Here is a 144,179-nt window from a genome sequence, read left to right as displayed (position 1 = left end):
CCTCACATTACAGACCATAAATACTTTGTCTTTGGAAAGATCTGGTAAGATGCCATCAATTGTGGGTAGTGGATAGTGGCATCTTTTCAATGCACAGTTCGGTGGCTTTGGGTCTGTGCCAATGTGTAATTTGTCTGATGGCTTCTTTGCTCCACCATGCTGTTTACCCATGCTATACTGTCCTCTGCAGGTGCTATGATACCACTGCTCAGCAGACTTTCAAGCTCCTTGCATAGTGGAGTACATAGTGCCATTGGAATTAGACTTTGTGGTAAGCACACGGGTTCCACAGCTTTTCTTTGAGGCATTCATCACCTTCGAAAATATTTCCATATGCTTTTAAAATTGTCTCCATTATCCGTGGGACTCTCTGTTTTTTGCTTCTTGCACTGCAGCTATGCAATTCTGATGCTGCATCCTGATCAGACCCATTGCTTATATGGCTGTAATTCCCCAAGAAGGGTCTACGCTACTTACCATCCACCACCACAAACTTCAGTTGGTACCCTCTGTTGTTTTTCAGGTTAGTTATTGTGAGGCCACATTTTCCTATGGGCTGCATTATACTCTTATTGTACATTGTTAGAATGCATCCGCTTTTTGTAATGGGTGTTTTTGAGACCAATTCACTCCAAAGATGGAGATAACACTATCCAGCTGAAATTGTAGAAGGTGTTTCCCTAGAACACTTTTGCATGCCCAAAGTTTGGCATTTTCCCTTTTTACTTTCCTGTTCCAGTGCCAAAACCTGATACTCTCTTTGGTTCAAGGAGAGTCAAGATGTCATCCCCTCTGTCTCATGTGCCATCTTCCTATTGAACAAATCTGCCTGAATCTTTCTGGGACCTTCCTCTGCTCTTGCACATACTGCTACACTAGATCAACTTGTCACATTCCTTATGATGCTGTCCTAGAGTGGGGCACTTCTTCTTTACCTGCTCATACTGTCTCCCACCGTAAATTCATCTCACTGAATATGGAACCCTGGCCACCTGCTCTCCTTTGCTCTTGTCTCTCTGCATGTACTTCTGGGAGAGTTGTGCCTTTTAGGGCTTTCATCCTTTCTCTTGAGACTTCTGCTGCCTGCCCCATATCTAAATATTTGTTTAATGTAAGGTCATCTTCCTGGAGCAACCGCTTCCACTAATTGTGAACCCACGTGCCACAGACTCTCCAGTCCCAAATCAGGGAGTCTGTCAAGTTTCCAAAATTGCATGTAGCAACCATTGCGAGTAAGGCAGTAACACCGGGGTCTATCCCCTCAACTTCAGATTGATCTCCATTGAAAAACTTTTGTTGAGCCGCAGTTTTGTTCTGTTTTGGGGCACAACAGAACCTCAGGTAGGGTGACCAGATGTCCCGGTTTTATAGGGACAGTCCCGATTTTTGGGTCTTTTTCTTATATAGGCTCCTATTACTCCCCACACCCTGTCCTGATTTTTCATACTTGCTGTCTGGTAACCCTAGCCTCAGGGCTCCTAGGGCTGCTGTGAGGCTTGAGAGCTTCAGACTCCTGCAGACCTCTCTGACTTGTTCCCCAGTAAGGCAAAATCGTTTTCTTTCCTGCTGTTGTCATTCTCCTTCATGGGCAGATCTGTGTTCAGTTCGAACTCCTCCTTCCACCAGGTTTCAGAGTAGCAGCCGTGTTAGTCTGTATCCGCAAAAAGAAGAACAGGAGTACTTGTGGCACCTTAGAGTGGGCACCGAAGAAGTGGGCTGTAGTCCACGAAAGCTTATGCTCTAATAAATTTGTTAGTCTCTAAGGTGCCACAAGTACTCCTGTTCTTCCTTCCACCAGGGTTGCGTCTGCAAAATCCAGAGCTCCTGGAAGCTTCAGATAGAGTGCTGTGGCTCATACTGTCAACTGCTGCACTTGAGAAAACTCACAGCTCCAATGCTGCCACCACGTTTCATTAGCAAAGAGTGAAGAATGCAAGTGAAGTTGGAAAAAGTGGAACTTTATTAAACCCTGTGCACTGCTACCTGTCCTTGTGGCGGAGTTGCTTCCAGCCTAACTGCCTATGTTTCCTGTTCCCCTAGTTCCCCTCAATAACAATTCCACCAGGGAACATGGGCCTATGACTTCAGTTTCAATTATCATAATATCACTGAGTATTCCCAGCTGACAGGAATATTTAAACCCTGGCAGTGAGCATTGTCCACTATTTATCCTTCTATTTAAAACTTGCTTTGTGTTCATGTCATTGTTAGTCCTTCTAATGTTGCATCTGCATATCTGCATATGATTTGTGCATTCAGATCTGCGCTCACTCACACCTTGCCTTTGTGCCATGCAATTTTTCAACTGTGCATTTTAAATTGATAGAATACACACAAGGATTCATACATAAAACATCCACAGCTAAATTGCTGACTGCCCAGGTTTTCATTCCCTACCAATAAGTTTTAAAAGCATTATTTCAGAGCTAAAACAATAGAATAAATAGCTTTTCAACTTGCTTTCAGAGGTAGCATATGTTATAGATCTTTCTGCTGCATGGTATAGAACTACTACTTATTCCAGGCTCATCCATTTTATAGGGATAGACAGGGAATAGCCCGACGAGAACAAGAGCTTGTCTCAAACTGGTGAGAAAGTAACCTTTTTGATTACAGCATCATGAGCTGCTTTATGACAGCCTCATTTCAAACTGACCTGCAACACTAGTGCAATTTTCCTCATGTCACTCATGCAGGTTTAAAAAATGATTGGTTTTATGGCTTTTATTTAGAATTTGTCAAGGTTTCACATTTGTGGTAGTCTGGGGGCACTAGTATAATGGTATATAATTTTGTGTTTGAAGGAATATCTATGACTAACTAGTTTTGGGTCGATTAAATCCTTAAGTAGCAACACAGCCTTATTCCTTCTGGAGATATTTGCATATTGTTTTTATGCAACAGATTTTTTTTTTCCATATTGGAAATAGTTTCTGATCCCAGAGAATTTCTTGCATGTCAAATTGTGGGGAAAAACTTTCAAGCATCAAGAGCAGGTTAACATTCAAATTTTAAACCTATGAAAAGTATTTTACATTAACAAACCTAGACCTGCAGCAATTATGCTATGTGAAGATAAAAATGTATCTGTCCTTTTTATGAAATGTAGTTTTAAAAAGGAAAAATGCAGATATTGGAATAAGCATCTCTGTGAGCTTCTGTTCACTGAATTTTTTTTTCAACACTTAGTTATTTTGGCCAAACTTCTCCAACTTTGGGCCCTGATCCTGCAATGAGTTCCCCAGTACCTAACAGTTATGCTGGCTGTCAGCTGGTTGGGATCCTGCTACAGTATTTAATTCACAGTTGAATGCCTGGTGGTTGTTTTTCTGATTTGGCTCATGTTTTCAAGACCTAGTGGCAGGCTGTTACTGGTCCAATTGTATCCTGTTTGGTACTTGGTTCAGCATGAAATGGAGGGGTAGAGTAGCTACGTTAGTTATATTTGACCTTGAAAGTAGATCTGACAGTCAATGTTGTATTAATTTAGGTCTGAGTGGATCTTTGTGTATCAGGATGGATTTAGAACCAATGCAGAATGTAGCTTTCCATCATCTAGTGTGCGCCTCACAGGGAACACATTATTCTGGTGTTCCATAGAGTGAACCAGCTTCTAGTCTGTTTCTGGTGAGGTTAAAGGCATTGATTAGTCTCTATAGAGCCCTTTGTTATTTGTGTCCCAGGAGATTGTCTCTCTTCCTCCATTCTACTCTGGAAAGAGACATCAGCTAGGATGGCGGCTAGTATAACAGTCCCTACATATGCATGTCACGGGCTGGGGAAAAGCTTTCTTATTAAATGAGCTTTGACTTCCCCTCTTTGTGTGACAGAACCAAAATGTATTGATATACATAACTTTCTGCAAGGCCTATCTGTTTACCATTACTTTTTCTGAGATGTTTACTTGAGGGGGCACAAGGCATTTTTGTATGTGGGGGAGTCTCTTGATTTTCAATTTATTAACAATTTATCTGGTCAGTATTTGTGTGCTCATAATTTATTTTATATGTGCCTAGAACAGATTGATAGATTTATAAATGAATATATAAAATATGGCTCAGGAGTTCACAAGGAATGGCTGTCGCCTGGGACAGTATCAAGGCACAGATCTGTAGGAACTTCAACTTCATACTCTGCCTCTTATCCTACTTATGGTAAATCTCTTCCTGGTAGCAGGAATACAGAGTTGATGGAAGAGATAACTAAAGGAGTTAAGTGCAGAAATTGGTCAGATGTGCTCAATAAATCATTATACTTCTCTACTGCACATACAGATATCTTTTTATTTAGATATTTTTAGTCCAGTCTGATAAATTAAACTGTAAACACTCTAGAAGAATGGGCTTATATCTGCTGGGAACACCCACGGACCCAAGGTATTGGATGTTGGTGGTGTAGTCCAAGGCAGTTGCTTACTGCCACTGCTGATCTCTTTCCCCCCCTCCCTGCCCCCCCCAAGGGTCTTATTCAACTCTCATTGTTACCAAAGACTTTAAGGGGGGTAGGATTGGGCCCTAAATCCTCATTGCTGGGCTGAAGAATGGAAAATGGCTCTTCTCAGTAAAATCCAGAGCTGGTATCTCAAATGACACATGCTTCAAGATATGTGATTATCCTTTATTGGAAGTCCACACTTCCGATCAACCAGTGAAACAAATAAGGTAAAGAGGCCTACCTCTGTTGAAGTCAATGAAACTATTTATTGAATGACCCTGGCCAAAGGACCTATTGGCCCTTTGGTTATAGACAATAGTACAGAGGTGCCCCTGATTAAAAATGAGCGTATGAAAGAAAAATGTGGTAGTCTTTTGTAGGGCTTTGGGGCTGTGCTCCGGCTCCACTCCAGCTCCAAGCAAAGACCTGCACCTTCACTGCTCCGGAGCTGCTCCACGCTCCAGGCTTCGCTCCAAAGCCTGGTCTTTTGGTATCACTGTGACAAAGATTCAGGTTAAATCCTTGTACTAACGGATGGTTAGAACCCAGGACTGTGGACTATATGCTTTGTTCTGTGGTTTTTCAAACGGTTTCAAGCGGAGTGCCCCAAGGGTCGGTCCTGGGGCCGGTTTTGTTTAATATCTTTATTAATGATCTGGAGGATGGTGTGGACTGCACTCTCAGCAAGTTTGCAGATGACACTAAACTAGGAGGCGTGGTAGATACACTAGAGGGTAGGGATCGGATACAGAGGGACCTAGACAAATTAGAGGATTGGGCCGAAAAAAACCTGATGAGGTTCAACAAGGACAAGTGCAGAGTCCTGCACTTAGGACGGAAGAATCCCATGCACTGCTACAGACTAGGGACCGAATGGCTAGGTAGCAGTTCTGCAGAAAAGGACCTAGGGGTCACAGTGGACGAGAAGCTGGATATGAGTCAACAGTGTGCTCTTGTTGCCAAGAAGGCTAACGGCATTTTGGGCTGTATAAGTAGGGGCATTGCCAGCAGATCGAGGGACGTGATCGTTCCCCTTTATTCGACATTGGTGAGGCCTCATCTGGAATACTGTGTCCAGTTTTGGGCCCCACACTACAAGAAGGATGTGGAAAAATTGGAAAGAGTCCAGCGGAGGGCAACAAAAATGATTAGGGGTCTGGAGCACATGACTTATGAGGAGAGGCTGAGGGAACTGGGATTGTTTAGTCTCCAGAAGAGAAGAATGAGGGGGGATTTGATAGCAGCCTTCAACTACCTGAAGGGGGGTTCCAAAGAGGACGGAGCTCGGCTGTTCTCAGTGGTGGCAGATGACAGAACAAGGAGCAATGGTCTCAAGTTGCAGTGGGGGAGGTCCAGGTTGGATATCAGGAAAAACTATTTCACTAGGAGGGTGGTGAAACACTGGAATGCGTTACCTAGGGAGGTGGTGGAGTCTCCTTCCTTGGAGGTTTTTAAGGCCCGGCTTGACAAAGCCCTGGCTGGGATGATTTAGCTGGGAATTGGTCCTGCTTGAGCAGGAGGTTGGACTAGATGACCTCTTGAGGTCCCTTCCAGCTCTGATATTCTATGATTCTATGAAATGATTCTCTGACAAAGTTCTTTGTATTTTGTGGCTGTCTGTCTTGTGGTGCCTTTCTGCATTTTCCATAAACAAAAGGTTATAAAATGAATAGGTCTGTGCTTATACATGTAAGTCAATGTTAACAGTCGATGGCATATTCCATCCAGAATTCTCCCAAAACATCTATCGTGCACATTTTGTAAAACGTCACTCCCAATTTTATTTCAACTTTCTAATTCTAATTCACAGTGACAAGAACACCCTGAAAAACATCACACAGACAGCAACTTTGCATTGAAGTGGCTGTTAGTCTTGCCCCCATGACTAACAGGAAGCACTCTGGTGTTTATAACAGCTGACAGATTTTTTTATTTTCCCAGTGTGCCTCAGTTGAGCTAGTGCTTATTTAATCAGCAGTCTATTTTTCTGAAGTGACCTCCACAGTGAATAAGATTTATGGCAATATGTACTTTCATTATGTACCAGTGTTACTATGCAAGCTCACTGTATCTCTGTCAAAGGAAGAACAGAGAGCTTCTCAGAATAAGCTTTCAGTATGATCTTTGAACATATGTTCTTGATTAAGTAAGATGAGGAAAGTCTTAGTTTTCCTCCCATTTGGAGGTTAAAGTGGAGGGCTTGTCTAAAAACAGATTGTGGTAAATGGTGGGCTTATTTGAACATTATGTCAACATTATTGATTTTAAAAATAAATACTTAATTAATAGGTTTCTTTAATTACCTCATCTTTAAAGCTGTTCTGAACAAATAAGCAAACAGCTCAGAAGTGATTTGGGGCTGTCTGGAAATGATGAAATAATAGGAAGGAACAGAGAAAATACCTTCCAAAATGTGACTTTATTTATGAGAAGAGCTGGACAAACAATGTGGAACACACAACATATTTGGCAAATGCCACCATTGTTAGTGAACAGATTGGACACAAATTTGTGTCCACAATATGAAGCTGTTAAATAAATATGTTTAGCAATTCACAGGCTGAAGTTTGTTAGCAAATAAACTATATGTAGTGGGTATTTTATATTCACAATTTGACATTTGAGCTGTGTAATTGGTTGCTTAGGACACATGGTATCACTTTGTCTTCCCTGACAAACATTTCAAGATGGCTGTGTGAGCACTTCTTTATATGAGCACAGATTTATATGAATATATGTGAGACTTTTCTTACATGAATACTTGCAGAAAAGGACTAAAAGGGGTTAGTGGATGCCGCGAAAGCCCATTTGGTTTAGAGCTCGACCTAGTATTCATGGAAAACTTTTAGCACCATTAGCTGTACATAAGTGCAAGAAAAAAATATAATTTTAAGAAAATGTTTTATGCATGTATATTCTACTTTCAAATCAGCCTGCTGGCCTACCTCCAAACTAGTCAATGCCACCATCTTTAGTATGTATTCTGAGAACTTCAACAGCCCTTAGAACATTCTAGGAATTAATTCTGTCCCAACACCAAACAACAACAGTTGACAGCACTGTAATGGTGCTGTCCAAAGTTATCACATTTTATATATATAATTATGGAATATTTATATATTCCAAAAGTGAAGGAAAAACAGTAGGCCCTGATTTGTGAGAATGTATTTGGGGGTAAACCTTCCTGTGGATCATTAGCAAGTCAATCTCTGGACTTAAAATAAAGATGAATTTCAAATTCCGGAAAATATTTCTCTATTTATTTAAGTCAAGTGTCCAGTTCAGTCCCTGGAGTAAGCTGGTTGAAGTCTATTCAACTTGAGTGCAGTTGCACCTGTACACCAGGGGTGAAATCCTGGCCCCAATGGGAGTTTTGCCATATAAATCATTGGGCCAGGATTTCATCCCAGGGCTGAACTTGGCTCAGGATCTTGAAACGGATGTCTGATTCAAAAAGGAAAATACATAGTTTGCTGCTATGTGGGTTCATTCATATTGGTGGTGGGTGAGTTTTAGATGAGTTCCATAGGCATTTATGCAAAGAAACAAAAGTATGGATGTAGGGAAGTATCCTTTTCTTGCCCAATCATATGTGTGAACAATTTCTTTATAAAGAAAACACACTACATTTTCCCCCCTGCAATATATGACTGTGCAACACATGAATGCTCATTGCACTTTTTCAGTGTGTTCACTTCTGATACACAATTTATTCTTCTATGCTCCTCAAATACCAGACAATTCTCTGCTCTCTGCTCCTTGTCTCTTTATACTGGGAAGTAGGTTTGTCTTACACTCTGTCCCAACCATCTGGATCACCCTTCTGGAATCTCTGTAACTATTTTCTAATCTTGTCTCAAACTCTTTCTTTTCAATCTATGATTCTTAACCCTGTCCCTAATGAAACAATCAAATTCTAATCCCTGGCCATCACAGTTTCCATGTATTTTGGTCATTCTCTCTGAAATTTAGCTTTTTCACCCCCTTTCACTCTCTCTACCACATCTACAGATGCTTTCAGTGTGGTATCACCTCTGTAGTTTACATGTATTTACTTGGATGAATAACACTACTGTATTGTATATTGTTATATTATCTGCTGTGTTCATATTTATAAAATTATTCACACAAACAGATTATCTTTAAAAGATGAAAAAATGACTTCTACATGAGGCAAGCATAACACAGCTTCTTCTAGTCCTTACAAAAACATCATTATAGTGCAAAGTGTTGTAATGGGATTTTATAAGTGGTATTATTTGGGCCATTACTGTAGAATATAGTAGAACACTTTGAGAAGAATGGCTCAGCCAGAGGGAACCTCCACAATTAGCTCATCATGTAGAGTTGCTGTCTGTGAACCTTGGACCTGGTTCAATTCTCTACTGCAGTAATGTGCAGCACACACATTTAGTGAGTTTAGCTATTGGATGGGGGACTCCTTTAATTATGCCCATGAATGTACGGAGGACAAAAAAATCCAGATACATATATAAAGTTGACTGTAATGCATATAAGTAAAATAGGTACATTTTTGCAGTGCCTGTTCTAGGTAAAAGAAAGGGACAGTGCTCTGTGCCCCTGATTCCAAAACAGGCAGAGAGGATTGAGGAGAAGATGGGGCAGCCTCTTGAGCTTAACTGGGACGGGCTGGCTCCACATCAGCCCAGCACAGGGTTTGCCTAAATGACATGATTTAACACGTAGCCCTGGTCTACACTATGAGTTTAGGTTGAATTTAGCAGCATTAGGTCGATTTAACCCTGCACCCATCCACACGACGAAGCCATTTTTGTCGACTTAAAGGGCTCTTAAAATTGATTTCTGTACTCCTCCCCGACGAAGGGATTAGTGCTGAAATCAACCCTGCTGGGTCGAATTTGGGGTAGTGTGAAAGCAATTAGACAGTATTGCCCTCTGGGAGCTATCCCAGAATGCTCTATTGTGACCGCTCTGGACAGCACTCTCAACTCAGATGCACTGGCCAGGTAGACAGGAAAAACCCTGCGAACTTTTGAATTTAATTTCCTGTTTGACCAGCATAGCAAGCTCAGAGGTGACCATGCAGATCCCATCAGCACAGGTGACCATGGATTCACAGAATTGCAAAAGAGCTCCAGCATGGACCGAACGGGAGGTACTGGATCTGATCACTGTATGGGGAGAAGAATCCAGGCTATCAGAACTCTGTTCCAAAAGACAAAATGCCAAAACATTTGAGAAAATCTCCAAGGGCATAAAGGACAGAAGCTATAACAGGGACTCACAGCAGTGCCACTTGAAACTTAAGGAGCTCAGGCAAGCCTACCAGAGAGGCAAACGGCCGTTCCGGGTCAGAGCCCCAGACATGCTGCTTCTATGGTGAGCTGCATGCCATTCTAGCGGGTGCCCCTATAACTACCCAAGCTCCGTCAATGGATTCTCACACAACAGGGATGAGGAAGATAGCGCAAAGCAAGCAAGCAGAGGAACTGTTTTTCACCCTGGATCTAGTACCCTCCCAACCCACCGAAGGCAGGCTCCTGGACCTAGAAGGCGGAGAAGGGACCATTTCTGGAAAGTAAGTCCCTTTCTCCAGCTGTTTAAACAGACCAGAGTTTCTGAAGACGCGAGTGTCATGTACCTTTCCCGGCCATCCCACATTGATGTTGGTGAAACATCCCTTGTGATCCACCAGTGCTTGCAGCACCATTGAAAAGTACCCCTTGCGGTTTATGTACTGGCTGCCTTGGTGCTCCGGTGCCAAGATAGGGATATGGGTTCCGTCTATCGCCCCATCACAGTTAGGGAATCCCATTGCAGCAAAGCCATCCACTATGACCTGCACATTTCCCAGAGTCGCTACCCTTGATAGCAGCAGCTTAGTGATCGTGTTGGCTACTTGGATCACAGCAGCCCCCATAGTAGATTTGCCCACTCCAAATTGATTCCCGACTGATTGGTAGCTGTCTGGCATTGCAAGCTTCCAGAGGGCTATTGCCAGTCACTTGTGAACTGTGAGGGCTGCTCTCATCTTGGTATTCTTGCGATTCAGGGCAGGGGAAAGCAAGTCACAAAGTTCCATGAAAGTGCCCTTACGCAGGCGAAAGTTTCGCAGCCACTGTGAATCATCCCAGACCCACAACACTATGCGGTCCCACCAGTCTGTGCTTGTTTCCCAGGCCCAGAATCGGCGTTCCACGGCATGAACCTGCCCCATTGCTACCATGATGTCCAAATTGCCAGGGCCCATACTTTGAGAGAAGTCTGTGTCCATGTCCTCATCACTCTTGTCACCGCGCTGCCATTGACTCCTCGCCTGCCTTTGCAGGTTCTGGTGCTGCACACACTGCAGGATAATGCGCATGGTGTTTACAGTGCTCATAACTGCGGTGATCTGAGTAGGCTCCATGCCTGCCGTGGTATGGCGTCTGCACAGGTAACCCAGGAAAAAAGGCGAGAAACTATTTTTTTGCTGTTGCTTTCATGGAGGGAGGGGAGGGGCTGATGACATGTACCAGAACCATCCGCAACAATGTTTTTGCCCTATCAGGCATTGGGAGCTCAATCCAGAATTCCAATGGGCGGCGGAGACTGTGGGAACTATGGGATAGCTACCACAGTGCAATGCTCCGAAAGTCGACGCTAGTCTTGGTACTGTGGACGCACTCCGCTGACTTAATGCACTTAGTGGGGACACACACAATCGACTGTATCAAATCGATTTCTAAGAAATCGACTTCTATTAAATCGACTTAATTTTGTAGTGTAGACATACCTTAAGTCAATGCCCAATGTGGGTCTGTGGAGTACTATGATATTGTACTTTGGTGCTTATGAGATGACTTTGCTGTCACATCAGGGATTTTAACCAGGGATCTCCAGAGCTAAAAGCATGACCCGCTATAGTTTGAGGTAAAAAGCCAACACTCTATAACTAGGGGCTGTAATGACCCTTATCCTCTGTGGATCAGCACAGACGGGGACTTGTACCACACATTCACTAGTAGGTTATACTTCCACTTATGGACTCTTCTTAACTATGTGAAGAAAGAGAGAGAAAATAATGGTCAAGAATCAAATCAAGTTAAAATCTTCTCTCATTTCCCCCATCCCCTCCTTTATCACACCTACAAGCAGTGTGCTGACTGCACATCTTCCGTTTTATCTTATTGTGTGATGTCATTTTAGATTGGTAGTTTAGTATTTCAGTTCAGATGTTAAAAAATGCAGATAACATGACAATGTACTGTCATCAAAGATTGGCACTTGACACAAAAGTAGGGATGGCAACCTTCATCTCCTGGGCAAATGCCATTATGACAGTTACATTCTGCCTAACTGATATTCCCTTGCAGTTTCCATACCACAGGGTTTTTTTCATTGTCCATCCCATGTTACGGTGTAGTGTTGCTTTGCATCACACAAAAGCATTTGAATGAGGTGATGTCTGTATGTAAACTATGTTAAAACAGCAAAAACCTGTGCACCCAGACCAGTCATCCAGGATAGCTTCCCTCATTTGCAGGAAAAGGAAGATCAGGATCAACTCACCAACTCCTTTTATTTTATTATTCATTTCTGCAAGATTTAGTGCTGACATTCCTGTCCCAATTTCCATGTGATCATGTAGAAGATATAGATCACTAGGAAATCTTTAATCCTGTCACAAATTCCATTCACCGACATCAATGGATGAGGGAAATTGATGGGGCTGGTGGTAAAAGGGGAGCATCCCCAGTAGCAAGGGAGGGAGACGCTTGCCAAGGGACAATAGGTAGCTCCTCCCCCTGGGAGTCACTAGTGCGCATTGGGCAGCTGGGAGAGGAAGGTGCTGATTGGCCAGCATTTCCTACCTCCTAGGATTTAGCTCAGTGCAGGGGCCTATATGGTGCCTCTTTCTTTCAGCTCCGTTCCAGCAGCCCACCCTATCCACCTGAACGAGGAATGGGAACCTGGCCTGACAGAGGCTGTGGGTGTAACCAATTGCCTATTTAGGGGGTCAGGAAGGAATTTTTTCCCCAGAGGCCAATTGGCAGAGGATCAGGGAATTTTTGCCTTCCTCCCCGCACCTTCAAGCCACAGTGGGTTAAGTAGGAACATGCTTAGTACCTAACTGAGGTACTGGGATGGTGGTGTTTATTCGTTGAAACTTGTAGCCAGTTTCCAGTGAGGTTACGAGAATGAAATTAACAGTTTCCAGAGGTAAAACACCTGGAATTTTGGTGATGGGCCCTGGGCTTGTGGCCCTCATAGGCTGAGGTCCCCACCCTGCTGCATCCTCTGTCCCCCTTGTGGGGGGATGGTGCTAGGACTTGGAGAGAGCGTGGAGTCCTGGGTTGTAGGTTGAGGAGAGCCACCCTGCATTATGGGTTAAATGGTAAGGAGCCCTGTAACCCCTGCTCTGGAACCAATTAAATGCCTGGTATAGAAGAGTATGGGTAGTGCCTCTCCCTTGTGTTAAAGCTTTTAATAAAAGTTGCGGCATGCTGCTTAATTCTATGCATGTGTGTGCCCTCACTTTGTTGTCTTTCTCGCTTCATGTGCTCATAGGAGGACTTATACACAGCAGTGGGCCAAATCAACTGCTGGCAGAGGTGCAATTCCATCAGAGCCACTGTCGTCGTACATATTTATGACAGTGGTGGATGTGATCGGTTCTCCTGGCATAGAGAGATGCTGGAGGAATGCTTTTTTTTTTTCTTTAAATGCTACAGATTTACATGGCTGTTTCCCAGCTATTATGCCTTTACCAAAATATCTTACAAGCATATTTACTTTCTAGACAGTACAGAACCAAAAGCTTGCTACACAACTTGATGGAGTTCTGTGTGTTTAAACTGTACAAATATAACATGGGAATGATTGCATAGTTTAACCAAGGGAAATTAACTTTGGGACACTTCCCTAACCCCCCACTGCATGTGTAATGGCTGCTTACCAGTAAACAAGGCGCAAGCAGGTTTATACATGACCTTTCAGTGAAACTTTTATCCTTCACCTTTGGGTTAATAATGGATGTAGGTTGATGTATGTCGAGATACTTGAGAGGGATAAGACTGAATCAACCATAACACTTGACCAGATCTTGGGGAGTCAGTGAAGGAGGGAACACAGGACAACAGGGAAAACAGAACTGTCACCCCAGAATCAGTAATTCCATATCTATATATTGCCCTAACTGAAATTTTTTGCTGAAGGAATCCTTTCCATGCAAAGGAGAAAAGCACCAGGGGCCAGATCTTCAGGTGGTTTAAATCACATAGCTCCATCAACTTTTTAATGTGCTTGCTATCGATGTCACTTGAGGTAGCTGATATAAGTCACCTGAGGATCTGGCCCAAAGTCTCATAATAAGTTTTTGACCTGTAAGCAACCCAATGAGTTTTTAAAACAGTGAGGATGAGAGAAAGAGAGTATTGAAAGGCTATTTATGGTCCAGATTTTTTCTCTTGTTTGGAAAAGAGCTATGGACCACTGGTGGGTGCTATCGCTAGCCATAGGAAAATAGTTCTTTTTCACAAATGATTTTGAAATTTTGTTTAATTCTGACTCTGAATAAAAGCTGAACATTTTGAAATTCTCTGAAGGAAAATTCTGATAAATTTGTTTCTGTCAATGAAACGTTTTGTTTCAATTTTGACTTTTTAATTTTATAATATATAATACAAAATTAAAAAAAATCAAAACAAACAATTGAAATGTTTTGTTCTGAAAATGTCAAAATGGGATGTCTTAACATTGTTGGAGCTTTTCCCCATTTTTTTTCTGAAATAATTTTGAAATCAATACAATTTTGCAAAACATTTAGATTATTTGATAGAACTGCATTTGGTTCTATCAAAACTTTGACCATCTCTACTAAGAACTGGTCCTGTTTAAAGCAGGCATTTCTGGTTAATGACAAGAAAGCAGCTCTCCCTCTTCCTGCTGTGTTGAAAACCATATTTGTAATGGTTAATAATTATTTGTGATGAAAGAATCCTTCCTAATCTCCTAGAATAAGATAAAAGTAGAGGAGGTTCTGAGACTACTAATCTGGATGACTAAGCATATACTTGTGTGCTTTATAGTAATAAATCTCTTACAGCACTGATAGGGGATATACAAAGACTATTTGTTAATTTCCCTTTTGAAGTCTGGAGTTTAATATATGTAGTATGAGTAAAGCATTGTCACAAAACAGCTGAAGGGTTTTTGTGAATTGTTTATGGGATTCTTGAGTTAAAAGGCATGAACTTTAGTCTCTCCAGGGTTTCATTTATTTAAAAAAAAAAAAAAAATTCAAGGAAACAAACTGTTCAACAAGCATACCTATAGAGCCACAACTCCACACAATCTTATGCCAAGATTATTTCCATTGAGAGTGTTAGGCCTAAAGTCAGTATGGTGCAATCCTTCCCCGAGCTTTCCAGCTCCACATCAACCCTCATCAGAAGGCTGATTCTTAAAGGCATGATTTAGTTTAAGGCAAATTGCATAGCTTTCAGTGTATCCTCCTTGGAATGGTTTTGTTGACACTGCTGGGATTGGAACCTATGATTCTATAGGATCTTGATGTTTTATGCCTGAAACTTGGGTCACTCAAGCACCTTAGGTAGTTATTTCCTTCTCCTGTTACCATTTCCTCACTTGTGAGCAGTAGGAGGACTGCAAGACAGTCTCTCCATGTCCTGTCTGAGGGTGACGGTAGTAGTCTGATCCTGTTGTCTGGATGTTTTTGCTGTAACGTATGAGATTTTTATTAAAATGTTTGACTGGAGAGAGAGAAGTTCTAAGATTCTGATTTGTACTTCTATATAGCCTCCTCCTTGTGGGCCAGTGGGAGGCGGGAGGAGAAGGCGAGGGAAGGAGTTGGGAAAGATGGGTTTCACTTCACTCCATTCCCATGTCAGGCATACAGAATGCAGCCATATCCAGCAGCTGCTTCTCGCTCCTTCTGGGCAGCTTGATAGCATGGTGGCCTGGCACTATGCTGATAGGGAAGCAGTGCACTTTGATCACCACACATATCTTGATCTCTGTTAATATTATTTTTTAATTGTTAGGAAGAGAAAAATTCAGCAAACGAATGTCCTGATCAAAGTGCACTGACTGTTTCCTCCACATAGGGGAAATTCCTCTTCACTTAAACTTATTCTTGTGACAGTCATTTAAATTTTTGAATGTACATATTTAGAATATTTCACATTGGCAGGCTATTTGGGTTCCTTATATATGATGCCCCAGTTTTCTTGAAGAGACAAAGGGAAAATATCCTCACTAGAGAATAGTTTTTCTAACTACCTTTTTCTACCTTTAAGAATGAATGATATACATTTCATGATAACAAAAACAATTTTTTTTCTTTGGTGTGGTGGTGTTACTCTCCAATATCAGCTGATTTAGTGTTGCTATGCCAAAAGGAGATTTAATGTATGAGAAGAATAGAGAGAAGATGGGGAAGTAGGACTGGAGGACTAATGTGGGGGAAAAGGCAATATGGTATTGCTAAAGGATCTAACTGGTTTACTGATAGTTTGGGGTCACATGGGTTTGAAGTAAATATAGTTCATGTGGTTTCATACTCCTTGACTCTCCTTTATATGTTAAGTTTCTCTGAATCTAGCATGGTGAAGGTGAAGCTTCATATTTAATGGATGAGTTTAGTTAATGCACTGTGCATAAGTCCCTGCAGTAGTGCAAAGATTTACTAGGTTTACTCCAGCTGGCAGACCTATCATGTGACCAGCTGTCACACATTTCATTACAAAGTCAGAATGAAAGGCTAAAGTTGGTTTAGAAATGTTTGTACTTTTTTCAGAAAAAGCAGAAAGTTTTGCATTGAATTTTTAAGGAATGATTCAATGGACCCAAACAAGCTTCACATGAAATGGAATTAATTTAGTTTCATTGTTTTTAAACCCAAACGAGCGGAGTTTTACATGGTTTTAAGGGTTTGTTATGAGATGTTCATACAGCTCTTGCGGTGTTTTATATTCACGTCACCCACTAGTCTAAATAATAATTCATAAGCCTTTATTAGATACATATTTAACATATAAAGAGCATCTTAACACAGGTCAATCACAGTCTAACTTAAAACCAACTGCCTTCTTCCACTGTCAGCTCCCACACCTGGGACAGTCTCTTAAAGGCACAGTACCACCTACTCTCCCTTTTCCATTTTTTAGCACAAATATATTTGTGTGTAAGTGTGTGTGTGTATACACACACACACACACACACACACACACACACACACACACACTCTTTCTCTCTCTTTATATATGTGTGTGTATATAAAAAAATAACATCAAAATTATCTCAGCCGTCTTCTATAAGTCTTTTAACGGGTCACCTTTGATGCAATGACTGTCTAAATTCTATATTTGCTGTATTATTGAAGTTCTTATTACAGTAACGCCACAGCTCTGGTGGTGACAGTATCTTGGCTTCCGTTCTGAATTTTGTTCTAAATTTAGGATTCCTCTTTGCTGCTCTCCTGGAAATTGTTAGTTCTGCCCTGCTCTGCTCTGTCTCAATATCTGTCTCCCTCTCACATTAGTTCTACTTTCAATGCTCTCATGATTTCCTTGTGTCCACCATCATCAATCTCAAATATGTCCTGGACATGTTATTGCCAGTCTTGCAAACAGAGGCAAACTGCATTAGCTGTTGACAGTACGGAGCAGCTTGAAACAATTGTATTACAACAGGCTCAGCTTCTGAAGCAAGGAAAAGTCTTCTCTGCCTCTACCAACAACTCCAGGTCTATTATGGGCAGGTCATCCATACTTACTAACTCCTCAGGAGTAAACTAGCTGCCAAGTGGTGTCAGCATGAGGAGAGATGAGCATGTGCTGTTGTATGACATTTTAACATATTGGGAGCAACACTTAATTTTATTCTCATCAGGCCTTTCATTAGCACGCTGCTAGAGAGAGATATTTAACTGCATCCGCAGTGCTACCAGTCATGTTGTGTGAAATGGCTTGTCTGCTACATTCAGTATCTCTGGTTCTCCAGGCTTCAGGAAATGTGATACAAAGGGCTTGTCTACGTTTAAAATGCTGTAGTGATGCTATTGTAGTGCTTCAATGAAGACACTACCTACACTGATGGGAGGGCTTATCCTGTTGGCATAGGCACTCCACCTTCTGGGGAGGTGGTAGCTAGGTAGACAGGAGAATTCTCCATTGATCTAGCACTGTCTACACCGCGGTTAGGTTGGTTTAACTGCATTGCTCAGCAGTATGGATTTTTCACACTCCTGAGTGACATAGTTATACTGACCTAATTTCCTCATATAGACCAGGCCAGAATATACTTACTTTTATGTAGAGGAAAAAATAATCTACACTGAAGGGTGGGTCATGGGGACTGCAATAGAACTTCAGTCAAATAGCAAGAAAGACTCTGATTTTAAAACTAGACCAGGTCTCTAGTGGCCAAATATCCTTATTTATTTTGGCCAAAATGTGAGCTCCTAAACTTTGTTTAGGTTTCTAAATTTTTAGAAGTATCCAGTCCCTGCAACTACACTAAAGTCAGGACACTTATTTGGAAGGCTAAATTTAAGGGTGCTTTATTTATTTAGACTTCTTTATAGTACCTATTCCTGAGATCCTTAAATATGCATACATATATTTAAACTAAACAATTTAAAAAAATCCAAAAATCAAATCAGATCAAAAATTGTTAATCCAAAACCAATAACCCTCTTACATATATCTAACTACTAAACATGCCTCAACCCACCCCATCCTCTCCCCCACCCCACCCCAAAAAATGAAGCACCAATTTGGCATCCTTCATCCACAAATCTCACCAATTTGAATTGGTGTCTGTGAGAAACCCTACTTATTAAGCAGGAAGTCACATTTTGTGTCAATTTGTTTCTGAATTCTCCTAAGATTTAGAGTGACACATTTCACAGCAGGGCACATTGTAGTAATGTAACCTCAAGGTGGCATAGACATAGGTAATACTGGTAGCAAGGTCTGCGTTTTCTCCCCCCCCCCCCCCCCCCCCCAAAAAAAAAAAAAAAAGGGTTGCTTGCCCCAGAATAAGAGGTTTGAGATTCAGTGGTAATTAGCAAGATCATCGGTATTAAGCATTCATTCTTTGTGGACAGCCAGACGATTGTGCGCTCCCATGTGGTTTGGAGAGGACCTTCTTTGCGGGAGCTGTTGACTGTCAGCTGTAGAGCAAGGCATTCCTTGCTATCTCAGCCAGCTAGGAGGAACATGAGGCCAGGTCAGAGGCACAGATGAAGAAAAGTTCTTGGTCACAGTCGCAACGTAAGCATCTAAGAACAATTGAGGAAATGAAATTAATTAGTGGCCTAAGCCTGTAATTTAGTGGACAAATGTTCAAACACGGCACCACAACTGGCATTAACTGGAGCTGTTGCTGGCAGTCTCAGTAAAGAGGGGTAGAGAGAATGAACTACCTTCTGACCACTATGAGTTATCTTCCCAAGAGGTGATCCTTCCAGATCAAAGTTGAGGCACACTGGCAGAGTATTTTTTTGAAGAAGGTTACTGCCCCTGCCCCTGCTGTGCTTGTTCTGGGAATAAATAGGTGACTTCAAGATTGTCAATCCAGTATCTTCCATAAGCACTAAATTCACTAATTTTACCACCCCACCCCAGAAGAATCCACCCCACCCAATTCCAGTTCCATATTGTCAGGTGTGTAAATACCAACAAAGGTTTTCAAGTCAAGAATGGATTTTACGACTGTGACAGTTCTTGAAGTAACCAGGTCTGTGAGTCCTCTTGTTATCTACCTGCCTTCAGGGTGAGGGAGTGTTGCTTGTGCTTAACTGGGTGTCAGCTCCTATTAGCTCCCAAGCACTCTCCTCTGGTCTGGTTAGCCCTTTCCCTTGCAGATTAAAAATACAGTAGGTGGGACTCTGGGACTGACATATTTTGAAGTATTCATGCCCCATATCCACTGAACACTCACAGAAATACCAGATCTGCTGTCCCTAAATGTACAGTGTACACACTAGCTTGTCTGACTGAACTCAGGATCAGCGTCTTGCTTAATATCACAGTACTGACTCTGATTTTCACTGTAAATATCTGTTTATTATCAAAGATTCAACATTCAAGTGATTGTGAGAGAGAATATTGGAAACAAATGATTACTTATAAAACAAAATCATGACAGGTTTTCTAGAGATGAAACTTAACTATCCTTCGGTCCAAAAAAGTTTATCTCACCCACAAAGTCCTCTGTAGCATTTCAACCAAGATTGGCTAGAGCTCCTGCTTTTCATGAATGTGTAAACACTGCTGTTTACTTGTAGTTGCAGGATGATGGGGTATCTTCTTTCTCTCAGAGCTTATTGTTTGTTTTTATTGTGTGCTGCTTCCATGTTGACTTCACATCTCTTTGCTAACGTCTGACTTTGTATGTAAATATGTATCAATTATGTTAGCTTACAATACTTAATTTACATCTGCCAGAGATCAGAGGGGTAGCCGTGTTAGTCTGAATCTGTAAAAAGCAACAGAGGGTCCTGTGGCACCTTTAAGACTAACAGAAGTATTGGGAGTATAAGCTTTCGTGCGTAAGAACCTCACTTCTTCAGATGCAAGTGTGTGACTTGTATCTGAAGAAGTGAGGTTCTTACCCAAGAAAGCTTATGCTCCCAATACTTCTGTTAGTCTTAAAGGTGCCACAGGACCCTCTGTTGCTGTCTGCCAGAGAGAGAGAGAGCAGTTTCTTACCTCCTGATCAAATGAAAACCTGTGTCCCCCCGCAGGCCTTGATACAGACTTTAAAATCACGTTTTCAGTATTTAAACATAGCTCCTTATATAGTATTTGTACATACATTTCACAATGAGATTATAGAGTAACAGCCGTGTTAGTCTGTATCCGCAAAAAGAAGAACAGGAGTACTTGTGGCACCTTAGAGACTAACAAATTTATTAGAGCATAAGAAGAAGCATCCGAAGAAGTGGGCTGTAGTCCACGAAAGCTTATGCTCTAATAAATTTGTTAGTCTCTAAGGTGCCACAAGTACTCCTGTTCTTCTTTTTACAATGAGATTAGTGACCATTGTGACCCCAGTTTTTATTTAAGATCTCACATGACATTTTTCGGTGAACCAGAAAATACACACACACATACATACCAGAATCAAGATATTTTTGTAACCCAGTTGGCAGTAAGTGGTTCTCAGGTCACTGTGTCATACAGTGAGTCCCAAAAAATAAGCTGCAGTCTACCAATGGATCATGGAAGTTCAAATGCACTGCACATATTGTACAGTATTATTTTTAAAAATATCTATACATTGTTAGGTGGTCAAATTCTGTGTTTGGAGGTACCTGAATGCTTATGAACTGAAATGGTCATCTTTATTCTGGAAATGGATAGAATATTCTTCTCTCTCTCTGTCCCTGTAAGTCTCTTTGTGGGTTTCTCATCTCTCAATTCTTGTGTCTGTCTGCCTATAATCCATACACACACACACACACCATTTTGTATTTACTTCCATATAAGAAACAGATGTGTTGGAATTGTCTATACATTTTTAAGGGAAACTGAGGTTTAATTGCTGTAACAATTACAAGTTTTCAAACTGGCTTTCCAATTCAGATGCACATATCTGCATGCCAAGAATTGAGATTACAGTATGCAGACACATTGCACAAAGACAGTTGGGGGATTCATAGAATAATTTCTGTGCTAAGTACAATACTGCACTTCCAAACACCACCTAATTTCACACCCTATAACATCAGTCAAGTGAAATAAAAAAGATGAGGGTTGGAAATAATTCTGCTGCACAAAGTATCATGGATATCATGATATACAAATGGCCATGTCTGTTTTTTGATCTGGCAAGTTGGTTTCCAGTGGGGTAAATTAGATACATCTTTGCCTATGTTGCACAGGTAGAGTCCTCAACTGATTAAAAATATCGGATGAAAATAGTAGTTTTTAGTTTTGCACTTTGTTTAATGTTAAACAAATAATTGTGATTTATTAAAAAAAAAAAAAAAAAAAAAATCCATTTACCAGTGTAGATTGTAGTGCTTTGATTATAATGGATGTAGAATACTGGGCCTTTATGTGTAATGTGACCTAGATTAGTTTGTTAAATACTAATAAGTTAATGTCCGTGTTTAAATTTAGTTGTATAGTTTTGCTTCTGTGATTATGTATTAACCTCACCGAGTATTGTCATCCCATTTTGTGCTATTAAGGATCACTGTACCAGTGGAAAAGTTAGCCTAGGAAGGTTTTTTTGTTTGTGGGTTTTTTTAACATAAAACTAAGAGGCTGCAGAATGTATGTGCAACTTGAAAAGTAATTTCATGGGCTGTAGTACTTAGATATCCAAGAATTTATCATTATCAAAGGGCTAAAGACACAGTTTTCTGCTCCTAATTTTGTCCTTAGAAAGTGATTGTATTGAACTCGTTGTGGGATAACTTTATAGCTTAGTTCCTATTTCCCCTGCTATTTACTGAAGAAATTATTTTTGTTTTTAAAGTCCCAATTTGCTATAGATTCTGAATTTTTTTTACTATTTTTGATGCACGTGGTCTTAAAAATCATTGTCTGATCTTTGATTGTGTTTATACATCTGTCTCTTTCCCTCACCCTAGTTCTATCTGTGGAGCTTTCTTCCTTTAGGGCTTAATTCTGCATCACTCAAGTCAATGGGAGTTTTTCCATTTACCTGAATAGGACCAAGATCAAGCCCTTGGTTTCTGTGTCCTCAAAGAAGGTAGGCAACAAAAGGTCCTGGTGAGCAGCAAAATGAAGGGCTCACAGGCTGGGTTGCTATACAAGTGCAGACCACTGCAGACATGCTACTGATGTGCACCTTGCGTGATGGCCGTGGGTGCTGGTGGAAAGTGCTGCCAAGCACCGGTTCAAGGTAGTTGAGAGAGCTCAAATTCACAACTTCCCCATGGCATTAGTTTCAAATTCTGGCACTGTTAGGCTGGAACTAACTTCAAATTGTCATTGGATCCATGGAATATGTAAAGCCATCAGCAAGATTTCTAGCATCCTGAACCATCCATTCTTTCTTTGTCCAGTCTCTCTCTGCTTCTGAAACCTTAATCCCACACTGGATTTTTTTTATCCTTTTGTGCCTTTTGGCTGTTCAAACACTTCATTACTGAATCCTCCCAGAAAGCAGCTCTTATGTGACATGTGGATGGAGTAACAGATTTATGTGCTTTGTAATGAAATAGTGACTTCCAAAGCATTTTTACTCTCTCTCAGGCATTAATACCCAATTGCTACTTCTGGACTTGTCCAAAAACCTTAATTCAATCCTCTTGGGTATATATAGTATGATACAATCTTTAATTATATGCTCATATAATATTTTTTCCATGGGCCACCTGCTTCATCCAGTGCACAGGATGGAGCTACTCTGTGGATGAATCAGAGGTGTGTAGTGAAGGAGACTGTTCTCTGTGGGACTCCCGTATTAGTTTTTGTAGAAATTGGAAGACGTGTTGTGAATGAGGCAGGAAAAGAATCAATGGTCTCATGGTTAAAACGCTGTCTTGGAGAATTGGATTCTATCCCTGCTGTTGTGAAGGGATGGGGCATGCTCACTTGTTCTGTGGGGATGGCATGTGCTCAATCCAGTCAGACATAGGAGCTGTGTGAGGGGATGGCACATGCACTGTCTGGTCAGGACTAAGCGGAGAGTCTTGAGTATGCTCGGTGAGGATGGACTCTGAGATTTTTTGGATGTTAAGCTCTGTCAAGTCTCTACTGAGCATGTGTGAACTGTGATTTGCCCCCCCCCCCCAAGGCTTATAGCTTGGCCAAATTTGGGCACATTTTCATATGGACAGCAAAAGGCACATCCCTCACACAGAGGCCACCCCCTGCCAAATTTCAAGTCGCTGCCCTATAGCACAGCCGCACTAGAGCTTTTCAAAGAAAAAGGTTTCCATAATGTTTTTAACACTGAAATACAATGGATTTGCCCTTAGTCTTGTTCTTGGAAATGGCTTGAACTATTTTGGCTGAAATTTTCAGTCCATCAATAAATAAATACATTCGGCCTGTGGAAGAGACCTGCCATAGGAAACTTTATCTTGACCATCTAAAATTTGGCAAAATTATAAGCAACTGAAAACAGGGTCTTTATAATGGAAAGTGTAATATTGTGCTCATCGTCATGGCATCTAATTTTCTTGTTAGGTTTTTTTATATAAATATCATTTTAAAAGACTTTGAGAGATGGAAAGAGAATAAATGATATTTATTGTGGGGCAAAGCAAGAAGTGAGCTGGCATTTTGTTCTGAAGGTGGTGCATTTCATGGCCATGCCGTTACATTCCATAGTTGTGGGTCAACAGCCAGTGGTGTAGCCAGCTTCTCAGTGCAGGGGGAGCAACCATAAAAAAGGCCCTCCTCCTCTGGCCATGCCCCTCCTTGGCTCCTCTGGCCACGCTGTGGCCATGCTGCGCCCCCCCCCTGAGAGGTTCAGTGGGGGGGGGCTGGGCGCAGGGGAAGTGGTGGCAGGCGGGTGCTGCTCGCTTCTCCCGGGGGCTGGGGGGAGCAGAGCAGTGGGGCGGGCAGCAGCTGGCGGACAGATCCCCTCTCCCCGGCAGCTTCCTGGTTCCCTCGGCCTGGGCAGCCTAGCATTTTTTTCCAAAAGCGGAGCCTGCTGGGCTTCTGCAGGCAAGTGGGGGGGCAGCACGGTCGGACTCCGGAGGAGCCATTTGGGGGGCACCGGGCGCGGCCGGAGGAATGAAGCGGCTGGGCTCCTCAGCCATCATGCCCCCCGCTCAGCCCGGCCACTTCTTGCGGGCAGATCCCCTCTCCCCGGCAGCTTCCTGCTTCCGGGCCGAGGGAAGCAGGAAGCTGCCGGGGAGAGGGGATCTGCCCGCCAGCTGCGGAGCGCTCAGCTGCTGAGCCCTGAGCCGCTGCAGGAGGCGGCCGCGGCGGCGATGTTGGGGCCGCACTGAGCGTGGGGTGTGATGGCAGAGGAGCCGGCCCCCTCACTCCTCTGGCCGCACCCGCCACTCCCCGCCCCCCAATGGCTCCTCCAGAGTCCGACCGTTCTGCCCCCTCACTTGCCTGTAGGACCCCGGCAGGTACCGCTTTTGAAAAATGTACTGAGGGGAAGCGGCTGCTTCCCCTGAATCCCCCTACCTACGCTACTGTCAACAGCTGAGAAAGCACTCTGGGGCCTCACCCTTGTAGTTGACAGGTCCATGTTTCAGTGGAACTTGGCAATCATGGTCACAGAGAGAATTGTAATTGGGCTTTTAATTCTGTCCCTCACAGTCTCTGTTAATAGTGTTCGGCCTTTTTTTTTTTTATTTTTTTAAACCTGGCCTCCAGCTTTGCACTTGTAAACATTGGGCACACATATCTACAGACACAATTGATGCCATTTAAACATCTAAAAGTGCCTGCTTTTGTGGCTCAGTCAAGTACTTCAGTGTCTAAATGACATCAGCTGTGCCCACAATTCAATGCTCTCTGCAAAACTAGAGGTCAGGTTAAGCCCTGGCTAAAAATGTGGCCCTGTGTATTTTGTAGGAACCCTAAACCATGCTAAAACATTCCAACTAACTGGGATTGCTTTTTAAGAGAATTGAATGGGATGAAGAGCCAAGTGCCCTGGGTAATTTATTCCCAAGGAAGTCAACACTTTTTTTTGCTTTTTATTTTAAGTAAAAACAAAACTCTAGCTCAGGGGTGGCTGGGGCCATCCTGCCCGGCCCCCAAACTCCTGGCCCCCAAACTCCTAGCCCCTGGCCCCTTCCCTGCTGTCCCCTCCCCCGCAGCCTCAGCTCGCTCCTCTGCAATGCTCCTGGGTGACGGGACTGCGAGCTCCTGGGGCAGCACAGCTGCAGAGCCCGGCCTCTGTGCTGCGTGGTGGCGGCGGTGGCAGCTCAACCCAGCTCCAGCCGGGCGGCACTGCTGTAGCACCGCCAGCCACCGGTGCTCCAGGCAACGCGATAAGGGGGCAGGGAGCAGGGTGGGTTGGATAGAGGGCAGGGGAGTTCGGGGTGGTGGTCGGGGACAGGAGTGTGGATGGTGGTCAGGAGGGAAACGGGTATGTATGGGGGCATGAGTCCTGGGGGGCAGTCAGGAAGGGGGCTGGATGGGATGGCAGGGGGCAGTCAGGGGCAGGGGTTCTGGGGGCAGTCAGGGGATGGGGAGAAGGGGTGATTGGATGGGGCAGCAGTCCCAGGGGGGCTGTCAGGAATGAGAGCAGGGGTTGGATGAGGCAGCGGGAGTCAGGGGACAGGGAACGGGGGTGTGTGGATGGGGCAGGGGTCCCAGAGGGGTGGTCAGGGAGCGGGGGGGTTGGATGGGGCAGGGGTCTGGGGGGGGGGCAGATAGGAGGTGGAGGCCGGCCCTCGACCGCCTCCCCTAACCAGCCCTCCATACAATTTACGAAACCCGATGCAGCCCTCAAGCCAAAAAGTTTGCCCGCCCCACTCTAGCAATCACATTAGAATATGCCTAAAGTGCACAATTCCATAATTAATTGCAGTCCTGCACCACAGTTAACTACAGTGATAATGTTTATGTATTACATATAAAATGGAAAATGCATGACAGACAAGTGGTCTCATTTTTTTTTTTTGTGGGCAGGGGGATGGAGAAACACCCTAAATAATATTCCATATTTTGAATGTGAAATTAAAATCATAAGTATGAGACAGAGAATATGAAAGACATGGATAGTAACATTTGAAAATTAATGAATTGTAACTGTGGCAACCAGAATATTCTGGGTAACAGGCTATCTGGAGTGTTTTACAACCCTGAGTGCCAACCTCCGGGCAGACTGTCAAAAGCAGGGCAGACACCCCAAACTGGTGGTAAATGCTATAATTACATTTCACCAACCCAGTAACAAAAGTGAACTCCTGGATTACTGTAACAATCTTGCCATGGAGTCACAAACTGTTCCTTTGGGCACTCCACTATGTCTTGGCACCTAGGCAGGCTGACTTAGTGATAAATGGTCACTCACTTGCATCAAAAATCACAAAATATTAAGGTTGCTCCCAGGGATGAATCACTTACCCCAGAACAATTTGTATCTTAGATCTTACACCAAAGACCATGCTGGTAGTCAACCCTATAGTAAACTAATTAAGGATTTATTAACTAGGAAAAAGAAATGAGTTATTTACAGGTTAAAGCAGACAATTTATATACACAAATAAGTTCAGTGTATGGTTCAAAAAGGTGACACAGATGTAGTACTCTGTCAGCATTGAATGTCTTTTCATGTTGGCCCTGGGGATATTGTTTCTTAGCTCCAGCCCTTGTAAGAGTCCAAACAGCAAAGAAATGAAAAATCTTTGTCAGCTATCTTTATTTTCCTCTTCCAGCATTCAAACCAATGGGACAAGGCCTTCTGCATTTACTTCTCTATGGGTGGATGGGGCAAGCAACAAAGCTTTTGTCGTATAATGGCCCACTTAATTTCAGTAGTCCTCCTGGATGGGCAGGGGGAGCCACTCTTCCCGTCTGCGCTCACAAGTTCAGAGCAAGTATTTTTACAATTATACAACAAATTTATATTCTACCTTGTAGCATGGGATACAGACATTACAACTAAGGGTATGTCTACACTACAAAATTAGGTCAATTTTATAGAAGCCGATTTTTAGAAATCGATTTTATATAGTCAATTATGTATGTCCCTACTAAGCGCATTAAGTTGGCAGAGTGCATCCTCACTAGCATGGCTAGCATCGACTCACAGAGTGGTGCACTGTGGGATAACTTCCCACAGTTCCTGCAGTCTCCGCTGCCCATTGGAATTCTGGGTTGAGCTCCCAGTGCCTGATGGAGCAAAACCATTGTTGCGGGTGGTTTTGGGTACATGTCGTCAGTCTCCTCTCCCTCCGTGAAAGCAATGGCAGACAATTATTTCACGCCTTTTTTACTGGGTTACCCGTGCACGTGCCATAGATGGCAAGCATGGAACCCACTCAGCTCAGTGCTGCTATTGCAAGCATTGTAAACACCTTGTGCATTATACTGCAGTATGTGCAGAACCTGGCTAAGACAGCAGCACAAGGATGATTGTGAGGAGGACGTGGACACAGACATTCCTGAAAGCACGGGATGTGGCAATTGGGACATCATGGCGGCAGTGGGGCATGTGGATACAGCGGAACGCTGATTCTGGGTCCAGCAAACAAGCACAGACTGGTGGGACCGCATAGTGTTGCAGGTATGGGATGATTCCCACTGGCTGCAAAACTTTCACATGCGTAAGGCCACTTTCCTGGAACTCTGAGTTGCTTTCCCCTGCCCTGAAGTGCAGGAATACCAAGATGAGAGCTGCCCTGACAGTTGAGAAGTGAGTGGCGATAGGTCCCTTCTGACCTTAAAGTCTATGAGTCTGAGTCTATGAGCCCTGTGGAAGCTTGCAATGCCAGACAGCTACCGGTCAGTCAGGCATCAATTTGGAGTGGGCAAATCTACTGTGGGGACTGCTGTGATTCAAGTAGCCAATGCAATCACTGACCTTCTGCTATCAAGGGTAGAGACTCTGGGAAATGTGCAGGTCATAGTGGATGGCTTTGCTGCAATGGGTTTCCCTAACTGTGGTGGGGCAATAGACGGAACGCATATCCCTATCTTGGCACCGGACCACCTTGCCAATCAGAACGTAAACCGCAAGGGGTACTTCTCAATGGTGCTGTAAGCATTGGTGGATCACAAGGGACATTTCACCGACATCAACGTGGGATGGCCAGCAAAGGTGCATGACGCTCGCATCCTTAGGGACTCCGGGCTGTTTGAGCAGCTGCAAGAAGGGACTTACTTTCCAGACCAGAAAATTACTGGTGGGGATGTTGAAATGCCAATAGTTATCCTTGGGGACCCAGCCTACCCCTTGCTCCCAGGGCTCATGAAGCCATACACAGGCAGCCTGGACAGTAGTAAGGAGCAGTTCAACTATAGGCTGAGCAAGTGCAGAATGATGGTAGAATGTGCCTTTGGACGTTTAAAAGCTCACTGGCGTTGTTTGCTGACTAGGTTAGACCTCAGCACAACCAATATTCCCATTGTTATTACTGCTTGCTTTGTGCTCCATAATATCTGTGAGAGTAAGAGGGAGACATTTATGGCGGGATGGAGGTTGAGGCAAATCACCTCGCTGCCAATTTTGAACAGCCAGAGACCAGAGTGATTAGAAGAGCACAGGTAAGCGCGCTGCGCATCAGAGAGGCTTTGAAAACCAGTTTCATGACTAGCTAGGCTACGGTGTGACAATTGTGTGTTTTTCTTCTTGATGCAAACCCACCCCCCCTTTGTTGATTTTAATTCCCTGTAAGCCAACCTTCCTCCCCCCTTCGATCACAGCTGGCAAAGCAAATAAAGTCACTATTGTTTTGATATTCATGCATTCTTTCTTAATTTAAAAAAAAAAGGGAGATCACTGATAAGGTAGGTAGGGTGGGGTGGGGAAGGACAAGGCCCCATTGCGTATTGTAGCCCCACTACAAATCAAAATTGTTTGAATGACAGCCTTCTGTTGCTTGGGCCATCCTCTGGAGTGGAGTGGCTGGATGCCCGGAGCCTCTTTTCCCTCTCCCCCACCCCCCACGTTCTTGGGCATCTGGGTGAGGAGGATAGGGAACTTGGGGAGGCAGTTGTATAGTGGATGCAGTGGCGGTCTGTGCTCTTGTTGGCTTTCCTGCAGCTTCACCAGATGCCTGAGCATGTCTGTTTGCTCCCCCATAGCCTCAGCATTGCATCCTGCCTCTTCTCATCGCGCTCACTTAATGCTTTCCTGGACTCTGCCATTGAATGGCTCCATGCATTCAGCTGAGCCCTATCAGTGTGGGAGACCTGCATGAGCTCAGAAAACATGTAATCATGAGTGTTTTTTTGTTTTTTTTCATCTTCTAATCTGCGATAACCTCAGGGACGGAGATGATAGAGGGAGCATAGAAATATTCGCACCTGTGGGGGGATAAAAAGGGAGAGTAAAATTTAAGATGATTATATTGAGCGCCTGCCAGTATGGTGATGCATCACACACAGCTGGGCAACAGAATTCGGTATCTAGACAACCATGGTAAGCCAAAGGGTACGCGGGTTTGGCTTCTAATGCCTTGATAACACGTGGGCAGGGTCGGTGCAGCCCATTAGGCGACCTAGGTGGTCACCTAGTGCGCTAGCATTTGGGGGGTGGCATTTCGGGTTCTTTGGCGGCGACCGCGGCTTGGCGTGGTAAAGTGTCCTACGGTGGAGGATGAAAAAAGGCAGCCCTCCCCAAAAACCTTCTGCAAAGGCTTTCAGAGTACCTCCAGGAGAGCTTCATGGAGATGTCCTTGGAGGATTCCTGTTCCATCCCCAGACACGTTAACAGACTTTTCCAGTAGCTGTACTGGCCGCGAATGCATCCCAAGTCTTCAGGGCAAATCAAACATTAAACACTATTGCTTTTAACCGCTGTAGTGTAGTTACAAATGTGCACTCACCAGAGGTGCCCTCTCCGCCTTCAGGGACGGGGATCTCGCCTTGGGAGGGTATTGGCTCCAGGGTGATGAAAAGGTCCTGGCTGCCGGGGAGAACGGATTCACTGCTTGCCTGCTGCCTCCCCCGCCCCTTGCAGGTGTCCATGGAAAGTGGTGGGGTGGTAGTAGTAGGGTTCCCTCCCCCCAGAATGCCATGCAGATGATCAAAGAAGCAGCATGTATGGGGCTCTGACCCAGAGTGACCCTTTATCTCTTTTTGTCTTTTGGTAGGCTTGCCTGAGCTCCTTGACTTTCACGCAGCACAGCTGTGTGTCCCTGTTATAGCCTCTGTCCATCATGCCCTGTGTGATTTTGGCATATATATCACCATTTCTTCTTTTTGATCAGAGTTCTGCCTGCACAGATTCTTCTCCCCATAAAGCAATCAGATCCAGTGTCTCCTGTTTGCTCCATGCTGGAGCTCATTTGCGATTCTGGGGGGATTGCATGGTCACCTGTGCTGGTGAGCTTGTCATGCTGACCAAACAGGAAACGAAATTCAAAAGTTCCCGGGGCTTTTCCTATGTACCTGGCTAGTGCATCAGAGTTGAAAGGGCTGTCCAGAGCAGTCACATTGGAGCACTCTGGGATAGCTCCCGGAGGCTAATACCGTCAATTTGCATCTGCACTACCCCAAATTCGACCCAGCAAGGTCAATTTTAGTGCTACTCCCCTCGCTGGGGAGGAGTACAGAAGTCAATTTTAAGAGCCCTTAAGGTTGATGGAATGGGGTTGCTTGTGTAGATGCATTTATTATAAAATCGACCTAATGCGGCTAAATTCGACCTAATCCTGTAGTGTAGACCAGGGCTAAGATTAATGTGTGCAGCAACTTACAAGCATTTCATAGAGTCTAAACACTAAACACATTCTTACAAGTTGAACACCTGTCTTGAGCAATATTAACATGTAGGTGAGCTGATCTGGTTTCCATATGAATTTGTCATTGCTCAGCTGATGTCTATAGACTTTGCAAGAGCTGGCACCTGATTTACCAGCATCACGCTGTGAGTGAGCATGAAGCCCACAGACAAGCACATTTGCTTCTGCTCTGGTTTGGAATAGAACATTGTGTTAAGGTAGAGTGTGGCTTACCTTGTTGCAGGGGTTGGCACCACCATGTTGTGCAACAGACATTTGACAAAATTACCATACTTAGTGATGGACATCGTGGGGGCGAGTGGTTATGACATTCAGTCATTCAAGGTTTTTTGAATAAATTACCACGGACCTCAAAATTTTTATGGACACGTTGCTGACCCCCTGCCCTGTTGTCAGCTCAGATGCCTTATTTTCTGTATCACCATAATCTGGTGCAATATTGTGACTTGTGTGGTGAAGATTCCTATTTCTGTAAGGTTCTTCCAAACTCTTTCCCCATTTTGGGAAGCAGGAATTGCTCAGATGCACAGATCTCTTCCAGTACCTTTTAGCATACGCAGAACCTTGGTGTCAATGAAAAGAGCAATCAGTCAGTGAGAATACAACACAAATCCTAGATGTCTAAAAGGAACTCAAACTCCATCAATAATAAACAGTCTTGAATGTATCTGCAGTTTCAGTTTCTTAGTCCTGGATTAAGGCAGGATTTACCCCTTTGGGCAGTAGTAGATTCTTAATTACAGTGCTCTATTTGGGTTTGATGTGTCTCTGCAGTGGCAGCGCATACCCTTTCCTGCAGCTTGCACAGTTGCTTCTCAAATGGCAAGTGTGTAGTGTGTACACACTACATACATATATATGTATGTATTTGAATTCTGATGAAAACCTATCTACTTAGAGTGTTATAGTTTAGGAATCCCATGTCCAATTCACTTCAAATTTTGCAGAGTCCCAAATCTAACCTCCAGTCTTAAAATAAACATCATTTTTAGAGGATTTTTGAGGAGAGGATGGTAATTGGGCCTATTATGGAAACACAATTGCAATCTTAACTATGAAGTGTCTACTGAGACTCACAATATTTGTTACTTGTTTCTTTCTCTCTTTTGTCTTTGGCACAAGGTAGCTGTTAAAATGACTGCTTATCTCAACGTACTGCTGTTTCCTAATACTGTGCTCATTTCATTGTCCTGCAAGACCAAATAAAGAAAAGAGTTTGTAATTCTCCCTGATGCTATATTAAATTTATCTGAGCTGAATATGCTTGAAACACCTAAATTGTTTTAAAACTAAACCAAGCTCAACAAATGACTTACTCTGGTTCATGCATGAGGGAAAACTATTCATATAATTAAGAATCCCTTGTTGCTGTTCTGCTCAACAGCATGCTAAGATTTAAAGCTTTAATTCATTCTCTAAACTGAGCTCTCACTATAGAGAAAGGAAGCTGCATTCAAGAGTTGTGCAAAGTTACACACACTTTTGTAAATTATTTGCAAAAATATGCGGGCTGATCCAGCACAACTTATTGAGGCAAAATTCCCAGTGCCCAGATAAGAAGTGCAGGATCAGGCACTATGTTTTTGCAGCAAACTGTGTTTCATTATGAAGCCTTCATTAATTAAGCAATAATGTTTGTGGGTGAGGAATAAACAAGGCAATAAATGGTTTCTCAAACTACCCGGTCCCCTCCTCTTCGGACAGAGTTCAGAATAAACTGCGTACAATGGTAAGCCTTCAGAAGCCTTGTCCAAATTAACCTTTTTACTTCTTAAAAAAGTCTGATTCTTGCTACCACTAGTTCAGCTCTAGCAGGGGTAGCAGTAGTGGGAGTACTGTGCAGACAGCCTGATAGTACTGTGCACCTATAGCCAGGGCCATCCCTAGATCAAATGGCGTCCCAGGTGAGGAGTGTCTTCAGTGCCCCCTCCTCCATTTGTTAAATTTTTGAATTCCTTATTTTTTATTGCATTTGTAGCCCATTTCACAACTTTGATGTGTTATTTGCATGCACGATTTATCCCTGTCATACAAGAAAATAAATTTGCACACTAGGATATGTAGATATGTATTTATTCATGCCATATATAAGCAAATAAAAATTAGTTTCCTCTAAGCTTATAGAAACTTTTTTAATTTTAAGAATAACTGAAATGTACTAACATCAGGAAATTGAACTGTGCACCAACATTGTGTGGACCAGTATTAAATAGTGTTACAGTAGGTGACAGCCTTGAAATGTTAACTCTAGTCCTTTAGTTCTAAAGGTTGTTTTTCTCGCCTTTGCCCTTGCAAATTGAAGCAGGCCGTCGGATCAAAGACTGGCCAATGGCATTTTCAAGCGATAAAATAGCAAACAATGTCAGTCTCTCATTGGCCATCAATTGAAGATGTGTTTTAATGAGCCTGAGCTTCAAAAAGCTGCACTCGCCACTCATGACTGTGACCATCAGTGTGAGCAGAATTCTCAAAGCTATCCACACATTAGGAAAAGTGTCCTTTAGCTCTGCATCATGAATGATTGGGAGAACACAGAGTGGAGAGTGCATCCTGTGTTGCAAAATGTGACTGATGTTGTTGTCCAATTTGACATAGAGGTCTTTATCACTGACGTCCGAACATTCCCCATGTGTCAGCCTCTGGTGAAGGTCCATACAATTATTCAAGAGTGTTTTCCTGTTGGCAGTTTACTAAGATCATGCAAAAAAACAAACAAACAAACAAACAAAACCCAACACAACAGGTCTTTTAGTGTTTGTTCATTTGTCCAAACCATTCTTCAATGGACACTGGAGCAGTGTCAATGACCGAGCAAAAAAACTCCCTCTTAGCATCAGCTAAATTATGCCAGTAATTGTACCCAGAAAGTGCAAGCAATGATTTTGCTTTCTTGTAAAATATTTTGCAACAAAAACAGTACACTTTGTCAGTTGATTTTGAGGCCAATGCAGATTCAGTTTCTCACCATCTCGAGCACTCTTTTGCAGTGTGACTTTGAGAAGTGTCGCTTCTGCTCTTTCCTGGAAATGTCATATCCTCAGTTTTCCCTGGCCTGTTCAAAATTGTACAATCAATATCAGCAGAATTTAGGATCACCAGCCATAAAGCAAGATCTGATATATCAATCTGTGGTGTGCAAATTTTCTCACAGTCATCATGTGAGGCTGATTCTTTTTGATTGTTTCTCTACTTTTCATGTAAACCAGATTTTTCTTTGTCATTATTCTCCTTTTCACATGAGCCACATTCTTCTTTATCCTCATTCTCCTTTACACTGCCAGGAAAACTGAATGATTCTCTCACTTTCCTCAGATTTCCATTCTTTACCTTCAGGTAAATCTGTGAATTCCTTAATAATAGGGCTTCCATCACTTATGCTTCACTTCTCAATTTCTTCTGCACTGGGACAATTCCTCCTGCCTAAAGCCCAACCTATGTTGTTTTGTTTCAGATATTTTCCCATCAAATTTGCCCATTGCTGCAAACTAGATTGCAACTGAGCTTTTCGCTTCCTCTACTGAGCCCATGAAGGCTTCTTCAGGAGCACCTGTTATTTTCTATGGGAGAAAACAGACAGCATTAGGGAGAGCAAAAGTCTGTTTTGCAGTCTTAGAAAGTCATCAAACCTTATATGTTAAGCATGGCAAAATAACTGTGTTCCATCTTGAGATTGGCTCTATGTGAACACTCCAACAATCTTTCTTATTTCACTTGTTCAAAACTCCCATTGACTTCATAGGGAGTTTGCCTGACTAAGACTAGCAGGATTTGGATGTCCTGCATACTCTCTTAGGGTGCAGGCCTTTTCCCATTAAAGACCATGGGAAAATTCTCTCATTGGCCTTACTGGGAGCAGAATCACACTCTTGGATCGCACCATATCATCAACCACATGGAAAAAGAACGAGGAGTACTTGTGGCACCTTAGAGACTAACAAATTTATTTGAGCATAAGCTTTCGTGGGCTAAAACCCACTTCATCAGATGCATGCAGTGGAAAATACAGTAGGGTATAAATACACAGCATATGAAAAGATGGGAGTTGCCTTACTAAGTGGGGAAGTCAGTGCTAACAAGCCAATTCAATTAAGGTGGAAGTGGGCAATTCTCAACAGTTGACATGAAGGGAGGAAAAAATCACTTTTGTAGTGCTAATGAGTTCTATGTAATCAAGGTGGCCCATTTCAAACAGTTGACAAGAAGGTGAGAGTATCAGCAAGGGGAAATTAGTTTTTGTAGTGACCCATCTATTCCCGGTCTTTATTCAGGCCTAATTTGATTGTGTCCAGTTTGCATATTAATTCCAATTCTTCAAAAACAGACTCCAATGAGTAACTGCAGTTTTTTTGTTGAAGAATTGCCATTTTTATGTCTGTTATTGAGTGTCCAGGGAGATTGAAGGGTTCTCCTACTGGCTTTTGAATGTTATAATTTTTGATGTCAGATTTGTCTCCTTATTCTTTTGCGTACAGACTGTCTGGTTTGGCCAATGTACATAGCAGAGGGGCATTGCTGGCACATGATGGCATATGACATTGGTAGATGCGCAGGTGAATGAGCCCCTGATGGTGTGGCTGATGTGGTTGGGTCCTATGATGGTGTCCCGCAAAAGCTTATGCCCAAATAAATCCTGATAAGTGAGTTTTGTGAATCATAGAAATATAGGGACCTCAAAAGACAATCTAGTCCATCCCACTGGGCTGAGGCTGGACCATGTCTACCCAGATCATCTCTGATAACAGGTTAGACAAATATCTCTTATAAACCTCCTATAATTTGTTAGTCTCTAAGGTGCCACAAGGACTTCTCGTTATTTTTGCTGATACAGACTAACACAGCTACACTCTGTAAGCTTTTCAGGATCTGATCATCTTGGTTGGTCTGTATTATAACAGGCCAAAGCTTGGTGTACATGGAGTTGTCAACACCCATCTGAAATTTTTCATACCAAAAATGGTTTATTCTTAAAAGCTAGACGTCTGTACATCACAATTTAAGGAAAAATAATTCTACTTTTATCCTTAAAGCTAATTTGCTGGCAAATTCTAATCATGTTTCTAATCTGTTTTGATTGAATACTCTATTTTGTCAACTTTCCAAAACTTTTAATAGAGTTTAAAAGCAGCTGACAGTTCTGGCAGTAGGTAACAGAGATTTTGACTTAGAGGATCTTTATTTTAATAATATGTATTCTTTGCATTTTTAAGGTGCTGATTTTCAGTCAGCATTTGACAAACTCCAGACTCAGATCTTTGAAATGAGTGAATTTCTCTAATGGCAGAATTTCTATGAGTTCAGACAGTTCATATATTCAGTTGACCTCCACCTAACAAGGTATGCAAAGCTCCCTCCCCCCATAATCCCTATCCCCCATGCTGCCCTTAGCTATTCCTACTACTCTATCTCCATTTCTAATTATGCCATCACTGTGGTATATAGGCACGATTCTGAGATGTTGCTTTCTTGGGGGAGGCACAGTGGTTCACTATACCCTGCTGTGTTAGTCTCCTCTTTGGGGGCTGACGGCTTGGCCAAGATATTAATGAACAGAAGAATTAGTCAAGCACTAAAATCATTCCTTGATTTTACTAGTGCTGCAAGCCCTCTAGCCCTAAGTCACCCTCTTCCACCCACACAGATCCATCATGCTTTTTAAATGACCTGTGATAGAAAAAGTGAGAAAACGCACGTAGAGTTGGTAGAAAATATGGTCTCTTAAAAACAGACACAAGGAGTTGCTGCAAAGCTATGCTATTGCAATGAGGGTGGTAAAGAGATCCTACTTCTCTTTGGCCATGCCCCACAGAATATAGCTGGACTGTCGATTGCTTCCTAAACCCTAAGTGCCTCCACCTCAAAAACCAGTACCATTTGCTGTGAGGATTTATCTGCTTATTTGACATATGACATGCCCTGATAGGGCACCAAGAATAATAAAGCAAACACAAGGGAGGAAATGCAATGCCTTCCTTGCAAGAATCTGGCTCGTTCACGTAAGAAAGCCATGGAAGCATTGATTGCAATTGAGACCACTATCTGTGACTTTGCCCTTTCTAGATGCTAAAAGAGTAGAGCAGAGCACACACAGACTGACAGATTAACACCTTCTTTTGACTGGAGCATCTACCACACACCCTAAAGCAAGCAGTAGTCTGACTAATGAAGCCACTGTTGTTTGATGGAGCCTTCTGAACTACTGTCTGGTGTCCAATCTCCTTTTTTCTAAGCAAGCTAATCAAGAAGGTAGCAAAATAACAGTCTGCAGCGCAACTTGTCAGTTTACAAGTAGATCCTTGTAAAACAGGCTTCCGGCCTCGGCATACGTTGCTTTGGATGACCACTACCTGTCTGTGTACAAAGGAAGTACATCTATACCCAAGCATACTTTCCTGGTGAAGAGATTTCTGATCTTAGAAGGCTCTTTAATCTAGCAGACAAAGGCAGAAAAACAGCCAGTGCCTGGAAGTTGAAGCTAGACAAATTTGGGCTAGAAATAAATGAACATTTTAAAGTGAGAACCATTAATGATTGGAACAGTTCACCTAGAGATGTGGTGGATTCTCCTTCACTTGAAGTCTTTAAATCAAGATTGGTTGTATTTCTAAAATATATGCTTTAGCTCAACCAGAAGTTATTGACTTGATGCATGAATCATGTGGTGAAATTCTAATGGCTGTGCTATGCAGGAGGTCAGCCCAAATGATTTTAGTGGTTCTTTCTAGCTTTAAAGTCTGTGAATGCTGCTGGGCCTCTCTGAAGTACTTGATACAGTTGATCTTTGAATATTCCTTTCCCACCTCCAAGAGGCTGCAGGGATGGAGGGAATCATCCTGGATTTACCATAGAACTAAATGCAAAACTTCTCTAATTTATTCAGTTCGCGCTTTCATGCGCTCACACAAAAACATATGCACAAAGCACAAATCAAGCTATTTCTCCCACAGTCAGTGAATGAAAAAAGAGAAATACTATGATTACTATTTTTATTCTTAAATACTTGGGAAGCACTCAGATACTGTAGTAATGGGGACTCTATTAGAACCTAGCAAAATATTCCAAGCAGTCTTACATGTTTAGGGGGGCGGGTGAGAGGCCTGCTACCAAAGAGCATTTGGATTTTTAGTTCATTTTATATTTTGATGCAATGGGCCAGCCCACTCCCCTGTTTGGGAGCAACAATATCCAGTAATTCCTCTCTGTGCTCAACCCCCTGACCCTTAATAGATTATAAGCACTTACACCCCACTGTCCACTGCATGATTGGGAAATCCCTAATAATGGGCTACATTTTGTTGTATATCTAACCCTATGTCAGAGGCACTGCACAGCTGTGCCTCCACACAGGCAGCCCTTGGAAGTAAATGTCTCATCCCCGTGCTCTCGGGGAGGTAGGAATATATTATTGGCCTGACCAAAAGCACATTGCTACTATCTCATGTCTGGCTCAGCTGTCCTGGTGCATTGGGGGTTGGAGTGAAGATTTCACCCATTCCCTGGCTCTCTTGACTCACCTGCATGGCGGTTAGGGAAGAAATACCAAGTGCGTAGTCCTTGTTCTCCACTCATTGCTGTGTGCATGCAACAGAGATGCAGGGTGGCGGCGCACAACAATGGGTCCATGTGTGGAGGTCTTACTCTCCTGTGTGGCTGCACAAGACCAGGTCACAATCTGGCCCTGTCAGCTACCTCTGTGATGTTTTGTCATCCAGGACTGAGAGTCACCTTGTTACCCTCCAGCAAGAGGGAGACTTGCTTGTGCTTAACTGAGTGTCGGCACCCTGACACCACAAGACTGTTAGCCATTCAAACAATCTCCTCTGGGCTATGCCAGCCCTTACTTTGCCGTGCATCAAGCCCTATTGTAGTGGTCCCCTGTGGTGTCCAGCCCTTAACCATAGGACACTCACCGAAAATACCAGGTAAGCTGTCCCTTAAGGAACAATACACATACCAACTTGTTTGGTTGAGCTGAGGATCAGCTCCAACATAACATCACAGCACTGAGATAAATTTACAGTGAAAACAATTAAGTTTATTATCAAAGAATAAATTTTAAGAGAGAGTGAATAAGGATAATGATGGAAACAGATGTCTACATATAAAACAAAGCATGGGTGACAGGTATCAAAGGCTGGGGGAGGCTGAGCCGACCCAAACATCCCTGCGTGGCTCTGCGCCGAGGTACCCTCCTGTTCCTGCCAGTGCGCTGTAGTTCTTCTCCCGTGGCTGGGTCTAGTGGGCAGCAGCCTGTGGCAGGGACTCCAGGTGGCTGGAGCTGGTGTTCATGCCACCCGCCTGCCTCCCAGAATTCAATAAGGATACTGGAGGCATTGGGGGCCGCGCTGCCCACCCCCGGTGCTCCAGGGCTGAGGGCTCTGGGGGCCTTGCCGCCTGCCTGGCACTCCAGGGATGAGGGAGGTGCTGGCAGCTATGGTGTTGGGGGCCTCTAGGCTCCAGCAGGGGAAGGGGTGAGGCGGGGCCTCAGACAGAAGGGCCAGGCCAGGGCCTAGCCTCCCTGAGCCCATGGTTCACCCACCACCGATGAAACACAGTATATCACTGTTCCTGGTGTCTAAACTTAACTTTAACAGGCTAAAATCCTTGTTTTAAATAGTTTATTTTACCTAAAGCAATCTTCCAGCATCTCCCCAAAAAAAGTAGCTGGGATCCCCTGATGTCACCGGTCCACTGAATTCTGGAATGCCTTGAGCTACTGAAAAGGGAAATAATAATACAGTATCAGTGTGCTGTAGTGCCAGCTTAATCTGCTAATGGCAATGTCAGTTCATTGTCTTTAAAAAAAAAAAAAAAAAAAGTATGTGTAGCATTACAGGAAATTGTGTGGATGCAGTAAAAGGAGACAATCTGTTAGATTTTGAAAAGTTACCTCTAATGCTGTGTCTGCAATTTTGTGCTGGAAATAATTGTGGGTGTATTTTATAGCACTTAGGCATCTAACTGCCTGGTTGCACCTGCAATAGTGATGTGCTGCCAATGTTTTAACAAAGGACTCTCTGAATAATTGTTTCCCTGGGAGACAGTGGGGAATCTTTACATCTGAGCTCCCATATAAACAAAAACCCTTTGTTCTGACTGTAGCCAAGTGAGAAGCCAAGAAAATTTGGCAAACAAACTTTTTTTAAGTTGTCCACTGCTAGAAATGATTATATTTTATTCCTGAAACATACAAAAAGCATATTAATAATACAGCCCAGTCTCTAGCTTTTGTAATTTGAATTTGGGGGTTGCAGTGAAGACCTTGTAAGAGGGAGGGGCAGCAGAGGATCTTCTGGAAAAAAAAATTCAAAATATCTGCTACTGTATTTGGAACAATCCAGTTCATTCCAAAGACAAACATTATTTTTGTAAATCCCAGGATCTGCAGAAACTGTTTGGCCATCTCTGATCATGTCACTTTCTTCCTTAGATCCCTCTTCTGGCTCCCTGCTTTCTACCAGATCAAATTAAGGTTTCTCAAGTTTTCCTTTTCATAACTCTGCCCCTCCCTACTTGACTGCTCTTGTCTCATTATATAACTCCCTTTTCCTATGACATCTACAAGAAATTGGCCAGCTAATAAAGGCTAGAATGAAAAAAGCATTTTCAAAATGTATCCATTCTGTTCTAGAGAGGTTCTTATACTACACTCATCACCATAGTATCTGAGCATCTTTCTGTAGTACATTAAGTGACATGACTAACATCTGTCACATGTTTATTCTCTTATCCTCCCCACCCAGGAGAAAATGTGTACAGTGTAGTGTTTTTGTTTTGGAATTTTTTTTTATATATTAAACATGTTGCTATATATATGTTAGCGAAGGCAAAATCAAAGGACGGTGCCTTACACTTAAAGTAGAAAATGGTGAGGTTTGTGATCGTCCTTAGTTCCTGTGGGAGTTCATTCCATAGACTTGGACCAGCTCTAGAGAAAGTTCAGTCTCCCACATAGATAAGTATAGATAAGTTTGTTAGGACTTATTGTAGAAAGTTCCATTATGCATGAGGAGCAAAGATGTCAACCGCAGTCTTTATTCAGGACCCTCAGGTGTTCGTTATCCTGGGCCTGGGCCATGGAGTTCTTTGAAGAGAAGGAGAAAGACCTTGATCTTGATTCAGAATTCTATGGGAAGCCAGTGCATGAAGCAGAGGGCAGGTCTGATGTTGTGACAGGGTGGTCCTCTCCTTTAAGGTCCAGGGGGGAACCCCTGTTCACTTAGTCCCACATATTCCAGAATTAGCTGCCTTCCAGCCTAAGGGGGCAGGACTAATTGGGGTCAAATGCCAGCCTGAAACACATGGGCTTCATAAAAGGGCTGAGAAATCTTAGTTTTGGGAGGAACCACAGGAAACCAGCTGGGCTTCTATGGAAGGCCCTGAAGGAGGGTCTGGAAGGATGCTAGGGAAAGAGCCTGGAAGTCAGGGCCCTATTCCAGAGCAGGGATGGTATAAAGGTAACATAGTGGGGCTGAGACTATGAGACAGGCTCCAGGGAAGCAGGCTGGGAGTCAGGACTCTATCCCAGAGCCAGAGAGACTTAAAGGTACCCCAAAGGGAGTGGGGGAACTGAGCCCAGAGGGTGGCCCAAAGAGGGCAGAAAAACCTTTTGTTTGTGAGTTGTTACCCTGGAAGTGGTCTGAACTGAGACATGACTTAGCCCAGGGGTTCTCAAACTGGGGGTTGGGACCCCTCAGGGGGTCACGAGGTTATTGCATGGGAGGTTGCAAGCTGTCAGCTTCCACCCCAAACCCCGCTTTGCCTCCAGCATTTATAATGGCGTTAAATATATAAAAAAGTGTTTTTAATTTATAAGGGGGGTCACACTCAGAGGCTTGCTATGTGAAAGGGGTCACCAGTACAAAAGCTTGAGAACCACTGACTTACCCAGAGGGCTGAGCCCCGTGAATTCCCAGGAGATACAGAAAACCCCGATGATGAAAAGCTGAGGCTGAGAGAACTTGAAGCACCAAGCTCAGCCTGCAGGGGGCATGCTGGGGCAGACACCATTAATCCAGGTGTGTTCATGGTAGCTAGTATTGCTGAGGAGATGTGCTGCAGTGTTCAGTACCGGCTGGAGTTTCGTAAGTGCTGAAAACTTCATGCCCAGGTATATGGCACTGTTGTAGTCCATCCAGGAAATGAGAAAGGCGGGAGTGACTGAGGCCAAGTCATCATTTGTCTGGATGGGAAGTCTCATAGTCAAGCAGAACCAACCTAAATCATCAAGCTGTGCAATAGTTAACCTATGTAACCATGTGGTCCTATATTCACCCTATCTTCTCTTCCCCGTCCTTTCTCATTGCCTGAAACATATTTTGCATCTTGTTTTAAATTAAATTGTAAGCTGTTCAGAGTAGAGACTGCATCTTTCTGTTATCTGTATAGCATTAGTACAATGGGGTATTGACCCTGACTGAAGTTAATGGTGGTACTATATATAAATGAATAATACATTTTAAATCGTTATGCCCACCATACACGTATGCAATTGACTAGAACATAAACATAAATATGTTTATCATTCTGTTTTGCTAATTCAGTTTAATTTCAGGGGGAAATTTTCAAAATACATCACCCCATATTCCTATTCAAAATTAAATAAAAAAAACTTTTAAAGAGGTAGATGCTAAAACTGTTGTTCATTTGGACAACTAACATACAAATATGTTTTTAATCCTCTAGCTACACACAGGGGTAATAGGATAAAAGCAAAGTAGGCTTCCCTGTGTTGCCTGCTCTATGCTGGAAACACCACCCATTAGCATGAGGAAATATCTCATTCCCCATGCCCATTCAGTCTTCAGCCAATTGGAATAGTGAGTTTCATGGACATTTGCACACTAGGAATTAGACTAAGATCACCAGCGCAGTTCACATAGGCCATCAAACAAGTGTCAGAGGGTGAGAACATTTGGTCACTACTGTGGGATCACTTTCCCATATGCTGAGGACAGTGGAGGACTATGACCTTGAGATGCTAGTACATTTCATTCCTTCTGTCTCTCAACCATACTACCAACTGCACTCCTAATGTCAGTGCTTCTTGACCACTACCCCTCTGCTTCCCTCCTCAGTCCCACATTGTGACTTGGCCCAACTTGCTGCAAGTTGAGTGGTTGGACTGATGAATAATATCTCAGATGATCTCAGTGGCCTCAGTACTTGTGTCTGGATGCTCTAAGTACCTGTAAGGCATATGCTTCTAATCAGAATGCAGTTAGCTTGGACACTGCAACATCTTGGCTTCTGTGTAAATGTTACAATTGTACCAAAATGTGGTTTTTATAAAATACATCTTAAATCTTTCCAGATGTTTAAAAATGAGCTATTATCTGTAATAGAGAAAAAACGGTTACTAACCTTTTGTAACTGTTGTTCTTTGAGATGTGTTGTACTTGTCCATTCCAATTTAGGTGTGTGCATGCCCCAAGTACAGTTGCCGGAATTTTTTCCCTTAGTGATATTCGTCGGGTCGGGTCGGCTCTAGCGCCTCCTGGTGCCGCACGCTCATACTGCTGGTATAAGGGGCCTTGCTGACCCCGCACCCTCTCAGTTTCTTCTTACCAACCATTCCGAGAGAGGGGATCGCAGGCAGGTCTTAAAATGGACATGTGTAACACATCTCCAAGAACAACAGTTACAAAAGGTCAATAACCGTTTTTTCTTCAAGTGCTTGCACATGTCCATTCTAATGGAGGTGACTTGCAAACAGTTGCACAGGAGGTGGGCTTATAGTTTCAGGACAAGCTGACTGCAACACTGTGTAGCCAAAGTAGACATCATCCCTAGCTTGTAGGGTGGCATGTGCACTGAGGGCATGTGTACCGAGGACAAAGTTGCTGCCCTGCAGATATCTTGAATAGAAACTTGAGCTAGGAAAGCCACTGAAGAGGCCTGACACCTCGTGGAATGGGCAGTCAGGTTCGGCAGAGTGGGGACCCCTGTGAGGTTATAACACGCCCAGATATACAACGTGATCCAAGACGAAATCCTCAGAGTGGATATGGGGAGCCCTTTCATTTTCTCAGCAATCGCATTGAACAGCTGCGGTGATCTGCAGAATGGCTTGGTCCTCTGAATGTAAAATGCCAGGGTCCATCTGACATGCAAGGAGGGTAGTCATCGTCGTTCTCTCCTGTCAGTGGCTTGGGATAGAATACTGATAAAAAACCCGATTGGTTGCAGTGGAATTGAGAAGCCACTTTTGGGAGGAACTTTGGATGCAGACGTAGCTGCTCTTTACCTTTTGAAGAAATTGTATAGAGGGGTTCTGAGGTAAGTGCCCGAATCTCTCAAACTCTTCTCACTGATGTAATGGCCACCAAAAAGGCCACCTTCCCAGAGAGGTGCAATAGTGAGCATGTTTCTAGTGGCTCAAAGGGTGGACTCGTCAGTTTCAACAGGACAAGGTTTAGGTCCCAGGGGGGAGTTGGTTCCTTTATCTGAGGGAATACCCTCTCCAAGCCTTTGAGAAAATGAGATTGTTAACCTTGAGACGAAAAGTTGAAATGGCCGACAGATGGACCTTGATTGAAGAAAGGGCCGGGCCTGTCTGTTTCAAGAGTAGAAGATATTTCAAAACAAGATGCAATGAGGACTGTGTATGTGGAACTCTGCATTCAGAAGACCAGATGGAGAATTGTTTCCACTTCGCCAGGTTTGTTGCCCTAGTAGAGGGTTTTCTACTGCCCAGTAGGACTCTACAGACCTGCTCTGAGCAAGCTTGCTCTGCAGGGTTCAGCCATGAAGGTTCCAGGCCATCATGTGAAGAGAGCTGAGCAGATGGCCGTGGTCCTATGTGATCAGGTCCATGTGCAGTGGGAGCCCAACTGGGGGCTCCACCAAAAGGTTTACGAGGGTGGTGAACCATTGCTGTCTGGGACACACTGGGGCTGTAAGGATGATCCAGGCATGGTCCTGCTTGATCTTCGACAGAACTTTGTGAATTAATGGGCTGGGGGGAAAGGCATAGAAGAGGTAAGTCATCCATGCTAACAGGAAGGATGAGCAGTGCTGAGGGTCTCTACTGGCGGGAGGCCCGCTCTGTACTGAAGCCGAGATGCTCAGTGCCGAGTCCGATCACGGCTCCTATGCTGGTCTCAGGGCTGCCTCCATCAGGAGGACCTTCAGCCTTGCTGTGGGCTTGAATTCCTGTAAATCTGACAACGATCCTTCCTGTGAGATTCCCCTACTTGAGACAACTTGAATGTGAGTCGCGCAATGGTATTGACTTGCCACAGGAAGAGCAGAGCTTAAAATCCCAGTGACCAAAGCATACCCCTGTCAATAACTATAGAGATGTCTAAAATACACTCACTACAATATTTACCAAAACTACTTCCAAACGATGAGAACCATATATACAAAAATAAAGAAGGAAACCACCGGAAAAGATTGCCTGAGCAATGAGGGACGTTCCACCAACTGTCAGAAGCAGTAAGAAGGAACTGAAAAGGTGCAGACTCGGCAGGGACCTTTATACCGGCGCTCTGAGCACGCGGCACGAGGGCATGTTAGAACCGACCTGACGGATATCACTAAGGGAAAAAATTCCAGCAACTGTGCGGGGCATGCACACACCTACATTGGAATGGACATGTGCAAACACTTGAACAGGAACAAAATAGTGCATTGAATTACAGAACAGATGAACTTCACTTCTGCTGGTGGGGGTGTTTTTAATTGCTGTTGACTCTGGCACAAAGATGATGCGTCATGAAGGAAGAGCTCTTTATTTGCTTAGAGTTGCCAGTGCCTAACATACTGATCTGGGTGAGGTAGGTTTGTAGGTTTTCACCCAACTCCTTGGCTGCCTTTCAAGGAATTTAGCAGCGGGCTTTGAAAACAGTTGTGTATAAAGCATGTCTAAAAATAATCTACTTTCCAGTGTTGGAATAGAGTAAGTGAAATGAGTGGCAATTGCTGTATGGTACATGACAGATTACAAGCAAGTCATCCCACACTAGTTTATATGCAGGTCTATTCACATAGGCTTCATCTGCTTTGGTTAAAAATTGCAACACATTTACCAGAGTACACGGTTGTTTTGCTTGTTTGTACTCTGGAGAGCTTGTATGTGTTTATGAAAGACCATTGTACATGTTCTATTTCCTGACAATCAAAGAAAGCTTTCCCCAATGAAACAAACAGCTGAGTTAAAGACTGTCACTGACACACGAGAGTCGCTGATGTGACAGTACCACGGCTGCTAATGACAGGTTTACTGCTGTTCTTGCTGCCCTGAAGGATTTTTTTGCTGAAGGTGGGAATATACTGCAGGCAGTGAGAACTAGAGTGCTGCTGGTTCAGATTGCTGGCTTTGCTTGTAATATTGGTTGGCATGGTTTGCAAGATCTTCTGTATAACCTGAAGTTTGTCACTGTCAGCTTAGCTGCAGACAGCTCCCTTATCTCCTACTGCTGTTCTGCATTGTGTGTGAAGACTGTAGATTTGCGTCACCTGGAGTGTTTTTGTTTGGGCAGAACTTCACAGTGCTGGCAGCAAGGAATTCTATATCCATGCTTAATAATTTGAAATAGTAGGATAAATGTTCATAGCACAATGTTATTTTCTAGCAAGAAAGTAACTTTGGCCTAAGATATTTTGGAACCCCCGGACAGGGGATGACCTTGCTTTCATGCTATTCTTAAACCTTGACTCTAGTGTTCATCTGCATTAGAATCTGAAATGTGGTTTTAGAGGAGGTGACTCACATAAATAAATCCTTATCATTAAGCAGTGCCTTTTTGGGGCTCCAATATTTTTTTGAAAAGTAAATCACTGTGGGATTGCCAATGGGCCGCTTCTTCAAACTCCTTGAGCAGGAGCTTTAGATGAATTGTAGAAAGGAGGAAGCCTTTTGGTGCTGAAAGAAGTTTGTCAGTGCATCAAATTTTCATATGAATCTCGTGTTGCATGATCTTGTCATAACATAGAGCTACACGGTGCTGGCTTAGGACTTCATATAAACCTGCTCTCTGCCTTTCCTAGGATTTTCTTAATCCTGTCCTTTATATTATGTCGGGGGGGAAGGGGGAAGGAAATTAATTCACATAAATATAATGTATTTGCACCCTTCCACTCCCCCTCTCCCCCTCCTCCCCCCCCAAAAAAAAGAACTTGGATAACTTGGATCTTTTCAGGTTGATGCCAGGTCTTTGAACAGAATTGTCATATGAATAAACAGTGCATTAAAGGATAATTGAAAATACTTTTTTGTGGGGGAGTTAGAGGGGATGTGGTCTGATCTCTCAATTAGGGGTAATCCAAGATCTGAAATCAGTTGATGTAGCTATAGACAAATATGAAGCACCCTTTTTCACTACCCTCAAACAAAACCTTCCAAACCCTTCACACAGAATACATTATTGGTAAACTATGTAAAAGTTAATATAATGGACTAAATTGTCCAGTTATAGGAGTCTGAGATGCAGCTGCAAAATATGAGCATACAAATCCGACATTTGCAAGTGCAGTCACTTAACTGCACACACAAGGGTCAGATTTGTAAGTGTATCAAATTTGTGTGTACAAATATAGAATTTGTATGCATATATAACAAATGTATGTACATAATATTTTTTCAGGTGCAGATGTAAGTACAGGAAAAGAAATATTAAGAAATGTAGATACTTCCTAGGGTTCCTTTCTACATTTCTTATTCCCTGCCCCCTCCCCCGCACACACTGTTACCACCACCAACAACAACAACAACCAGGCCTGCAGCCTAGCTGTAATCTTTATGTCCAGCTGCTATTGCTTCTTTCAGAATGGGCCAGAACCTTTGGGAGTGGCAGTTTGGCACCCAGTGAAGTTTGAGTTGGGATGGGCTGTGAAGGTGGCTGTACTTGATCCTTGAGCTACTCAACATTATGGCATCTGGGAAATATGTGAGGACTGTGTTCTTGCTGTACTTCTACTATTATTCTACTATTCTTCTATTGTGTGACTGACTAGTTTTAGTTTTTTTTGTTTTGTTGTTTTTAATTATTCAGTCTGTACTTTAAGTGGAAATCCCAACACAACCTTAACTATGGAGCTGCAAGGGGCCTCCGTAATGTAACTGCTTAGGGTCCAAAACCAGATTCAATAGGTATAAAGCTTAAAAAAAATGCTGAAATGTCTGTCAGCTGAAGCTCAGTTGCTCCAACAGGAAGGCACAGAATGCTACAGAACTAAATTCATCTGCAGTTAGTGGCTGACAGATATTTTTTATAGTTAACATTATGCAGTGAACAGGTTTCAGAGTGTGTATATATATATATATATATATATATATATATATATATATACACACACACACACACACACACACACACACACACACAGCATGAACAGGTGGGAGTTGTCTTACCAACTCTGAGAGGCCAATTAAGTAAGAGAAAAACATTTTTTGAAGTGATAATCAAGCTATCCCAGTACAGACAGTTTGATAAGAAGTGTGAGAATACTTACAAGGGGAGATAGATTCAATGTTTGGAATGGCTCAGCCATTCCCAGTCCTTATTCAATCCTGAGTTGATTGTGTCTAGTTTGCATATCAATTCCAGCTCAGCAGTCTCTCATTGGAGTCTGTTTTTGAAGTTTTTCTGTTGTAAAATAGCCACCCGCAGGTCTGTCATAGAATGACCAGCAGATTAAAGTGTTCTCCCACTGGTTTTTGAGTATTATGATTCCTGATGACAGATTTGTGTCCATTAATTCTTTTGCGTAGAGACTGTCCAGTTTGGCCAATGTACATGGCAGAGGGGCATTGCTGGCACATGATGGCATATATCACTTTGGTAGATGTGCAGGTGAACGAGCCCCTGATGGTATGGCTGATGTGATTAGGTCCTATGATGATGCCACTTGAATAGATAGGTGGACAGAGTTGGCATCGGGCTTTGTTACAAGGATAGGTTCCTGGGTCAGTGGTTTTGTTCAGTGATGTGTGGTTGCTGGTGAGTATTTGCTTTAGGTTGGGGGGGTTGTCTGTAAGCGAGGACAGGTCTGTCTCCCAAGATCTGTGAGAGTAAAGGATCATCTTTCAGGATAGGTTGTAGATCTCTGATGATGCGCTGGAGAGGTTTTAGTTGGGGGCTGAAGGTGACAGCTAGTGGTGTTCTGTTATTTTCTTTGTTGGGCCTGTCTTGTAGGAGGTGACTTCTGTGTACTCGTCTGGCTATGTCAATCTGTTTTTTCACTTCAGCAGGTGGGTATTGTAGTTTTAAGAATGCTTGATAGAGATCTTGTAGGTGCTTGCCTCTATCTGAGGGATTGGAGCAAATGCGGTTATATCTTAGAGCTTGGCTGTAGACAATGGATTGTGTGGTGTGTCCTGGATGGAAGCTGGAGGCATGTAGGTAAGTGTAGCGGTCAGTAGGTTTCCGGGATAGGGTGGTATTTATGTGACCATCGCTTATTAACACAGTAGTGTCCAGGAAATGGACCGCTTGTGTGGATTGATCTAGGCTGAGGTTGATGATGGGATGGAAATTATTGAAATCTTGGTGGAATTCCTCAAGGGCTTCTTTTCCATGGGTCCAGATGATGAAGATGTCATCAATGTAGCGCAAGTAGAGTAGGGGCGTTGGGGGACGAGAGCTAAGGAAGCGTTGTTCTAAGTCAGCCATAAAAATGTTGGCATACTATGGGGCCATGCGGGTACCCATAGCAGTGCCGCTGACTTGAAGGTATGTATTGTCCCCAAATGTGAAATAGTTGTGGGTGAGGACAAAGTCACAAAGTTCAGCCACCAAGTTAGCTGTAACATTATCGGGGATACTGTTCCTGATAGCTTTTAGTCCATCTTTGTGCGGAATATTGGTGTAGATGGCTTCTACGTCCATAGTGGCCAGGATGGTGTTTTCTGGAAGATCACTGATGGATTGTAGTTTCCTACAAAGGAAAAAGGAAACTAAACTATCTAAACTGCTACATGCCACAAGGAGCCATAACAGTAATTCCCTTAACCCACCCAGCAATATTTTTAATCTTTCCAGCTATACTCTTAGGACAGACTCTTCTGCTGGGCTATCTCGGGGCCTCTCCTTTTGTCCCTCCAGACCCATGAACATGATACAGTTCTGCGGTGACCTAGAATCCTACTTTCGACGTCTCCGACTCAAAGAATATTTCCAACATACCTCTGAACAGCATACTAACCCACAGAATCCCCACTACCAGCACTACAAAAAAAAGGATTCTGTGTGGACTCTTCCGGACGGTCGAAACAACAGACTGGATTTGTACATAGATTGCTTCCGTCAACGTGCAAAGGCTGAAATTGTGGAAAAGCAACATCACTTTCCCCATAACCTCAGCCATGCTGAACACAACACCATCTTCATAAATGATATAATTTCTGGGCTATGAAAGTAAAGTGAGTTAGAAATGTTTTCTTGTTTTGTACCTTTTTTTTTTAAATTCAAATTTCTATTCTCCCCTCCCCCTTTTCATTTGAAGTTCTAATACTTTGCAGCAGATGGATGGAAAATCAAGGGACAGCTGTAGGGATGAGGAGTTATATAAGTAGACTATGATATACATAGGTTAAAGATCTGGAACTTAACCTACACTCAGTAAAGAACACCCAAGGTATGAAGGCACCCAGCCTGATTTATTGTCGATGAAGCACGGGAATAGCACCTAGCAGACTCTATGAGGATACTAAGACATATATGTCCGTGACAATGGAGGCAGCTCAGCCAGTGGGCGGGACTTTCCACTGCCCCCTAGGCTGGCCAAAGATAACTCCCTCTGAGATAAATCTTTATACCCTGATATAAACAAGTCTGTGTACTGTCATCGTGACCTTATCTTTTTAGGAGGGGTCAGTGTGTTTCTGTTATCCTTTGGGAATGTTTTTGTACCATCCTTGATATCGGGATGTTCTAGTATCACTTGATATCAGGATGTGTTTGCATGAGTACTCTGTCAGATGGGTTTGGTCATGGAGATCCCCTTGGGACTGTCACCTGATATGCTGAGATTACCTCTGAGCCCATTTTCCCTGCCAGCTTGCGACTCCAGAACCCTGCCTTGTTCAGCCAGACAAGCTAGCCTGCTGCAACACAGACCCAGGGGTCTGGTCCATGCCCCCAAAGCTGCAGACTCAACTGAAAATGGCTCAGCAGGCTACCCATCTCCAGCACCCAGACACCCAGCTCCCAATGGGATCCAAACCCCAAATAAATCCGTTTTACTCTGTATAAAGCATATACAGAGGAAACTCATAAATTATCTGCCCTCTATAACACTGATAGAGAGAGATGCACAGCTGTTTGCTCCCCCAGGTATTAATCACTTACTCTGGGTTCATTAATAAACAAAAGTGATTTTATTAAGTGTAAAAAGTAGGATTTAAGTGGTTTCAAGTAATAACAGACAGAACAAAGTAAGTCACAAAGCAAAATAAAACAAAACACGCAAGTCTAAGCCTAATACATTAAGAAACTGATTACAGGTAATATCTCACCCTCAGAGGTGTTCCAACAAGCTTCTTTTATAGACTAGACTCCTTCCTAGTCTGGTCCCAATCCTTTCTCCTGGTACAGTCCTTATTAGCTTCAGCAGATATCTCAGGTGGTAAGCAGGGGCTTTCTCATGACTGTCCCCTTTGTCCTGGTCCACTCCCTTTTATAGCTTTGGCACAAGGCGGGAATCTTTTGTCTCTCTGGGTCCCCATTCCTCCTTCTAAATGGAAAAGCACCAGTTTAAGATGGATTCCAGCATGATGTGACATGGTCACATGTCCTGTGAGACCCCAGCCTCCATTCTTCTGGGTCTGGCCCACAGGTAGGTTTGCAAGTAAAAAGTCATTTACAGTTCATTGATTCTGAAGCACCCTTAATGGCTTCCATTTAATATGTTTACATCAGTAATACAAGTTTATATCTTCTCCTCCTAACTTCAGACATAGAAATAATACAGGCAAACAAATAGGATGAACACACTCAGTAGATTAGAAGCTTTGTATTGATACCTTACAAGAGACCTTTTGCATAAAGCATATTCCAGTTACATCTTATTCACATTTATAAGCATATTTTCATAAAGCATATGGAATGAAACATCACACTCTGTACTTAGCACTTCTTAGGAATGTGTATTTCTGCAATATTAGCCCTGTTCTTGCCAGATTCTGTGAGCAGGTCCTACCTCATACTAGGCCTCTGATACAAGGGTTTATGTCTCAGGCTCTCTTCCTACTACATATAGTGACACTCCCCAACCAGCACAACCTACTCTGTCATTCATATATATTTTATACCCTGGTATTATGGAATTCCATTGATTACCATTCCACCAAGGTGCTGTGATGCCTCTCTACAGCACTTACAAAATTTGTCACTTTTTAGCTGTTTGCCATCATGTGATGTGATGAGTTCCTGCTTGGAAATGATTTTGCAGCTATCAGCACACAGGATTGGATCAGAATTCATGAGGGAGTCAAGAAGATGCTGTGTTATCTTTTACCTGGCTTAGAGTATTCCGACTTTATGCAAACACACAGAACTCCACAGTCATCCTGTTTACTCTCCTTCCTCACCAGTACATGTCTGGACAAAAATTCAAACCCCAGTTGAATTTGGGACAGATGATTTTGTCACCTATGTACTGCATGGACTACATTTAACTAAAATGGACTAGATTTGTAAATGGAAAACATTTCCACCTGCCCCCTCTGCTCACTGTTTCCATGTGGTTTGTTACACTGTTCTGGGGTTACAGAGCAGTGTATTTACAGGCATGGCAATGTAGGATTGTTATTTTTAAGAAACAAATACCCTAGCAAAAATCTGTGCCATTTCAGTAAAAATTCATTTTCAAGGCATTTTTATTGTTTGTATTTCCTGGTTGCCATTTTGAATTCCACGTGGTGGTGGGGGGGGGGGGAAGCCAAGCCACTGGCATGCATCTGTTACTAGCAGATGCATGCTGCTAGCTGGGGCTCCTTACATTCATTCATAGACCAGAAATCCCTCCCATTTCTATATTAATAAACATTAAAATGGAGCCAGAAACTTACCAGGCTCTGTCCCCTCCATGTGCTGCAGGCTCTGTGATGGGCTGTTCCTCAGGGGGGCATCAAAAAGCTCCTCCATTTATGGCCCCAGGATATACTGCAGCTGCTTCTGCAGCAAGTCTCCTTTAGGACTGGTTTCAACAACAGAGTCACTTTACTGGCCTCACTCAGCACCTGTGGCTGGTTTCCATTTGTTCTCATGCTGGAGCTTGCTATCCCAGCTGACCAGGTCTCACTATCTCTCTCTCTCATGCCCGTCACCCCAATCGGGTATGAGCCACCAACCACAGATCTCCAGAGTCCTCTGTCCTGGGCCATTTGCTCTAACTGATTCCAGGTATAGCCCATTTTTATGCTATCAGCCTGAAGGTCGCGTCGCCAGGTGTTTCTTGGACGGCCTCTTTTCCGCTTGCCTTGGGGATTCCACCGCAATACCTGTCTAGTGATGTTGGTTGGCTGCTTGCGTAGTGTGTGTCCTATCCAGCCCCACCTTCTCCTTCTAATTTCTTCCTCTGCTGGAAGTTGACGGGTCCTCTCCAAGAGGTAGATGTTGCTGATGGTGTCTGGCCAATGGATCTGGAGAATGCTTCTAAGGCAACTATTTATGAAGGTCTGGATCTTCCTAGTGGTTGTTTTTAGTTGTCCTCCAGGTTTCCGCGACATACAATAAGACTGACTTCACGTTGGAGTTGAACAGTTGAATCTTTGTTGCCAAAGACAGCTCTCTGGAGCTCCAGATGTTCTTGAGCTGTAAGAAAGCTGCTCTTGCCTTACCGGTCCTTGCTTTGATGTCTGCGTCTGTGCCACCCTGTTGGTCGATGATGCTGCCTAAGTAGGTAAAGGACTGCACTCCTTGCAGAGGGCTTCCATTCAGTGTGACTGGGCCATTACTGATGGAGTTAATCTTGAGGATCTTGGTCTTGTCCTTGTGAATGTTGAGGCCAACCTGTAATGACGTGGCTGCCACTATGTTGGTCTTCTCTTGCATCTGCTGTTTGCTATGCGAAAGGAGTGCAAGGTCGTCGGCAAAGTCCAGGTCATCAAGCTGGGTCCTCAACATCCACTGGATTCCGTTCCTGCGCTCATAAGTGGATATCTTCATAATCCAATCAATGACAAGGAGAAAAAGAAATGGTGACAACAAGTATCCTTGTCTGACTCCGGTTCACACCTGGAAGCTGTTTGTAAGCTGCCCTCCATGGATCACTCTACAGTGTATGCTGTCATATAAGTTCTTAATCAGGTTAACCACCTTTACTGGGATGCCATAGTGCCGAAGGAGCTTCCGTGCATGATCTATTTTGCCGGAAACCTGCCTGCTCATCTCGTACCTGTGGATCGACGGTATCCTTCATTCTCTCTAAGAGGACTCGGTTGAAGACCTTCCCTGGCACCGACAGAAGTGTGATTCCTCTGTAGTTGGCACAATTGCTGAGGTCTCCTTTCTTGGGGATTTTAATAAGGTATCCCTAAGGTAAGCTGGAATGACTTCTTCTTCCCATATCTTCTCAAAGAGGGGGTACAGCATTTCCACTGAAGCATCCAGATCTACTTTCAGGGCCTCTGCTGGGATATCGTTAGGTCCAGCCGCCTTCCTGTTCATCATCATAGTGATGGCTTTTCTGATCTCATCTCTGGTTGGTCTGTCACAATTGATTGGAAGGTCTTCGTTGGCTGGGTCAATGTCTGGTGGATTTAGTGGTGCTGGTCTATTCAGGAGTTCCTCAAAATGCTCCACCCATCTATTCATCTGTTGTTCTATTTCTGTTATAGACTTTCCCTGCTTGTCTTTGACGGGACGTTCTGGCTTACTGAACTTTCCAGACAGTTGCTTGGTGATGTCATACAGCTGTTTCATATTACCGTTGTATGCTGCCTGCTCCACTTCTGCTGCCAGTCCATCCACATAATCTCTTATCCTTCCCAATATTCCTCTTCAACTGCTCTATGGGCTTCAGCATACTCTTTTTGCGCTTTAGCCTTTGCTGCTCTAGTCCTGCTGTTATTAACTACTGCCTTCTTTTTCTTTCTATCTTCTATCTTAGTCAAGGTCTCTGCTGTGATCCACTCTTTCTGCTGGTATTTCTTGATTCCAAGCACTTCCTGGCATGCTGACCTAAGTGTGTCTCTCACTTTCTATCATCTGTTGGATACACTGTCTTCCTCTTCCTCAGACCGATCCTGTAGTACTGAAAACTTATTCTTCAGCGTCAGTCCAAAATCTTCCTTGATCTTATGATCCTTCAAAAGGCTGACGTACTTCACTCTTTTATCTGACACGTCTATCCAGTTCTTCTTCAACTTCAGCTTCAATCTGGCCACCACTAAGTGATGGTCGGACACTACGTCTGCTCCTCTTCTAAGTCTAACGTCCTGCAAAGATCTTCTGAACGTCTTGCTAATACAGACATGATCGATCTGGTTTTCTATCGTCCCTGCTGGCGATACCCAGGTACTCTTGTGGATCCGCTTGTGAGGAAAGATGCTACCTCCTATAACCAGGTTATTAAGTGCACACAGATCCACAAATCTATCTCCATTCTCACACATCTCTCCCAGAGCATGGGTCCCCAGGATTTGTTCATATCCTGTGTTGTCAGGTCCAATTTTGGCATTAAAGTCTCCCATAAGGATGGTGATGTCTTTGTCTGGAAGAATCTCTAATATTTTCTGAAGTCTGTTGTAAAAATAGTCTTTGTCGTTCTCTTCACTGTCATTGGTTGGAGCATAGCACTGTACAACATTCATCTTAATCCTCTTCATTTTAGTTCTGAAGGATGCTGTGATGATCCTGGAACCATGTGCCTTCCAACCAATCAGTGCTCTCTGTACCTGCTTGGACAACATGAAGCCTACTCCCTGTGTGTGGGGTGCGTCACTCTTTTCATGTCCAGAATACAGCAACATCTCTCCTGTCAACAGTTGTCTCTGTCCAGCTTGCGTCCATCTTGTCTCACTAATGCCTAGTAGGGCCAGGTTGTTGCGCCTCATCTCTGCTGCGACCTGTGCCGTCTTTCTTAACTCGTACGTGGTCCTCGCATTCCATGTACCGATGGTAATCCTCCTGGTTGCAAGAAGGGTAGTCAGCTTTGTGGCTTCCTCACGACTTTCACCACCCTGCGTCATGCGTCTTCGAGTTAAAGACCCTTCTTTTTTCCAAGCTAAAAGTCTGTTATCTCTATTTTTGGCGTTTCTGTAGCAAGTTGATTTTTTTATGGGGTGGAGTTGCTAGCCCCACGCCCAACCCTCCTCCTCCTTTATTCTGACTTGGGACAGGCAGATGGCCCCAAAGGACCTCTCTGGTGGAGTTGCTGACCAGGTCACCATGCCCCATTGTTCGCTCTGTGCTAGGCACAATGCCTAGCAACCGTCAAACTTCTCATAAAACAAGCATGATGGCAGTGAGTTGCCTGAGGTGCAGATCTGATCATTGGTTTTCCTGTACTCAGTCTTGAGCCACTTAATCTGCTCCCTGCACTGATCATTGGTCTGGTATATTTGCAACGTTGCCAACTTCTTCTCTATTTGCTGGTAGACATGATCATTTCTGGTACTTTTACTAAAGTCCACTGTTTTGCTGACCTTGCACCAGAGGTATACCAAAATCTGTCTGTGTTCCTGTGACCAAGAAGCAGCATACTTTGCAAAAGACTTCTTCTGTTCAGTCTCCTTTGCCAACACAGAAGGGTCTCTGATAGTTTGTGGCTCAGCAGTCAAAAGACAATGGAATGGCTAATGCTAACTCACTGAGCTTTTGCACCACCCCAAGGAGGGTTGCTTCCATGGAGTTGACTGGGGACTTTTGAGATAGAGAGGACAAAGGAAGTTGGCCCATGGGATTGTAGGATACTTTTGGCAGACTCCTGGGACCCATGTCGGGAAGATTGCATCTGCACGGCAGAGTAATAGGACTCGAACCCAGGGTCCCAGCTTTACTTGGGCTCGAACCCTCCACCCCCATAGGGTCCTAGGACCCTGGTTCTGAGCCTGAGAGATTTGTGTGTAGATGGAAGGGGGTTTGGGTTCAAGTCTGAGTCTGGGCTTACACTGCAGTGTAGACATACCTGTGTGTGTTTCCATTTCCTCTTCTCTCCTTCCCCTCCCCCAAATGCTTTCTTTCTGTCTGGAAGGTAAGTCATTCAGGTTTCAACATTTAAAACTGTATTGGGAGGATGGTCAAAGCTGACATGTTAGGCTGGAAAATGTTAATGGCTGCCATCAATGAATTCTTTAATCTATAGACAATTACAGACGTGTTTGAAGAGCTGTTGGGTCTGCAAACTAGATGCAAAGAGCTCCAAGTGTCCCCCATTTCCCTCTTCTCATTTTCCAATTTTCACCAAAATCAATAGGATTCTGCCCATTGCTGGCTAGAATGTTCCCTGAACGTTTGGAATTGATTGGAAGCTCTATACCAAAGCTATTGTGTTACACGCAGAGAGGCATAAATAGAGAAATGCTGTTGTGTTGAGAATAAAGAATCTTTTTGCTTATCCAAAAAGAAATGTAATGTCTTCCAAGTGCAAGTCATGTTGAAAAGCAGATATCCAGTTTGGAGGAGTGAAGATCATCTGAAGTGACCAGTTCTTTTAATTGCATTTTAGTTAAGAAAACTTCCATAAAAATATTGCTCACTTAGAAGGTTAGAAAATGTACATTAATTGCAGACCAGCTGTATGCTGTCCTTGGGCATGTTTGATCATGATTGAGAAATGTGTTTTATTGAGAAGAGATTGGAATAAGGAAAGTGACTCATTCCACACACTTCCAGTAGGGCACTTTTGCAACTTACACACAGGCACAAGCAACAATATGCTCTTATGATGCCAATATACCATGTCTGCCAATTTAACTGTGTTTTGAAATCTGGTAAAAGTACTTCTCTGTTTTTCTCATATATAAAAAATTGTAAACAGGGGAGTAGAAGGCTGAAAATCTGTGTATTTTAGAATGTGGGAGTGATGATTAAGATAAAAGCATCCTTTTATTTGACCACAGGATGTTCTCTTTGAGTGAAATAATAACTAAATAATGTTGCCACATTTAAAAGTCAGAAGTGCCTGAAAGAGAGGGAGTGTATCAATCGTCACATCCTCCCAAAAGGCAAGGCGCTATTAGCTAATAGATTGCTATATATAAAATGTGAGAGAAATATGTTCATGTTAAGGGCATATACACTAATACGCTAAGTTGGTATGATTTTATTTCCTGATGTGTCTGACAAGTGAGCAGCTAATTCTGCCACAGTTTCAGTTTCTGGATAATGAAATGCTGATAGATTTTGGATCGAGCCCCATGCAGAGCACATTGTAGAAGTCTTGTCTGCGGTAACAAAGCTATGCATGACAATTGCCAGTTCCTCATCTGAAAGAAACAGTTGCACCTGGCAATCAAGAAATGGGGAGAAAGCTGATCTGGCCATAGCTGGTGCCTGCTCTCCAAGTAGCAGATGGGAATCCAATCAGGCTTCTGCTTACCTGACTCCCTTTAATGAGAGGGAGTGGTAATATCTTCGCAATTTCTTCTGGTTGTTAGCCCCAGCTATCATCACCTCTCTCTTTTGTGGACTGAAGCTAAGACAGCTCTCATTTAAGTCCGTATTAGATGCTTAACTTTAGGCACTGAAGTTCTGACCTGTAGCCTTACTAAAAAGAAGACACATACTGAAAATAATATAAATATTCTTTATACAGTATCTGTTCTGTAAAAACAATTGCTTTTATAACTATAGAGACATATGCTGGGTTCTAATCTTATACCATATGTGAGAAAACAAAATGCCTATATGCAAATCTAAGTTTCAGTATCTGTTACACAAGCTAGTAGTACAAAGAGCTGTGATGCAGTACAGAGGTGGAGATATTTCTCACAATTTAAATTTGTCTAAATTCCGGGATTTGAAAAATCAGTGGAAATTAATTTACAGTGATTATTTCTCACACCAGGCAAGTAGTATTTTTCCCCAGCAAAGGCTGGCCAGCAGTGTGAAAATAATTCTAATTGAATATGTGGCCAGCTTTTTATGTTCTAAAATAAGCAGGTGCTAAAATAAACAGTTCTATTGTAAACACCATGTCTGCAGTAAGTGTATTTACTCTTAACAGTTGAGATAGGCTGGGAAAGAGCAAGTCATTTTATTGCTTTACAAGCAAACAATAAGAACATAAATCTGCTTTTAAAATGGTATGATTTCTTTTCTAGTGCCCAAGCAGATTTGCTCTGGGCCTAATCAGTTATCAGATCTTGTCTGCCATTGATGATAGCGGCAGTTTACATTCTGAGTGTGAGCATTACACTGGTGCAGGACAGACTTGTTTCAGTCAAACAGATGTCAATTTAGTCAGTAAACTTAAGGAGCTCCATTTTACAACTGGCAAAGGGACCTGAAGGAGTTCCCTTCTCTTTATGGTTTTTATATCCTTGACTAATAGAAGATACTTGATATTTTCATTCTAATTTTAGAATGCAAATATGGAGAAAAAATTGTGATGGAAAATGTTTTCTTTGTTTACTACATTTTGAGATTTAACTCATGAATAAAAAGAGAGAACGAACACACACACACACACACACACACACACACCAGAAAAGAAATCATAATTTTAATTCTTCAGTCCATTTATGTGCAGTTTAGTATGTCCGGCTCATAAGAGAGCTGAGGGAGAAGACTTCACATATGGCTGAAGTTACACCATGTGCACATTTGTACATTCAGATACAGGCATTGAGACATCCCATTCTTGTTATCCTATATTTGATTCTGCATATTTTCTCAGGAGAGAGAGATTACACAATGTCTCTGTCAAAGGAAAACAGGCTCTTTGGCAGTAGGCATGAGATCTTTGCAGGGGAATGGCATGAGAAAAACCAACTGTGATAATGGTTGACGTTGCAGTCTTTGTCTTCACTACTAAAAATGGTGAGTTTTTAGTGCAGGATAATGAACATACATTAGCTATCCCTGCTGTAAAATCCTAGTGGAGTCAAAGCACCTATAGTTTTTACTGCGAGGTAGCAAGACGAGGCCAGCCCTTATATTCACTTTGACCTCACCTAATTTACCTTGGGCTAGACCAGTCAGGACTATGCTATGACCATCTCTATGGCAGACACTGCCTCATTGTGGTAGGCAGAATGGGAACAAGCTGCTCCCTCTGTAAATAATTTCTTCTACATCACTGAGCCTGATGAGAGACTGCCTGGTTTTGAGTTGCCAAGCTACGTCTAGTACAAGCTCAACCATTTCAGATGTGGAGTGGTGAGGCAAATGACCATGCCTCTGGAACGGCCTCTGCATAACAGGTGTGTGGTTGAGGATGCTGCATACCTACCGAATGGCTGCTCATCTTGTGATGGTCTATCGGGGATTTTACTGACTGCACGCTGCTGACCCTGAGGCTATTGAATGGCTTAGACATGTGATACCTACCAAAGCTCTCTTGATATACTCTTTGACATTTTTATTATTGACTTATACATCTCTGTTTTATCTCCCTACTTTCTATAGTGTATTTCAAACTTTTCTTCCACCTTTATTGTACCACTTATGCATTCACTAATAATAACCCAGGCTAAAAATACAGTGCCTTGTCTCCACTACAGCAGGATAGCTAATATGCATTTATCATCTCACTGTAAAAAACAAACACCCCTACCTTTTTTGGCAGTAACGGCAAAGCCATAGGATTACAGTTAGTTATAGTAGCTGAAATCTGTGCAGGACAGTTACTTACTATATGCCCATTATGAAATAGATACAGTGCTTCCATAGCCAGGAGAGATGCATGTATTTATAAAACTGTTATCCAGTTCTCCTGAAATCTTAAGACTAGTGAACAAAGTTCATTATGTTTTTGAACATAAAAAGAAAATTTAAACTACCATATGTGAATTGCCAACAGGTGTCATGGTCCCACGGTAAATATATCATTAGGCTGCAAAATAGATAATTCTTGTGGTACTGTGGCCTTGTGTTGAATTTACCATGAGAAGATAACACTTACTGGTGACCTTCACTGTATGTTGCTAAATATTGCCTCACTGTATCTGAATACAATGCCTATTTTCATGTAGTTAAATTCATAAAGGTAATACAAAATGCTTTACAGAGAGTGTCAAACAGAAGTGGAAGGTCTTAAAGAAAGATTTAAACCATATTCTACCTGCATATGAAGTCATTGACATACATGAACCACCTAGAGGTCAGAATTTGGCCCTTAAAAAGGGGAAGTGACTCAATAGTGCAAAGAGAGTGGGGAAAAATGTTCCAGATAAATGGGCCAACCCAGGTTTCTTTGTTTTTGTTTTTTAAAGACCTTCAACTGTGCTGTAGGAAATCTATCAGACGAGATAAGGAGGAAGTCCAGCCTGCAGAAGAATGGGTGGAGATGAAGTCAGATGCAGAATGGAATGAAATGCAGGCAGTGTCTGGAAAACCCAGAAGTTAATTTAATTGATTTATTTATATATATAGAGAGAGGGGGGGGGGGGACTGACTGACTGACCTCATTCAGATCAATTGAAAAGACATCTTTAAATGAGCTGTGAGAGAGGGACACTAACTCTATGGCTAATCTATACTTGCTTTTCCATAAAGTTTTATAGGTTTAAATTCAGTTGTTGCCAAATTGAGCTCAAACAAAATTAGTGGCCAGTCTGGGTGCGTTAAGGCAATGTTCAAAAACTGTTCTTTAGAGTAGACATTGTCCTAGACTAAAACATGATTATTCTAACATGTTTTGTCCCTATCCACAGTGGTCAACTAAAGCATCTTAGATGCCCATATGACAGTAAAGATAGGGAGTTCCTGATTACAGCTACTACTGAATGGATGCATGAATACAATAAACTTTGTAAAAAGGGTTTTAGCCCTTGAAATACTAAGCAGCATTAATTAAAGGAGCCTGATTAATTAAAGGAGCATTAATTAACGGAGAAACTCCCAAGGGAACTGTAATGCCAGAAGGAAATGACCCTGGATATAGTTATAATATGGTAAAGAAACTGAAATTAAAGTGCACCTCTCCACAAAGAAACAATTCTGTGTCCTGAGTTGCTGAATTGCAGCTCAGTGCATTATTTTTCCAAGTTTCTCAAATCTATGATTGGATCAGCAAGTGCTTTTGCAATTAAATTAAGGGCTTTCTCAGCTGAGCCATACACAAGAGCAAGAATGAATAATTTGGTCTTGGAAAGATTTGTACTTTGCAGGGAAATTCTTTGGGGATGCCCTCTCATTGCTCTTATTATAGAGTCTTGTGTTCTTTGAAGGCTTTTGTAGAGTTACATAAATGTGTATCTGGTGTAACTGTGTAAGCCATGCATTGAATGTGAGGACTTGTGGCTTCCAAAAGAAAAGGGAGTATTCACCTTGCCTAGCACTACAGTACTGGGAATCTAGAGTAGGTTTCATAGTCTTGAGGATTTGAAAAAATTGTTTTTCATGATGTACCTTTTAAAAAAAAATTGTGTAGTTTTTTTCAAAAGGTGGCAGATTGACGTCAGAAATTTAAACCCTCTGTTTGTCCACAGAATAAGGACACACTCAACCTGGTCTAGATTCACATCAGAGACCTGAAGCCTAAAAGATCAGGAGCCCATTTTCAATCCTTTAAACCATCCAATCTTTTCTTCTAGATTAATCTTGTTTGCAAAAAGTGCCTTTCTCTTGTGCCATAGTTAAATATTCACAGAAGGGAATTGTTATAACTTGTGTGAGCTGTGTCATTTTTTGTAAGAATTTTATGTCATACTTTATGGCTGTTTTCATAATGAAGCAACTGCACAGCTGTTGGGATGTCATTTGTATTCAGTATAGTTTACTTTTCAAAGTTACAGGTGGAGTTGGGTTTTATTTCTTTCTCCTGGGCATAGCACTTGCAGGCACTACTATGCCACACTACATCCAGCATTGTTTGTATCATTCATGATAAATAAGGCTAAGATTATGTCATGGAGGTCACGGAAGTCACGGAATCCTTGACTTCCAGAGACCTCTGTGACCTTTTCCGCTTTGGCCCCAGTGTGGCAGGGCTGGATCGATCTCCCAGCCACTGTGGGCCCCCTGCAGCTTCCAGCCACCACAGGTGGATCCCAGAGCTCCCAGTCACAGATGCCATAGCTCTGAGCTGCCGCAGGTGATGGGGGCCCCGGAGCTGCAGCAGTGGTATATGCTGGACACTCCTCCATCCCCATTTTGTCACAGTTATTTTAATTAAAAGTCAGGGACAGGTCATGGGTTTCTGTGAATTTTGTTTATTGCCCATGACCTGTCCATGACTTTTCCTAAAAATAACTGTGACAAAATCTTAGGGAATATGGCTGCAGACTTATCGTTAAGTCTAAGACTGTGATCTCGTTAATGTCTGTAAACTAATCAGGATTGGGCATGGTCACTACTCTAGTGGGAAACATCACAGGAAAAACCCAGGTTCTGCAGAAATGTTGTTTAGTGATTTGCTAAACAGTGCTCTTATGAGTTGGTATTCAATCAGTGGCCCAGTATAGTGTTATGAGGCACTGTCCTATTCGGGGTGATGCCTTCCAGATGTCAGACTGACCAACTATGGTAATTAAAGATACCCAGACAACTTCTGTAAGCAGAGGAGCAGTAGTATTGTTGTTCTGGCCAGATTCCTATTTGGGTAATAATGGGAGATGAGGAGAAGCTGTAATCTGGATCTAGCAATCCAGAGAAGTAAACTTTGAAAACTTGTCTCTTGGGGAGTGGGGACAGCACCTGAACATGCTGGTTCCAACTGTGATAAACTCTGGGCTGATGTTACTAAGTGAAGAATTCTTTAGCTGTCTGTTTGTTTGCCTCTAAGCTTATAAACAATATTGAAGTGTTAAAGTAACACCAACAATTGGCAAAATGCCTAAAATTAGAAATAAAGCCAGTAAATTAATGTTTCTTCCCATGTGGCAGCATGGCTCAGACAGTATTGTGGAAACATGACTCTCACATCCTTTTGGCTGCAGAAAACTCCATGGGGACTTTAGAAATGACGTTTACAATAGTCAGTGAAAACACTGATAAAGGTGTAGCACTGCATTGTCACCCTTAGAAAACAAAATCATGGTTATGTCTGGAAGCTAAGCACTGTGGAAAACTAATGGCTGTTGGCAAAAGCAGAAAGTCAGAAATAGCTCTCTGGAGACTAAAATGGAGGATCAAATTGAGCTTTCTGGAAAGATGCTTAAGGGGAACTTGTCTGCTAAAAAGAGAATTGACTTCCAAGAGAATTGAATTAGGTTGAGAAATACCTGTGTATTCAGAATACGTGAAAGTAAGGAAATTATAGGTCTGCTACCTTTTGTGAAAACCTCATGGCTTCTATCTGAATATTAAGGCCCAATTTTTCAAAAGTGACCTCTAAATCTGCGTCCATAATTTTGCACCTGCTAACTATAGTGCTTGACTGGCAGAATTTTGTGCATGCAAACAACTGTGATTGCAAAATCTTAGGTACGCTTTATTATACAGCGGGTGTGCACTTTGCACAATCGTTTATTCCAGTAGCTAAAGAATAAATTAATTCTCAGGGTATCTGCATATAAGCTGGTCTGAAATTCATGTGGCTTACTATGTTCCTATTGGTTAGAAAAGCCTAATGTAAAAAAGTGAAAGTTATCTGCAATTTTTGGATGTCTACAGGTGGGCCTAGATTGTGCCACCCTTGTGTATATCTATACTGCACACTAAACCTGGGCTCTGACTCAGGTTTGAGCCCAAACCCCACCTCTGTCCGCACACACATTAGTTTGATTCAGGTCAGCAAGGACCCGGGGGGTGGGGGCAGGCGGTGTGACTGGAATCCAAGGCCTGTCATTTTGCAGTGTGGACAAATATCAAGCCACAGACCTAATTGAGAAGGTCTGTGTAGTGCAATATAGTTGTGTTAGCATGGCTGAGACTCCTGGGTCCAGGAACTGTAAAACCAAGGTTTACAATGTGGTGTGGATGCTCAAGCATGTGCTTAGAAACACCGACTCCTTAAGCCCACGTCCCACAGACCTCGGCTTACTCTGCGATGTAAACAAACCCTCACTCAATTTAGTGAGCAGTTATAACCCCACTCATAGGCACCAACTTCTTCTCTACCCAGGGTGGTGCTCAACCTTCCCGACCTGAGGCCCCACTCCCAACTCCACTCCTTTCTCCAAGCCCCACCCCTGCTCTGGCCCCGCCCCACTCCACCCCTTCCCCCCAGCTCCACCCCCGCCCTGCCTCTTCCTGCCCCCGCCCCAACTCTTTCCCACCTCTTTCTGCCTCCTCCTCCGAGTGTGCCCTTCCAGCGCCTCCTACATGCCACAGAACAGCTGATTGGTAGCCTAGAAATTTTGAGAATTTTTTTTTAAAATGTTTGACTTTTTTTTCCACTGTAAATTGTGAAGTTTAATAATTTAAAAGAAAATCAGGGATACTGCAGGCATTATTACTCTCCATTTGTTGGAACAACTCTGATCAGCCCATCTACACTTTGATTTTGATGCCCTTGTAACTCAGGTATCTGAATTTTAATTCCTAAAAATAACCCCAAAACCATGTCTTTCTATGGTGCCCATGTCTATGGTGGATGCTCCTCTGCCCGCCCCCCCGCCCCGAAAAAATATTGCGATAACTAACACAAATGCCAAGAAACTATAATCGTATGTTTACAAAACCACCAGCCAGGGAAATTCACACTCCCACACTCTGAGTTTTTGGAGGTCCCATCCACCTCAAGATCTGTCCCCCAAAAGATCATCGAGCAAGGGGGCATCTACTCAACCAACCATTCCACTGCCAGAGGTTACAGCAAAACCTCATTGCTGCCAGAAAAGACCAAATGACACCTGCCTGTGTTGCTGTTGCTGCTGCTCTGAGGAACAACATAGAAGAATCTCCATGAGATGCAATGGAGGAGAAAATAGCCCCATATACTTCACTATAGTAGTAGTCCCTTAGACTTGCTATTGAGTATATGTTTGCAGGATCAGGCACTTCCTTGCCTTTTAAAATTCTGTTTGTCCCAAAAAGAAAAGATAATTGGACAGACTCCCTCTCTTGAGTTGAGAAGGGAATGAAGCAATGCAAGATGGCATATCCATTCATTGCCCCAGCAGTGTTCTGTGCATCCTTCCATTTCATTTTTTAATGTACGTAAGTAATTCAATTAAAGTTTTATTAGAAACAATAAGAATCTTTGTGGGATGAATAATTATACTGAATTACTTCCATGTCACTGTATGGTTTAGTGACGAAGGGCCTGATCTGGGCTTAAATTCTCAGAGACTATTTCCTGGAACTCCTCACACTGCACCTTTTGCTGTGAGGCTGGGGTCTCGGGGCTTTTATGGGGGGTGGGCACCAGTGCTCAGGGCTTCAGCCCCATGGGATGGAGGGATGGTGTGACGGGTTGGATCACAGAAACCCCCTTGGGACCTGCCACCTAATGTTCCAAGACTACCTCTGCTCCTGTTTTCCCTGCCAGCTCAGGACTCCAGCACCCTGTCCTGCTGAGCCAGACGCTCCTGTCTGCTCCAATCCAGACCCTGGGTCTGAATTACTTGCCCCAAAGCTGCAGGTTTACCTGAAAACAGCTCACAGTAGTGTGCTTGTCTTTAACACTCAGATGCCCAACTCCCAATGGGGTCTAAACCCAAATGAATCCGTTTTACCTTGTATAAAGCTTATGCAGAGTAAACTCGTACATTGTTCGCCCTCTATAACACTGAGCGAGAGATATGCACAGTTGTTTGCTCCCCCAGGTATTAATACATACTCTGAGTTAATTATTAAGTAAAAAGTGATTTTATTAAATACAGAAAGTAGGATTTAAGTGGTTCCAAGTAGTAACAGACAGAACAAAGTAAGTCACCAAGCAAAATAAAATAAAATGCGCAAATCTATGTCTAATCAAACTGAATACAGGTAATCTCACCCTCAGAGATGCTTCAGTAAGTTTTTTCCTCAGACTGGACACCTTCCAAGCCTGGGCACAATTCTTTCCCCTGGTACAGCTCTTGTTCCAGCTTAGGTGGTAGCTAGGGGATTCTTCATGATGGCTCCTCTCTCCACCTTTGTTCTGTTCCACCCCTTTATATATCTTTTGCCTAAGGCAGGAACCCTTTGTCCCTCTGGGTTTCCACCCTCCCTCACTGGAAAAGCACCAGGTTAAAGATGGATTCCAGTTCAGGTGACATGATCACATGTCACTGCAAGACTTCGTTACCCATTTGCCAGCACACACATATACAGGAAGACTCACAGGTAAAACACAGCCATCTGCAGACAATGGTCCTGGTTAATGGGAGTCATCAAGATTCCAAACCACCATTAATGGCCCACACTTTGCATAATTACAATAGGCCCTCAGTTATATTTTATATTTCTAGTTTTAGATACAAGAGTGGTACATTTATACAAATAGGATGATCACACTCAGTAGATTAAGCTTTGTAATGATACCTTACAAGAAACCTTTTGCATGAAACATGTTCCAGTTACACTATATTCATTTATTATCATGTTTTTATATAACCATATAGACTGCATTACAGATGGCTTGGTGCTTCAGCCCCATGGGGCATCCCGGGGATCCCGCTGGACGGTTCTGGCTGACCTTAAGCCCTGGGCCTGATCCAGCAAGGTGTTAATACCTCCTATGAAGTGCTAAGGGCCCTTAATGCCCCTTGATTTCAATAGCTTGGAGCACAGCATCTCAGTGTTTTGCAATATCAAGCCAAAAAACCCACTGCTATAGGAACTGTAGAGCAGATTTGGTGCAAGATGGATTTGGATATGGTTTTATAATCACAAATAGAGTTCTGATCATTCAAATGAATCCTCATGGGAAGACCTATTTGTCTGTCAGTGGGGCTCCACCACAGGCACATAGTCCTGCCCATATGGATTCAGTTGCAATATTGAAGCTTAAGTCTTTTCCTTCTCCATATAACATTTCAGTAAGAGTAGCTTAGCAAAATTTCTTGTATACTCCTTGAATGACAGCAGCCTCAACTGACTGAACTCATTTAAGCCACAATCTACCTAGCAATTACATAGGACACGCTTTTCACAATGATTTATGGTAGTCAAGAGATAAACTTTTAAGTGTCCCCTAAGCCCTCCAAACACTTGGGCATTTACTTAACTTTACTTATATGAGTGGTCTCATTGAAGGCCATGGGACTATTCACATGAGAACAGTTAAACACATGTCTAAGAATTTTGCAGGAGCAGGGCCCATATTTGCCCCAACAATTTTGTGTTTGCAGCTTGAATAGCTAGATGTCCAGCTACCCAATTTGCACATGTAAAGGCTGGATTTTGGATACACAACTTACGTGCAAATTTAAGTGGGTTGAGGCCACTTTGAAAATTTGGCCTAAAGACTGAGAAGGCATTGCTGTGCAGCTTCCTAGTTGGTTTTCCTCGAACTATTTTAGAGTCAATTTCTCTGAAGTACAGGCAGCAGGGTTATTAGTGACATCTGTACTAGAGTGATAACAGTGCTGTGACTTAAGTCAAGAAAAATGAGAAACCTTACTAGCTGCTTGTGCAAATTTTCTTCCTGAGGAAATTCTTGTGGTTTGCAGTGCCTGTCAATCAGGGTAATATGCCTGTACATTTCACCTTTCAGAAAATATATTATTATCTGTTTCTACTAATGCCTGCAATATTTTGAACCCTATCCAAAAGCAAAATAATCCCTGTATCCGCAACACTGCAAAATGACTGAACACTGGGAAAATGTAAGTCAAACACATTGGCACCACTCACCAGGGATAAAAAATAAAAAGTGAAGACTTGACTTGGAAATGGCTTGTGCTGGTCCCATCCATGAAATGCCAGTGCTGTTCCCAGAAAAGGGAGTGAAGCATAAAGCTGCACTGAACATGTTTCTTTCCTGTTCTTATTTTTGCCCTTTTAAAAAGGTGAGATGTACAGAAATTAAAATTGATAAGGCTTTGCTTTTCATATAAATATGGTGATCTATAATGGTCTAGTTCAGAGCTGGGAAAATGAACTAAATTCTTTATATATTCGACCAGGAAAAATTTGGAAAATGTGTATGTACCTGCAAATTATTCTCCCAGCTTACAGAGCTAGGCGAATAATGGGGAAAAAAAATCAATAAGTGGAATTCATTGAATAAATTAGTGGTTTTGACAAGGAAACTTTTAGCATCCTAGCTTGCCAGTCGGCTAGCACTCAAATGATGTAAAGGCTAGGTGTAGAAGGTTATGTGACTCTTTAGTAATTCAATACAGGAATTTCACTGCAAAATGTTGATTTCTTTATTTTCTTCTCAAGCATACAGAGTTGTTTCAGCTGCTTAGGTGGTAGCCTAATGTGTTCTGTAGTCACCTTTTAATTTCCCCTCCTAAAAAGGTAAAGGAACATTTTTACAAATTCCTTCAGAAAATACAATTTAGTGTAGGAAAAAAGAATGTCCCAGGGCAAACATTCCTCCTGTATTCATACTTGGAAGTAAATACTTAAAAACACATGGGATGAAAAGCAAAGGCTTTTACATCAAGGTGCTATTGCTAATTAGGCTTTTTAGGGCTGGCTGGTAGATTCAAGCCAGTTCCTATTGCTTTCCCAAAGGCAAGATCACAAGGTCATATAGTTTATCTTGATACATAAAAACGAACTGCTTTGCAGAAGGTTGTTTGTTTTCTTTTATGTTGCCATGCAATGCACCTTGGGCTGCTGATTCCAGAATGTTTGCATAATATGACAGTCCTCCTCTTTATTTTCTGTTATACTTTGACTTTTTTTTTACTTTGCTAGTGTCTTTCAATGATAAAAGAATATAAAACACAATGTTAATTTTAATAGAAAATTATAAAATAAACCACATTTATGATTAGTTTATACATATGTTTATACAAAGGCTTGTATGAAAGCTATATTCTGAGTGATTGAACACGGTGAGGTGTAACAACCTCCAGTCAATACACAACCAGGACAATAAAGTTTCATCACTAACCAGAATGTTAAAAGAGACCGTCTTTTCATTAATAGTTTTTAAAACAAGTTTTAAAAAAAATGTTGTTCAACTGCTTCTCAATGGGAGTATATGTGTTGAAAGAGATACATATCCTGAAGACCGTGCCTTGCTAAGCTGGGGCCTCATTGTTACCTTTTAATCCATAGCAATGCAGGAAAGGAGGCAGTAGAATAAAGGCCCAGTCTGCTAAATACACATAAGTAACTTTACCCCTTTAAATGTTTGCAGGATATGGACCTAAATTTGAACAGAAGTTAAATAAGTGTGGGTATACTTTCTGTTATGAGACTATAACTGGTGTAGTGTAGTATATCCCTTGTAAAGTATCATTTAAATTGTTACCGCTGTATATACTAAAGATGACTCACCTCTTTTTAAGCCCTCTGCTTACTCATTCCTTGTTTGCTCTTTCAGGCTGAAGTAGTCTATGATATTTAAAGAGAGAGAGAGTACAATATGTTGGGGACGTTACATCAATTTATTAAAAAATACAAATAGCCTGTAATTTGAAGGGCAATAGCAGTATGTTACTGGCTATGGATTATAAAATGGGTGAAATCTGGGCCCTGCTGGAATCAGTGCCAAAACTCTCATTGACTTCAAGAAGGTTAGGATTTCGGTCCCTGTTTTCATTTTAATGGACACTTAACAACGTGTAGTTGAATCTAGGGAACTTTAAAAACAAGGCAAATATTAGTGCCTTTTACCTTGAAAACAACCATCATTTCTCTTCATAGGCTTGTGCATTTCCTAATCATCATTTTGTAGGTGGAGTGTGTTTATTTTAATTATTATTTGTTGTTTAGTACTTGATTTATGGCTTTCTTACTTGAACAATTGCACAAGCTTTCCAGACAAAATGTAAAACGCTTTATACGAACATGTCTGCAACAACCATAAAAAGAATTTAAAATGTTAACTAGTTATGTAGCAGAGCAGACAAGTTGAATGATCACATTATGGAATGAATGTGGTTGGTTATTGGGATTCTTTAGTGGGACAATATTTCTGGGTGCATCTGTCTGCATACTCCAGAAACCAACATTTGTTCACACAGAATGACTAACGGAGTGTGCAATTGCGAATTTGGTTTCTGGGCCTCATTGTGCAAGTTGCTAACTGCCTCCTGCAAAAGTTTGGGTGGCCTCAATTCCCGCTTACTTCTATGGCTGAAATCAGGGATGCCTGCTGGCAATCTAATGCCTGGTGCAGGGCCGGCTCCAGACACCAGCTGAGCAAGCTCGTGCTTGGGGAGGCAGATTCTACGGGGCGGCATTCCGCCCAATCCTAGGGCGGCATGGCCGCTTTTTTTTGTTTTGTTTTGTTCACTGATCCGGCTGCCCTGTAGTGGGCGATGGCATGGAGGAGGGGAGCGCCCTGCTGGGAGCAGGCTGTGCGCTCTGTCTGCCCCAGCCGGTGCCGGTGCAAGCCCGGCAGGGCAGCCCGCGTCCGTCCCTCCCCGCCGACCAGAGTGGCGCGGAGCCCTCCTGGCAGGAGGCGCACTGGTTGGGGCTGCGTGGCAAGCGCCCCGCTGAAGCCCTGGCCGCCCCCCTTTTCTCTCTCCCCCCCACTCCCTCCCTCCTCCCCGCTAGCCGGGGCATGTCTGCAGTGCAGGGAGTCCCCCTGCACCCTGGCTCTGGCCGCCCCGCAGGTTTTTTTTTTTTTTTTTTGCTTTGCCATTCTGACTGCCCTGATTTTTTTTTTTTTTTGCTTGGGGCGGCAAAAAAGCCAGAGCCAGCCCTGGCCTGGTTGTCAAGACTGTGTGTGTCAGCTATTGCTGAACACAAACAAATTGCAGTATTTTTCAAGACAGTCATTCGAAATACCAGTATTACTTTGTAAAGCACTTTGAAATACACGGTCTTTGAAATGTATGGAATAAAATTAAATTATATACAGATAGAGCCAAATCCCTGGCTCAAGGTACAGCTTCAGAAGATGTGCAGGAAGTGGGGTTGAAGAATACTTCCCCTCGGGCCATGGAATGGCTGAATAGCCATTGTCAGGATAATTTATATATAGATGCCAGAATCCAGGAAGAGTTGACACTGGGTTCAAAACAACCTGCTGATGCTGCTGTTAGTTGTAGTGCATGCATGCATGCATGCCTTCTGGGAGGTCTGGGCTTTTAAAGGTTGCCCTGAAAGCATCTCCTGGAGGCTCCTCCTCTACATGTGGAGTGAGTGTGATCAGGATGAGAGCCACTGGGGCCTAGTGCCCTGAGAAAGCTGGAGTATGGTCCAATGGGGAAGAGCAGGCAGACTCTGTACTTATGCCTAGCTCCCTGCTGGTGCTGCTTTTGGTGGGGCTGAATATTTTAGAAGCATAGCAGCATTGAACTGTCCCCTGGATATTTACTGAAGGACACACATCCTCAGTGCAGAATTTGTTCCACTCCTGGCCTCCTCTTTGCATTCCTTTGAAGCAGCAGCAAAATTTCCCCATTGGAGACATTGGGAAGAGTTACAAATATCAATATAAAGCGACAAAGAGTCTTGTGGCACTTTATAGACTAACAGACGTATTGGAACATAAGCTTTCAGAGCATAAATTTCCACTGCATGCATCCGACGAAGTGGGTATTCACTCATGAAAGCTTATGCTCCAATACATCTGTCAGTCTATAAGTTGCCACAGGACTCTTTGTTGCTTTTTACAGATCCAGACTAACACGGCTACCCCTCTGATACTAAATACCAATATAGTTGGCACATTTAAAAATCAATTACCATACACCAGTGTTCACCTTTATTGTGGCACTTGTAATATCTCCTACACTTAGAATAGGGCCTGCTTCAGATACCCCAGAAAATGTAACTACTTCAGATGGAAAATATCCAGGGTTTAAATATGTTCACCATAGGAAGCAAAAGGTAGGTACTTTTGTACCTAGGACAACAGGCATTGCAAACACAAAGGTGATTTATTCTTGAGCTGCTGGGCACACACACAACCTGTAGTTCCTGGGCTCACTGGCTTGCAGATTGAGAAGACAACTTGTGCTTCATGGTGTTACCACACAGGGGCTGTGTAAAGTCCCAATCTTGGAGTTAAATGTGGACATAAATTTTAGTAGTATTTGGCCTTAGTCCTGGCCAGATTAAGCAATGGAATGGATTGGTGACTACATTACATGTGCTAATACTTGTCCTTATCTCTTAAACAGTCCAACACTTAAGCACAAGTGTTAGAACTTGCACCCACAAAACTGGAGCCAGTTTGCTTTAATGGGACATTTGTACACGTGCAGGTGTTAGACTACTTAAAGAGTGCATGTATGTGTTAGGACTATTAGCAAAGTGTAGGCATAAGTATATGAACATAGTTTTGTGGGAGCATGAGTTCAGGCCAGGTAGAGGCTGACTGAAATGATAAACCTCTGAATGCCTTACTAAATAGCAAGATTTAAGTTCATAGGACAGTTTGATTACTCTTTTACTTTTTATGAGGCTGATTAAAACTTCTTAATCTGATAATTTGTGTAATGAAACCACTGCATGCTCTAGAGCTAACCAATGTTCTTGTTGCACTATTTGGAGCCCGAGATTTATTTCCTCAGCTATTTCTGCTTTGTGTAAACAGTCAACAATTGAAAATAATTGTGTAGCAGACAGCTATTGTTTGTTTATACACCAACACTTACTCCTCTGTAAAGAGAGAGGTTCTTCTGACCCCAGTTACCTAGCATCTGGGTAAGATGGAGTTGCAATTCATGAATATTTGATCTAGAACAGCTGCTAAACTGTAGATTTATTGAAGTTAATGGGAGTTTGTTATTGTTTTCTATGGGAGCAAGAGAGGACCTTTTGAATATTCAGGCAGATTTCCCCCCCTTTATTAATGAATCATTAACATCCCCACAAGAGGATTAGAGTATTGATAGCTGATGATATACAAGGTGAAGTGGGGAATATTTCTTTTATGAGTGAAATTTCTCCTTTGTCCTTCTCTCTATTTACTGCCTAATTGTTCCCCTGTGATGTTATGTACTGTATCTTTTTTCCAATTGTCATAATCTGATTTCAAGTGTTATTTATCACTAGTATCATGAGTGGACTTTACCTGTCATGCACAATCCTTGCTGGAGTTGTGGTAACACACAGTAAGAATTGTTTGTGGGTCTGTATACTCAGGACTCTTATCACGTCTGTACTATTTGGCTAATACAGATTATTTCCTGTGCACCTTTCTGTGACATGGGCAGTGCTGGCACAAGTGCAGAAAGGACAGCTGTACTCAGCCCCATTGGGAAACCCCACACTTTGGAAGCTCCTTCCTGAAGCACTTGCTTAACTTAAGTTCTTTTCTCTGTTTACTCAGTTTTAATAGCATGAACTCCCCATAATTTTCTAACTCAAAATGAAAGACTTGTGATCTTTTAGACACTGTCGGAGACATCACTTTTCCTGGTCTGGCCTCAGCTTAAACTTCACTGAACTTTGAGTGAATCGTGGGATTTGGAAGAGGCTGTAAGGAGAGATCACAAGTAGAACTAGCTCAAGGACAGTTCCATAAAACACCCAGTGGAACTTAAAGGAGGACAACATGGGATGCTCCTTCCAAGGTTTCTGCTCTTTCCAGAAAAATTCCCAAAATTGCTGGAGCAGCCTAACAGCCAGTCTTATTTCTTCAGTTTGATCTTTCTAACTCTTAATCTTAAATATCCCAAGTTGAAATTGATAGACTTGTAAAAGTTAAATGACTTCAACACTGGATTTTTATTGACTCGATTCCTTTCTATCTGATTGGTACTACCACTGTACTATATTTAGCAAGGTTATCATGATAACACATTTTTGCTGCCATTTGTAATTGGAAGAGTGGCTTTAGATTCTTTTGAACAATTGTATTGATCTTGTTGTAACACATATCTTTCACTGCAAGATTGCCATCTGCACGAACACAGTTTAATACTGCAGTTGAAGTTAAGCTAGACTAGATAGCTTAATGTGTTGCTTGATGAGCTTCCAGATGGGAGCATGTATTTACTTTGACTAGGACTGAATCTTGTGGCTGAAGAATTCTCATTTGTGTGAGGTTCTCGTAGCCCATCCTACCTATGCTTGGGGCACAGCCTTACTTGCCAGTCAAATCTTTCATCATGTACAAAAGCATATTGTTGACTTTAAAAGTGATGCATCAATTTCATCCTGTCTACCTCAGAGACCTACAATTTAACTCCCTGCTTAGTAGCTCCCTTGAGGTTCTTGTTCTGCTCGTTTCCTGTCAGCTCCTACTTTTAAATTGAAATCATTTGGCAATTTGTGTTTCTAGTAGCTGTGATTGTAGATTTTGGAATTAATTACCTTTGGATATTTGCCTAGCCTTTTCCCTGTCAACTTAAAATTAAGATGAATATATACCCATTTTCCTTAGTGACTAAATTTTATTTGTAAAAGCAGCTTAAGATGTTTGCATGAATGGTGCCATAGAGGAATAAATTGTATTACATTGTGTAGTATATAACAGGATAAGAGAGGGAGTGTAGTTTAGTGGTTAGAGGTCTGGACTGATAGGCATGACTTCTGGTTTTACCAATAGCTCAGTGGTTTGAGCATTGGCCTGCTAAACCCAGGATTGTGCTTTCAATCCTTGACAGGGCCATTTAGGAATCTGGGGCAAAAATCTGTGTGGGGATTGGTCCTGCTTTGAGCAGGGGGTTGGACTAGATGATCTCCTCAGGTCCCTTCCAACCCTGATATTGTATGATTCTATGATTTACTGTGTGACTTTTGCAAGTGACTTCACTTCTATATGACTCTGCTTACCAGTATGTAAAATTAATATTATAATCCCTACCTCACAGGGCTGTCATGATACATGTGTCTGCTCCACACTATAGGCCACTGAGAGCAAACTACCTCAGTCCTCTATTCTCTGTCATGCGCTGTGAGATAATGACCTCCCATGTAGGGTGACCACCCTTTCAAAAGGCAAAAGCGGGAAGCATGCAGGAAGGCTCCCCTGTGGCCCTATCTCTTGCTCCTCCTCTTCCCCTGATCCCCTGCCCCCTGCTGCTCCTCATTCCCCCCAAGGCCCTGCCCCTTGGCCAGGCTGGAAGCTGGAGCTGGGCTGTGATAAGAGCCGCCAAGGAAGCCTGGGCCACTGTGGGAAGCCCCAGATCCTCCAGCTGCCATAGGCAAGGTGCTGGGCTGCCAGAGAGCAGCCCCCGGCCTGTGTCCCCACTTCAGCCCTGCCCCACTGGGAAGAGGCTGGCACTGCCCCTGAGCCTCGAGTGGCGCACCAGGGAATCTGGGACAAATGCTGTTCTGGAGTCATTTAGCCTGCGACCGGGACTTGAATGCTGCTTTTCGGGACTGTCCTGCCCCATTTGGGACAGGTGGTCACCCTACTCCCATGACAGCTATATTCCGTTAGAATAAAGGAACTGTTAACCACAAGAATGAGACTCCTGAGTGCAACAGAAAGAACTTTCTCTGAGACTGACCCATGAATCTGGGACTCACTCTCAGAAGACCTCAGCTGCAGAGCAAAATGCAAAACCCCACTTCTTCAATCCAGTCTTCTCATGACAGCATCCCACCCCTTGCCTGAAATTGAGTCCCTAAACCTAGGGACAGAGGGGAAGAGAGAGGGAACCATATGTGCACTCTTTATAATTTTGTGAGATGCTCGGATACCACACTGTGTTCAGTAAAAGAAACCAGACAGATAGGATTAGACAGAATTATGGCTAGATGGTGCCTTTAAGGTCCATACCTATTTCAGAAGTGTGTGAAGGAGCCACATGGCTGAAGGAGATCCAGAACAAATTCTAGCTGAGTCATCTAGAATTCTTCCATGGGCTCCAGGGAAACACATGCTGCAGCAGGAGATTTACTATCCATTTGCAGAAGTATTTGTGACAGTTGCATGAGAGGTGGTAAGGAAGCTCTGCTCTCTTTCTTGGTGCAGGACAAGAGAACAGATGAGAAAATGTTTTGCTATGCCATATTTAGAAGTATTAAAATATAACAATATACAGTTTATAAGTACAATATATTTATATCTATATATGGCAAAATCTTATTCATCGTGCTTATATAGTAGTTGAATTGAAGTCAAAAGGATTGTTCATGTTAGGCAAACAGGCTTTGGCCCAATTGTGTATCTTATCTATGTACCCTATACATATCTCGTCTCTTACATAGCAGATGCGAGAGCTCTGCTGGAATTCTTACTCCTGAAGAACAGATGCTGGGTCAGCATTTTGTTCTTGCCTCAGGTTTCTAATCTTAGTGAGAAAGGAATGGGAAGGGGGAAATGGTCTTTATAAATTGGGGCTAAAAGAGCAAAAGGATGGATTAGAGTTGTAAGTGGTACTGTAACTGAGTTAAACAGTGGTGGGGGGAACTCAAGTTCATTAGCTCTGCTTTCACTTTCATAGGACAAGGCTTCTGCAGGGACTAACATAAAGGATGACAAGCATAAAAGGAGTAACTAGTGTTATCAAATAAAGAATGAAACATAATAGGAAGAATAGACAGTGAAAAGGTTTTAGCAGATGCTGCTGCAGCATTACATCTCCCCTTAAAATTGTAACAGAGATATAGCGAAAAGCCATATTTCTTCCTCCTGGCCTTGTTTTAGCTCAGAAACAACAGTACGTGGTATGAAGTGGGATGAATGAAGCAACTATATAAAATACTCATAGATTTGAATAGTTTAGATGCAATTTTAATAAGCACTGAATACACTCGATGTGCAGTTTGGGGCAGGGGCCATGTCTTCTTACTTGTTTGTATAAAGCAGGGGTCGGCAATGTTCGGCATGCGGCTCGCCAGGGAAAGCACCCTGGCGGGCCAGGCCAGTTTTATTTACCTGCTGACGCGGCAGATTCGGCCGATCGCGGCCCCCACTGGCCGCGGTTTGCCGTCCCGGGCCAATGGGGGCAGCGAGAAGCTGTGGCCAGCACATCGCTCGCCCGCGCCGCTTACCCTGGCGAGGGTGCTTACCCTGGCGAGCCGCGTGCCGAACGTTGCTGACCCCTAGTATAGAGCCTAGCAAAATGGAGCCCCAATGCTAACTGTATTCTCTGGGTACTACTTGGATAGAAATAAATAATAGTAATGATACATTATTATTTCACAGAAGGAAGAGAGAGGCCTTGAATGTTGTTGTGCCTGAGAAATTTTATTAAAACAAGATATTAAGTAATCTCCTGATTGGGGAGATGTCCTATAAAAGAGAGAGGGTGAAATCCTGTTCCCATTGAAGTCAATGACAACATTGCTATTGACTTCAGTAGGAGTAGGACTTTACCTATAACCTGGAGAGCTGCTCAATAGTGGAGTAAAAGATAATAGAGGGCTCTATTAGATCTGTCTCTTATTTTGTCACTTCTTAACCTCTCTTTGACAAGTTAAGTAGATTTTGTATCAGCATAATTATTTTTGCTAGGGTGTGATATATATATATATATATTTTTTTTACCAAAAATAGTTATACTGGTACAACCCCAAGTGGGCTTACGCTGGCATAGCTGTACTGGATTATAAAACACCTTTACACCGGTATAGTTGAAGTGGTACAGCTTGTGTATAGACAAGTCCTAAATCCATCACTGTAATGTGTTTTCCACACCACAAGTCATGCTTGTAACTTCTTAAAAATCTTTCTCTAATTTTTCAACATACTTCTTAAAGTGTGGACACTAGTACCGTCTCACCAATGCCATATATTTCTACTTACTATTCCCCTGTTTATATATCCAAGGATTGTGTTAATCCTTTTTGCTACAGCATCATACTGGGAACTCATGTTCAGCTGAGTTTCTACAATGACTTCTAAGTTCTTTTCAGTCACTGCTTTCCAGGATACAGTCCATGATCCTGTAAGCACTGCCTACACTCTTTGTTCCTAGACGTATGACCTTGTACAACACCAAGGTAAGTGCTAATGACTCCGAATATGCAAGTCAGAATTTAGATATTCATTGTTATATTTTTGTTTTACATAAAAAGGCAATGAACTAAGAAAGAGGGTACAAAGCAACTAGAAAACCAAGGAGAATGAAGCAGGATGGTTCTAGTCTTCATCAACAGAAGGGAGAATACTTGCTCAGCGTTATCACGAAGTAAAATTTTCCACTCCTTTTTTGAAAGGGGTCAGGAAGATGGGAACTGGTGGCTAAAAGTTATGATAGGATTAAGTTATTTTAAAATAATGTTGTTATAGTTTGTCTATTGATTGATCAATCATAGGGTTTTATACTACTGCCCATCACCATAGTATCTGAGCACCTTTCATATAATATAGATTGGCAGTAACAAAGTCCCTAGTGAACTTAATGAGTTCTTTCTTATTGGGTTATAAAAAGCTATGTTGTATGGTTTCTGTCTGTGTGTTTGTTCTGGGGCAGAGAGAGTGGTTGATGTGGTAATGGGGGAAGAGTTTATCAAACAGGAAAGTATTACGTTTCCTACAGGCAATCATCCTTGTGTGAGGGTGCCACCACGAGTGTTTCCAGGCACTGATCCTGGAAAACACTCAGGAGAGTAACTTTAGGCATGCAGGTAGCCTAAATTATAGCAGTAGGATACTGGTGCAGTTATGACATTATTCTCCTGAGTAAATGTTGGCAGATTTGGGCCTTAAGACCCTGGAATAATAAAGTTAGATAATAGATTTACATTGGTATGTGAATGAAGCTAAACAACACATATAAATAAAAAGCTGGGGAAGAGAGACCCATTCTAGGCTCCCAAACCTAAGACGGCTAATGCTGCTTTTTTGGGGAGGAAATAAATATACAAATACAAACTTTATTTTTTGTTTTCTTTTGTTTTCACAGTGAAAACATATTAACAAAAAAGAGGATATTTTTGTAGTTCTGTTTTGTATATTTCAGAAAGTATAACAATGAGTACAGTTCTGCAGGTGGATGGATGGGTAGATGTATGATTTGCTGAACTAAGGTGTGACTTTCTGGCACACAAGGTAAAAGTATCGCCCTGGGGAGCTGCATTAACGTGTAATTATGTATTTACTGTCTTTGGAATTATTTTCCACAGACAGATTTATTTCTGTATTTGAGATTATAATACCTGTTCTCTGTATCATTATTCTTTCCTGGCTATACCCAGGAACTGTGTGTAAATGAAGAGATTCCACTGTTTTCCCAGAGAAAATGAACTAATGGACTGAGGAAAAGCATTTTATACTAAAAATTATTTTCAGTTCTGCATTTAAATGCCCTCTTTTTCATAATGAAAACTTTGGCAAATAATTTGATACTGATTCATAATACATTTTTTCTAAATTGTATTTTAAAAGAACTAAATTTGAGCTTCAAAGCATTTTGGCCTAATTTTCACCCTTCTCTCCCCAGTATCCTATGGTAAAGTTTGAGAAGCAGAAGGGTTAGAGGGGGGGACTGAGAATCAGAAGTCAATTCTAATCCTTGCTGTGACTATTACTTACTGTATGAATTTGGGCAAGTTATTTAATCTCTCTGTGCCTCAGTTTCCCTTTAAAAAATAGTGGGGCTGGGATGGTGTGAGGCATTAATAAATTAACAGTTGTGAAATATTTTGCGATATTTGGAAAAAAGTGTTCATTAGTACATATTAAAAATAACAGTAGCAATACTTTGTGCAAACATGTATAAATCATTACCAGATGCAAATCGTCTATTGTTTTTAATATATATGATAATAGGAGTGGAATACAGGGCTGATCTCAAGCAGTGAGTAACAATTTTGAACGAGTAAGACTTCAAGCAACGGGTGAGTTCGACTGGAAACGTCTCAGTGCAAAATATTCTTCATCACAAGAGGGAGATACTTCAGTAAAATCCATTCAGAAATGAAGGCACCTCCCTGCAATTGTAAATGGAGCACGACCTCTCCAGTGAGGGCTGTGAAGAGTTAAATCAGACAGTTCCTAAGTGTTGTAGTCTCTCCTCTTCCCCACCCTGTTTCCCCCCCTCTCTGTTCTCTCTCTCCTTCTAGTTTTGGCAGGGGATTAAAGTAGCTCCCCCCTGTGGCAGCAGTGACCCAGAAATGAGTTTGATTCACAGAGTCCTTCCTCCATAACAAGTAAAAACGTCAGTCAGTGTGTGTGTGTGTGTGTGTGTGTGTGTGAAGGGAGCCACAATCTGCTCCCACTCTCCAGTGCCTGTCTGAACTCATGAGGCAGCACAGACCCCTTCGCGCAGAGAAACTCCAACCTCACTGGCAACCATCGCGGCAGCAGCAGCAGGTAACTGTGTCCAGATTCTGACTCCCCTCCTCGCCGCCGCCGCAGAGTGAGCCGGGGGAGCAGCCAGCACAGCCATATTTGATGGGGTTTTGTTGCTTTGCTTTGGAGTTCTCCAGAAGCAGCTAGAGAGCAATTTAATGCCGAAGGTCGCTGCCTAGTGGAAATAATATAGTACGTCATTAATATGGCGCCAAAAGATTTGCTTCTTGATATGGAGCGAGGGGAGGCAGTTGAGTTGCAGCTTCACTATCCCACAAGCAACTTGTGCATTGCTGGGGAGGGAGGGAGCGGTGGGAGGAGGAAATAGATGATTATTTTGCAGCTTTGAGAAACGATGTGATGTAGGGAGTGTTCTGCTAGCCGGTTTTCATTTTGCTGCAGACTTTGCAATGGCAAATAAGGCTCTTGCAGCTTTCAAGATGCACCAGCTAAATTATCACAGTTCTCCACTTAGGTTTTTTAGTTATGTATTTGACTTTGCTGTAGGTTTTTTTTTAAATGAGTGGTAAGGGGAGTATCCTGAATTAATTAATGCTGCATCAGCCTGGTTGAAAAGTAAAAAGCATTGTATCAACTTGGTAGACAGATGGCAATGGCAGAGCGCAGGTCCTTTTAGATATAGACCTATAGACAGGGGGAGGGGTGGCCATGGCCAGTATCTGTCACTTTGTCACCCACATGTCCAAAATATCCATTGCATCAGTTCAAGGGCGGCGAGGGTGTGTGTTTGTGTGCAGGCAGCTTTGCAATTACATTCATCCAAATCGTGTTTGGATTTTACTTGCAGTAGTTTAAAAAAAATGCTTGGAAAGTATAAAAACCGTTGACCGGTGAAATTAGGCAGAAGTTTCCTTTTGGAGCAGGAGAGCGTTGGTCAATTAGTCGTGAACTTGATGCGATTGTGATTTTAGGCACTAATGGGCATTTGTGGAGGAGGTGTAGAGTTTAGCATATTGCCACATCCATTTATTTTCAGCCGAGTCCGAGTGTGCAGTAGCTCCTGCTGGAGAGCAAGTTGTAACAGCCTTGAAGTGCACGTGTTGGGAGAGTGTGAGTGTATGGAGGGAAGGGGTGTGTGTGTGTGTGTGTGTGTGTGTCTGAGTAGGGAGGAGGTGTGTGTGTGTGTGTGTGTGTGTGTGTGTGGAGGGGAGGCGGGGGGGTTGGCTGCTCGGGCTCTGCTGGGTGGCAGCAGATTCTCCCGGTGCCCAGCGCTGCTGCTGCTGAGAATGATGGATGCGGGCAGGGGCTGGAATGTTGACCCGAGGTTCAATCCCGTCGGAACGGTCTCGTTTGCTGCAGAGATTCGACACCCCGCTAGCCTCCCCCGGCGGGAAGGAGGCGGGGTTTGTGCTGGGTCTGGGAGGGGGTAGGGGCCACTGCAAGCAGGTGCACGGCGGCAGTAAGAGCGGCCAAGAGGCTTCTGAACTTCTCCATTCAATGCGATCCTTCCCAGTTCCACCACCCCACTCCCGCGGGGTCTGGCGAGTTCAAATCCACGCGGGGTTCCATTGCACAAGCAAACACGTGCGGGTGCTTGATATCAACTTCTGCAAGCCATTTTCGTTCATTCAGGGAGAAATCGGGGGCTAGATTCAGCCCACAACTACCCCGTACAGTCGCATTCAGACAAGGGTGCCACTTGCGTTTAGTGGGGGTGGCACTTGAATAACCCCGATCCTATTAAGTGCACTGTAGAATTAATTATTGGGGTGCCACATTAATTTCCCCAATAGTACGGTGATGGGTACAATTATTATGCATTAAAATAAATAGTACAATTCATACTGAGTATAACCATAATAAATACAGTGAATTGCAATGGCTATTGCCGATGAAGCTCTTAAATCTCCCAGATGATATTGAAATGCATATGTAGTTATAAGGATATACTAATGAAATCGAGAGGTTGTGCAAAATGTCTGTGAGATTGTACAGGTGTAAGGGAAGACTTTGGCTCTTAATAGCTCTCCCTCTTCCTTTACTAAGGCTTGACAAGGAAAATGGGTGTAGGTTATGATGTTTTCAAATAACCGCATCATTTCGATCTAACGGGCCATCCTTGGCGTCCCCAGAGTGCAGCGCAGGCGATTATTCCAGTTGCTGAAATTAGACAAAGCCGCCCTGCTGCTACTCCTCGTATCCCTGGACTCTGTTCGTTGCATGCTCAGATTTTGCAGATTTTCAAGCTTTGGGTCTTGATTTTTTTTCTTCGCTATTCATTAGCAGTTTATGGTGCGGATTTTATTATTTTGGGAAGGGTGGTGGTAGAGGGTGGTGTGTTTGTTTGCACCGCCTGGTGGATGGTTTCCTATGACAAGAGGTGATACACAGTTTCCAGAACTGTCTGGCAGTGGGAGGAGAGACCGACAGAAAACGAGCTCAAGTCTCAGTGCTGCTGCGAGTCAATCCTAGTCTAAACCGTCCCCCACCTCACCCTCCCCAGACATTGCAACATGGAGAGCGGGGGGTGGAGATGGGGAGGGTTGCATGGCCGTAGCAAGGATATGGATTTGGGAAACAGGGAGCTGAGCTGGGGGCATCAAGTTTGATTTGCAGATGAGCGGATTGGTGCATCTGGTGGGAGGGGAGGAGCAGAGGGAGAGGGACAGGAGGAGGCGGGGGAGATCTGGTCAGTTTCATATGGAGAGAAACAGGAGAGGTGCAGATGAGATGGGATTTTTGCCTGCCGTGCACGAAGGTGCTATTATCGCTAGAAGGATTTAGTCCAGCGACAGCAGCGCTGCTTGGGGGAGGGGGATAATACTTTCTTCCCGGCTTCTCCACCTCCCTTCCCAGTCTTTGTTTGTGTCTGATGCCTCCGTCCGGACCTCACAGTACGAGCAGCCTCCACGGCGGCGCTGCGAGCCCACGGCACCGGTATTGGCTGGCGATAAATGAGCTCTGTGTTGTGTGGATTGGGAAAGCTGGGTGGGTTTAGGAGACATGACTCTACCTCTTAGCAGCTGCCGCCCCAGCATGCTAGGAGCTGCGGGTGGGAACGTATATTTGAACCAGAAAGAGCTGAAAAATAAAGGGTGATGTTTTAAGAATACAAGCAGCAGAATTGCTTCATTACCAGAAAAGCAGACTTTAAACATGGCCTCAGAATGAGCCTCCCAAAATGAGGAAGCCTTCCTAAAACCAAGGCAGTTCTAGATTTGCAGTCCACTATTCCAGCAGTGAATATTTGTTTTGATCACATAGGCAAATTATTAACGTTATTAAATGATTTGTTTGACAATTATTTAGCTTTCAAGAGCTCTGTTCTTGGGAACTAAGGTATCAAAATGGGAGGTTTTGGAACAAATTGATAAACAAGTAATAACTCACCAGAGCAGATGGTATTCACCTAAGAGTTCTGAAGAAACTTGAATATGAAATTGCAGAACTATTAACTGTGGGATGTAAACTATTGCTTAAATCAGCCTCTGTATTGTTGATTTTTTAAAAAAAGATTCCGGAAGTGATCCTGGCAATTACAGTCCAGTAAGCCTAACTTCTGTACCAGGCGAATTGGTTGAAATTATAGTAAAGAATAGAATTATCAGACACACCAATGAACACAGTATATGGGTTAGGAGTCAACACAGCTTTTGTAAATGGTGAGGCATGATTTCTCATCTATTAGAATTTTTTGAGGGTATGAACAAGCATTATGTGGACAAGGGTGATCTAGTTGATGTACCTGGAGTTTTAGAAATACTGACAAGGTCACACACCATTACACCAAAGGTTCTTATGCAAACTAAGTAGTCATGGGATAAGAGGGAAGGTCTTCTCATGGATCAGTATCTGGTTTAAAAAATAGGAAACAAAAAAGGGTGGGAATATTAATGGTCAGTTTTCACAATAGAGAGAGGTAAATAATGGGGTCCCCCCCAAGATTTGTATTTGGACCTGTGCTGTTCAACATATTCATTAATGAATTGGAAAAAAGGGAATGAATAGCGAGCTGTCAAAATTTGCAGATGATACAAAATTACTCAAAATAGTTAAGTTCAAAGCTAACTGCAAAGAGTTGCAAAGGGATTTTACTAAACTGGGTGGCTGGGCAATAAAATGGTAGATTTATATGCAGTTCTGTGTAGCTTGAATGTTTGTATCTCTCACCAACAAGGTCCAATAAAAGATTTTATCTCACCCACCTTATCGCTTGTAAAATTGCAGATGAAATTCACTGTTGATAAATGCAAAGTAATGCACACTGGAAAAAATAATCCCAATGAGAGAAACAAAATGATTGGGTGGTAACACTCAAGATCTTGGAGTCATGGATAGCTTTCTGAAAACATCTGATCAGTGTGCAGCAGCTGCCAAAACCACACAAAAATGTAAGGAATCATTAGGAAAGGGATACATAATAAAACAGAAAACATTGTAATGCCACTGTATAAATCCGTGGTACACTCACACATTGAATACTGTGTGAAGTTGTGGTCCCCCCTTCTCAAAAGAGATTTATTGGAAATGGTAACGATACAGAGAAGAGCAACAAAAATGATTAGGGGGATTGAAACCGCTTCCATATGAGGAGACATGAATAAGGGCTGAGACTGTTCATCTTAGAAAAGAGATGACTGAGGGGGGACTGTGAATGGTGTGGAGAAGGTGAATAGGGAAGTGTTGTTTACCCCTTCATGTAACACACAAACCAGGGATCACCTGATGAAATAAATAGGCTGCAAGTTTAAAACAAACATAAGAAAGTACTTCTTCACACAATGCACTATCAACCTGTGGAACTCATTGCCAGGGGATGGTGTAAAGGCCAAAACTGTAATGGGGTTCAAAAAGGAATTAAATAAGCTCCTGGAGTATAGGCCCATCAGTGCTTGTTAGCCAAGATGGTCAGGGATGCAGTCCCATGCTCTGGGTGTTCCTGATTCTCCAACTGCCAGAAGCTGAGCCTGGAATAATCGAATAGCAACTTACCAACAGTTGTTTTCCTTTTATTTTCAATTTTAACTTTTATTTTAAATAAAAGATGATTAGTATCACACCCATTCCCAAAGAAAGAGATTTAACTGTGATTTGGATTAACACTTTTGGAGGTAATCATTCTCTTTTAAATAAACATGCTTGCAAGCCCTAAGACCTTAATAAATATTACACTAAAATATGTTTGGTATGATTCTCACACTCAATGGGATATTCTGTTCAGACAGTAAGGGGTGTGCATTTTAGTGACAGAATTCTCCCTCCAGAGGCAGATTTCTCCCCACTGCCTGTTTTAAGCTATGGTTCATACATACGTCTACAATGAAATAATAATAAACACTTTCCCTCATAGCTGCAAATTTCCCTTTTAGCTTCTCCTGTTTCATTTTTAGATCACAGAAATATTATATTAAAAAAATATCATCTGCCCAATGCTTTTTCCATATGCTCAGTGCTACCTCTTTACACTGCTACTACCTGCTAGAATTGGCCCAGTTGACAGCTCACTCTAGATTGAAGCAATCAATAAATCTAATGGGTGAGGGGTGGGTTAAATTAATAGGTGGGGTCCAATTTCTCATTCTTCTATACCCAGAGTAGTCATTTACACCAGTGCAAAGGCAATGTAAAATGCTACTTTGCAGTGCAAATGAGTACATAAGTGGTAAGGCAATGATAATTGACCTGATAGAGCCAAATTCTGCTTTAATTTATCCTGGTGTAGATTTTGAATAGCTCTACTGAAGTCAATGGAAATATTCCAGATTCATATGGCAAACATATTTGACCCACATATTTCCCATGCAAGTTTGTGAGGGCTTGTTCTCCACATATCAAGTCTCTGTGGCCTTTGTACTGTAGAAATGCCCAATATCCCTTTAAAGATAGAATGCTAGCTCAAGTTATATTTCTTGTGTGCATGAAAAAGTGGGATAGCAGAGTATTTTAAACTTCATCAAGATGAGTTCTAAAGTATCAGCATAGATTTTATTTGGATAATATTACTTTTGATTTGGGTTTATACCTCTTTTCACATATCTGTCTGTAATATATAAATCACAGTGTTTTCTGGGTGGTATCTGTTGGTGAAGGGAACTAGAAAAGCTGTTTAAGGGATATAGTAATTGGAGACTAATGTCTTCATCTACCATTCAGTTGATTAAGACTAGATTATTCTTTGCTTCCCATTTGTACAAAAGTGTTTGAAGTGATCTATTGTGTGCTGATGATAATTAGGTCTTAGTGTAGTCAGTATCATTGCAATTAGTCTGTTACTTTCAAGAAAAGCTAATTTTTGAGTCTGTGTTCAGGGTGTACATCTATCATAATTCTGCTTTCTTTCCTTACTGTCTCTGCAGCTGTTCAATGCAGTTTATTATAGTGACACACATTAACGCTGTTATAGTTAATGGTGTATCAGAGTTTGAATTATAAACTCTGTTTACACAGAGGTTCATAAAATCATTAAAAAATTCTCTGGTGGGAAATACGATATATATAAAAGCTTTGACCTGAGGATGCACATTTATTTTTTTTTATAATTATTATACAAATCTTTCTGTTTAGTCATTAAAATAATAGCAATTTGCCACTTTTCAGTGACACCTTCTTCCCCAACCTACCCATCACTTAGAAAGAACTTCAGGTCAGATTCAATAACCAAAAAAGGAAAAATTCATGGAGTTTTGTTACCAGGCAATTGAAGCATGAAAAATTCTATTTAGAGTGGGTGTACATTTTGTGCCGTTGTTTACATGACATTGTTTGGGCTTCTCTTCTGAGGAAACTAGATTGCCTACTTGAAAAAAAAAAAAAACTGGGGTCAGATTTTGCCCTCCGTTCTATATCTGTGCAATCCTACTGATTTCTGTGTGGATGAACAAGTGTAACAAGAAATGTGATATCGGCCTTTAGTTTAATTTTTATGTCCCTTCTTTCCTTTTTAAAATTAGCCTCTTACAGCGCTAAGAAAAGCAAAGCCCATCAACGTATATTGATAAGAACAGAGGATTTGCCATACTGTATCTCACTGTAGGTTCAGATCCAGTGTTTTGCCTCTGGCAATGGATCACTCAGAGGCAGGCCAGAAATTCCATGTCTTTACTGCATCTAGCCAGTTGTGTAGAGATGTACGGGGGATGGATATTATTACTGGATACCTGCAAAGATTTGAAAGTATGAGATGATTCTGAAGTAGGACATTGTATTTGATTACCAATTAGTCATTTATTTGCATCATATTTTACAAATATTTCTGTTAAATAGGGATTGTCACTATGTCATATACACTAATGGCTCAGAAGCCGCCTCCCAGACTTTAAATATTATTCATTTTAAAATGGTCTGAATAGTATTCAGCACTTGCCCAATGCTTTACATCTTCAAAGCAGTGTACATAACCAATGAATTAAAGACAGATTACACTGCTCTACAGCCAGAATGCTTCTGAAATAAATGTAGTCAAACTTTACTAATTCTGGGTCACTGAGAACGAAAATGATGCTTAAAATTGTTGATTGGCTCTAGTTTTCAAGATATGCTATTGGGTCAGTATATACGACCTTTGACTTGGGAATGGCGGAGGATAAGTGAGTTCTAAAGGGAAGGGATCTCAATTTAAACCAGAAATGACTAAAATACATCTTTGACTGGATCTATGAATAAATCTATGACTGGGTTTGGACAGTACTTGCTTTTTAGGCAAAACAATGAATGATGCAATCTGAAGCTGGTATTGCGGCATACATGATATGAATTGCATCATGTTATTTCTAGAAGTCATGGATGATGCAATCATAACGAAGCTTACATCACTCTGCTGAACAAATTGCCCTATATCAGCTCTAGAAATCATACAGTGTCGTGCTCTCTTATTTGTCAGTGTTTGATTTTGCAAAGGGACACATTTCTGTTTAGCCAAAGTGAGCAGAGATGCCTCGTACTTGTGTGAACAGTGCAGATAACTTGTGCTATGTTTGTGGTGAAGTGACTTTTGCATCACAAAAGCGCAGTATAACCACTATGGTTAAGAAAGCCTATCACCTTTATTTTGGCTGCAAAATTGGAGATCAGGACAAGAGGTGGGCCCCACACATATACTGCAACACTTATGCAACAAATCTTTGCCAGTGGTTGAACAGGAAAAGGAAATCTATGCCTTTTGCAGTGCCAATGATTTGGAGAGAGCCAACAGATCATACCAGCAATTGTTACTTCTGCATGGTGCCTCCAGTTGGGAAAGGTGTGTCAAAGAAGAAAAAGTGGACTGTGCATTATCCAAACATTCCATCAGCTATACGCCCAGTATCCCACGGAGAAGGACTGCCGGTTCCTGATGCACCAGAATCATTGTCACTTGAGTCAGATGAGGAAGAGGATGAAACTTCTGGTCCTGAACTATCAATGTCACATATTCTCCCATCCTCCTCCTCTGAACCACATCTCATAACACAAGGTGAACTGAATGACCTTGTCAGGGATTTGGAACTACCCAAGAGTAAGGCAGAGCTGTTGGGCTCCAGACTACATCAGTGGAATCTCCTGGCAGGTGACGTTAGGGTTTCCATGTTCCATGACTGTCAAAAGGATCTTGTCCCATTCTTCTTCATGGAAGGTGATCTTGTAGCCTGCAACAACATCGATGGTGTGATGGCAGCCCTCAACATCGTTCACGATCCAGATGAGTGGAGACTGTTCATCGAGTCTTAAAGCTGTTTTACTGCATAATGGCAATGTTTTGCCTCAATTCTAGCTGGTCATGCAGTCCATATGAAGGAAACCTATGACAACATGAAACAACTTTTGAGGTGCATAAACTATGACCAACATCAGTGGCAGCTTTGTGGCGATTTGAAGGTTGTTGCTCTCTTGCTTGGTCTGCAGACTGGATACACAAATTACTGCTGTTTTTCTCTGCGAATGGGATAGTTGTGCAAGAGATTCCCACTACATCAAGAAAGATTGGCCACTCCGGCAGTCATTGGATCCTGGGAGGAAAAGTGTTCAGCATCCACCACTTGTTGAATCAAGGAAGATTTTGTTACCACCCTTACACATCAAGCTGGGTCTGATGAAGAACTTTGTCAAGGCCATTGACAAAACACAAGCAGTTTTCAAGTACCTCCGTGGAAAATTTCCAAGGTTAAGTGAAGCTAAGATAAAGGAAGGTGTCTTTGTGGTCCTCAGATTCGTGAACTTCTTCGAGATGATGCATTTGACCATGCACTGTGTGGCAAGGAAAAGACGGCATGGAAAGCCTTCCAGTTAGTGGCAATAAATTTTCTCGGAAACAACAAGGCAGACAACTACAGGTTGTTGGTGGAAAACCTCCTCAAGGCATACAAAAGCCTTGGTTGCAACATGTCACTAAAGATACATTTTTTGCACTCTCATCTAGATTTTTTTCCACCGAACTACGGAGCAGTGAGTGGCGAGCACGGCGAGCGATTTCACCAGGACATTGGAACAATGGAGAAACGCTGTCAGGGCAAACGGAGCCCATCAATGCTTGCAGACTGTATTGCTGTACAGTGACAAGAGATGCTCCATTTAATGAATACAAGAGACAAGCCAAGAAGCGCCGAGTAGACACTGAATAGAACTAAACTATGTACATAATAGTTTTTTGCCTTTTGTTTCATTAAAAATCAGCAAAAGGGTTATATAAATAAAATTTATTAAGTGTTACATAAACAGGACAGGTGAAATATTATCATGTAAAGCAACCATAAACACATGAAAAGACCTAGGTTTACAATTTATGATTAAAACTCTACTATCCACACAATATACATAGACATAAAATGTAAAAAATATCTTAGAAACAGTGGCCAATCAGTTGTTTTAATTGTCATATTTGAATTCAGCACATCAAAATACATAATAAATAGCACATTTTATCTCTGAAGCAGACGACTTCTCAAAAATTGTAGACCAGTGTTATAGTTCGTAGAGCCAGTGCAATGAAAGAGGAAGAACAGAGCAACTTTAGTAGCCGAGTGATGTGACAGGTGGTGGTATATCTTGGTAGGGAATAATGCCTCCTGGGCTCTGGGGAAGAGCAGAGAGCAGCAGCACTTGTTGCACCCTGTGCAAGTATAGTGTCTGCCATCCAGCTCCCAGTGCTGCCCTGATGTGGATAGTCAGTTTGCACGTGATGGGGAGTCATAGGGTCATGACCTCCACCCCATCCAGACATGCCCTCACTTCTGAGCAACATTTAGAGCAACACTGATTGTCCCAACACCCCTTGTGATCCAGGAGCACAAGCAGCAGGGTCATGGCTGCCTCCAGTAAAACTGTGCTTTTAGGGCTCCCCAACCTCCACTTCCTTCTACACCATACTTGCAAACGGGCAGCTCTAATAAAGCCGTTAGTAGACATAGGTATTGGCATACTATATATTGGTAGGTCTGTCTCACTTCCAGGAAAGATGGTTGATCTTTAATGTTAAAAGTATGTCACTAGAAATTAAGCCACTACCTACATTGTTAAAGGAATGCTAAAGGCTTGACTTAAAGATATAAAAGTTAGGACAGTTCTGAAGTTCTAGACTGCCATATCAATCAAGCCTTTGTGCTTATTTATCATGCATGATGTGTATCAATAGTCTAAGACTTATGCAGTATCAGGTCACAAAAAATAAGGACAAAGTGTGAACTATAATTCTGAATTACTTTGTTTTGAAGGTTTAATAAATGAGATTTCTGGGTTACTGTAAAGATAAACTGCACCAACAATTTAAATATAATATTCAACTATTCTGAGTCAAATTCTATTCTTATTAACACCAGTCTAAATCTGAAGTAACTTTATCATCACTCATCAGAGGGGTAGCCTGTTAGTCTGGATCCGTAAAAAGCAACAAAGAGTCCTGTGGCACCTTATAGACCAACAGATGTATTGGAGCATAAGCTTTCGTGGGTGAATACCCACTTCGTCAGACGTGAAACCTTTAAACTTCATGGAAATTTCCATTACATGCGTCTGACAAAGTGGGTATTCACCCACGAAAGCTTATGCTCCAATACATCTGTTGGTCTATAAGGTGCCATAGGACTCTCTGTTGCTTTTTATTATCACTGGAATTCCTGCTATTTACACCCACATAACTGAGGACAAATTTGTCTTACAGGGAACATATATTGTAGAGTGATAACTGACTTTATTCCATTAGTGCCAAGTAGATTTTTGCTTTGGTTTTTCAATAGCTGGGATCATGCTGGGGTTGAATACTGTGTGGCCAAATGCTCATTCATAGATGGGCAAGAACTCAGGAAAAGGAGTAGAATGGTTGTAAGACTGAAATTATATTTGCTACCTTATACAAAGTTCTTGGTTAGTCTCCTTGCTCTTGGCCAGAGGTTGTCTAGTATTTCAGTCCAAGCTGGACAGAAATATTATTCTCATTTCTTGTCTGAAAGAAATCTAAATAGTAGTTGTACTATGCATGCTTGGAATCAGCTCTGATTGGCACCTGAGCATCACAATGTACATAAAATGTTATTTGCAATTTCTGTGTATATAATAATTGGACGAAATGCGAAAATGTCAGAGATGGGCCAACAGGGATGTCTAGGGCTATAGGTATGCAGCTTAGATATTTGTGTTTTATTTTTTCACTGTGTCTCTCAGTGCCCTCTTTACTTGAATCATAGGAAATATTTTCACTGTAAGAAAATTTTACGTTGGTGTTGTTAATATTTCTTTAAATTGCAGGTAGAGTTTGTGGCTTGGGAGGAGGTGTAAATTGGGGCACAGGTGTAGGCTCGTGAGTAGGCTTAGTCCTGAAGCGCATAGATCTGGGGTATGTTTTCCACGCCTTTTTTGGGGATTTGAATCTGAATTTTGCAAATGAACTTTCTTTATAATGGGTCATACCAAATCCTGGATCTGAAACCTTTAAACTTAATCCAAATCTATATCCAAACTTTGTGGCTGCTGCCTGACTCATGTATTTTGAACTTGATATTTGTAGCTGTCTATTAAATGCATAAAGTTCTAGTTTATTCTGAAATTGCTGATTCAGAAAGAGTTTAATAATATAATTGTGGGAGATTGTGTAACTGATTATTATTCTTTCACTTCTGAAATTACGTGGGGGAAGATTGTGTAATTGATTATTATTCTTTCACCTCTGAATATATGTTGCCCTCTGAAATAGTTATGAAAAGTCATGATGAAATTAGCGACACCTCTACCCTGATATAACGCGACCCGATATAACACGAATTCGGATATAACGTGGTAAAGCAGTGCTCTGAGGGGGGCGGGGCTGCGCACTCCAGCGGATCAAAGCAAGTTCGATATAACGTGGTTTCACCTATAACGCGGTAAGATTTTTTGGCTCCCGAGGACATCATTATATGGGGGTAGAGGTGTATTTGGTTTCATATTAACTTTTAGTGGACAAACATTTGCAACATAAAACCACTGTGCATCTCAAAGACAACCATATTCACTCTAATTTCTGATGCGGTAAGTCACTTTGGGTTAGATCAGGGGTTGTCAACCTTTCGGAAGTGGTATGCCAAGTCTTCATTTATTCACTCTGATTGATTTAAAGTTTCGCTTGCCAGTAATACATTTTAATGTTTTTAGAAGGTCTCTTTCTATAAGTCTGTAATATATAAGTAAACTATTTTTGTATGTAAAGTAAATAAGGTTTTAAAAATGTTTAAGAAGCTTCATTTAAAATTAAATTAAAATGCAGAGCCCCCACAGATAAGTGGCTGGGACCCAGGCAGCGTGAGTGCCACAGAAAATCAGCTCGCGTGCCGCAGGTTGCCTACCCCTGGGTTAGATAAATCAATCTTATTGATTTTACATAGTGCCGCAAAGGAGGAAAATCCTCCAGTGCATCAACCCTTATTATTATACCAGGTTCCCTGGAGAAGTAAAAGATAATTGTGGCTTTCATTACTCAAGATCTTTGTTATGATAAAATGGGAGTTAATTAAGCCAAAAACCCATACCCCTTTCTGTATATGAGTCATTTTGTTTGAGGAGGTATTTGTACAGTTTTATTGGGACTATCAGCAGGTTTTGGTCAAGACTTCCCTCTTTTCAAGTGGGAATTGTTCTTACAAAAGTTGAAGGTACTAGCAGCAATTTTACTGCAATGAGACATATTTGTCTCTCTGAACCTGGTTATGTATTGAAGCTATTTCTTCCACTGGCCCCTATAGCATGGAGCTGTTTTGCTGAAAGGTTCTTAGGAAATCCCAATTTATGAGTATACCAGGTTTAGATTTTCTGCACCAAGTAAGAATCAAAAATCTTAGGCAGCTGATTTCTGAATCTGCCCCTGGGAGGTGTGCATTGGCATTTTGCTGCTAATGCATCACCCAGTTCTCATTGTCACTACAGTTGATACATGGCAAATGAAGACTCATGGAATTTGATGTACACCCTAGAGTACTTGTCACTTTAACTCATGGTGAACATGCTTTGCTACACTTGTCATGTCATGTTGTTTCCGCTTTTTAACTTCAATTTTTATGGGCTTTTACATGTTGATGCTCACCAGCTATTGAAGACTTTAAAGAAAATTAAATTTAGAATTATTCCACATCATAAAGCATTAGAACATATCACCTCTGCTTGGGGTGTTGGTGTTAGAGGTGAAAGGTTGTGTATCTTAAGTCAGTGGGTAACAGGGCAGCTCAGCTTGATAGTTACTGAAAGTCATTGCCATCTGGCAGCTTCCTAGCAGCCTCTTTATTACGAGTTGGGGGGTCTGTCTAGCTCCTACAGAACAGGCACGCTGCATCAAAGAAGCCAGTATAACGTTTGGCATTAGGCCAGAGAGGGTAATATAAAAGCATGCTTGGGAAGAGGGAACTGTTCTGTCATCACAGAGGTGGTTTCTTCAAGAGCAGTGCTTCTCAAAGTCAGGGCGCTGCTTGTGCAGGGAAAGCCCCTGGTGGTCTGGGCCGGTTTGTTTACCTACCGCATCTGCAGGTTTGGCTGATTGCGGCTCCCACTGGCAGCGGTTCGCCGCTCCAAGCCAATGGGGGCAGCGGGAAGGGCGGCCAGCACATCCCTTGGCCTGCGCCGCTTCCCGCAGCCCCCATTGGCCTGGAACGGCGCACTGCAGCAGGTACACAAACCGGCCTGGACTGCCAGGGGCTTTCCTTGAAAAAGCGGCGGACTGGCTTTGAGAAGCACTATTCTAGAGCAGTGGTTCTCAAACTTTTTTTTCCGCAGACCACTTGAAAATGGCTGAGTGTCTTGTTGGACCACTTAATGATCTTTCCAAATGTTGTTTGTACCATTAGCTAACTATTGTAAAGCGCTTTGGATAAAAACGCTATATAAAAAAAGTAATAATAATAAACTTTTTTGTTCTACAAATAAAAGCACACAACTCATATTTTAATATCAGTAGTCTTACCTTTCTAACGCAATGGATGTGCCCTCTCTCCTCTGCCGCGGCAGCCCCCGAGCTGGGGCTAGGAAGAAGGGGGATCTCTCCCTCTCTCCCCCACTGCAGCAGCCCCTGAGCTGAGGCTGGGAAGGAGTGGGGTTTCTCTCCCACCGCAGCAGCCACAGAGCTGAGGCTGGGAAGGAGGGCCGTCTCTCCCCCGCAGCTGCAGTCCTGGAGCTGGGGAAAGTCCCTTTTTTCTCTGGCTGCCGCAGTCCTGCACATCTCAAATTCCACCCACCCCCTCTTCTCAACCAACTGTCCCCTCCCACCTACCGCCCATTTCCCCGAAGGCTACCACCTCACCTTATATGTGCATCATCTCCATGCCTGCGTCCCCACTAATTAGATGAGTGGCCCTTCATTCTCTTGTGTGCGGCCGTCCAGGTGCTCACCTTAGAGGGAACTATCCACGGACCACCAGAATGGAGCTTGGGTACGCGGACCATAGTTTAAGAATCTCTGTTCTAGAGCATGATTGGTGCACATTAGCTGGTTAGAGAGGGGAAGCCTGCAGTGCTGCTCCCTGCTCTGGGGATAAATGGAAAACTGTTTTCTCCAGTGCTGTTAGGCTGGCACCTTCCACCAGGACTAAAATTGCTTTAAAAACATATCAGCCAATCTACATATTTACCGAGGGAATAATACTGTAATTTTATTGCTAATCTAGAGCCACAATGGGGTGGAGGAAAATCTAACCAGTGCGAGTACTTTTACTGTAGGTCTTCACCTACTGTAGACTTCTGAAAACACAAAAATATGCTTTTGCTTCTGGAGATGACTGTGACCACAGGACTGTCATCACACCTCCTTAAATCACATTTTCACCTGCCCATATGATATATGTCTAATTACTCATCGTTTGGATGTTTACTATTTATATTTTAAATGCTATTTAAAGCTGTTTGTTTTCATTCGTGTGCTGTAAATCCTGGAATGCCATCTGAAACACAACTTGCTGGTTGTGTATTATCTTGGGTTAAGTGCTGTCTCATTGCTTTACAGGCCACCAGCTGTTTCCCGTGGAGATCATGAAACGAGGTCGGCTTCCTAGCAGCAGTGAGGATTCTGATGACAATGGCAGTAAGTGCTCCTTTGTTGTGCTTGGAGAGCACTAGGTTATGAGTTGGTTGAAACCATACTTTACTGTAATATTTTACATGACGGAGGTATTTTGCATAGCAGCTGGGTCACAGAAAGTTGGGAGAGAACACAAATATTAGGAAACTGTTCTAAAATAAAATATTTTCAGAATAGCTGAGCTATATATAACAGGATGCCCCAAGACTTGCTGTTGATTATAGAGTGTTTGATAATAAGGTGAAACAAAGAATTTTTTTAAAGGTCCTTTGTGGTGCAAGCAATACAGCTTATCATTACAAGAACAGAATTAGCACATCATCAGTTATTAACATTGTTGACTTGATTAACTTTTAATAGAGGGACAGAAGTTTGCTCTAAAATTGGAATTTTTTTTGACTATTTCATACTCGCCTTGTACAATGGTTGCATATAATTCTTCTACCTCAGACTTTTATAAGAATAATTATTTGTGACAAACTTTTTTTAATGAATATTAAAGGTTTCCTATGTTTATTTTGGTGTTCTTAACATTATTGGATAACATACATTCAGGAAAAAAAGAGTTTGATTTGTTCAGTAGTATGGGTGTCTCTTGGCAAAATAAATATGAGCTACTTAAAATATCTCACTTGTTCAGATAATGGAGAATTGGTATTCTTTCATTTTAAAAGAAATTGTGACATAGTGGTGGGGTGGGAATTGTGCTAAGATTCTTTTTCGGGCAAGTCAAACAAGTTACTTGTATTCTCCAGCTTTGTAATTTATACAGTTGTCAAAGGCATTATCCTGGTTCTAATCTGGTCTACATGGGTACATGTTGTCTTGGACAAAGGGCGCTATATATGTGCAAAGCGTTATTAGGCAAGATCCTGAGGTCTTTAATTAAAGCTTAAACCAAAACTCAACAGAAAGTTATTGGGAGACTTTCCACTGACTTCAGTAGACTTTGAGTCAGGCTTTTAGGCCCTGATCCTGCAGCAGGAGCTATGAAAGTGGACTCCTACACCCATGTGGAATCTCACTGACAATAGTGGGGACCGGCCTATGTAGACCTAATATCAGGACCTACAACTTAACCCTTACATAGGCAAACTGCTATGGAAATCAATGTGTGAAAAAAGGAGTGGAGAAGGTGAAAAAAGAAAAACTGACTGTACTAGGAGTTTGCCTGAGTAAGGAGTAGATTTAAAAAAAAACAAGTAAGGGCTTTTGGGATTTGGCCCCTTAATAAAGCTGGGAGAACCTCATAGAGTTGGAGATTTTGAAAAATCTATTAAGCTATTTTTGGATTTGGGAACAAAATGTTTTGGTATTATGGTAAAACAATTTAAATCCTTCCAAAGAAGAATAGATAAAAAAGACGCAAACGTCTTTCTATAGAGAATAGAGAGTAACCCTCAAAATTCTATATACAGTGTATTTTCATTAGAATTTTTCTTCTCCCTCCGTCCACCCTTGAACTCCCTTTTTTACAGTCTCCTTGTATTTCACTTTGATCATTATTTGTGCCATTTTCACCATACATCTTAATCTAGTTTTTACTCTGACCCCTTTCTGCTCTTTGTATCATGGACTTTTTAAAGTAGAACCTGAACTAGATAATCTTTGAGTTGAAGTTTCAAACTGTGACAGTTGACTGGGTCTGAAATTCAGTAGAACAAGTTCACTCATCTGTTGTTGTTGTTTATCTAACTATATCACTGCTTTGTATATTGGAATATCCATCTCTTCAAAAGTGAAGTTGTGTTTTTCTAATAATTATACTCATTTTTCAAAAAATGAGTCTGATACATGTTAGTCAGAGGTCTAAGACAGCTAGCTAGGATAAAAAATACCTGTGTTTTTATGCTCACTGTGATTTAAAGGAAAAAAGTAGTAGTGTACTATTTATTACGCCGTGTTAACTAACAAATTGATAAAGTATAACTTAGTAGTAGATCTTGTCAAATAGTTCAAATGTATTTGTTAAATTATTTGATAAATACCTGTCAGATTTTATTAATATTTTCTCCAAATATTATTTCAAGTATATACCACTTCCTTCCTCTCTCTTGCTTTTGTTGCACTTTCTTTCCAGGCTTCACTTGGCTTCACTCTAGCTTTTCTTTACTATTGTCTAAAATTACTTTGTAATTTGAGACACAAATCCAACATATGCATTATGCTAATCTGTAGACCTCAAATCAAGAATTTCCCATGAAATCTGAGATGATGTGTGACATAATGATAAAATCTCTGACTTGTCATCCTGAGAGGCTTCAGCATCCACAAGGACATCCCCTCTGATGCAGTGGTCACTGCACCTTCCACATTTGTTTTTTCGTAGGTAATCTCTGTATGTATACACACACAGCTCTTCACAGCTGAGCTTCATTTTCTGACTGTCTATAAGAAACATCCTTTTATTCTGGACATATACCCATGTGCTAAGTGAAGTCAGGACCCTCCTTGTTTCCAGGCAAGAAGCAACCATAATGGTCCAACTCTGGAAGTTCATAGACCTAGTTAATTTTCAAAACATTCTTGCAAGTAGCTCCACCCACCAGAAAGCCATGGAATGAGGATCTAGTGCAGGGGTAGGCAACCTATGGCACGCGTACCGAAGGCGGCACACAAGCTGATTTTCAGTGGCAGTCACACTGCCCGGGTCCTGGCCACTGGTCCGGGGGGCTCTGCATTTTAATTTAATTTTAAATGAAGCTTCTTAAACATTTTGAAACCTTATTTACTTTACATACGACAATAGTTTAGTTATATATTATAGACTTATAGAAAGAGACCTTCTAAAAACGTTAAAATATATTACTGGCACGCGAAACCTTAAATTAGAGTGAATAAATGAAGACTTGGCACACCACTTCTGAAAGGTTGCCGACCCCTGATCTAGTGAGTTACTAGGAACTAGGGTGACCAGACAGCAAATGTGAAAAATCGGGACGGGGGTGGGGGGTAATAGGAGCCTATATAAGAAAAAGACCCCAAAATCGGGACTGTCCCTATGAAATCGGGACATCTGGTCACCCTACTAGGAACATATACTAAGCACAATGATTGACATTCTGGCACTGATGCATCCACTCTTTCCCCATTGGCTACTCTCTTAATTAATATAATAAGCATCACAGGCAGTAGTAGATGTTTGAAGAATCCTAGTTTTAGGCCTTGTCCTCCAAGTTGTAAATTTGCCAGTGAGTGGGATAAGAGATTTTACTCTCTCTGCTTCACCTTCTCCTCAGGCTTTCTCCTCGTTGGTCAGATTATTAATCTCTATTGTTCTCTTAATTTCCAGAATCAGACACACAATTATTTTATCAGCAGTCTCTTTGATTCGCTTCACTAGTAGTACTTGCGACAAGCATTTATTCTGCAGTTTAGTTAGAGCCTCCCTGTGTGATAAAGCACTAGATAAAGAATTTTCTGAACTTTCGGCCTCTACTTTTTTGTTGAAAGATTTCAAGCTTTTTACAAACCATTTTTCTCCTCGAAGACTCCAGAAGCACAAGACAATTAAATCTACTATTCCAAGCACTTCAAACAGCTGTCTTCTAATTGAAAAATTAAAATTTTAATCAACACTTAGTTGGAATCCTCTTGCCTAACATCTGCTGCTCATCAGAGTTACTAGTGCCTCTTGACCTCCAGTGAGCTTCATGCACTCATGCCACATTGCATGGTGCAGTACTACAGCTTTAGAGTTTGCCATTGCTGTCACTGAACTAATTGGCAAAATTCCCATTGGGATTAATGGGTAGGATCGGGCACCCAACTGTTAGACTATTCATCCTTTGGTTGTGGGTTTTTCAAGAGACAACTCAATGGGAAAGTGTGGCCAGGCATCTTGGCTTCAGTTTGAGGCCGAGTGTGTATCATTTGGGGCTAACTTGTCCACTGATGACCCCTTAGTGCTGACCCTAACTTGTCCACTAATGCCCACTCTAATAGCTTTTACCTTAAAGGGAATAGGTGCTTTATTTTCCTGAGCGCAGAAGCCTGCATATTCACAAGGCAATAATAATAATTAATGAAAAACAAGCATTTGTCATTCATTCGGACTTAAATGTGAAGGTAGAGTTTGTGTTTTAATATTTTTCTTATTTTAAAAATCAACAGACTCTGGTGTGATTATTTGCATTTAGTTTAATACATAGAAGCAAGGCTATGAGTTCAGATTTTGTATAAATACATTCTCAGAGAATGGGAAACATAATACCAGATACTGTTTGAGTGACAGGGAAACTATAACCCTATGACTAGGGCCCTGCCAAATTCACGGCTGTTAAAAATGCATCACGGACTGTGAAATCTGGTCTTTTGGGTGCTTTTACCCTATACTATACAGATTTCATGTGGGAGACCAGTGTTTCTCAAATTGGGCATCCTGACCCAAAAGAGAATTGCAGGAGGGTCGCAAGGTTATTTTAGGGGGTTGAGGTATTGCCACCCTTACTTCTGCACTGCCTTCAGAGCTGGGTGGCTGGGGAGGAGTGGTTGTTGGCTGAGCGCCCAGCTCTAAAGGCGGTGTCCCGCCAGCAGCAGTGTAGAAGTAAGGGTGGCAATACAATACCATGCCATCCTTACTTCTGTGCTGCTGTCTTCAGAGCTGGGTGGCCGGAGAGTAGCAACTGCTGACTGAGAGCCCAGCTCTACAGGCAGCAGCACAGAAGTAAGGGTAGCAATACCATACCATGCCATCCTTACTTCTGCACTGCTGCTGGTGGCAGCTCTGCCTTCAGAGGTGGGCTCCTGGCCAGTAACCACCGCTCTTTAGCTGCTCAGCACCGCCGCCAGCAACATTAGCAGCGCAGAAGTAAGGGTAGCAGTACTGCAACCCTCCCCCTACAATAACTTTTTAACCCCCCCCACAACTCCTTTTTGTGTCAGGACCCCTACAATTACAACACCCATGAAATTTCAGATTTAAATAGCTGAAATAATGAAATTTACAATTTTAAAAATTTTATGAAATTGTCCAAAATGGACCATGAATTTGGTAGAACCCTACCGATATAAAAGGCCTGGATGCAAATACAACCTGAGACACATTTCCGCAAATCCAAGTCCCCTTTCTCATGCTTCTTCTGCTGGAGGATTTGCTAATTCATCAACCTCATCTCAATTGGCACATCATTACAATAATAATAATTGTAGTGGCATATTATGATCTGATAATCCTTGCGATGAAAAAAGACACATCATCAAAACATAAAAAGCAACAGCCTCCCCTCTCTGATCAATGTTTATGTTGCACAAAAATAAAATGTCATCAATAACTGTCCAATTACTGTTCTTGAACCGTATGATCCCTGTGGTGTCTTTACAGCAATTTCACACAATTACACTACGTGTGGCATTAAAGTGGTGAACGTACACTATCCACAGTAAGTTAACGCAGGTCCCCTACTGTTCTTTCCTCTCTCAGCAGTATATATCTGAATATTTTATTATCTTTGACAATGCACATGTGATCTTGCATATGCACATATCTCATTTTGTGCCACTCCTCTAAAAGTGTGGAGAACTCATGGATCCCATGGGACATTTCATACTCATAGGGCCCACTTTAGTTCTTTCCTATTGTGACGTCATTCCACTGCAGTAATTTCTGACATTTTATTTGCAATGTTGTTGTAGACATGCTGGTTGCAGGATATGAGGAGACAAGGTAGGTGAGGTGACACATCCTATTGGACCAATCTCTGTGAAGCTCAAAAGCTTGTCCCTTCCGCCAAAAGAAGTTGGTCTGATGAAAGATCTTACCTCACCTACCTTGTGTCTCTGAAGTTTTATTGTTAATTTAATTGCAGATTTTCAATGTCTATTTGAGTACCATCTGTATTTGCATCCATATCGCTATGTGATCTTGTCAGATCTTACAACCTAAACAAAATTGGGTATGCTCAGTATTTGAATAAGAGTCTTGTAAAGAAAACTCACAAGAGGCAGCATTGATGATTAAGGATACGATTATGTCACGGCAGTTACCGTTGCCATGAAACTATGAATGTTGCCATTTATATGGACCCTGCTGCCATGCATTAACAGTCTGTTTGCTTTGATCAGTTGTGGTGCATTAACAATTCATTAATTTACTGTGATCTAGTCCTCTTTGAAACAGGACCAGATCAAAATTGAACTAAAAACTGTTAATGTGCGGCAGCAGGGTCCACAGTAACAGTCTATTCATTTGCTTTGATCAACTACCGTGCATTAAAAGTTCCTTCATTTTGATCAGCTACTGCACAGTAACAGTTTGTTCATTTAATTTGTTCTAGTCCCATTTCAAAGAGGAATATTAGACCAGAGTGAACTAACCAGCAGTGTCCACAAGGTTGCCATGACCACCATGTGAATTATCTATTTTTTGCCATGATTGTGCCATGAATTTTGTTTATTTTTACCATGACAAAGTTGTATCCATAGTGATGGTTGATTCATTATATGGTGCTTGTCCTTCTCAATAGTACTGAGCTGATGTCCAAGCACACTACGTAAAGGCAGTATGCTCCTGAAGGTGCAGTCTTACAGATTATTGTTTATTATGTTATAGTGCCCAAAAACATATTAGGGACTTCTAAGAAGGCATATTCCTGCCCTATACATCTTCAGATAAGATGTGAAACTCTATGGAAGATGTACATATTGAAGCTGTTATTGGCGAGCACTCTACAATATACATTATCTAATGTGGAAGCAAAATCAGAGACACATTCAGCACAGGTTGTCATTGCAGAAAGACAGGCCATTAAAGCCGAAAGTTAGGTAGAAATAGAAAAGCTTCAAAGGATTTAGAGCTAATACCCTAATTAACGCCAGACCTGGGATCTCAGTGAGAAATTCTTTTGCTTTGGAGATGCAAGCTAAAATGCAATGTAATCAGAATTGCACTCTTATATCAAAGTCATGGTTGTCCCTAAAGGTAACCAGGACATAGCAGAATCCAAGGTAAAAAATAATGATTTCCTTAATATAGGTTCTGATGAAGAGTAGATGTGTATCTTAACTTCCCTATGAAGAATCCATCTGAAGAATGTGGCTTCTACTAATGGATATTTGGTCATTGTAATAAATGATTTGGAAAGGAACCGAAACAAATATGTTGTCAAATGACAAAAGGGGATTTTGTTTGAGATGCAGAGAATCATTTCCCCCTATATGGAGGGCCTATTACTCAGGCAAAGTGAAGAGATTTCCAACTCTAAAGGTGTGCTTACAGCAATTTTATACCCAACCAAACTGTATGGATACAATGTACAAAATTGACCCATAATTACAGGTATCTTAATTTCTGAGGGCACAATCAGAGACATCCAAGGCCTGATTTTCAGAACTGTGCACAACTTCCATTGACATCCCATGATCATCACCTCAAAAATAAGGTCTTTTTAGTTTAGTGTTTAAATATGGATTTAGATGCTTGATTTTAGGCTCTCACAGTTGAAAGTTTTGGCCTAGGTGACTTGCAGTACAGAAGATGATCTATGTTTTCTGGGACAAAAAGTCTGCAAAGTAGCTTCTGGAGAGAACTAAGTCTAATGGTGATGAAAAATGAGGCACCTGTCTTCAAACTGCATGTAAAATACCTTTTATATTGTTCATTTTCAATCTTTTTTTTAATTAGACCACTTCTTTAGTAGTCATAGATAGGGAGGGCCTACCAAATTCATGGTCCATTTTGGTCAATTTCACGGTCAGAGGATTAAAAAAATCGTAAATTTCATGATTTCAGCTATTTAAATCTGAAATTTCACAGTGTTGTAATTGTAGGGGTCCTGACCCAAAAAGGAGTTGTGGGGCGCTTTGCAAAGTTATTGTAGGGGGATTGCGGTATTTCTACCTTTACTTCTGCACTGCTGTTGCTGGCGGCAGTGCTGGGCAGCTGAAGAGCGGTGGCTGCTGGCTGGGAGCCCAGCTTTGAAGGCAGAGCCACCGCCAGCAGCAGCACAGAAGTAAGGATGAAATGGTATGGTGTTGCCATCCTTACTTCTGCGCTGCTGCCTGTACAGCTGGGCCTTTAGTCAGCAGCCGCCAGTCTCCGGCCACCCAGCTCTGAAGGCGGCAGCGCAGAAGTAATGGTGGCATGATATAGTATTGCCATCCTTATTTCTGTGCTGTTGCTGACAGGATGCTGCCTTCAGAGCTGGGTGCCCAGCCAACAGCCGCTGCTCTCTAACCACCCAGCTCTGAAGGCAGCGCAGAAGTAAGGGTAGCAATACCTCAACCCCCTAAAATAACCTTGTGACTCTGTGCTACTCCCTATGGGGTCAGGACACCCAATTTGAGAAACACTGGTCTCCCCCTCTGAACTCTCTATAGTATAAGGTAAAAGCACACGAAAGACAAGATTTCATGGGAGGAGAGCAGATTTCACAGTCCGTGATGCGTTTTTCATATAGGGCCCTATATATAGGAAATGATATGTGGACTTATACATGTGCAGCTATGTCTTTACTAAGAAGAATGGGGGAAATTAGCCTTAGAAACTCTTCTGCTGTTTACTTTGTGCCCCTCATGTTGGATCTTTATCCTGTAGTTTGACCATTGGCCAGTTGAGGTATGCCTGAAACAAGGCTTTACTGTGAAGAGTGGCAGCTCAGGCAGCAGACAGGGAGACTAAGCATTTCCTTTTACTTCTCAGGCTGCAGATCTTTCTGACAGAGTGTGGTGTTGGCAGCAGTGTCTACTCTACCTCAAAGCAAGTCTGGAAAAAGTGTAGGCAGCTGGAAATGCCAGCACTTAGCAAAAACAGCAGCCAGGCGAGCATCCATGTCAGAAATGTTTTGCACTGTTGTGCTGCTTGGTTTAGTGATGTAGCAGAGTTGTATTTACGATAGGAAAAGTGTGTTCAGACTCCCAGTGTTCTCAAGCTTTGAAGTGTTCAGAGGCTGTAGCAGCCTCTAGCTCTCTTGGGACACTGTTGGATGCCTTACAGGTGGTTTTACAACAGTGTTATGCATGATATACAGTATAACTGAATATCTTCATGCTGAGTGGAATATTGGATGATGGGGAGAATTTGCTAAGATTTTGGATGTGCTTTGGTAGCACTAAGGACTTCTCTGTTTTAGTGGGCTTTCTAAAATCTAAACATATTTTTGAGTGGTCATTTCACAAAGTGATATAGTTAGAGACAATCGTTTTTTCTTTTCCTTTTAAAAATTCTATTTTTTTTTCATAAAAATACATATGTGAAACATATGTCTCCTCTAATTTCTTGATCACACTTTTCTTCTAATACTGAAGGAGCTGTATTGTTGTAATTTCATTAATAGTGTACAAGTGAAAAAAAGATATGGCTTTGGCTAATGTCAGGCACGTAGTTTCTGAAGATAATATAGGAAAGTTGCTCTACTTATATCTTCCTATCAGCCTCGTTCCTTTTCTCTTCACTGCTGTGGTCTGCCAAAGCCTTGCTTCTCTTAACCAGAGACTGTCCATTTATTTTTAGTTATGCCTAGTTAAATACATTTTCTGATGGAGGGAAAACAAAATGCAGACTTGAAGTAAGGGGCTGATTTGCCTCATTGAAATCAATGGGATTTTTGCATTGACATCAGTGGGAGTTGTTGGATCAGGCCCAAACAGACTGATATAAACCACTCTGGCACCTATGAGGAATTTTTTTTTGGTTTAAAAAAGGAGTTTCCTAGGGGTCTTTATTCCCAATAATACCTGGATGCTTTGTGTGCTTAACTCCCAGTAGGTGTTAATGTTAGCTGCTTGAATACATACATTGCCTGTTAATAGGAAGTATATAGGTCCCTTAAGAGTATATATTTATATCTGATTTTCTAATGCTGATTGAATCGTGTATTTTGGGTAATGCTTTGTTAGTTCTGAAGACTTAAAGTGAATCACTGTAATTTTATTTGTAGGTTAAATACAGCACTTTGATCAGACCATCCTCTCACTGCCCATAATAAAGTGTCATGGTCATCCATTAGTTAAAAAGATTTCCCATTAACTTGTAAACCAGGCTTATGAAGATGTATTTTAGGGTCAAGCTGCCCACAGAACAATTTGGCCCACTCGTAGAAGGAAAGAGATGTTAGGATGAAGGATTCCAATTTTCATTACTTCTCCATTGTTTCTATACTCAGGTTGATGCGCTGCAATGGCTGCTACACTCTGTGCTTTAGAATTGTGTATTTCATATTCACTATAGAACGTGGATTTTGGCATGTACAACAACTGTGATGGAGTTACCGTTTGTCATTAATCTTCCATCTGTTATAGAATTAATTCATGTAGTATACAAGAAAGATTTCCCCAAGGTAAATTGGTTAGTTAGGAATGTTTTATTTGTAAAACCCCCAGTGGTGCAGACTTTTGATATCTCCATTTGATTGATCGATTTTTTTTTTACAAAGACTGGAGTTTAACTGTAAAACATTGTCTTGATCTTTGATGGCTTGCCAGTCTCGATCACTGTCTTGTGCTTTTTTCTCTGAAACTGGGGAAACGTGTGAATTACTGGTGGGAGAAGACTATTTTTTAAAAATACATTGGTTACATAGAAGTTGTGCAACTTTAATACTGAGCATTTGTTTTGTCTGAAAAATACCAAGAATCTCTCTAAGATACAGATTCATGTGTTCTTAAGTTTATCTACAGCGCATATAATACAAAAGCACCACATTGTTTCTAGACCTGCTCCACAACTTTTATTTTAGCAATGACAGGTAACCACTTTCCTGTAATCCAGGAATGTCCTTCAGTACATGTAATTGGACATAAAAATCAGGTCATTTATCAGTGAAATATCTGTAATTTTGCCTATGAACTTTTTCTTTCAGTGATTATTAAGAGATCACTCTGCTACCAAATTTCGACTAAAGGGTGGAAATGAAAAGTGATTTGCCTTTCATGCTTCCTTTCTTTTCCCTCTTATGGTTTTCTTGCTTATTTCAATATTATTGTTCCTGGGTTACCCAAGGAATGGAGAGATTTAACTAGTCAAACCCCCTTTGTTGAAATGCTGTGGCTTGATCCTTGTTCCATTGAATCCAGTGATATCTTGCCATTGATTTCATTGGAAGTAGAATCAGATCTTTCCTTTCACATATTATGAGGAGTAGTTATATTTAGTCCTGTTGTGTCACTTCTTTTGCTCCTTTAATTTGTTGCATTTGTGTTTCTAAATGATGTTATCTAAAACTGTTGATGTTTGCATCTGTTATACTGCATGCTTAATAATTATTTATTATGTGTTTGTTTATTCATTAATTGGATGTTTTTCCCTATTAACCTGTGCCAGTGGTCACTTGTTAACTACGGTTGCCTGTCCTAATGGTCAGTAAAATCTTAATTCAGCCAGAAGTTCCCCCACATTTGTTGCATGGTATTATAAACAGCCCGTTCTATTGGCCAGAAAAAAAAATCAGAAGCTCCATTGGTACCTGTTATTAAAAGGTTACACTATATATTCATCAGCTAAAATGTAGGGTGGGAGGAAACAATCATTCTTGAATTATATTAGAAACTTTGTACTGTCCTTCATTTTAGGAAGTGATTAGATTTTTGGGAGAAAATATCAGCCACAAATATACTCTGTAGTGGTCTGGTCTAATTTGAATTATTCCTCCCAGAATGGGGAATCTAGTGTAAAGTTTCTATATTAACATAAGCATGTCAGAGCAATTTAGGAAGTAATATTAAGATTTAGGAAATGGTGGTAGGATTTGAGTCTCCATGCAGCACTAAGAGGTCAGGTCAGTGGCCTAGCTGTAATGTTCTGCACTATTGAGATTAACAGAATTATATTTAGGATGATGTTTTGTTTTGTAGCATCTGCTAGTAACAGAGCTGAGAAATATTTTGAATTAACCAAAAGGATATTAATGAAACAAATGGAGACAGAAGATATGCCAATTATTATTTTTGCTACCCACCTCCAGTAGCTTCCTAAGGACACACACACGATCTGAAAAATCTATCCATTAGCAGCTTGTTTAGAAAAAGCCATATGCTTGGTTACTGTCAATCTCCAATTGATGTAAACTTATCACTAGAGCTGAATTAAAGCACATAGTTAAAAATTCAGAAGTATATCACATTGCTGCTGTTCTGATTTTTCCAGATGCATGCATCACTTGTGAACAACTGTAACAAACTTCCAGAGTTACTAGCTGTGTTACTGGCAGAAGCTACAGAATAAAACAACATCTTGTTAATGGAGTTTCTCATTCAGTACCCTGACTGCAAAAAACAAACAAAAAAAACCTCCAATATATACGCAAAACCAGCAATCATATCCACCTATGGATTGCTGCTTCAACAACCTAATTAGCCAAATATTTCATTAGCTCTCACTGTAGTCGATCAGACATGAATGTTTTTGAGATTGGAAAAATTATTAGGATCTGGACAACTAGGTGCAAAAGTGTGTGTGGCTGTGTACGTTAAAGGGGCATAGTCAATTGGAAAAGCATACTTCTCTGAATTATTTTTACTTATATTTTTAACAATAACATTTAAATACTATAACTGAAAGGGACTAAAGAGAAAAATAGTTTAATGTGGTTTTTTTCCATTCATTTGCTATGTGCATTTGTCAGTTCTTTATGGTTGGTTTCACCGTTTACCTTGGATAGCCAGTCAGAGTGAAATTCTCCCCTGTGCTAAGGTCCAGCAGAAGACCAGTGCACCACTTAAGTTTCACTTCAGGTCTCAAAATAGGTTTTAAAGGAGACTTAAGTGGTACATAAACCTTGTGTTGACTTTCTGCACGTAAATGAATCACCCTTAGTTACTTTCCTCTGTTTTGTGTGGATCTTTCATGCAGCACAAGGAAGACAAAAACATTTTACTGTATCAAAATGTGACTGTAAGACCAGACAAAACAAAACAACAATGGCAAGGAGGACTCAGGGTCATGTGAAGTACCTGCAACAACTTCAAGTATATGTCTCTGTGGGTGCGCCCACTGTATGAGTGTATGCACCTATGCTCTCTTGACCGGAAATTATAAATAGCAGCGTTTGCAGTTCCATATCGGTGCAAAGCAGTGCCTGTGCTCCCAAGTGAGGGCATATAAAGAGACGCGGACCCCCAAATTATTAGTTTTTACAGTGAATGTGTCCCTTTATATCACTATTTTCTGATGGGCTTATCCTAAAGGATATGATTTCTATCCAGTTGCTACACACATTGACTTAACTTGTGCCACTGTGAACATTCCATGTACCATCCATTGTTTACCACTCTGTAACAGAGCATTTTTTTTAACCAGACTTACAAATGTGTTACTACCCGAGGACCGTGGAAGGCCAAATGTTGTAAAATTATAGCTTAGTGGATGCTTCTGTCCAGCAACTATGTATTATCTCTTTCGAGTGACAGTCTTGTGAAGCCAATTTACATTGAAAATAATTTTTTGTGTTCCCAGTAGAGGGAGGATTGAAGACCTGTTCTTATTCAGCTTTCATTGCCATATTACTTGCATACTACTGCAGGTTTCTGTTGAGTGATGTGAGGCAATACTGCTCTCATGGGCCGCAGCTGAAGCCTACACATTGCTCCCAGCACTTACTGGCCGAGACAGCAAAGAACTGAGTATTAACCTTAAGGCCATTGTGCCAACCTCGCTTTGTTTGTTAATGTTTAAGGCTCAGAGCTGTGGAATCTCTGCAGTGCTGTCTCTGGTTATGTGGACACTCTGATCTCCCCATTACATCCTCTGTGTCAACTTCTGTGCTTCATTTTCCAGTCCTTCCTCCTCCTTTGTTAACCACTATCATGCTAATCTATTGTCTCTTCCTTTCATCATTGTCATATAATGTGACTTGAGTTACATTTGTGTACCTTGTCATGCCAATAAAGTGTCATTTGATTAAATTAAATTGATCAGCACAGGCTCACCATAAGCAGGTTTTGCTCACAGGTTTTGTGCTGGTCCTGTGGTGTCATAGCATTTCTAGTGGGATACATTCTCCGCCCTCTCCCTGACTTCAGATAGAATAATCTTCCTAAAAGCAGATAAAGGCATCCACTCCGTATTGAAGAATGCTGGGACCGGGGGAAATAGTTGGTCCTGAGTATAGTGACTGAAGAATTCTACATATAAAAACCCCATGACACTGCTCAGTAATTTCCTCATGCCAGAAGACAGACAGACACATCATATAGTCTTAGGGTTCCTGGGTGTAGAACGGCTTTCTGTTTCACTTTGAAAAGAACTCCATCCTAAGAGAAATCATGGGGACAGAGTATGTTCTGCATGGATGTGCTGGGACATCAGTACATTAGCTTTGAAGATGTCATCTCAGGCTATCCACAGACGTCCCAGCTAGTTTTTAATCTTAAGGAAGTGATTTGTGTTTGGATCAGTATTGCTCAAATAAAGAACTGTTGTGCCATAGATTTTCTAATATGATGCCTATAAAAATGTCATTTTTGCGAAGCCAATAAATATAGCTGTTGGGATAAAAAAAAAAATACATGGAAGTGATCACAGAAGTGCTAGACTGAGCCAGCAGTTTTCCCCTGCTTGTTCATTATGAAACAGTCTTTTTGAGGTGTGTGATAAAAGGCTGAATCTTGCTCTACTTACTCAAGTAGTATCATTGAAGTCAACTGGCCTACTTGTGTGAACAGCGTGAGCAGTCTTTTTCTGACTGATGAAAGCACTCATTTCAGTTGATCATTTTTATACCATAGGCTTGTCCACCTGGTCCCAGCATTCCAGATCTCGACACCGGAGGAATTCATGCTCCAGACATGAAGACCGAAAACCTTCTGAGGTATTTCTGGAATTACACTTGCATTTTGCTACCTCTATCTAGTAAAACACACACATGCCTTGTTAAAGAATAGATTTCTTCCTAATCATATTTTCTTTCCTTTTCTGCTCCATCTCAGCTGGCACCCAGCAACCTTTCTTCTGGCCAGGAGATCAGGGAGTTCAGCTGCTACCACAGTCACTGCCAGCATCAAGTTAGTTTTTAGCCATGAATATTGGGCTAGTTTGGCACCAGCCCAACATAGCTCTGAAACTTTCTTTCTTTCTTTTAGTGGTTTGGGCTATTTGTTCTTGATTTATGGTGAACAGTAAAAGTTTATTTTTGGTAGTTTCATAGCCTTTATTTGGCCTTAATAGTTTTTATTTGTTAACAGACTTGTCAAACCAGACATCTGTCTCTTTTAAGCTTCATATGCAGTGCTTTGAGGAATTCAAATCAAGGAAGGAAATGTAAATCAATTTGAACTTTTTGGGTGGGTCATTTGTAGGCACCAAATGTATATGACCCACTGCATACAAGTTTGCAGATGCCCTTGCCTGAACTGGTCTGAGACAATCATTAGACCGCAGACTGTATTGTGGCTGAAAACAAGGTATTTACTTCAGAAGGTGAAATTTCTTGGGTTAAGTCATTTTCACTGTGTCAAAGTACTTCAAATGCTTCAGTGGCTGAAGTTGGGGGAGAGGCATATTTAGCTAGATTTCATGATGACAGTGTACTTCCTTCGCCCCAGGGATAATCAGTTTTTCATGGGGGAATTATGTACACTGTTCAGTATATTAAAAACACAACAAGAGAGCCACTTGACCATCAAGTAAATGACCAGAGATAACTTTTCAAACCCTGATCTTGTCTTTCTTGGCCTAGTCCTATTTTTGTGATGTTTCTTTCTCTCCTCATGCACACATACTAACCTGTGGCTCTTCCAATATTCTATTTTTTTCCCTCCCTTTGCCTTTCTTCCCAGTCTGAGAGGTCTTTCTTCCACTTCCCCCAAGTTCCTGTTTGTTCTTATTTCTTGGATTGTCTCAGTCTGCGACAGCATGCTATGCTGATTCCAGTGTGCCAGCAGATAAGTGACACTCATTAAACTCCCAGGGTGAAATCCTTGCCTCATTTGAAGTCAGTGGCAAAACTCCCATTGACTTCAGCAAGGCCAGGATTTCACCCTCTCTCTGTCTCTGAAGTGCTGTGTGCCAGTTCTTCAGAGATAATAATTTTGTAAACTTCTTTTGGCTCCAGGCCCATTGATTGCATCAGAAATTAGCAGAGCAGCAAGGATAGTGACACAAGGCAGAGAGTCTTAGAAAGGATTTTCTTGATGGTCAAGTATTCCATTAACAACTTCTTGTGTAGTACCCAAAATAACTAGCCACAAGCTATCAGACTGAAAAATTTTCATATCTTGTTTTTTACTCAAATCACTAGAAGTCCAAAACCTTATGGCTGGCTCTGCTAGTTTACTGGGAGAGTGAGTTTGTTTTGTGGATTCTGTTTCATTTCTTGATTGCAACCTCACAGGACTGATAGTTTAGATTTTTTAAAAAGCGTTTTATTTTATTACATTACCTATATTCATCCTTTTCTTCTTTTCTTGAGAAACTTACAAATTAATACTTAATTGTAGTGGGATTTATTCTTACAAAAATGCAGACTTGCACCTGAAATTCAAAAAATGTCATCACTGGGTGTAAACAGTTTTGAAAAATAAAAATAAGTAATACTTGGATGTTCCCCAATGAGAAATCCAGGGCATAACAGAGAGAATGAGAGAGTGGGGAAAATTCGGGCATATCATGTGGCCAGGCTTTTTATACTGTATTTCACTGTAGAGATTTTTTCCCCCTAATGATCAGACTAATGATCGGTTCCCTAAAACGTGTAAAAAAATCATAGATGACTTATTGTAATTTGAAGTGTTTTAATGGCATATGAAAGAAGCCACTATCCCCAGGGAAGGCAGCCTTTATGATTTGTGTAACCACAGTGGATGCACATACCTTACAGATTTGTGCTTTATCCACAGCCAAACACAATTATTGTCAGATACTAACACAAAACAGCCAATATGGAAGTTGGATTAGGGATTCAGCACAAGAGTAGCAAGTGTGAAGTAAATTTGCATCATTAGCAATGTTTGGAGAATCTAGGATCAGTGTCTTGCCTTCCTGAAAATCTGCCTGAAACTTCATAACTATACAGTATGGAGCTGGATATGTGCCTTGCTGACTATAGCTGCCATAAACTGATGAGTTTGCATATGAACTTTTCTTGTGGTTTTCCTGACTGGTGCTGGATGGGCTGATTCCCTTGTTCTGTTTGGCAAAGGGCTTGGTTTACAATCTTACATTTTTGTTTTCATTGCTTGTTTGCTTTAAAACCTGTTGCACATCCGTTCCTTTGCATGTGGCATTAATTAGTTAATGTATGTAAAGTGCTATTGAGATAAAAAGGGTGAAGTATTAGTTATTACTGTTACGTAGCAGTTTTGGTTGGGGGCAAAAGGGACAGGGAGCGCTGGAAGATGTCAAGGCAACTGCTGTCTTGCTATTCTCATGCCTGCAATATCACCCTTCAGTTTCTGCTTCACTGAGAGGCAGTGGCAAACCAGGCAGAATGGAGCTGCCACAGCAGCAGCGCAGCATACTCCTCACAAGGGTGAATCCATTTTTATTTCCTCCTATGGCTTGTTAAAGACTGCATCCCTGCTTGTTTATGGCTGATAACCCAAAACTCGCCAGACATCTTGCAGGTTTTAGAGGCTGATGCCATAAAAAGGCAAAATGGAATTGTATGCGTTACAATGCAGATGGTAGATGAGCGAACACTAGTGCTGAATGTGGAGATGCCCCAAGAGATCTAGTCTGAAGCTCGATTTAGTTGATCTTTAGGGTAATTTAAAAAAAAACAATAATTCAAGACAAGCTGCCTTGCTTAGAATTTGCTATTGCAGCTGGTCACGTTACAGTCATATCTTGTTTTCTACCATCGACGATTTTTAGAATTCTTTTGTATTAGTCAGGGATCTCGTAATTTGAAAAGCACAGGGCTCAGTCCTGGTCCTATTTAAGTCAGTGGGAGTGTTGGTACAGTGCTCACATGGAACCGGATTGGGTCCATTGTTGTTGACAGGTAATGCTACAGTTTTGGTGCCTGATTGTGAGAGGCTTTGAGCACCTGCAATTCTCATTAAATTTAGAGGGAGTTAGAAGCATGGGGCACCACTCAGGCTTATACCTCCTTCACAGTGTGAACATTAGGAGTCGTAGGGCTGTCAGCCTTATGTCCATTGTATCTATGTCCCCTTCTCTCTGCCCCCTGATGTGAAGGTAAATGACTGTCCTGTAATAGGCTTTTGTGTTGGTACAGTGACCTTGTTATGCACTGCTCCATGGTTACCCTGGAGCTGTGAATCATAGAGTGTAAATATCAAATGTCAGTGTCTCTGTTCTTTCTCTTGGTTGGTTTCTTTGCAGGTGTTCAGAACGGACTTGATCACTGCCATGAAGCTACCCGACTCCTACCAACTGAACCCTGATGAGTACTATGTGCTGGCAGACCCCTGGAGGCAGGAGTGGGAAAAGGGAGTTCAGGTGCCAGTTAGCCCGGGGGCCATCCCCGAACCAGTAGCCAGGTATAGTTTGGAGAAATATAAACAAACATATATACGCTTAGGCCATCAGTTATACATCTGGATGCCTAGGTTCTAAATTAATATTTAAGCATGTAGTTAGAAATGGCCTGATTTTCAGAGGTTGTGAACAAATCCTTTGCCTCCTATTGAAATCAGTGGGCATTGCTGCTGCTCAGCATTATTGAAAATCTTGCCACATCTTTTTAGGTAGCTGAATATGAATGTAGGAGCCAAATTTAAATTACAGACCTTGGAGAAAACTGCTGGTTTTAATTTTGGTTTTATGAAGTTTTCTAACCTTTTTCTGTTTACTTATAACTTAAATTATCTTGTACAACACTGCAACTAGATTTAAAAAACTCTTATTTGGAGCAGTCAGGTTGGGCACATAGTTAAGCTCCATAAATGTGAGTGCTCACATTTGTTACTGTAATTACCGTAATCTTCCCTCTCTTTGTTATACTTGCATGTTGTGTCTTGTTTCAAATGAGACTGTATGCTCTTTGGGGCAGGGACCTGTTGCAAACATCTTTATTATGTAAGGTAACTTCATTGTACTCAGTTATAACGATTCATTAATGCATGTAAACGTTGTTGGTTGTTTGTATTGTGGCAGTGCCTACAGGCCCCAGTCATGGAACGGGAGCCATTGTGCTAGGCATGGTACACACTCACAACAAAAATATGATCCTTACCCGGAAGAGCTTTCACTGTTCAATAGCTTAATTGGCTGAATTCTGTGAGAAGATAAAATGAGGGTGGAGGTGAGAAAAAGCAAGAACTGTCACATATCATTGTTTTTTTTTAAGGAGAATACATTCTGAACCAAACTCAAAATTTCAGAATTTTTGGTCATGACTGTGTATGTATATACATTTATTTAGTAGTCAAAGTTGATACATGTGCCTTCTGGAGTAGCAAGCTATGCAAACCTGTTCATCATTAGCCTATTGTAATAACCCACATTGGAGTGTGCATTAGCAGTCTGTCATGCCTTGGGTGTGTTGTGAGGCATGAGGCTGTAGGCCAAGTGTCTGTAACCACGTAAAAAGTGCACCAGTAGCTTACTAATAAAGGGCTTATTGCAGTTAGAGCCTGGCTGCTCAATGTAAAAAAGAAAAAAAACATTTTTAAAACAGTTTTGGGAGGGTTTATGTAATGTGTCCTTCCACTGTGAAAAGTAGTTGATAGTAAAAGAATTGGAGAACTTACCGTTAGATATTTATACGAACAACAAGAATATCCAGCGTTACTTTAGATAGGATAAAATGTTTATAAGGGTCATAAACCCTTATGTTTCAAGACATAAACTAACCACTAACTGCCTGACTCAGGAAGAAACTTTCCTCCTGGGTAGGTTAGTGCATAATTGTCTATACTGGGTTTTTATACTAACATCTGATGCTGGCCATTGTTGGAGACAGGATACTGGGCCATTGATCTGAGTTGCCGCTCTTCTGACTCTTTGGGTTGTTTCTCACTCTTCTTGCTTCCCAGGAGCCCGGCTTCCCTTTCAGTAGTAAATTGTGGCCCAGCTCACTTTCTGTTATAAAAACTAAATAGGAAATAGCCGATAGCTCCCTCTTTAGTTTTTATAATAGGAAGTGAGACTTGGCAGTTGCTGCTTAAAGCACAACTGGGCTTCTAGGAGAAAGGGGATACGGGGCAGTTAAAAATTCCAGTTGTTCACTGTGCCAGCCCCTCTGCCCATCTTTCCCTTTCTGTGGGGATGGTGATGTTTTACTACAGAATTTGATTTCCCTGCTGTGTGTTGCTATGCCCTATTTTTATATTTTTCAGATCAAAATACTGTATAACCTCACGAGAGGTGGAAAATACTAACAGCATGTAAAGATCCCTCTGCCCTGCCAACCTTCTCTCACCTCTTCCTCTTACAGGAAGGAGTGGAGTTGTTGGATTCTCTCCACCCCTGCTCCTCATGAGGACTGTGGAAGCATCTTTTTTTTTTCTCTTCCTGCTGCCCTTCACGTGTGTAGGGGACAGACTAGTGTTGGTTGGGGTTGGAGGAAGGGAGCAAAATGGTCATTATTGCTCATTAATCCATCCCATAATTAATACCAAAATGCTGTAATGATCTTGGGCATAATTTTAGGAAAAGGGAAGCATGACTGTAAAGTGAACTAATGACATTCACTGGCAGTTGATGTAGAGTAGGAGGAAATACAATACATTTCACAGAGAAATGATTCTTGTTATTACAGTGCTCAGAAGTGAGCAAGGTGCTTTGTAGGAGGAAACCAAGAGAGAGAGTCACTGCGCTGATGCAACCAATTAGTGTAACAAACAGTAGGGATGGGGTGAGGAAGGACTGGGGTTACAACAATATGTCCATGTGGTGACTCACTGCTAGTACGTGCTCATACTGATGACTCAATTAAATGTTTTTGTGTATACAGTAATTATTATTTTACTTCTTTACATCATGAAGATAAAAAAATGGACTTTTGCAGGTCCTATGAAAATGACCTGTTGAAAGCCAAACTACCTGTTCCAGTCTGTTCGTTCAGTTCTGGTTCTTGTGCTGTGCCATCACCATGGTATCCAAGCATGGCACTGTTTTGGGCAGCATGAGCAGGATGCTGCCTAGATAGCTGTAATTTCCTCACAGTAGGGGATTTAGTGTGCAGAAGATTTGGAGAGCAGTGGTCAGGCTAGAACAGTTTCCCTGTGAGCTGTAGTATATAATATTGCAGTATAGTATTATTCAGTATAGTACAGCCAGGACTGGCTCAAGATATCGGGGGCCATTCATATACCGACTGATACCTCCCCTGCTGAAAAGCCCAAGATTCAGTGTATGACTTTTCCATGCATTCTGCTTCAGATTCCTATGATGTACCAGAACTGGTTTGGTACCATGATGGAGGCTTGACTAGATAAATGTGTCCAGAACTGGATGTGTACAAATATAGGGATAGTGGATCAAGGGCTTGTTGAACAGGAGAGAACATGCATTATGTGCCAGCTAGGCCACAGTAGAGTGAAGGACATGTTACTTCCCCCATGGAGCTCTCTCATGAAGTAGCTCATTCGCCACACCATGAGACACTGGCGCATGCCTGCAGTAACCCTCACACTAGCACTGGTGAGGCTGCCGTGATCTGGGGACCCAGCTAGAGGTTGGGTGCATTGCCTGAACTTGATCCAGATATAAGTTTTAGTTTCTGTAGCACCTTTCATACAAACCAAATCTCAGAATGTTTAGAGTTAAATAATAAAGGAAACCTCCTTTGTGAACTTCCAGAGAACATTGATGTGGATGGGGCATATGGAACCTGCTACCTGAAGGCAAGGTGTTAGCAGTGCAGCCGCTCCATGGCTGCTATTCCAGCCTATGCACTGGAATACACCTCTGCCCCTGTGCACTGCATATGCATTTTTTCTTAGTTACTGGATTTGTATAGTCACAGAAATCCAGGCAACTCCAGTGTAGAGCAAGTTACACTGTTTTAAGTGTTTTGCTCTGTCTCCAAAGTCCTTACAATTAACTTTTAACAACTGTGCTTATGCACAGTTTAAACATGGTTGCAACCAAAATATGCTTTAATTAGGTCTGGTTTGCCACTATGGTGACCCCACCAAACCATATTAGGACATACTACAGCTGCAGCTGAATTTTAAAACAGTGGATGGATTTTGTTCTAAAGTCTGACTCAGTCCAGTTTTAGTGATTTTGCAGGGAAATGCAAATCCCTGAGAGCCTGGACTTAGATCTGAGCAGGTAAGTGATGGAGGGACTGTTTATAAACAATTTTATGAATTGTCATTATTATTTCCCTGTGGAAAGGTATTTAGGATGTCAGAGAAATGAAAATTACAACTATCTATGCAAAAACAATAGAATTTAATAGAGAATGTTAGCCTGTGTATGGAATTTTTAAACCATCCTATAGAATTTAATTGAGAATTGTATCCCTATTGTAGTGTTCAGTAAGTTGGTTTATATCTATTATTATTAATTTAATTCCCATGCACATAGTACCTATCATCACATTAACAGAGTATGGCCTATGTGGCTTTAAAGCGTGTCAGTAACAATTCCATTTAAAAGTAGCAAGTACCATGTCGTCTTGCAGGAGATGATTTGTAGTCTCTCTTCTCTTAAATCCACCTGTAAGTCTTTTAATGAACTGGGATTTAAAAAATGTGAATTATTTTATGTAGCATTGCTGCTCACTTTAAAATGATATCTGAATGACTCCTTCTCTGTTTTATGTACCCATCCTTACTTCCTGCAGCTCTGCGGGACTTTGATGCTACAAGATTGCTGGGGATTTTTAGTTGCATAGAATAAGGAAGTGCAATTTAACCCCAGGCATTAATCACACAGCAGGATTAAGCATTTCCCAGTCTGTGCTAAGGGATTTAAAACCTGGTATAAGTAACATCTGTATTTACTATTTCTTCAGGGTTGTGTCTGAGACAAAAGCAGTCACATTTACAAGACCCAGGAAGTACATCCTTTCTTCAGGTTCTGAGCCTCCTGAGCTGGGATACGTTGATATTCGAACCTTGGCGGACAGTGTGTGTCGCTATGACCTCAATGATGTGGATGCAGCATGGTTAGAACTGGCCAATGAAGAATTTAAAGAGATGGGTGAGAGAAGCCTCTAGTAAAATTACGTGTGCTGCTGAAGTAGGCTGGCAGTTCTGTGCAGGGTTTGTGGGTGAGAAAACTGGAAAGGGAGAGAGGGTATAAATCATGTAAATTCGGATGTAGTTTATTTGTGATCTTATTTTTAAAAACCACTAGCCTTTAAACTCTTATCCCCAGAAGCCCTCAATGAAGGGTGGCATTGCTACTATGGGCTAGATCTGTGGAGAATATCAGCCTTATGCATAGCTCCATTAATGTCAGTAGAGTTGCGCTTGCTTACACCAGATCAGAATGTGCCCCCTTCCCCTCCACCCAGAAGAATTCCCTCAAATAACCTTTTTTTGCCAGTTTACTTCCTTGGAGATGATATCAAAATAGACAATTTAAGTCATCTGACTATCTGTCCATCCATCCTTTTTTGCTTGCTTGCTTTTCCATGCATCCCTTTCCTAAAATGGAATGAGAAAACTCTCAGCCCCTCTGTAGCTGGTTATTTTTTCTGTTTGGACAGAAGCGTTTGGGAGGTTTAAAAACAGAAGCCAGACTGTTTGGGGAGTGAGACAGCAAAGAATTGGCTCAGTGATTCCTTTTGAAAATGTCCCAAACTCTATTACTGTGTCCCTGGTTTTCAAACAGGAAAAGGGATTTGTCCTGGTGGGGCTGAGCGTTCCCCCCAAGAATAGGTTGCGTATGGGGGAAGGGAAGAGAACAAACCACTTCTTTATTATAATGTGTACTCCAAAAGTGGGAGCACACCATGGATTTTACTAGGATTACACAGGATGTAAGTCAATGCAGAATTTTGACCATAATGTCTAGATATGTAAGAATATATTGTGCCAGCTAGAAGGGTTTTGGATATTTTGGTGAGCACAGATAATACTATTGAGTTTTACGCTGTGGCAATTTCCTCATTTGGGTTATGGTTACCATTTTATGGGTTTACCATTGACTAAACAGTTACAGGACCTGGCAAGCCAGGGTTAGCTGGTTATAAACTTGAAAAAAAGGCATCCTCTGCAGGCTCATTCCAGTGTACAAACTGATCAGAGGGCAGGGGAGAAGAAAGTTCAGAACAGAGTAAGGTGAAAGTTCCCACTTGTGGGAGACCATGTCAGGTGATAGGAGAAGATAATTCCCTATGCTGGGAGAACTGTGTCTTTAAAAGCCTGGCACCCCATTAATCCCAGCTTCTTCTTTCTTTAAAAATTCTGGGACAGATCCAGCTCTTGGTTATACCATTGTAACTTTAGAGGAGTTGATTTATGCTGGTGAAATTCAGGTTGGTCTCCTGTGAGCTACAGCAATATAGTCTAGGGATAGCTATGATTTGACAGTTTTTACTATGATCCTTAACATGCTCTTACAGTAGATTTTTGTGACTGATATGCCAGTGCACAGTAGTTTGTTTGCTATAATCCTTTACACATGTAGTTATTCTGTAAAAAGTGGGAAAGAAATTCCTTCTTGGCCCCAGCAGGCAGTGCACGCAAGGCGTGAAACATGACATTTGAATTACTCTTATAAAAATTTTGCATAGCAAAAGATATTATTAAAGGTCACTAAAATGAGTGACGGAGGTAAACTGGCCTTGGTGGAGGAGAGAGCTTGCTTTGAAGTAATACTTCTTTTTCAGACATACAGGTGACTGTGTAAAAGGGGTTGTATAGGGCTTGCTGCAACACCAATTATGAAGCTTTACTGGTTCTTGTTGGGCCATTAAAAGTTGAGAAATGGGATACTTTGTCAGGTAGTTCTATCCAGATAGAAAGCTGGACTTCATTTGGTACCTTTCTTGCTGAGTTTATTGCAGGTTTTTTCAGGTCCGCAATGAACATTTAACATTATAGGTCCAGTTTTATTATTATTACTACCGTGATTTAGGTGATGATCACTGTGGTGGTGTCTGGGTGTAACCATAGAATCATAGAATATCAGGGTTGGAAGGGACCTTAGGAGGTCATCTAGTCCAACCCCCTGCTCAAAGCAGGACCAATCCCCAACTAAATCATCCCAGCCAGGGCTTTGTCAAGCCTGACCTTAAAAACCTCTAAGGAAGAAGATTCCACCACCTCCCTAGATAACCCATTCCAATGCTTCACCACCCTCCTAGTGAAAAAGTTTTTCCTAATATCCAACCTAAACCTCCCTCACTGCAACTTGAGACCATTACTCCTTGTTCTGTCATCTGGTAGCACTGAGAACAGTCTAGATCCATCCTCTTTGGAACCCCCTTTCAGGTAATTGAAAGCAGCTATCAAATCCCCCCTCATTCTTCTCTTCTGCAGACTAAACAATCCCAGTTCCCTCAGCCTCTCCTCATAAGTCATGTGCTCCAGCCCCCCAATCATTTTTGTTGCCCTCCACTGGACTCTTTCCAATTTTCCACATCCTTCTTCTAGTGTGGGGCCCAAAACTGAACATAGTATTCCAGATAAGGCCTCACCAATGCCGAATAGAGGGGAATGATCATGTCCCTTGATCTGCTGGCAATGCTACTTATACAGCCCAAAATGCCGTTAGCCTTCTTGGGTACACTGTCGACTCGTATCCAGCTTCTCATCCACTGTAACCATAAGGTCCTTTTCTGCAGAACTGCCGCCTAGCCATTCAGTCCCTAGTCTGTAGTAGTGCATGGGATTCTTCCGTCCTAAGTGCAGGACTCTGCACTTGTCCTTGTTGAACCTCATCAGATTTCTTTTGGCCCAATCCTCTAATTTGTCTAGGTCCCTCTGTATCTTATTCTTACCCTCCCAGCACTGTGATTAAAATGGACAAGTCCCACAATTAGATATTCTATCTAGTACAATTGGGTTCCCCATATATTTGAATAATTATTTATTTATAGGTACTACAATAGATCCTAGCCAAGATCAGGACCTGATTGTACCAGGTGCTGTGAAAATGCACTATATCAAATAAATGATTGCCTTATCTTGGTTGCTGATTGTAAACATATCAAAATGTACCTGATAGATTTTGCATTGGACTGTATCATCATCATTTTGATGGACAGTTTGTTGCTCACTTGGGGAGTGCTTTGATCCTAGAATCACTCTCAAAAGAGTCACCATTTCCTAAAATGATTGAGGCCACAAAGTTGAAACAAGCAACTGTACATAGTGTTGTATGAGAAAGAAGGAGAGTGAGATCAACAGTGACAACCCAGAGAGGTGGGACTTGCTTGTGAAAACTTTGAGGATTTCAAATATTGATTGAAATGAGTAAATGTCCATTATTTCAACACAGATCTAGGGCTTTTGACATTTTTGCCTTAACTACTCTACACTTCCCCTCTAACGTTTGCCATGGCAACCCTCCAGCCATAAATTAATCCTCTTCACTGGAGGTGGGCTGGCATGTTGTGCCATTTGAAGCTTATGGCTCAACCTGGGAGGAAAAGCTCAGCCTTTGATGCACTGCTGGAAGGAACTGGGGCTCCAGATGTTGTTACCATTTTAAAAACAATCCATTGTGTTGGATTAATTTCCCAGGAATGCCCGAACTGGATGAGTACACGATGGAGAGAGTCATGGAGGAATTTGAACAGCGATGCTATGACAGTATGAACCATGCTATTGAGACTGAAGAAGGGCTGGGGATTGAGTATGATGAGGACGTTGTCTGCGACGTTTGCCAGTCCCCAGATGGGGAGGATGGCAACGAAATGGTGTTCTGTGACAAATGTAATATCTGTGTACACCAGGTATGGCATCCAGACGTAGAGGTGGGAGTGGCCTTTTGGGCAGCTTATGTGCTGGAGCTAAAGACAGGCGATGGGTGGTTACAGAAATATTTCAGAACTATTACTGTTAAAGACAGGTTTAAACATAACAGGCCAGATTCCTCTCTAGTGTAACTCATTGATTTTAACAGTAGTGAAATTGGCCCATCGGACAAACTCACAAGTGATGTAAATGTAGGTTATACATTAGTAAATGTGTACATTTACTACATTACATGCTGAGAGGGCAAAAAGGGGGAGTGTAGCAGGAAAAGCAACCAATTGTAGGATGTAAGAAGATATAAGATTAAAATGGGGGTGGTGTTGCTTTATCTAACAGCATCTTGTACCCTCTTGCTGGTTGCTTTTGTTGCTATAATGCCCTTTTTGCTACTAAGTTTGTACATTACATTAGGTTACACTAACACTACCATCTGCATTCCCAATGAATTTGGCCCAGTTGGTTTTGTTCTACAGATATGTCTGCAATTTTTTGATTTGGTCCCTCACTTTCCACACACGAGCCATGTGATGCACCGAAGTCCTCTTCTTTGGCAATATATTTGCAGTACCAATAAATTTGATTGAAGGGAAGAGGAAGTCTAAAAAATGATGACCTCCATCCAACCAGTAGGAAACCAGGGAGGATTTATATAGTAGTTTAAACTTAATTTGTCATCAGGCTTCTTGTTAACAGTTGGTTTTGTTCCATGTTGGGGTGACTCTGAATGAGGCACCAGAGATTTGAACCTGCATCTCTCACATGCTAGAGGAGCGCCCAAACAACTAGATTATTCTGGGGACAAGGCAGCACAACATGTCTTTCTGTGGAAATTAAACAAGCCTTCCTTTGCATGGAAGAAGGAACAGATATGTTTGTAACAAATCTGCTTCCTTGACTTCCTTCCATTGTTAAAGAGACCTTGCTGTGGGTCTTCTTTCTCTCCATCCCTTAAAATGTTTGCTTTGTCATTAAGCGGTGGGGCAGCTGTGATGTTTGATAAGCAAGGAACCTTTATTTTTCTTGCTCCTCGGGCTAAAGTTATATAAATGTATTTGCATGTATGGTGGCGAAATGTATCTTTGAGCATGGCACTATGGTCTAAGAGTTTAAAATTGGCACATTGATAAATCTGTAGCCATTCTGTCTTGAACTGTGATCACATCAAATCTTACAAGCTAGAAAGGGTCAGAACTGACAATAGTTTGGTTGTAGGTCTCCATAGACACTGCCAGTCTACTATAGGACACGATGTTAATCATTCAATAGATGCCACTTTACCCAATGAGTAAGAATTGAACTATGCCTTGGGGGCATCTTTTATGTCATCATCTCATTTTTCAGGTGAGATGCAAAACTACTGTCCTATCACCTGTGGTCTTTAAAGATCTCATGGGACTTTATAGCTCCAGTGTCCTGGTCAACGTCCAGCTCAGATATTTAACCACTCACACAGCTATCTAAATTTCCCTTTCTAAGTTGATTAATATATTCTTCTTCACTTCCTGTACTAAACTGTTGTGTAGTGTTGTTTGCATTGTTAAACACCTGAAGGTGGCTCCCTTTCAGTGGTGGGAAAAGTATTTGTGTATAATGTGTATATGGAGTTGCTACATTTGTAAAAGCACCTTGGGACCCTTCAGAACAAAATAGGCTACATAAATGTAAGCTAATATTATTATATAGCATGCAGTCCCATAAAGGGCTTTGAGGTTAGCAAAAGGCTAAATGTAAATCAGTTAATACTAACAGGAACATGCTGTTGTTGTTTCTTTTTCTTCCTCTCCTTTATAAACATGAGTACAGGCATGTTATGGAATTTTAAAGGTGCCAGAAGGCAGTTGGCTATGCCGGACCTGTGCGCTTGGTGTTCAGCCAAAGTGTTTATTGTGTCCCAAGAAAGGTGGAGCTATGAAGCCAACTCGTAGTGGGACGAAGTGGGTCCATGTTAGCTGTGCACTCTGGATTCCAGAGGTAAGTGTTGATCCAACTGATGTACCTATATTCAGATTCAGAGCAATCTTGGCAAAGGACAGATCTGCTCATAACAACATACATTCATTATAGCAACAGACACCAGATTGTAACATCCATGCAGCATTTGTTGTTAGGGAGTAGAAAAAAATAAAAGATTAAAAACAGGGAAACATTCATTTTCAATTAAACAGAGAAGACATAGAGTCTGACAGGATAATACACGATCTATAAGAAAAAGGTAATTACATTAGCTTAGTGAACTACAATACAAATGGCTCATAGGTCTAAAAAAAGGACAACTGCTGGGAAAGCTAATTTAGTGAGAGCACAAAGTAAGCACTGTTTGTATTTGTAGATGGAAACTCAGAACCTGGGTGAGTGAGTATTTGGATTAACAGTGGTAATTCTTGAGAGTTCTGGCATTCAAAATATTCATCCTTTAAAATCACTTAAATTGATGGGATTTGCATCAGAGTTGTTTCATTTTTATCAGGGAAGAAGTGGTTTTGAAACTGGATTTTTCTCTCTTTGTAAACTGAAAAACTTGGAACATATGAATTTGGCATGTTTCAAGCAATGAAACAGATTCCTCATGGAAAGCTGTACTTTTATTTTTGCTTGGGGTGGGACTTACAAAGGGACATAAGCGTTGCAATGATTTTATGTGCCTAGAAAATCCTGGAACAACACCATGATCCACAAAGCCTGGACGTAGGTGCCTAGTCTCCCTGTACAATGACGCCAACAAGCTAGGTGGGGAGACACCTAAGCTAGCCAGTGGGAGATGCTGATCAGAGGAGTGTATGCTAAGCATGCTTACCGGATTGGACATTATATGCAAATGCCCATCTTCCCCTGGTTCGTGGATCACTCTGCGGCTTCGGCGTGAGATAGGCATCCAGAAGCCTAGAGCAAGGCAGCACTGTGCATGCTCAGAGGCATAAATACAGAGAACTCTTACCCTGAAAAACTTGGGTGCTGAGTGAGTGTAGGTGCTGCACGGTTCAGTGGCAGTTCTGTGGATTGCAGTGGAGCCAAAGCTGGGACTTAGGTGCCTAAGTCTGGGATTTAGGCACCTAAATACTTTCATGGTTCCCACCCCTTCTGCTTATCTTTTACTGTATGTTTTTCATTCTGATGCTTAGGTGAGTATTGGCAGCCCAGAAAAGATGGAGCCCATAACCAAGGTCTCTCACATTCCCAGCAGTAGATGGGCATTAGTGTGCAGCCTTTGCAATGAGAAGATTGGGGCATCCATACAGGTAATAAATGAACATAAGTGTGTTTGTTATAGATGCAAATGTGCATTCTATAGAACCTCCCTGATTCTCTTCCCATAGTTTGCACAGAAAAATGTTGGTCTCTTCCCACATCTCAGCAGAATTTTAATAGCAGATAATGTAGGGAGGTTATAGTTTAAGGATTCCTAACTTTTATAAAATATACTTAGGTGTGTTTATCAGAACACCGAAATACAAATAATGAAACTTGAATGACCATACTTGTTAAATGAACAAAATACATTTTGTGGTGCATTCTCCTTGCTTTTTAAATAGCACTTGTTCATTTGCTCATTCATTTGCAAAAGTGAGTAATTTTCTGTGGCCAAAATATTTAAACTTGGATGCCAAAAACTGTGTTCTAAAATTTACCTGCATGTACGTTCAAGATGATGGTCAAAGGCTCAAAGAGAAGTTAGACTCCCAATTCCCCTTGAAAATCTTCCCTCTGATGAGCAGCTTGATTTTCAGAGATGGGGAACACTTGCAGCTAACACTGAAGTCAATTAGAATGTGAATGCTCAGCACCCTTCATGATAAGGCTGTGAATCAGGTGACTAAATATGGATTTAGGCACCTAACTTTAGATACCACCCAACTTTAAATATTTTGGCCTATGTGTCTACCAGGGATTAAAGTGAATTGGTAATGTCTGCTGTTGTTGGTAAGGAAGGAGTTATACTACCATAGTCTTTTTGATTTGATAACTAATCAGATGTTCTCATTTGTTGGTCTTTTTAGTTCAGTTATGAGAATTTCTGCCATTGAGCTCCAGAGTATGTAGGAAAGGAACAGTTTGCATGCTTAGAATCTGCTATAAAGTTTAAATGAATCATGAGCCACAAGCAGAGGAAATACAAGCCCCTTCTTCAGCTGGTGATGAAAAGCCACAAGTTTGGCAGGTTTAGGGGGTGGCTGGCTTTGCAGATATTTTGTATTCTCTAGAATCAAAGCTGCTGGCCCTGATTTTCCCATTGCCTTGCACCTTACAGAATCACATACACATCTGTAACGTAGCTGTCAAACACTAACATTTTGATGTTTATTCTCACTTAGCACAGGTGTAAATGACTGCACAAGGTGCAAGGCAATGGGAGAATCAGGCCCAGCGTGTTCAAGGAAATAACTATCTCCATGTATAGTAAAGAATTAATCTTTGGCTGTGTATCCAGCACTAAAGCAAGAACACCAATATCCTGCGTCCTATCACCAATTTACATTCTTGGCAAAATTCCAATATGGGCCATATACTTTCTAATTAATTTCTCTCTAAAATTTCAATGGGATGTGGATTCTTCACTTATTGTAAAATGTTCTGTGGTGTTGCAGTATGATGTTAAACAGGATTGATCTGCCCCACAGTTATCTGCATTTCAGAAGTGAGTGAAGAGGTTCCTTGTGTATAGATTACATCAGCTTGTGAAATTTATAAACCACTTTGGGATCCTTCAGGATACAAGAAAATATATAGATGTTATGTTAAGGGGTGTTAACTCTGAAAGCAGTTTTAGAATATGTAGAGATCTACAGTACATATTGCTTAGATCTGAATCTTAGTTCTATTGGTATCACGGTGAGAAGGATCACAGGTGTGTTTGCATTTTAGAGCATGTGGTGTCCTGCTTTTGCTGGGGAAAGTAAGGCTAGATGACCTAATTGTAGGCAGAGTTGTGCTATCAAATAAAAAAAAAAGTACATAGCAAAGCACTTTGAAGATGAAAAGTAAAGCTCAGAGTTCTGAGTTTAGATCACTGGATCGTCCCACTCTCTCCTTTGTTCCTCTATTGTTGAGCCATTGATGGCATATACTGGGAAAAGTTATAAAATAGTTGTTCAGCAGACGTTCCAGTGAAACCTTTCAATCTGTTTGTCAGAAGCCTTGTTTGCTGTTCCCACTTCAATTAAGGTATGAAATAATATACATACAAAGTAAAGAAAGTTAATCTGTCCACTGTATTTTAATAAATAAAACATTCCTGTCGTCTACCTCTTGGAAACTCTTACAAAATGGAGAAATCAGACTATTTTGTCCCCCAATACTTGTTTGAGGTAACTCTGCAGTTTCATACTGAATACAGATTTTTTTTTTTGGTGTGGGTTTTTTACATTCTTGCTCTGAAAACCTCTGTCTTCTGAAATAACAGAATGGGATGATATGTATGCTGTATAGCTGCTACTTTAGACAGTTACACATTTTAAAAAAAACATTTGGGGAAATACTCTTGGTTCCATTTTTCTGTGACATCATCAAAGAGTATTGGGGAGCTTCGTGATACAAGAAACATGAATGCGAGAGTATTCTCATGGCCTCTAAATACTTAAAATTTGTGTTGTGAAACTTATAGATAGCAGGAAAAAACAGAATTTATGAAGTGTGTAATAAAAAAGGTAATAATCAACTGAATAAGTGGAGGGAGAAGAGGCAGTTTCTCCAGATAGTTTTATATTCTGAGATGTTCACCCTAATTTAAAAAGCGAGCTGCTTGATGTGTGCATAGGGATGGGCAGAAAGCAGTTGCTGCAAGCAGGGAAAAGCAAGACTGCATTTTCTTCCCAGTTCAGATTTCCTTCAGATGAGACAAGCTTTCTTCTCTACTCAACAGAACTTTATTTTTGATACAAGCAAATTATTAAGAAATCATAGTAGCATGGAATTCGCTGCGAAAAGCACTTCTTTTATGTTGTTTATTATCCCAACCATGCTGCTGTTGCCCTGTTTGTTCACAAAGCATTTATTTGGAGGAGGCGAAAGGGCAAAGAGGGTTGCACCATTTTTTATATCCCTTCTAAGTATTGATTTTATTAAAGAACATTTATCTGAAACCTCTGCAGTTTAAACTCTGTAGTATACATTTATCTGACATCTGGCTGCTGAGTCAACCTGAGGAGGAAAACCCAGAGGAGACAGATACTTGGCTTTGTTACAAAGCACTGTATAAATATCCTGCTGCAGTGCATTTCTCTTTAAGGTTAGATCACTTGGGTTAAGTATAGTTTAGTCCTGTCATAGTTAATGTCTGTGACAGTCCTTTCCACTTTTATTTCTCGATGTTGGGGACAAGGGTCCAAGTCAAGGGGGGATTTTTAAGATTTTTATTTTTCACTTTGCAAAAGAAAGTTAGTTATAGTTAAAATCAAGTGCTAAAGCAGTTTTGCTCCATGATGGCTGCATTCAGTGGGAGATAGGGGAGAGCTTGGGAGACAACAAAAGAAGCAAATTGTAGTTTTTTTTTCTCATGTGAAGTAGAGGAGCAGTAAGTGACTGAAGTAGTGAATGTCAGTGATTTAATACATGACATTCTAAATTGATGATAAAAGAAAAAATCCCACCTGGCCCTTGCTTTTTAAGTATCAGGGGGTAGCCGTGTTAGTCTGTATCTACAAAAACAACAAAGAGTCTGGTGGCACCTTAAAGACTAACAGATATCTGTTAGTCTTTAAGGTGCCACCAGACTCTTTGTTGTTCTTGCTTTTTAAGTAGCACTTGTTCATTTGTTCGTTAATTTGCAAAAGTGGCCAGTTCCAGGTGCCCTGAGAGATTTTAATTAAAGTATCAGACAGGCTGGGAGCCACAGGGTATTTTCCTCTCTGGAGTGGTAGCACAGCCAAAGGGGATCATTTTGCCTGTCATTATACTGCTTTAAGTGACTCCAGTGACCATGAGAAACCTCCTTTTGTGGAGTTGCTCATATTGAATAGTATGATAAGCCCATGGAGAAGTTAATCGCTCATGTCTGCTAGACCACTACATTGTTGCTTGAACTGACAGCATTAAATTGCAAACCTAATAGTGAGAAAGTACTTAGCTTAGATGCAAATCCCAGTACTGTAATGTATTGTACCGCAGTTGCACTGGTGTAAGCATTGATCTCAAAGGTGTCATGGCTGTGCAGGTATTTTGTGCATAATGTGAGACTTTTTATTTAAAACATGTTTATTTTTTAAAATTTTCTGCAGTGCTCAGTGAAAAACTGCCGAACAGCTTTTCATGTCACATGCGCATTTGACCGTGGCTTGGAGATGAAGACCATCCTGGCGGAGAACGACGAGGTCAAGTTCAAGTCATACTGCCCCAAGCACAGCTCCACCAAAAAACTGGATGACGAAAACCTCTGTGAAAACACCAGCCAGGAGAATGAGAATGGGACACAGGACAGCTCTCCTTGTGCCCACATAGAGCCCTTCCACAGCCTTGATCAAAACCAGGAGGAGGCCCACAGGGTCAGTGTCCGCAAGCAGAAGCTCCAGCAGCTGGAAGATGAGTTCTATACATTTGTCAATGTCTTAGAAGTGGCTAAGGCCCTGCGACTGCCTGAAGAGCTGGTGGAGTTCCTGTACCAGTACTGGAAGCTCAAGAGGAAAGGCAATTTCAACAAGCCCTTGATCACCCCAAAGAAAGACGAAGAGGACAATCTGGCCAAGCGGGAGCAGGATGTTTTGTTCAGGAGACTGCAGCTCTTCACGCACCTCCGGCAGGATTTGGAGAGGGTAAACCAATGCAAGCTTATGCTTGTGAGGAGAAGATGCTGTGTTTAGTTAGCTGAGTTCACAACCTAAATCAGTGATAATATATTCCCTTGGTTATTGCCATAGGATGTGGGCAACCAAATTTTGTTCCAACCCAGGGCTCTGAAGATTGCATTGAATTTGTATAGAGCACAAGAAGTTGCAGCTATCTTCTTCTGAATAGAGTGTGTCAGCCTGCAGAGGTGACAGGTCCTGGCAGTTAGTGCTCAGTCTCAATCTGAACAGCTTTGGATATGTTAGACTAGATGACCCTTGTGGTCCCTTCTAACCTTAAGATTCTATGTCTGCACTGTAGCTGGGAGTGAGCCTCAGAGCACAGGTAGATAGACTCTCACTAGCTCAGCTTGATCTAACATGCTAAAAAATAGCAGCGTGGATGTTGTGGCTTGGGTGGCAGCTCAGGCTTTCAAGCCCACCTGACTCTCTGGGTCTGAGCTCGGGTGGCTAGCCCGAGTCTCCATTAGTCACAACATCCACACTGCTCTTTTTAGCACACTACCTCACAAGTCTTATCTACTTGAACTGGAAGGCTTGCTCCCAGCTGCTGTGTAGGTGTACGCTTTGTGGACTGCACGTCAGTATTGGTGACATTGTGAGCTTTACTGCAGCCACCTCTGGGTAATATGTTTTCCGTAGCACAAGCAGTTAGCTTGTGATACTTTCTCCCAGTGGTACCTGCTGCTGATGCACATTTTTCAAACAAATGAAAAACCAAATCACAGTCTTTCCTTGTGTCTTTGATGTGGAGCTGGCTTATTTTTACTTTGCTAATAGAACAATGTGAGGTCAGCATTTCACCAGAAATATGTGCATAATATTTTGAGTAGACAGTGGCATACCATTGGGTTGGGTTTTGAATGTTAAAAAGTGTAATTGAATGGTATCAGCTTAGTGTTTAATCCTTAGTACATCTGCCTTAACAAGGATCTGAAACTGAACCTTTGCTCTTAGATTGCTGGCAAAGAGAGAGAGGGTTTTTTTAAGGCCAGAAGGGACCATTATGATCATATAGCAGGGGCAGGCAAACTTTTTGGCCTGAGGGCCGCATCGGGTTTCAGAAATTGTATGGAGGGCTGGTTAGGGGAGGCTGTGCCTCCCCAAACAGGCAGGCATGGCATGGCCCCCGTCTGACCCCCCCCGCTTCTCGCCCCTGACGGCCCTCCGGGACTCCTGCCCCATCCAACCCGCCCTGTTCCCTGACGGTCCCCCCAACTCCCCACCCCATCCAGCCCCCTGCTCCCTGACAGCCCCCGGACTTCCTGCCCCTAACTTCCCCCCCGCCACCCTATCCAACCCCCCCCCACCTCGGGACCCCTGCCCATCCAACCATCCCTTCTCCTGGTGGCGCAGTGAGCTGAGGCTGCTGGGGAGGGGGAACAGCAGGGGAGGGCTAGCCTCCTGGGCCAGGGAGAACGGTCCCGTGGGCCGTAGTTTGCCCACCTCTGTTATATAGTATGGCCTCCTGTATAACACAGGCCATACAACCTGACCCAGCAGTTCCTTTATCAGGTCAAAAAACCCTTGTGGTTGAACTAGAGCACACATTTTAGAAAGACATCCAGTCTTGATTTAAAGAGTTCAGGTGATGGAATCTACCCCATCCATTCATAAAACTGTTCCAAGGCTAATTACTCTTATTAGTAAACATTTATACCTTATTTCAATTAGACTTTTTCTAGCTTCAATTTCCAGTTAGTGTCTCTCATGCATTTTATAGTATTAGAAATCTTTTGTCTCCATAACCACTTAAAGGTGTTCAAGTCTCCTCTTAACCTTCTCTTTGAAGAGCTAAATAAGTTTAACTTCTTAAGTCTGTGTGTTCTCCAGACATCACAAGTTATTCTTGTGTCATATTTTGCACCCTCTCCAGATTTACAACATTCTTTTAAAAGTCTGGACACATTATTCCAGCAATGGTCACGCAAGTAATAATGCCTCTCTCCTCCAACTTGACATTCCTGTTTATACATCCAAAGGTTACGTTAGCTCATGTTCAGTTGATTATCTTCTAGTCTGACTCCAAAGTCCTTTTCAGAATTGGCACTTTTCAGGATACAGTCTCTCATACTGTACATGTGATCTATGTTCTTTGTTCCTAGATGTGTGACCTTGCTTAACTTGCTCACCCAGCTTACCAAGCAAACTAGCTCTGCATAGGTGACTTGTCTTCATTATTGTTTACAACTCTGCCAGTTTCTCAGTCATCTGCAAATGGGACTCAATACAGGGGTAACTGGATGAAATTCTGTGGCCTTTGTTATACAGGAGGGCAAACTCGATGATCTAATAATGGTCCTTTCTGGTCTTAAAATCTATTAACATGATTTTTAAATTTTCTTGGAGATTATTGATAAAGTATGATTAGCACTGGGCTGAGAACCTATCTCTGTAGAACCCTACTCGAAACAACTACTCATGGATGTTTCCCTATTAACAATTATGTTTTGAGAGCAGTTAGCCAGCTTTTAATTAATTTAATATGCCATATTGAGTTTGTTCAGTGTTAACCTTTTAGTCAGCATGTCATGCTACAGTGAGTCAAAAGCCTCAGAAATCCATATCTACTTCATGAATTTGTAATCTCAGAGAAGTTTGAGTTCCACAGGAAGATACCTCAACTGTGATGATGGGGCATATAGCTCTCTAACCTGCTGGGACCTGACTACAAGTGTTGGGCCCAGCTTGGGTGGGATAGGAAAACAACTAGCCCCTCTTAGGCTCAGGTTGTGTTGGTTTGCCTCACGTTGACCTTCCTGTGGGATCAGCATAGTGGCAGTAGCATGCCTGCTTCTGCTGGCTGAAACCATCTCTTTGTGCTGTGCACTGTGGAGTGTGTGCCTCTTGTTTTGCAGCATGGGGTAGTGGACAGCAGGCACAGGGCATGCAGCTGCTACCATGCCAACCTCATGGCAGGAAGAGGAGAGCCAATCCCACCGTTTGGTGACAATGGCACAGACTCAGGTTCAGGGTCTACATCAGGCCTAAAAATTAGGCTAGAGCCTAATGGGGAGTTTCTCTATTGTGATATTTTTGTGTGACTGTCCCAATCAGCAACAAAATCAAGAAAAAACCCTCTACCACAGAAATAATTTTTTTTTATTTCAGAAAACATTCTTCAAATATGTGTCTGTGTGGCTCCCACTGTAGGCACTCATGCATGCGTGATCAAATTTTCTTTTGACTAGCAGTGTCTTTCGGTGCAGTGCGTGCCACCTTATGCTCTCTCAGCCTCCCTCAGATCCCTTTTATTGTCCATGGCAGTGAGCTCAAACCTAGCAAGCATCTGATCCACTAGTACTTAGCTTGGACTAAACTTCTGCAAAACCTTCTGCGAATCATTAGAACCACATCTGGTCTTCTGTTTTGACCAACATGAACTGACCACTAATTGTCTGCACTGAACTTCTCTGGTCAGACCCTTTTGTCCAGGGTTTTTCTAATGGCAGACTCAAGACACGGGGGCTTCAAGTCCTGTCCATTCTGTGATAGACTGTTTCCCCCTGAAGGAAGAATACAATAGGCATGCCTTCTCTCTGGACAAATCACACATTTCAAACACATGACAATATGTTTATCCCCTTCTCTGTGAGGACTCAAAAGTCACAAGTTGGAAGGCTAAAACTCCACCTTCTGCAACAGTCCATGGAATATCTAATCAAACCCAAGGGAGAAAAGCTCCAGAATCTAATTTAATGGACAATCCAGCATCATCTGCTACTCCATTGAGTAGACAAGCAATGGCTAAGACCACTGTGGAGAACACAGTGCCAAGTCAAAACCTGGCACCGACATTGGCACCAAAACTGACCTGCTTTAATATGGAAGCTGGTACCACCATCTCAGAAGTTGAGCACTGAAAGGGAATGCTCTGGACACTCGGGCAGAAGCTCAAGAAGAAGCGTAGCGTCCTCCGATAAGGACAACCACAGCAAACCCACCAGAGAAAGTCTTTCAAGTCCTCACAGCATCAAGGATGAAGAGGATGAACAGACTGTGATACAAAAGATTCTGCCAGCACTAACATTGACCCCGAACTTGGGATGAAACTCAAGCAGAACCAGGTCCATGCCAAGACATATACCAGCACCAACACAGATTCTGATACTGAAAGCACCTTACACACTGGTGCTGCCCCAACAGGAAATCTACTCTTCACCATCGCCAGAGCATACATTCTCCCTGTTATAGAGCAGGGAACTTTCCCCTCTAAGGTCTGCAGTTGATACTGCCGAGAGACCTATGGGCTAATCCTACAGGCCTCAGCTTGTCAAGACTCCTTTTCAAAGATTTCCTTTTGAACCACTGTCTGAGTGCTCAATATACCACCTTACTATCAGTCAGTCCTGTGGCCATTATATCAGCACAGAGAGTCAGTGAGTTCCAAGCTCTTGTGCTTGGGCCATCTTATAGTTCTTTCCAAGGGGAGAAAGTGGTGATGAAACCACACCTCAATTTCATCCCTCAGGTGGTCTTGGAATTCCACCTGAATTAATCCAACACTTTACCAGTTAGCTTCTCAAAACTGCACTCAACAACCATCTCATTGTGGCAATATCTGGCGCAAGCCATCTCATCACAGAGACTCACTAACTGGATATCACAGTGCATTTCCACCTGCTATCAGATGGCTGGTTAGTGTCTCCCTCCGAAAGTCAGTGAAAATTTCACTAGGTCACAGGCTGTATCGTCTGTCTGCTTCAATCTCAGATCTGCTAGGTAGCTATATAGAGTGATCTACTGTCTTGTAAAACATTGCACTTGACATGGCAGCCAAATCAGATGCCAAGTTCAGGAGAGCAGTACTACAGTCGCTGTTTGATTGACTGCAGCTGAAGTTCCTCACTCACACCATCCTTGGAGGATACTGCTTGCCAGTAATCTATAGGGGGATCCACACTGACTACAACAGCTCAAAGAACAATAGCTATTTACTCTACAGTAATTGTGGTTCTTTGAGCTGTTATAGTCAGTGTGGATCCTACACTCTGTCCTCCATCCTCACTTTTCTCAGTCCCCAGCTATCACAGGCTTTGAATTGTGAGGGAAATGAGGGAGGGTCATAGGCAACCTCATTCTATGTTCTTGCATGGACAAACACACAAGGAAGTACAGAGTGCATGCACAACCCTGTTGGACAGTGCTAGTGGGGGAAAAAATTCACTCTCACATGTGCTCTTATAGTGGGATCCACCCTGACCATAACATCTTGAAGAATCAGTTACTGTAGGGTAAGTAACTGTTCTATACAGAACGTAGTGAACAATTAATAATTTGGTTTCACTTCCAGTTCTTTCAACAGTCATGCTGTCTGTCATACAGTGGCATACATAGGAGCCCTACTGCATATATTAATTGACCCAAATGAGACTAAAATGGAAGGTTCATGAAGGTTCATGAAGACTCTTACAACAACCCAAATTTTGACCCTATAAGCTATTAAGCATAATTAAAAAGGTGTGTGTATGTATATGTATCCAATAGCAGAGAGATGTGGGTATGGTCCTCAAAGATCCCTCCTTATTTCTCCTTTTACTTCCACCTCCAACTTCAAAGACCTCATGTTGTGGCTTCCTTCTCTCTATGCAGCGAGGGTTCAATGATTCTGTGAGCATCAGATATGGTAGAGGAGGACACTTAGGAGTGTTACATTGCCTCTACAACTTGTTAGCTAAGGAGCAAAAGACAGACTGGGTTCTGATCAGTTTATAGCTTTACTATCATGAAGCTCAGTGACAATATTATTTGCATTGTCTAGGTTCGGAATCTGACTTACATGGTGACCCGAAGGGAGAAGATTAAGCGATCTGTTTGCAAAGTCCAGGAACAGATATTCAATCTCTACACAAAACTTATGGATCAAGAACGAGTTTCAGGTATGTTTCACAGACTTCATTATCACATCCAAGCAGAGGATGGCAAGCAGAGGAACAGAATGGTTTGGCTAAGGCAAGGGTCTCAAACTCAATTTACTTTAGGGTCAGTGCCAGTCCTCAAATCCTCCCAGTGGGCCAATAATGTCACTGAAGATGGTGTTCAGAAAAGAAAACATTTATCTTGTATTTTTTATTTTGAATTTCTTAGAAATAATAAAACTGTCATACAACTTTATACAATTCTTTGCCTGCCAGAGAGTTTTTAGTGTTGGCCAGACATCTGGCAATGCTTCAGTTCTGTCAGTTTGTTGATGTTTGGCCTCAGTGACTGAGCAGTTGAAACCTTCAGGATTGCAGCAAGGTGTGCATCAGATAGTTGTGTTCGGTATTTTGACTTTTTTATATTCATTGTGGAAAAAAGTGATGCTGCCTCCATGGCTGACTTTGCCAGGCAACTAATCATGCTGCCTCATGGTTGACTCTGCTCGGCAACTAGTGATAGTATCTCGGTCCCTGTCCCCCAGCCAATGGGAGCTGTGGGGGTGGGGGGCGGCACCTTCAGAGGACAGAGCCGGCCGCATGGCTGCATGGGACTTTCCTCTGCGGGCCAGTGGGGTGGTTCTCGGGCCACAGATGGCCCGCAGGCCGGGACTTTGAGACCCCTGGGCTAAGGTCTACTTACTGTTTTGACGCTCACCCTTCCTTATATTCTTGTTTAGTTCACTTTGCAACAGGAAGTTAGAGGAAAAACCTCCTAATGAACCAAGAGCCAGTATATTTTAAATTTTCAGCTACAACATATTAAGGACGGTCACATGAGAAGCCATAGAAATAGATAAGTAAGTGGGCCTGAATTAACCAGCCAACCCTGTGGGACTCAGTGGCGCAAGGGATTGGAAATGGGATGAAGAGACTTCGGCTTTAGCTCACTGCTTCAAAACCTTCCTAAATTCAATTTTTTCCCACTATTGGTAGTTTTGTGGTCAGGGACTGTCACCTATTATATGTTTGTTTAGCACCCAGCACAATGAGGCCCAACCTGGTTGTGGCGTTTAGGAGCTGCTGCCTTATAAACATTTAATAGTAATAATAGCTGTTTGGTGGTCTCAGTCCATTTCATAGTGGATGGGTGTCCCCAGAGCTGACAGGCACACTTATCAGAAAGGCCCAGGACTGAATGGGCATGAAGAAAGAACTCCCCTTGTTCCTAGAGGAGTTATTTTCAGGTCATGGTTGAAGCCCATTGGCTTGGGTGGGTGCAGAACCTTTATGCAGTATAGTTAATGCTGAAATCACACTTCTCTGAAAATGTTTGACCGATTATAGCTACAAATAAGATCACTGTAACTTGGATCTATGGTTTTGTCCCAGTTTGTTTTCTTTGTATTTTTGACAGCACTTTCTGTGGAGTCAGCTTCACTTTTCCGCCCACTCCATTTGTAGGTTTAGTGTTTTCTCATGTTGTTTATACTAGTCTCAAGCAGGGGAGAGAAAACATTTTTAAAAACAGAAGAAAAGTGTCTGGATAAAACTACAAATATTGGCAATATGGATCCAGCAGTAGCTGTAGTCAATTTTTTTAAAATCCATTAAATTTCAGGTTGACAGAGTCCCTTTAAAGATGTTATAGAGTTATTGGTAAAAATCAGTTCTTAAACAGATTTTCATTTGATTTAATCTTGGTTTTCCTTGGATATTATGGATTATTTTCTGCATTGCCAAGTTTAGATTAAGAAAGGACAGTTATAACTCTGCTTGTCATGGTGTTTTCCTTCTTCAACAAAAAAATAATAATGGATAAATAAGAAAAAAATCACATCCCTGTTCATTTGCCTGTCAAATGTTTGACTTTCTATCCTTCCCGGATTAAACCCTTTGTAAAACACTATGAAGATGAACTCATCTTTTGGACCCAATCTGGAAGCATTGTGAATCTGTTGTTTTCTATTAAAATCAATTGAAAGGTCTACATTTCAGCACATTCTGCTTAAAACCAAGCATGTTGCTGTGATCTGTCAAATGAAAAGCACATTTCTACTACTCCAAAAGTGACTCATAGAGAGAGACTCAATTCAGTTTTTGACTAACAGTCCTTCTGAATGAGTCTGTGGTTTTAAAGGCATGAATTCTGATGGGTCAGCAAACTGATGTTAAAAAAATCATTCCCACTGATTTACTGCTCACTGAAAATAGTTGCTTCTCCAGCAGGAAAATGCTACACTGAAAAGGTTAACTAGATTATTCTTAAGGATTTAAATCATTAGTCAGCTGCACAATCAGCTAGTAGAATCATGCATGATGACATATGTGGTAGTTTGTCCATTTAAGTGAAGATGCTTTTTTCCAAAGAGTTTAATCAAGATTGGATATTTGTCTAGAAGATGTGTTCTAGTGCAAACACAGCTATTGGACTTTGTGTTATGCAGGAGATCAGACTAGACAATCACAATGGCCCCTTCTGGCCTTAAAATCTGAGATACACATTAGCTATAATATCTATAGCGATATGGAAATTGCATCTAAATATAATTAGATCTACAGTAATTAAGAGTTACTGAAGGCTGATCAGTGTCAGATGTTGGATGTTATGAAAGCCATTAAATGCTGGTCACGCTCCAGCATAATTAAAACAAGTTGGAGGCAGGAAAGAAAAATCCCTAAGAGGAAATTTAGGAGGTAAAAAGCAGCAGTTGTTATATCAGGGAAGTGATTTGCTTTGCCTGAACTGTGAAGTAATTTCTCTGTGTTGCTTTTAGGTGTGCCTTCCTCCTCCTCAGTAGAAAACATGGTGTTGTTCAACAGTCCACCTTTGGGTCCTGATGCTCCCAAAATAGAGGATTTGAAGTGGCATTCTGCTTTCTTCAGGAAGCAAATGGGCACTTCTCTGACACACACATTGAAAAAATCACACAAGGGAGACAGAGTAAGGAACAGCTCTGGGAGTGACAGAAAATCCCTGCTCAAACAGCCCAGCCGAAGGGAAGGTGTTGTGACTCCAGGTAGCTTTTTAAATTTTGAAAAGGCCTTTGCAGAAGCACGCATTGTATCAGCACAACAGAGAAATGGGATAGTTATGCCAGACCACAGGAAAAGAAGAGACAATCGTTCCCCTTACGAGGTAATCAAGGCAGAACTGAAGGAAAAGCCTTCCAAGCACAGCCACAAGCCACTGACATCCACAGAAGTCTCTCAGAGGCAATCCGAAAACAAAAGGTCTGTGAACCATCCAGGTGGTAGGTCAGCACCTGGCACACGGAGGGATATAGTGCCTAAATGCAATGGATCCCTCATCAAAATAAACTATAACCGGCCTGCGGTTAAAGTGCCTACTACACCTACAAGCCCAGTGAAAAACTGGGGCGGATTCCGAATTCCAAAGAAGGGGGAGAGACAACACCAGGGAGAGATCCAGGAGGAGACCTGCCACCAGAACTCTAACTATCCATACTTGGGCATGGGCAGAGTTTTGCCTAAAGACAGGGCAAAAAGCAAACTAAAGACAGACAGGGAGAATGATGGGTATGCTCCTGATGCTGAAATGAGTGACTCAGAATCTGAGGTGGCTGAGAAAAAATGCAGACAGCAAAGGCTTAGTCCAAACAGCACTATCAACAGGAGGACAGACATTATTAGGAGAAGTATCCTCGCTTCCTGACTGGACAGTAAGACACATCTTCAAGCACCATGGTCAATAGAGGCACTGCTGCAAACCCACTCTGCTTTATTTATCGGTGTGAGGAGGGGAGGATGGGGTTTTAGACATGGCTACCGATTGACAAAGAGAGAACCAGTTACCCCTGAGCTGTATAAACATGTTTACGTGCACTTAAGACTATGATTTTGCCCCGTCCCTGAGTCCTTATAATCTATTTCTGTGAGAAGTTTGAACCTTTTTTATTTGCAACTTTCTTGAGGAAACAAGATGACATCACTATTAAAATGGAATCTTTGGTGGAACACTAAAAGAATTCGTTAAACACGTGGGGGGAAGGGGAGGTTGCATCTGTCTCCCTTTAGCAAAACAGCACTGACAAGAATTTTTCCCTCTCCCCAAAAGCACAAGCTGTTAAATTAACTAGTGTGTACTATATTAAATATGGTTATTTAACCATCCAGCATTACTAAGCCCATTACAAATACTCACTTTCCTTAGACTGTGGCAGGTCTTCAAGTCATATTTGCCTGCAGAATGTTTTTGTTGTATTTGAGTTCAGTATACATGGCAGCTCTAAATCTTCCATAACTCCAGAGAGTTTACATGTAAATACATCCAACAGGTAGTCAGTTTTAATCACAATTATTGGAGAAAAATGAAGGGGACAGGCTAGAGCTGCAGCTGCCTAGTGATATAACAGTAACAACATGAAAAGACCCAGTCTCAGCACAGAGCCATACTCCTAAGCTCTTCAGTTCTCGGGAAAGAAGATAGTTCATCCAGTTCTGAGAAAGGGACAAATTTAGGATCTACTGCATTCTGTGGAACAATCCACAAAGCAGCTTTAGCATTATCCAATCACCTGCCCTCCAGGAATATGATGACAATTCAAGTGGGTATGACTAACTTGAAGGCACTAGTCAGCAGGATTTCCCAATGCCAGCCACTTATGCACTAATGGTATGTACTGGGATATCCAAGCATCTGACACTAAAGCGTTACTTAAAGAAGGACAAATATATATATATATATATATACACACACACATGCATATATATTTTTAAATAGAATAAAAAGGAAAGGCAATAAGTTGTGAATAGCTCTTTACATTCAGACCAAGATAAAGTGATTTCATTCTGTTCTGGACTAGAATTGATGAGAGGGGAGCTCACAGTGTGATTACATAACTTTTAAAAATAACTGCGAATGGCAATAACTAGTGAGTAAGCTATCAGCAATAACATTAACAGTACATAGAGAGACTATTTTGTTTGTGCACTGAATAGAGTGCATATGTATCATAACAATGGATGTTATAAGAGCCTGAAATTTTTTGAATTCTGCATCAGTGTAAGGCAGGCACAAAACAGTTGAAAGAAAGTTTAAGCAGCAATGCGTTTAGAAATATGGGCAGATGGAAGAATCCCTTTTTCTTTCCCCCAACCTACTGCTATCAGTATTCAGTTATATAATACATTTTAACATTTAACCCCTTCTCATTGGGGCAGGGAAAGAATAAAGAAACATTAGAACTTTGCTGTTAACTTTAAGTCTTCCAGCAGATTCAGTTGACAAAATAGGCTTATTGACATTCCATCTTGCTATGCAAGTTATCAGATAATTAAAAACTTCAAACAAATGCTTCCCTATCATTAGTTCTACTTTTTAAACTAAAGTGAGACATAACCTTTTGACACTTAATGGAATAATCTTGGGAAGGGGAAATGTTTGTATTGAAACGATACTTTGTTAAACCTTGCTGCTCCTGAGAAACCAGATTCATCTCATTACTTTGCTGGTCAGATTAACTGGTTGTTGCACATAACAAAGAAGGAATGGTGGATCTGAGTCATACAGAGATTCACTCTTGCCATGACTTAAAATATTGAAGTTCTTGTTTGATTAAAAAGAAGAAATTTTTTATTGGCTATGGGAAAAGAGGGAAGTACAGTTGATTTCACTTTCAACTTCAGCAACATTTCTAGATGAGGGCTAAGTTTATTACTGTAAGGAGGTTGTGATATAGGGAATTGTTTGTCAAGCCATAGAAGGAAAAAAAAATTAAATTTGATTCTAAGCAAACATTTAACCTCACATCAGTTTGAAAGAGGTACCTGATTCATTTGCACTATTATGAATGCTAGCATTGTGCAGAAATAATGCCTTATCTGTTTTACTCCCCACACATTTAGGTTAATAAGCTTTCTAATGTTCCACGTTATGCTGAACCAAATAAAACGCTTTTCCCAAACTCCTAATTACAAAAAAGCTACAAGGCAAGCTAATTGCAGTATGACCAGCTGTAAAAGTTAGTTTCATGCCAGGCTTAGCGCTCAGCAACAGAGGAGTCATACGTATAGCAGTAACAACCTAAACCCACCCCTTGTGTTTTATTGGTATGGAATCATTCATTTTTTTTTTAAGCTTTACCTTTCCTTGTGCAGATTGACCAAGCAATCTTTTTGATTATGATTGGTGTATTATGTCAAAATGTAGGCTAGTTAAACTTTTGTAAAGTTGCCTGGAATGCCATTTGTTAGGGTATAAACACACACAAATCTAAATGAAGGGTTTATTCGTGTCATGTGTGCAAGTCTTAATTATTTTAAAAATTTGAAAAAAAAATGTCATTACATTTGTAAAATCTTGTACAGAAGATTTTTCACTATGTGCCTAGCTTTGGTGTTCATTCAGCTAAAATTAAAAAAAAAAGGTGCATGAAGAGAAACCGATAGAATCAGAGATAAAAAGTATATGTAGAGATGACTATTTTATATTACTTGGCCCAATCCTGTATTTATTTCCCCCCTTTTCTGACGTATTTATAAAGATCTAGTTGAAGACAACTGTATTTTTTTGTTAAAATATTTAGTAGAATTGTGCCTTTTTGTCTGTATGTGAATAAATGCTGTACATTTTGCAATAGATTGGCAGTGTTCAATTTTAAAATCTCCACTTCTGACCATTCTATCCAGGTTTATATACTGCATTCATTGCCATGATATCTAAGCAAAGTTAAAATAAACATCCTGCACATACGCACATGCTTAACTTTAAGTATATAGGCTGTCTCATTGTGCTTTAAGTTAAGCATCATGTGTTTGCAGGATTGGGACCACTGTGACCAACAATTGTCACGTTTGGTGCCCAGTTTTATATATATATATAGCTTACCAGTAACAAAATCCTATTACATATGTCTAGAGTGATATGACTATAATACTTACTCAGTGCTTGCCATATTTTCTTTCTTACTCGTAGCATTAGTAGTCGAAGTTTTTGAAACTGGAAGGCGGCTGAGGTGCACACAAAACCAAGATATAGCTCATTCTTCCCTGTATTGGTTCTGGAGTGCCAACAGTAGTAAAACATTATTTTAATTATTAAAGGTCAGAGTATGACCCCGCCTTTATTCATATTGGTGAATAATTTCTTGAATCAGTTGATCTACCTGTTATTATTTGTTCAGCAGTGTTAGTAAAGGGCTCACATACTGCCCTACAGTAAGTCGCTAAGACGAAGTATAAACTTAGAAGCGAATCTGGCAAGTATTTTTTTTTTTAGTCACTTTGCTATTCTTGCTGACCAAAACTGCACTTTGAACTTTAAATCATCTTAGTTTGTCTTACGGAACAAGTGAAAGGCAAATAGAAGTTTGGCAGTTTGGTTAAAATAGCCAAAAATCGACAGAATGCAGAAACGT

At 41.8% G+C, this 144,179-nt stretch overlaps 1 protein-coding gene across 2 annotated transcripts; it reads left to right on the top strand.

Moving 5' to 3' along the window:
* Window positions 1–80,733: 80,733 nt before the first annotated feature.
* On the top strand, window positions 80,734–143,401 carry JADE1 (jade family PHD finger 1). 2 transcript variants are annotated; one of them, XM_054030368.1, is made up of 12 exons: window positions 80,734–81,004; window positions 96,372–96,449; window positions 111,105–111,187; window positions 111,306–111,380; window positions 114,664–114,821; window positions 119,252–119,439; window positions 122,934–123,145; window positions 124,971–125,138; window positions 126,287–126,403; window positions 130,379–130,909; window positions 136,704–136,821; window positions 139,578–143,401. In XM_054030368.1, the coding sequence occupies exons 2-12, from the start codon at window positions 96,398–96,400 to the stop codon at window positions 140,474–140,476; spliced, it is 2,601 nt and encodes an 866-aa protein (XP_053886343.1). In that variant the 5' UTR covers window positions 80,734–81,004; window positions 96,372–96,397; the 3' UTR covers window positions 140,477–143,401. The 2 variants fall into 2 exon arrangements, with proteins under 2 accessions (XP_053886343.1, XP_053886344.1); XM_054030369.1 differs by lacking the exon at window positions 111,306–111,380 and having other exon boundaries at window positions 80,735–81,004.
* Window positions 143,402–144,179: the final 778 nt, after the last annotated feature.

The sequence above is a fragment of the Malaclemys terrapin genome, chromosome 5, assembly GCF_027887155.1.
Source record: "Malaclemys terrapin pileata isolate rMalTer1 chromosome 5, rMalTer1.hap1, whole genome shotgun sequence".
Lineage (NCBI taxonomy): Eukaryota > Metazoa > Chordata > Testudines > Emydidae > Malaclemys > Malaclemys terrapin.
Note: the sequence above shows the minus strand (reverse complement) of the source record. Positions and strands in the feature narration are given on the sequence as shown.

Bases quoted from the DNA above. Each gene is read 5' to 3' on its own strand.
- JADE1 (XM_054030368.1), top strand. From the start codon at position 96,398: ATGAAACGAGGTCGGCTTCCTAGCAGCAGTGAGGATTCTGATGACAAT. The intron at 111,381-114,663 runs GTTAGTTTTTAG...GTTTCTTTGCAG, and splicing joins ACAGTCACTGCCAGCATCAA to GTGTTCAGAACGGACTTGAT. The intron at 119,440-122,933 runs GTGAGAGAAGCC...TTAATTTCCCAG, and splicing joins TGAAGAATTTAAAGAGATGG to GAATGCCCGAACTGGATGAG.